The following is a 144179-nucleotide window of genomic DNA, read 5'->3' on the forward strand; positions in this document are numbered from 1 at the left end:
GGTGGGTGGTGGTGTTGGTCGCCGGTGAGCACCACGTCGACGGTGGTCTTGACTCCGGCGGACGGCGGTGCGGGCGTGGATGGAGCTCGTCGGAGAGGGCTGCAAAGTGCAAATTGATGAGGGGGTTAGAGTACTAGGTGTGGAAGAAGGCTACAGACGGGGTTTGGGCACCGGGGACGGCCTCACCGGAGCGAATCGAGCTGGTGGCCGAGGCGGATCGGGGCGGCCGGAGTTGGGGAAGGAGACCTCCTCGAGGTCCTCCTGGTGGCTTGGCAGGGTCCTGGAGAGGTGAAGTGAAGGTGTGTGCTCGAGAGCGAGCTCGGGGTCCTTTTTATAGGCGATCCGAGGCGGTGGCCGAGAACGGGGTTCTCCGGCGAAGCTTACGGCGGCGCAGGGCATTGGTCGGGGAGGTTTAGGGGTCGAGCACCGTCGTGGGGGTTCACCGGGTCCGTTTAGGTGCTAAACTAGCCAGGGTTTGGGTGTTTTGGGCGAGCTCGACGGAACGGGGGTGGCGCGGTCCGTCGGCGGCAGGGAGCACGTTCCGTGCTTGCCGGGCCACGGCGACGGTGCCACGGGCGTGCGCTGGCTTGGCGGGGACACGCGGAGAGCCAGGGGACGATGGGCGGTGCCGGGTGGCGTGGCGAGCGGGCTCGGGCCCTCGCCGGCCGCCACGGGAGGCGCAGCCACCGCAGAAGCTTCCAACGCCGGCGAGGCTCGTCGCCACCGACGCCAGGAATCGGCCAAGCGTGCGTGCGGGGTGCTGGCCAAGGGGAAGAGGCTGCGTGCAACGCGCCAGGGCGTGCTGTGGCCGCGTGACCGAAGCCTGACGAAGGAAAAATGACACTGAATCTCTGAACTTTCTGAATTTTTCTGAAAATGCAAAGGAACAGTGCAGCTCAGGTGTTCGACAGAATGTTTTTGGTATGAGGGAGACTCTGCTTGAGCTGAGTTTTGGTGGAGTGGCCTCTCATTGCACCAGGAGACTGCCTGAATTTTTGTGGAATTTTTGGAGAAGTGTGGATATGAATTTCATCAAATTTGGCAAATCTGGTCCAAACTTGCAGTGAGTGAAATTTGAAATCTTTGAAAAGAAGAAGAGTGGATCAAGATGGTTCTAGGTTGTGGGTACTAAAGACAATCCAGGGAAGTTGGTTTGGGATAAAAACTCAAAGGCAATGTGGTACTTGCTTTGAAAATCACTTAAGCTCAAAATAATTGGCAGAAATGATTTTGAGAGATAAAATAATTGAAATAAAATCCAAAACTTGTTTGGACTTGTTGAGACAGAGGATTTAAATTGCTCAAAGGTGGAGGGAGGGATTTTTGAGAAGATTTACTATAGGAGACATGGTAAAACCATGGGTGGTTTCAAGATAAGAAAAACCTAAAAATTCATAGAGTTCTTTTTATAAGAAAAAGAATAATCTCCAAAAATATACTTTGAGAAGGGAACCATTAGAGAAAGAGTTTTAAATGATCAAACACCCTAGTTTGAAAAGGATACAAAAATAAAAATCCTTGCCAAATAAGTTTTTAAGAGGAAGGTTTTCTGGAAAATTTTAAATGGCCTCTTTTCAAAAACCACAAAGTTTTTGCTGAAAACCAAATAAAAATTTTGGAGTGTCACATATTCTCCTCCACGATCTGATCGTGGAAACTTGATTTTCCTATCACGTTGATGCTCAACCTCACTCTGAAATTCCTTGCACTTTTCAAAGGTTTCAGACTTGTATTTCATCAAGTAGATATACCCATATCTACTCAAGTCATCAGTGAGGGTGAGAACATAACGATAGCCACCGCGAGCCTCAACACTCATTGGACCGCACACATCAGTATGTATGCTTTCCAACAAGTTGGTTGCTCGCTCCATTGTTCCTGAGAACGGAGTCTTGGTCATTTTACCCATGAGGCATGGTTCGCACGTGTCAAATGATTCATAATCAAGAGACTCTAAAAGTCCATCTGCATGGAGCTTCTTCATGCGTTTGACACCTATATGACCAAGGCGGCAGTGCCACAAGTATGTGGTACTATCATTATCAACCTTACATCTTTTGGTATTCACACTATGAACATGTGTAGCATTACACTCGAGATTCATTAAGAATAAACCATTCACCATAAGAGCATGACCATAAAACATATCTCTCATATAAATAGAACAACCATTATTCTCGGATTTAAATGAGTAGCCATCTCGAATTAAACGAGATCCCGATACAATGTTCATGCTCAAAGATGGCACTAAATAACAATTATTGAGGTTTAAAACTAATCCTGTAGGTAAATGAAGAGGCAGCGTGCCGACGGCGATCACATCGACCTTGGAACCATTCCCGACGCGCATCGTCACCTCGTCCTTCGCCAGTCTCCGCTTATTCCGCAGCTCCTGCTTTGAGTCACAAATGCGAGCAACTGCACTGGTATCAAATACCCAAGAGCTACTACGAGTACTGGTAAGGTACACATCAATTACATGTATATCACATATACCTTTTGTTTTGCCGGCCTTCTTGTCCGCTAAGTATTTGGGGCAGTTCCGCTTCCAGTGACCGTTTCCCTTGCAATAAAAGCACTCAGTCTCGGGCTTGGGTCCATTCTTTGGCTTCTTCCCGGCAGCTTGCTTGCCGGGCGCGGCAACTTCCTTGCCGTCCTTCTTGAAGTTCTTTTTACCCTTGCCTTTCTTGAACTTAGTGGTTTTATTGACCATCAACACTTGATGTTCCTTTTTGACTTCTACCTCCGCTGATTTCAGCATTGAAAATAACTCAGGAATGGTCTTTTCCATCCCCTGCATGTTGAAGTTCATCACAAAGCTCTTGTAGCTTGGTGTAAGCGACTGGAGGATTCTGTCAATGACCACATCATCCGGGAGATTAACTCCCAGCTGAGTCAAGCGGTTATGCAACCCAGACATAGTGAGTATGTGCTCACTGACAGAACTATTTTCCTCCATCTTATAGCTGAAGAACATGTCGGAGACCTCATATCTCTCGACCCGGGCATGAGCTTGAAAAACCATTTTCAGCTCTTCGAACATCTCATATGCTCCATGTCTCTCAAAATGCTTTTGGAGCCCCGGCTCTAGGCTGTAAAGCATGCCGCACTGAACGAGGGAGTAGTCATCAACACGTGTCTGCCAAGCGTTCATAACGTCTTGGTTCTGTGGGACGGGAGGGTCACCTAGCGGTGCTTGTAGGACATAATCTTTCTTGGCAGCTATGAGGATGATCCTCAGGTTCCGGACCCAGTCCGTGTAGTTGCTGCCATCGTCTTTCAGCTTGGTTTTCTCTAGGAACGCGTTGAAGTTGAGGACTACGTTGGCCATTTGATCTACAAGACATATTGTAAATATTTTATACTAAGTTCATGATAATTGAGTTCATCTAATCAAATTATTCAATGAACTCCCACTTAGATAGACATCCCTCTTCTAGTCATCTAAGTATAACATGATCCGAGTCAACTAGGCCGTGTCCGATCATCACGTGAGACGGACTAGTCAACGTCGGTGAACATCTTCATGTTGATCGTATCTTCTATACGACTCATGCTCGACCTTTCGGTCTTCTGTGTTCCGAGGCCATGTATGTACATGCTAGGCTCGTCAAGTCAACCTAAGTGTTTGCATGTGTATATCTGTCTTACACCCGTTGTATGTGAACGTTAGAATCTATCACACCCGATCATCACGTGGTGCTTCAAAACAACGAACTGTCGCAACGGTGCACAGTTAGGGGGAACACTTCTTGAAATTAATATGAGGGATCATCTTATTTACTACCGTCGTTCTAAGTAAACAAGATGCAAAAACATGATAAACATCACATGCAATCAAATAATAAACGTGACATGATATGGCCAATATCACATAGCTCCTTTGATCTCCATCTTGGGGCTCCATGATCATCTTGTCACCGGCTTGACACCATGATCTCCATCATCGTGTCTCCATGAAGTTGCTCGCCAACTATTACTTCTACTACTATGGCTAACGCGTTTAGCAATAAAGTAAAGTAATTTACATGGCGTTTCTCAATGACACGCAGGTCATATAAAAAATAAAGACAACTCCTATGGCTCCTGCCGGTTGTCATACTCATCGACATGCAAGTCGTGATTCCTATTACAATAGCATGAACATCTCATACATCACATATATATCATTCATCATTCATCACAACTTTGGCCATATCATATCACAAAGCACTTGCTACAAAAACAAGTTAGACGTCCTCTAATTGTTGTTGCAAGTTTTACATGGCTGAATTAGGGTTCTAGCAAGAACGTTTTCTTACCTACGTGAAAGCCACAATGTGATTTGTCAACTTCTATTTATCCTTCATAAGGACCCTTTTCATCGAATCCGCTCCAACTAAAGTGGGAGAGACAGACACCCGCCAGCCACCTTATGCAACTAGTGCATGTTAGTCGGTGGAACCGGTCTCACGTAAGCGTACGTGTAAGGTTGGTCCAGGCCGCTTCATCCCACAATACCGCTGAAGCAAGATAAGACTAGTAGCGGCAAGAAAGTTGACAACATCTACGCCCACAACAAATTGTGTTCTACTCGCGCAAGAAGAACTACGCATAGACCTAGCTCATGATGCCACTGTTGGGGAACGTTGCAGAAAACAAAAATTTTCCTACGGTTTCACCAAGATCCATCTATGAGTTCATCTAGCAACGAGTGATTGGATGCATCTACATACCTTTGTAGATCGCGAGCGGAAGCGTTCAAAGAACGGGGTTGAGGTAGTCGTACACGACGTGATCCAAATCACCGATGACCAAGCGCCGAACGGACGGCACCTCCGCGTTCAACACACGTACGGAGCGGATGACGTCTCCTCCTTCTTGATCCAGCAAGGGAGGGGGAGAGGTTGAAGAACATCCAGCAGCACGACGGCGTGGTGGTGGATGCAGGGCGTCACAGTAGCAGGGCTTCGCCTATACTACGAGAGAGAGATGTAACAGGGGAGAGGGAGGTGCCAAAGGCTGTAGTATGATGTCCTCCATCTCCCCACTATTTATAGGGGTGCCCAAGGGGGGAGGCTGGCCCTAGGAGATCCAATCTCCTAGGGGGGCGGCGGCCAAGGGGTGGGGGGCGCCCCCTTTAGGGTTTCCCCCAAACCCTAGGCGCATGGGCCCTTTTGGGCTGGTGCCTTTGGCCCATAAAGGCCAAGGCGCACCCCCTACAGCCCATGTGGCCCCCTGGGCAGGTGGCCCCACCCGGTGGACCCCCGGGACCCTTCCGGTGGTCCCGGTACAATACCGGTGACCCCGAAACTTGTCCCGATGGCCGAAACAGCACTTCCTATATATAATTCTTTACCTCCGGACCATTCCGGAACTCCTCGTGACGTCCGGGATCTCATCCGGGACTCCGAAAAACATTCGGGTTACTGCATATACATATCTTCACAACCCTAGCGTCACCGAACCTTAAGTGTGTAGACCCTACGGGTTCGGGAGACATGCAGACATGACCGAGACGACTCTCCGGTCAATAACCAACAGCGGGATCTGGATACCCATGTTGGCTCCCACATGCTCCACGATGATCTCATCGGATGAACCACGATGTCGAGGATTCAAGCAACCCCGTATGCAATTCCCTTTGTCAATCGATATGTTACTTGCCCGAGATTCGATCGTCGGTATCCCAATACCTCGTTCAATCTCGTTACCGACAAGTCACTTTACTCGTACCGCAATGCATGATCCCGTGACCAGACACTTGGTCACTTTGAGCTCATTATGATGATGCATTACCGAGTGGGCCCAGTGATACCTCTCCGTCATACGGAGTGACAAATCCCAGTCTTGATCCGGGTCAACCCAACAGACACTTTCGGAGATACCCGTAGTCTACCTTTATAGTCACCCAGTTACGTTGTGACGTTTGGTATACCCAAAGCACTCCTACGGTATCCGGGAGTTACACGATCTCATGGTCTAAGGAAAGGATACTTGACATTGGAAAAACTCTAGCAAACGAACTATACGATCTTTATGCTATGTTTAGGATTGGGTCTTGTCCATCACATCATTCTCCTAATGATGTGATCTCGTCATCAATGACATCCAATGTCCATAGTCAGGAAACCATGACTATCTGTTGATCAACGAGCTAGTCAACTAGAGGCTTACTAGGGACATGTTGGTGTCTGTTATTCACACATGTATTACGATTTCCGGATAACACAATTATAGCATGAATAAAGACAATTATCATGAACAAGGAAATATAATAATAATGCTTTTATTATTGCCTCTAGGGCATATTTCCAACAAGAGTGTACGTATATGGAGAGATCGATGGATAGCACGCGAGCCAACCGGAGGCTTGATTTCACAGCGTGGTAGGTGCCGCCTAAAGTGGGTCTCGGAGCTTCTGAATATCCATGGTAATTGGGACTTTGACAAAATAAATCAGTTCTTTCTCCCGGTCGACATTGTTGAAATTCAGAAAATAAAACCATCTGCTCGGCTAGAGGAAGACTTTGTTGCTTGGGGGCCTGAAAAAAGTTGAGTTTTTACTGTACGTAGTGCGTATAAACTGGCTGGTGATGAATGCTCAAATCCTAATGAGGTCTCTACAAGTTCCCGGCCGGATGGAACAAGAGAAGCATGGAAATTTATATGGCAAAGTTCTGTACCACCAAAGGTTCAGTCTTTTGCTTGGAGGTTAGCTATAGATTCGCTAGCAAATTGGACAAATAAAGTGAAAAGGAACTTGGAAGTCTTAGGTACATTCCCTGTGTGTGGTATGGAGGAGGATGACTCGTTCCATGTGTTTTGCACCTATAATCATGCTGTGTTCCTATGGAAGGCCATGGCGAAGGAATGGACATTGCCGTACCGTCTAAGCATCGTACATGTTGGGCGTGATTGGTTCCTTCATCTCCTGTCGAAACTGCATGAAGAGGAGAGAGCTAGGATCATGATGCTATTCTGGCAAATCTGGTATGTGCGTAACGAAATTGTGCATGCAAAACAGCCACCGCCCGTGGATGTTTCTGTGCGCTTCCTGTCCAGCTATCTGTCATCCCTAAACTCTATTCATATATGCTCAAGTGATGCTTTAGTGAAAGGAAAAATGTCAGCTGCATGTCTTCATATTCCCGATCAGGACATATACAGAGTTGATGAAGTGGGTGGTTCTTGGTCCGCTCCAGCAGTGGGCAGAGTCAAACTCAACACGGATGCCTCGGTCCTGGGCTCTACGGCGGGAGCCGGAATGATCCTAAGGGATCACGAAGGAGAAATTGTTTTCAGTGCTTGCAGACTTCTCTATGCATGTGATCATGTGCTGGAGGCAGAGTTACTTGCAATAAGGGAAGGAATTTCTTTGGCCCTTCAGTGGAGCATCATACCAATAGATGTGGAATCTGATTGTTTAGAGGCTGTGAATATGATTAAGACAGGGAATAGCAACAAATCTAAATATGCTTTCATTATCAGGGAGATCATTAGTAGTTTGGGAGAAAGGAATTCTTGCATTACTCATATTCGTCGGAGCTGTAATAGGGTTAGTCATGCCTTGGCAAATTTTGGTAGGTTGCAACGCCGAACTTTGGTTTGGCTAGGCTCTGGTCCGGATGATGTTTTGGCACTTGTGGTACGAATTGTATTCTCTGATACTTGAGTAATGAAAGAATTCATTCACAAAAAAAAGATTCTTTCGGAAAATTAGCTCACTTGACAAAAATTCAAGGAAAAAAAATTATACAACTAGGCCTAATTTTAAAAATGATTGCCTTTCTAGATTTTTTTGTCAAAATCTTGAGGTTTGCATTTTTCCTAAAATAAACAATCGTGTTGTTGGTTTTTGGTCAACATTAATTGAATCTGCAAATGCTACCACAATACAAATGAAAGAAGTTCAGGATACTGAAATTATGATGACTATTCTCATTTTTTTTGAATTTGGTGTGTGGATGCAGCAAGGATAAACGCAGTGAAAGAAAAAGGGCCCTTTGGCTAGGGTTTCTCATGCCTCCTGCCGGTGTCATCGCCAGTTTATCTCGTCTTCTGTGTTCTCAGGGCCATGGAGGTGCAGTGGATCTTGTCCCTTGCCGGTGGGAGGGCTTCGTTTTTTCATGCTTTTTTGAGTTTTGTTAGGGTTTGTGTCCTGCTTAGAGGATGATGTTCTAGCCCCGTCGGAAGGCATGTGGAGGTTTGTCTCTGGCAGATCACGTGGGATTCAGTCGGTGTTTGTTTTCGATTGATCCAGGTGGATCATGTCTTCGTGTGTCTATAGGTTAGATCCTTCTAATCTACATTTCTCTTCATCGGTGGCTGTTGCTGCTCTGGTGCATTGGTCCTATGGACCTTAGCACGTCGACTTCTCAACTGTCTACTACCACAAGGTTTGCCTGGCTTCGATGGGGAGGGACGATAATGATGGTATGTCTTTGACTCGCTTCAGTGCTTGTAGTTGTTGCTAGGTGGTCTACGAACCTGGATGTATTTTTTACTGATGATATTTTTTGTACTACCTTCACAGTTGATGAATAGATAGGGAAATTTTTCTCGAAGAAAAAATTGAATTTGAAAGAATCGTGTATAGTGCCACTATCATGAAATGTCAAAATTTGAAAGAGGCCCAAGTAGAGGAAAGAAAACCCGGCCCAGCACACAAGACCAAAAATTTCCTCTTTCACTCCAAAATTTCCCCATCCGAAACCCTCGCAGCATCCGCCCACCATGCCGCCGCCGCCGCCGCCGGCGCTGCCGGACGAGCTCCTCGAGGAGGTCTTCTTCCGCCTCCTGCCGGACGAGCCCGAGCACCTCGCGCGCGCCTCCCTCGTCAGCAAGGTCTGGCTCTCCCTCCTCTCCGACTCTCGCTTCCGTGCTCGCTACCGCAACTTCCACGGACCTCCCCCAATGCTGGGCTTCCTTTGTTCCCGGCGCTCGAACTCCGTCCATGAGGTAGAAGATAACATCCCACACTTCTTCCCCACCACGAAATTCCCTGTGCGCATTCCCGACGACGACTGGGGGGGATGGAGGTACACTGCGGCCGCGTTCTCCTCGGCGATGACTCTTGCGGCCCCCTTTCGCTCGTCGTTTGGGACCCCATGACGGGCTGCCGGACGGAGCTGGACCCACCTGACCACTTGGGCAGAAGCTATGGGGCAGCGGTGCTCTGCCCCGTTGCCGGCTGTGACCACCGTGCGTGCCACGCAGGCCCCTTCCAGGTGGTCTTCATCGGTGTGGACATGATGGAAGATGGATGTCTTGCGCGCGCATGTGTGTCCTTGCCGGTGGCGGGAGGTTGGAGCAAGCACTGCTCTGATTTTTGTTTTAATAAGTGGAGTGAGCCGTGCTCTGCTCTTCATCTTGGGTCTACATATTGGGACGGAATGTCTCCTGTCTCCGTCGAAGATGCACTGTACTTCAAGCTCAAGTATTGCGGACATGATCACATGGCAATTCTCAAGTATGACTTGGGATCTAACTGCTTATCACTGATTGATGCACCGTTTGCCGGGTCTATCCTTGTCGATGCCGCTGTCCTCATGGCGATGGAGGATGGCAGTTTGGGGTTTGCACATGTGGATAAGGTAACCCTCCACTTGTGGTCAAGACAGGGAGATTCTGACGGAATTGGGTCATGGACTCAGCGTACAGTCATCGATCTTAATAACCATCTCCCCATTCAAAATCCCAATAAAAGATTTAGATTGATTGGATCTCTGGAGGGCACAGATATCATTTTTGTGACCATGGGCCTTGACATCTATGAGATTAATCTCAAGACATTATGGTGGAAGAAGCTACAGAAGAGAGAAAAGCTTTGTGGTCTGATTCCGTACATGAGTTTCTACAATCCACAAGGTATATTTGTATCTATAACTATATGTCCTCTCATTTGTGATTCAGGAACAACTCTTAAGTGATACTCCATGTATAGTTAGTGGGACAAACAAAACATTGAATGCTTAATCGGATTGAAAGTTATATTTGAAATGTGCCCGACTAAACTTTGAATGCTATGTAATTATGACTAAGTATGCTTACTGATTGGCAATTTATATAATATCATGTTATCTCCTTTTTGGAATTACACTCACAAATTTACGCTTGCAGAAAGAGTGGTCCCCGGTGATGCGGCGCACTGTCAATGTATGGTTGACTATGCTTGGGGGTAGGAGGCCACTCTCATCAACAAGAAAGATGACCAAATTGGAGGCGATGAGCTGTTTTGGTGCTTGTGTTCTCGTATTGTTGTAGGCTTTTGCCACTAAGCATTGATAATTTCCCTGTGTTGTTGGCTTTCGTAAGTAGGTGAATGGGTTATCTTTGTAATGAACCTCTAATTTTCTTGCAGCATCACCTATGTGCTCTGTTGTTTTTATGGACCCTACAGTTTGCTCCCCCAGCTCTGATCCTTTCTTTAAATTCATCTCAAAGGATGTACCCTTGCTGAGCATACGATGAAAGTATATCCAGAGTTAGTGGTTCTGTCATCCAAGAATTGATATAATGATGGTTTCTGCATGCTGGCCTGCTGGTGTGTCCTAATTAATCTTGTGTGTTTAATTGGTGCTACCTGTCACCCTAAGAAAGATTAGTGCTACCTGTCACCCTAAAAAAGATTAGTGCTACCTGTCAACAGCGTTTGACTCTGTCAAGTGCTGATGTTACTGCAGTTGTTTTTTTAGCAAGCAATGTTGCTGAAGACCATATCATGCAAACTGAATCTTTAGCCAAAACTGTGAGGTACTTTTTGCATTGTTTTGGCCTACAATGGACATAGTAGTAGATTGCAATGTCCATGTAGTGGGATGAAGATTTTCACACGTTATTATGCAAGTGATCAGCATATGAGGCAGGTGCCACTGGGCAACAAGATCAACCACCAGGAGCAACAACAGATGTTGATGACCAGCCCCCTCGGGGAGCTACCATTAAAACTGACTTGGGGATTGAAGGTTTTAAGTATTTTTGCAAGATGCCTCCTGGGAGAACAACTCTCTGCAACTCGCTACAAGCCATTGGAATCCATGTTTGCTGCAGCTTAGCTAATGTTTCATCATCTGCTAGGAGCGTGGCCTGCTGAATCAGCACATCTTGCCATGATCCAGTCTTTTGTTCTCCATATCAAATTGTGGGACTCGATGGGATACATGCTGTTAGACAATTGTAATGGTTTATTAGGGGTGTGGAATATGATCCTAACTACTATGTGCTGGACTTGACTCGACGGGATACATTCTGGAGCTTAACATGGCAATCTGTTATGTGACTGGGACTCCAGATGCTGGTATTCATCTATTTTCACATATTTAGCTTCCTATGCTTTTGATTGCGCATGAAAGATTCAGTATACAGAATTCTGCAGTTTGCTGCCTAATCTCTCCTCCATATACTTTATAGCGGGTATAGAGTTCACTGACCAATCGAAGGTTTTTTTTTTTTTTGAGAGAGACCAATCGAAGGTTATTACTAAGATAGTATCTTAAAAAGTGAGGATCAATACACTTTTTTAGATCCATTATTAGGTTTTCCTACAGTCACCAAATAAAAAAAATTATCAAGAATTCAGTGCTTCTTTATACTCTACAAAGGGGGCTCCAGCATTTCAAAATAATAGGGAAAGTTCATATGTCACGATTTTGTCTCAGGCATGATATACAGTTAGCATACCATTTCCCCGTTAGAGGAAAATAGAAAGATGTAACTTTCTTTACAATCTTGCCAAGAAATATTTGAACAGTGCTATCTTGGAAGTATGGAAGATTTCTATTTAGTTTGTTTATTTCTGTTGCAACCTATGTTGTCCAATACTTGCAGTTTGGAAAGATTGTTAATTCACTGCTACTAGTCGTCACAATTCATGCTAAAGATATATATTCTGAACTTAATTAGCAGACTTGCAACTGAGCAAAGTAAAAAAAAAGGAATTCCTGTATTTTCATTCAGATTAAATAAGAATCTTGATTCTAAAAGAGATGGTTCACTTTTGATATGCAGCTAATGTGAATCGTTACCTGACAGGACTGGCGGCTCTCAAGGTGGACTTAGTGATCAGCTCATCTTCTACAATAAAGGCCCATGCCTCTGTTTTGAAAAAATGACAATACCAGCCCTGTCTTGAGTTTCGAGGCGATACCTTGACATTGCTGTGGCTTGGCACTATCAAGACTGGGATCTGGACCACTTCTATCTAACTCGGTTGTTGGTGAGAGGAGATAGATAAACATAGCTCACGGAGCACACAACGAACCACAACCAACAAGGCAGTGACTCCAGTGCCCGCGACGAGGACATCACCCTGGTGATCCCTCCGGTGTTGGATGGCTGTATATAGCCGACGAAAAGGAAGCAGCGACGTAAAGGCGACTGATCAAATGCAGCAGCTTGATTGGAAGATTTTGAGACCTCAGCGAATGTAGTAATTCCTGTTACTCGAAGATATGCCATTTCATTTATCTAGGCACCACTGAATTTAGTTGGCCAAACGATCTCCGTGGCTAATCCTGACGCTACCAACATGGTCCGTGAGTAGCACCAGAATGAAACTATTTCTCTCTAGAAACTTGTAGCAGCCTAATCCCTGAACCAAGGCACATCAGATCAGACCAATGAATTATAAGATTGCACAGTCTAGATGAAAATAATATAGATAGATCTCTACACTCGGGCGCTCGCCTTGTAGGTAAGTTATATAGATGCAAAATTGGGGTAATTCATGGCACAAAGCGACATGCGGTACCCATTGAAAAAATCTGGAGATGTATTACAATAGGAGATTTGTTGCACACAAAATCAATTTAGTACCTAGTACTATCTAATATACGTGAAATAATTCGTTTGCATTTGGAGTTTACACATCCAGCCCAGTCCTGCAATTGCAATCGTTCGAGCTTAGTCTTTTCGATGTCTTGTTTCAAATTACCTCGGGGCCTCTGTGAGCATCTAAACAAGCTGATAAGAAAGTTTTGGTGGGGGGGAGCAAAGAAGGGAAGAGAAAGCCCCATTGGGTTTCGTGGAAAGCAATGACCCAACCAAAGGGGATGGGGGGCCTAGGCTTCAAGGATTTCGAATTGTTCAACCTTGCAATGCTCGCTAAACAAGCTTGGCGCCTGCTTCAAGCTTCTGAATCACTCAGTGCCCGAGTGTTTAAGAGTGTATACTATCCAAATTCAGATATCTTGCAGGCTCAGTTGGGTAAACACCCAAGCCAGATTTGGCGGGCAATCATTGAGTGGAGAGACATCTTGAAACAAGGCCTGGTTCGGCGGATTGGTAACGGAGAAACCACGGAAATCTGGAATCATAATTGGCTACCCAGAGAGGAGTCTTTTAGGCCGTATGGCTACCGCGTTCTCAACCCACCAACGAGAGTTTCGGAGCTCATCACGAGCACGACGACATCATGGGACAGACAGCTGATCCAAACCACTTTCTTGCCAATGGACGCTCAAGTGATTCTCGGAATCCCTTTGTGCACCCGAAACATAGATGATTTTTGGGCTTGGCACTACGAGAAACATGGACCTTTCTCGGTCAAGTCGGCGTATAAAATGCTGGTGGCCACAAGGGCACGACGGGAAGCATGGCTGGAAGGAGCTGCAGGTCCTTCTAATGCCAGGGCAGAGGAAAAAATCGTGGAAAACACTATGGAAGAACGAAGTCCCAGGGAAAATTCGAATGTTCTTATGGAGGCTTTCAAAACAGTCGCTCCCAACAAACGATGTTAGAGCACATCGTCATATGTCCGACTCCAGCCTATGTGGTATCTGCGGGATACGCGATTCATGGCGTCACTCCCTCTTAGATTGCACAACAATCAAGAAGCGTCTGGGCATTGGCTAATACGGAGATCACACATAAAATCACAGCAAATAACGAGCCTTATGCCAAACAGTGGCTTTTCACGTTGATGGAGATGTTAACTCATGAAGAATTCGTTGACATGGCAGTAACACTTTGGGCAATATGGCATGCTCGATGGAAGGCAATACATGAAGCTATTTTTCAAAGTCCCCAAGCGACCCACAACTTCATAGAAAGGTATCTAAAAGACCTGTCTTTGATTAACACTAAACCGAGCGCTCCAGCTCGGAATGCCACATCTCACCAAGCAAACCCGAAGCCAAAAAGACCCCCTGCTGGACAATGCAAGATCCATGTGGACGGGGGAGTTCAAGGAAGAAGAGGAGGATCAGCAGCTGCAGTTTGTAGAGATACAGAAGGTAACTTCTTGGGCAGCTCGGCTCTAGTCATAGAGGGAGTAGTCGATCCGGCCACTCTTGAAGCGATTGCGTGTCGCGAAGCACTAGCACTTGCTGAAGATCTACACATACAACATTTTGTTGTAGCATCCGATTGCAAGCAAGTCATCTCATACATCCATAAAAGCGCCAGAGGTGCATACGGGGCGATCGTCAGCGAGATTATTAGTCATTCGACATCTCTAAATTGTACCTTTTCTTTTGAGTCTCGTGCTCTGAACTATGAAGCACACAGTCTAGCTAAATTTGCTTTCTCTAGAAGTCCGAGGCGTCATGTTTGGTTTGGAACCCCGCACGACCTGAGACGTATCCCACTCCATGTGGCATTTGATGAATAAATAAGGTTTTTACACCTAAAAAAATCTACTTTCTGTTTTGCCAAAAACATCACCCTTTTTAAAGTATATACTATTTTAAACTACATGGACTTTTTTCTAAAATACTACATGAATATTTCTTTTCATGTACATGCATTTTTATTGTTTGAAGGGAAACTTCTAATCTATTCATCAACTGTCATGGGGCGAGAAATTACAAAGAACATCAGAAGTAACAAAAATTACTTCTAGGTAGGCAGACCGCCTAGCGACAACTACAATTAGTGAAGCGAGCCGAAGAGGCACCTCCGTCATCGTCCATCCCTCACCGGAGCCAGGCGAACCTTATTGTAGTAGACCATTAGAAAGTCATCGTGCTAAGGTCTAACAGGACCAGTGCATCAGAACAACAACTGTCACTGATGAAAAGAATCGTAGATCTAAAGGGTTCAACCTATACCCTCCGCCCCCTGTCGATGACGTCCATGTTGGACACCATGCCCAACATTTGTTCACGCAAATATCATTGAGTTTATTTTCGAACTTCATGACGTTTTTAGAGTAAGAAGGGCGACAGGATCATTGAAAAACGACATCATTGATCCGCATATGCTTGACAAGATTAATGAGTAGCTGCGCGTGCACCTAATGATCTTGGAGATTCTGATTCATCTACAAAAAATTCATAAGCTGATCTGCATCTTGATCTTTCTAGATGTGGACTTGTTCCCTAGCCGTTTAAAACCATGGTTTGGGCTACCTCCATCCTGTTGGAAATATGCCCTAGAGGCAATAATAAAAGCATTATTATTATATTTCCTTGTTCATGATAATTGTCTTTTATTCATGCTATAATTGTGATATCCGGAAATCGTAATACATGTGTGAATAATAGACACCAACATGTCCCTAGTAAGCCTCTAGTTGACTAGCTCGTTGATCAACAGATGGTCATGGTTTCCTGACTATGGACATTGGATGTCATTGATAACGAGATCACATCATTAGGAGAATGATGTGATGGACAAGACCCAATCCTAAACATAGCACAAGATCGTATAGTTCGTTTGCTAGAGTTTTTCCAATGTCAAGTATCTTTTCCTTAGACCATGAGATCGTGTAACTCCCGGATACCGTAGGAGTACTTTGGGTATACCAAACGTCACAACGTAACTGGGTGACTATAAAGGTATACTACGGGTATCTCCGAAAGTGTCTGTTGGGTTGACACGGATCAAGACTGGGATTTGTCACTCCGTATGACGGAGAGGTATCACTGGGCCCACTCGGTAATGCATCATCATTATGAGCTCAAAGTGACCAAGTGTCTGGTCACGGGATCATGCATTACGGTACGAGTAAAGTGACTTGCCGGTAACGAGATTGAACGAGGTATTGGGATACCGACGATCGAATCTCGGGCAAGTAACATACCGATTGACAAAGGGAATTGTATATGGGGTTACTTGAATCCTCGACATCGTGGTTCATCCGATGAGATCATCGAGGAGCATGTGGGAGCCAACATGGGTATCCAGATCCCGCTGTTGGTTATTAACCAGAGAGCAATCTCGGTCATGTCTACATGTCTCCCGAACCCGTAGGGTCTACACACTTAAGGTTTGGTGACGCTAGGGTTGTAGGGATATGTATATGCAGTAATCCGGATGTTGTTCGGACTCCCGGATGAGATCCCGGACGTCACGAGGAGTTTCGGAATAGTCCGGAGGTAAAGAATTATATATAGGAAGTGCTATTTCGGCCATCGGGACAAGTTTTGGGGTCACCGGTATTGTACCGGGACCACCGGAAGGGTCCCGGGGGTCCACCAGGTGGGGCCACCTATCCCGGAGGGCCCCATGGGCTGAAGTGGGAAGGGATCCAGCCCAAAGTGGGCTGGGGTGCCACTTCCCCCTAGGGCCCATGCGCCTAGGGTAGGGGAAACCCTAAAGGGGGGCGCCCCCTTGCTTGGGGGGCAAGCCCCCCACCCCTTGGCCGCCGCCCCCCTAGGAGATTGCATCTCCTAGGGCCGGCGCCCCCCTAGGCTCCCTATATATAGAGGGGGGAGGGAGGGCAGCCGCACCCATGCCCTTGGCGCCTCCCTCTCCCCTCCAACACCTCCTCCTCGGAGTACTGCTTCTCCACCACCACCACGCCGTCGTGCTGCTGCTGGAGCCATCTTCCTCAACCTCTCCTTCCCCCTTGCTGGATCAAGAAGGAGGAGACGTCACGCTGACCGTACGTGTGTTGAACGCGGAGGTGCCGTCCGTTCGGCGCTAGGATCTCGGTGATTTGGATCACGTCGAGTACGACTCCCTCATCCCCGTTCTTTGAACGCTTCCGCTCGCGATCTACAAGGTATGTAGATGCATCCGATCACTCGTTGCTAGATGAACTCATAGATGGATCTTGGTGAAACCGTAGGAAAAATTTTGTTTTCTGCAACGTTCCCCAACAGTGGCATCATGAGCTAGGTTTATGCGTAGTTCTCTTTGCACGAGTAGAACACAATTTGTTGTGGGCGTAGATGTTGTCAACTTTCTTGCCACTACTAGTCTTATTTTGCTTCAGCGGTATTGTAGGATGAAGCGGCCCGGACCAACCTTACACGTACGCTTATGTGAGACCGGTTCCACCGACTAACATGCACTAGTTGCATAAGGTGGCTGGCGGGTGTCTGTCTCTCCCACTTTAGTTGGAGCGGATTCGATGAAAAGGGTCCTTATGAAGGGTAAATAGAAGTTGACAAATCACTTTGTGGCTTTCACGTAGGTAAGAAAACGTTCTTGCTAGAACCCTATTGCAGCCACGTAAAACTTGCAACAACAATTAGAGGACGTCTAACTTGTTTTTGCAGCAAGTGTTTTGTGATGTGATATGGCCAAAGTTGTGATGAATGATGAATGATATATATGTGATGTATGAGATGTTCATGCTATTGTAATAGGAATCACGACTTGCATGTCGATGAGTATGACAACCGGCAGGAGCCATAGGAGTTGTCTTTATTTTTTGTATGACCTGCGTGTCATTGAGAAACGCCATGTAAATTACTTTACTTTATTGCTAAACGCGTTAGCCATAGTAGTAGAAGTAATAGTTGGCGAGCAACTTCATGGAGACACGATGATGGAGATCATAATGATGGAGATCATGGTGTCATGCCGGTGACAAGATGATCATGGAGCCCTAAGATGGAGATCAAAGGAGCTATGTGATATTGGCCATATCATGTCACTATTATTATTTGATTGCATGTGATGTTTATCATGTTTTTGCATCTTGTTTACTTAGAACGACGGTAGTAAATAAGATGATCCCTCATAATAATTTCAAGAAAGTGTCCCCCCTAACTGTGCACCGTTGTGACAGTTCGTTGTTTCGAAGCACCACGTGATGATACAGAAGACCGAAAGGTCGAGCATGAGTCGTATAGAAGATACGATCAACATGAAGATGTTCACCGATGTTAACTAGTCCGTCTCACGTGATGATCGGACACGGCCTAGTTAACATGGATCATGTGATACTTAGATGACTGGAGGGATGTCTATCTAAGTGGGAGTTCATTGAATAATTTGATTAGATGAACTTAATTATCATGAACTTAGTCTAAAATATTTACAATATGTCTTGTAGATCAAATGGCCAACGTAGTCCTCAACTTCAACGCGTTCCTAGAGAAAACCAAGCTGAAAGACGATGGCAGCAACTACACGGACTGGGTCCGGAACCTGAGGATCATCCTCATAGCTGCCAAGAAAGATTATGTCCTACAAGCACCGCTAGGTGACGCACCTGTTCTCCCTGCAGAACAAGACGTTATGAACGCTTGGCAGGCACGTACCGATGACTACTCCCTCGTTCAGTGCGGCATGCTTTACAGCTTAGAGCCGGGGCTCCAAAAACGTTTTGAGAGACACGGAGCATATGCGATGTTCGAAGAGCTGAAAATGGTTTTCCAAGCTCATGCCCGGGTCGAGAGATATCAAGTCTCCGACAAGTTCTTCAGCTGTAAGATGGAGGAAAACAGTTCTGTCAGTGAGCACATACTCACTATGTCTGGGTTGCATAACCGCTTGACTCAGCTGGGAGTTAATCTCCCGGATGATGCCGTCATTGACAGAATCCTTCAGTCGCTTCCACCAAGCTACAAGAGCTTTGTGATGAACTTCAATATGCAGGGGATGGAAAAGACCATTCCTGAAGTATTTGCAATGCTGAAATCTGCAGAGGTAGAAGTCAAAAAGGAACATCAAGTGTTGATGGTGAATAAAACCACTAAGTTCAAGAAAGGCAAGGGTAAGAAAACCTTCAAGAAGGACGGCAAGGGAGTTGCCGCGCCCGGCAAGCAAGCTGCCGGGACGAAGCTAAAGAATGGACCCAAGCCCGAGACTGAGTGCTTTTATTGCAAGGGAAGTGGTCACTGGAAGTGGAACTGCCCCAAATACTTAGCGGACAAGAAGGCCGGCATCACGAAAGGTATATGTGATATACATGTAATTGATGTGTACCTTACCAGTACTCGTAGTAGCTCTTGGGTATTTGATACCGGTGCAGTTGCTTACATTTGTAACTCAAAGCAGGAGCTGCGGAATAAACAGAGAATGGCGAAGGACGAGGTGACGACGCGCGCCGGGAATGGTTCCAAGGTCGATGTGATCGCCGTCGGCACGCTACCTCTACATTTACCTACGGGATTAGTTTTGAACCTCAATAATTGTTATTTAGTACCAAGTTTGAGCATGAACATTGTATCAGGATCTCGTTTAATACGAGATGGCTACTCATTTAAATCCAAAAATAATGGTTGTTCTATTTATATGAGAGATATGTTTTATGGTCATGCTCCGATGGTGAATGGTTTATTCATAATGAATCTCGAGCGTAATGCTACACATATTCATAGTGTGAGTACCAAAAGATGTAAGGTTGATAATGATAGTCCCACATACTTGTGGCACTGCCGCCTTGGTCACATAGGTGTCAAACGCATGAAGAAGCTCCATGCAGATGGACTTTTAGAGTCTCTTGATTACGAATCATTTGACACGTGTGAACCATGCCTCATGGGTAAAATGACCAAGACTCCGTTCTCAGGAACAATGGAGCGAGCAACCAACTTATTGGAAATCATACATACTAATGTGTGCGGTCCAATGAGTGTTGAGGCTCGCGGTGGCTATCGTTATGTTCTCACCCTCACTGATGACTTGAGTAGGTATGGGTATATCTATTTAATGAAACACAAGTCTGAGACCTTTGAAAAGTTCAAGGAATTTCAGAGTGAGGTTGAAAATCAACGTGACAGGAAAATCAAGTTCCTGCGGTCAGATCGTGGAGGAGAATACTTGAGTCTCGAATTTGGCACACACTTAAGAAAATGTGGAATAGTTTCACAACTCACGCCGCCTGGAACACCTCAGCGTAATGGTGTGGCCGAACGTCGTAATCGCACTCTATTAGATATGGTGCGATCTATGATGTCTCTTACCGATTTACCGCTATCTTTTTGGGGCTATACTTTAGAGACTGCCGCATTCACTTTAAATACGGCTCCGTCAAAATCCGTTGAGACGACACCGTATGAATTATGGTTTGGGAAGAAACCTAAGCTATCGTTTCTAAAAGTTTGGGGATGCGATGCTTATGTCAAGAAACTTCAACCTGAAAAGCTCGAACCCAAGTCGGAAAAATGCGTCTTCATAGGATACCCTAAAGAAACTATTGGGTATACCTTCTACCTCAGATCCGAAGGCAAGATCTTTGTTGCCAAGAATGGATCCTTTCTAGAGAAAGAGTTTCTCTCGAAAGAAGTTAGTGGGAGGAAAGTAGAACTTGATGAAGTATTACCTCTTGAACCGGAAAATGGCGCAACTCAAGAAAATGTTCCTGAGGTGCCTGCACCGACTAGAGAGGAAGTTAATGATGATGATCATGAAACTTCAGATCAAGTTGCTACTGAACTTCGTAGGTCCACAAGGACACGTTCCGCACCAGAGTGGTACGGCAACCCTGTCTTGGAAATCATGTTGTTAGACAACGGTGAACTTTCGAACTATGAAGAAGCGATGGCGGGCCCGGATTCCGACAAATGGCTAGAAGCCATGAAATCCGAGATAGGATCCATGTATGAAAACGAAGTATGGACTTTGACTGACTTACCCGTTGAGCGGCGAGCCATAGAAAATAAATGGATTTTTAAGAAGAAGACATACGCGGATGGTAATGTGACCATCTATAAAGCTCGTCTTGTCGCTAAGGGTTATCGACAAGTTCAAGGAGTTGACTACGATGAGACTTTAGCGAAGCTAAATTCCGTCCGAATCATGTTAGCAATTGCTGCATTCTATGATTATGAGATATGGCAAATGGACGTCAAAACGGCATTCCTTAATGGTTTCCTTAAGGAAGAATTGTATATGATGCAGTCGGAAGGTTTTTTCGATCCTAAGAATGCTAACAAGGTGTGCAAGCTCCAACACTCGATTTATGGGCTGGTGCAAGCATCTCGGAGCTGGAACATTCGCTTTGATGAGATGATCAAAGCATTTGGGTTTACACAGACTTATGGAGAAGCCTGTGTTTACAAGAAAGTGAGTGGGAGCTCTGTAGCATTTCTCATATTATATGTAGATGACATACTTTTGATGGGAAATGATATAGAACTCTTGGACAACATTAAGGCCTACTTGAATAAGAGTTTTTCAATGAAGGACCTTGGAGAAGCTGCTTATATATTAGGTATCAAGATCTATAGAGATAGATCAAGACGCCTCATAGGTCTATCACAAAGCACATACCTTGATAAGATATTGAAGAAGTTCAATATGGATCAGTCTAAGAAGGGGTTCTTGCCTGTGTTACAAGGTGTGAAATTGAGCTCAGCTCAATGTCCGACCACGGCAGAAGATATAGAAGAGATGAGTGTCATCCCCTATGCCTCAGCCATAGGTTCTATTATGTATGCCATGCTGTGTACCAGACCTGATGTAAACCTTGCCGTAAGTTTGGTAGGTAGGTACCAAAGTAATCCCGGCAAGGAACACTAGACAGCGGTCAAGAATATCCTGAAGTACCTGAAAAGGACTAAGGAAATGTTTCTCGTCTATGGAGGTGATGAAGAGCTCGTCGTAAAGGGTTACGTCGACGCTAGCTTCGACACAGATCTGGATGACTCTAAGTCACAAACCGGATACGTGTATATTTTGAATGGTGGGGCAGTAAGCTGGTGCAGTTGCAAGCAGAGCGTCGTGGCGGGATCTACATGTGAAGCGGAGTACATGGCAGCCTCGGAGGCAGCGCATGAAGCAATTTGGGTGAAGGAGTTCATCACCGACCTAGGAGTCATACCCAATGCGTCGGGGCCGATCAAACTCTTCTGTGACAACACTGGAGCTATTGCACTTGCCAAGGAGCCCAGGTTTCACAAGAAGACCAGGCACATCATGTTGGGGAACGTAGCAGAAATTCAAAATTTTCCTACGTATCACCAAGATCTATCTATGGAGAAACCAGCAACGAGGGGAAGGAGAGTGCATCTACATACCCTTGTAGATCGCTAAGCGGAAGCGTTCAAGATAACAGGGTTGAAGGAGTCGTACTCGTCGTGATCCAAATCACCGGAGATCCTAGTGCCGAACGGACGGCACCTCCGCGTTCAACACACGTACAGCCCGGTGACATCTCCCATGCCTTGATCCAGCAAGGAGAGAGGGAGAGGTTGAGGAAGACTCCATCCAGCAGCAGCACAACGGCGTGGTGGTGGTGGAGGAGCGTGGCAATCCTGCAGGGCTTCGCCAAGCACCACAGGAGAGGAGGAAGAGAGGGAGGGCTGCACCAACGAGAGAGATCTAATCGCGTGTATTGGGCAGCCCCTAGGCCTCATATATATAGGGGAAGGGGAGGAGGGTGCGCCCCCTCTAGGGTTCCCACCCCTAGAGGGGCGGCAGCCCTAGATGGGTCTTGGGGTGGCGGCCAAGAGGGGGAGGAGAGGGAGGCGCAGGGAGCATGGGCCTTAGGGCCCATCTGCCCTTAGGGTTTGCCCCCTCTCCCCTCTAGGCGCATGGGCCATGGTGGGAGGCGCCCCAGCCCACCTAGGGGCTGGTGCCTTCTCACACTTGGCCCATGTATGCCTCTGGGGCCCATGGCCCCCCCCGGTGGACCCCCGGACCCCTCCGGTGGTCCCGGTACATTACCGATAAACCCCGAAACTTTTCCGGTGACCAAAACAGGACTTCCCATATATAAATCTTTACCTCCGGACCATTCCGGAACTCCTCGTGATGTCCGGGATCTCATCCGGGACTCCGAACAACATTCGGTAACCACATACAAACTTCCTTTATAACCCTAGCGTCATCGAACCTTAAGTGTGTAGACCCTACGGGTTCGGGAGACATGCAGACATGACCGAGACGTTCTCCGGTCAATAACCAACAGCGGGATCTGGATACCCATGTTGGCTCTCACATGTTCCACGATGATCTCATCGGATGAACCACGATGTCAAGGACTTAATCAATCCCGTATACAATTCCCTTTGTCTAGCGGTACGATACTTGCCCGAGATTCGATCATCGGTATCCCGATACCTTGTTCAATCTCGTTACCGGCAAGTCTCTTTACTCATTCCGTAACAAATCATCTCGTGATCAACTCCTTGATCACATTGTGCACATTATGATGATGTCCTACCGAGTGGGCCCAGAGATACCTTTCCGTCACACGGAGTGACAAATCCCAGTCTCGATTCGTGCCAACCCAACAGACACTTTCGGAGATACCCGTAGTGTACCTTTATAGCCACCCAGTTACGTTGTGATGTTTGGCACACCCAAAGCACTCCTACGGTATCCGGGAGTTGCACAATCTCATGGTCTAAGGAAATGATACTTGACATTAGAAAAGCTTTAGCATACGAACTACACGATCTAGTGCTATGCTTAGGACTGGGTCTTGTCCATCACATCATTCTCCTAATGATGTGATCCCGTTATCAACGACATCCAATGTCCATGGTAAGGAAACCGTAACCATCTATTGATCAACGAGCTAGTCAACTAGAGGCTTACTAGGGACATGGTGTTGTCTATGTATCCACACATGTATCTGAGTTTCCTATCAATACAATTCTAGCATGGATAATAAACGAATATCATGAACAAGGAAATATAATAATAATCAATTTATTATTGCCTCTAGGGCATATTTCCAACAGTCTCCCACTTGCACTAGAGTCAATAATCCAGTTCACATCGATATGTGATTAACACTCAAGGTCACATCCCCATGTGACTAATACCCAAAGAGTTTACTAGAGTCAATAATCTAGTTCACATTTACCATGTGATTAACACTCGATGAGTTTTGGGTTTGATCATGTTATGCTTGTGAGAGAGGTTATAGTCAACGGGTCTGAACCTTTCAGATCCGTGTGTGCTTTACAAATCTCTATGTCATCTCCTAGATGCAGCTACCACGCTCTATTTGGAGCTATTCCAAATAACTGTTCTACTATACGAATCCAGTTTACTATTCAGAATAATCTGGATTAGTGTCAAAGTTTGCATCGGTGTAACCCTTTACGACGAACTCTTTTACCACCTCCATAATCGAGAAAATTCCTTAGTCCACTAGTTACTAAGGATAACTTTGACCGCTGTCCTGTGATCCATTCTTGGATCACTCTTGTACCCCTTGACTGACTCATGGCAAGGCACACTTCAGGTGCGGAACACAGCATAGCATACTGTAGAGCCTATGTCTTAAGCATAGGGGACGACCTTCGTCCTTTCTCTCTATTCTGCTGTGGTCGAGCTTTAAGTCTTAACTTCATACCTTACAACTCAGGCAAGAACTCCTTCTTTGACTGGTCCATCTTGAACACCTTCAAGATCATGTCAAGGAATGTGCTCATTTGAAAGTACCATTAAGCGTTTTGATCTATCCTTATAGATCTTGATGCTCAATGTTCAAATAGCTTAATCCAGGCTTTCCATTGAAAAAATGCTTTCCAAATAACCCTATATCCTTTCCAGAAATTCTACGCCATTTCCGATTAACAATATGTCAACAACATATACTCATCAGAAATTCTATAGTGCTCCAACTCACTTCTTTGGAAATACAAGTTTCTCATAAACTCTGTATAAACCCAAAATCTTTGATCATCATCAAAGCATATATTCCAACTCCGAGATGCTTACTCCAGTGCTTAGAAGGATTGCTGGAGCTTTGCATACTTATTAGAATCTTTCAGGATTGACAAAACCTTCCGGTTGTATCACATACAACCTTTCCTCAAGAAAAACGTCGAGGAAACAATGCTTTGACATCCTATCTGCAAGATTCATAAATAATGCAGTAGTTGCTAATATAATTCCAACAGACTCTTAGCATCGCTACGAGTGAGAAAGTCTCATCGTAGTCAACTCCTTGAACTTGTCGGAAAACATCTTAACGACAAGTCGAGCTTTCTTAATGGTGATACTTACCATCATTGTCCGTCTTCCTTTTAAAATCCATATGTACCTAACAGCCTTATGACCATCAAGTAGTTCTTCCAAAGTCTACACTTTGTTTTCATACATGGATCCTCTCTCGGATTTTATGGCCTCGAGCCATTTATCGGAATCCAGGCCCACCATCGCTTCTCCATAGCTCGTAGGTTCATTGTTGTCTAGCAACATGACTTCCAAGACAGGATTACGTACCACTCTGAAGTAGTACGCATCCTTCTCATCCCACGAGGTTTGGTAGTGACTTGATCTGAAGTTTCATGATCACTATCATAAGCTTCCACTTCAATTGGTGTAGGTGCCACAAGAACAACTCCTTGTGCCCTGCCACACACTAGTTGAAGAGACGGTTCAATAACCTCATCAAGTCTCCACCATCCTCCCACTCAATTCTTTTGAGAGAAACTTTTCCTCGAGAAAGGACCCGATTCTAGAAACAATCCTTTATTGCTTTCGGATCTGAGACAGGAGGTATACCCAACTGTTTTGGGTGTCCTATGAAGATGCATTTATCCGCTTTGGGTTTGAGCTTATCAGCCTAAAACTTTTTCACATAAGCGTTGCTGCCCCAAACCTTTTAAGAAATGACAGCTTAGGTTTCTCTAAACCATAGTTCATACGGTGTCATCTCATCGGAATTACGTGGTCCCTATTTAAAGTGAATGTGGTTGTCTCTAATGCCTAACCCATAAATTATTGTGGTAATTCGATAAGAGACATCATGGTATGCATTATATCCAATATGGCGCAGTTATGATGTTCGGACACACCATCACACTATGGTGTTCCAGGCTGTATCAGTTGTGAAACAATTTCCACAATGTCTTAATTCTGTGCCAAACTCGTAATTCAGATATTCATCTCTATGATCATATCATAGATCTTTTATCCTCTTGTCACGACGATCTTTCAACTTCACCCTGAAATTACTTGAACCTTTCAATAATTCAGACTCGTGATTCATCAAGTAAATATACTCAACATCTACTCAAATCATCTGTGAAGTAAGAACATAACGATATCCACTACACGCCTCAGCACTCATTGGACTGCACACATCAAAAATGTATTACTTCCAGCAAGTTGCTTTCTAGTTCCATTTTACTGAAACCGAGGCTTTCAGTCATCTTGCCCATGTGGTATGATTTGCATGTCTCAAGTGATTCAAAATCAAGTGAGTCCAAACGGTCCATTTGCATGGAGTTTCTTCATGCATATACACCAATAGACATGGTTCGCATGTCTCAAACTTTTCAAAAATGAGTGAGTCCAAAGATCCATCAACATGGAGCTTCTTCATGCGTTTTATACCGATATGACTTACATGGCAGTGCCACATGTAGGTGGTACTATCATTACTATCTTATATCTTTTGGCATGAACATGTGTATCACTACGATCGAGATTCAATAAACCATTCATTTTAGGTGCAAGACCATTGAAGGTATTATTCAAACAAACAGAGTAACTATTATTCTCTTTAAATGAATAACCGTATTGCGATAGACATAATCCAATCATGTCTATGCTCAACGCAAACACCAAATAACAATTAGGTTTAACACCAATCTCGATGGTAGAGGGAGCGTGCGATGCTTGATCATATCAACATTGGAAACACTTCCAACACATATCGTCAGCTCACCTTTAGCTAGTCTCCGTTTTATTCCATAGCTTTTATTTCGAGTTACTAACACTTAGAAACCGAACCGGTATCTAATACCCTGGTGCTACTAGGAGTACTAGTAAAGTACACATCAACACAATGTATATCCAATATACTTCTATCGACCTTGCCAGCCTTCTAATCTACCAAGTATCTAGGGTAATTCTGCTCCAGTGGCTGTTCCCCTTATTACAGAAGCACTTACTCCCGGGTTTGGGTTCAACCTTGGGTTTTCACTAGAGCAGCAGCTGAATTGCCGTTTCATGAAGTATCCCTTCTTGCCCTTGCCCTTCTTGAAACTAGTGGTTTCACCAACCATCAACAATTGATGCTCCTTCTTGATTTCTACTTTTGTGGTGTCAAACATCGCGAATATCTCAAGGATTATCATATATGTCCCTGATATATTATAGTTCATCACGAAGCTCTAGCAGCTTGGTGGTAATGACTTCGGAGAAACATCACTATCTCATCTGGAAGATCAACTCCCACTTGATTCAAATGATTGTTGTACTCAGACAACCTGAGCACAAGCTCAACAATTGAGCTTTTCTCCTAAGTTTGCAGGCTAAGAAAATCGCCGGAGGTCTTATACCTCTTGACGTGGGCACGAGCCTGAAATTCCAATTTCAGCCCTCGAAACATCTCATATGTTTCTTGACGTTTCAAAGCCGTCTTCGGTGCCTCAACTCTAAACCGTTTAACTGAACTATCATGTAGTTATCAAAATGTGTATGTTAGATGTTCGCAACATCCACAGACGACGTTCGAGGTTCAGCACACTGAGCGGTGCATTAAGGACATAAGCCTTCTATGAAGCAATAAGGACAATCCTCAGTTTACGGACCTAGTCCGCATAATTGCTACTATCAACTTTCAACTAAATTTCCTCTAGGAACATATCTAAAATGTAGAACTGAAGCGCGAGCTACGACATAATTTGCAAAATTCCTTTTGACTATGTTCAGGATAAACAAGTTCATCTTATGAACTCCCACTCAGATAGACATCCCTCTAGTCATCTAAGTGATTACATGATCCGAGTCAACTAGGCCGTGTCCGATCATCACGTGAGACGGACTAGTCAACATCGGTGAACATCTTCATGTTGATCGTATCTACCATACGACTCATGCTCGACCTTTTGGTCTCTTGTTTTCCGAGGCCATGTCTGTACACGCTAGGCTCGTCAAGTCAACCTAAGTGTTTCGCGTGTGTAAATCTGGCTTACACCCATTGTATGTGAACGTAAGAATCTAACGCCCGATCATCACGTGGTGCTTCGAAACAACGAACTGTCGCAACGGTGCACAATTAGGGGGAACACTTTCTTGAAATTATTATGAGGGATCATCTTATTTACTACCGTTGTTCTAAGCAAATAAGATGTATAAACATGATAAACATCACATGCAATCAAATAGTGACATGATATGGCCAATATCATATTGCTCCTTTTGATCTCCATCTTCGGGGCTCCATGATCATCATCATCACCGGCATGACACCATGATCTCCATCATCATGATCTCCATCATCGTGTCTCCATGAAGTTGTCTCGCCAACTTATTACTTCTACTACTACAGCTAACGGTTAGCAATATAGTAAAGTAATTACATGACGTTTATGTTGACACGCAGGTCATAAATAAATTAAGACAACTCCTATGGCTCCTGCCGGTTGTCATACTCATCGACATGCAAGTCGTGATTCCTATTACAAGAACATGATCAATCTCATACATCACATATATCATTCATCACATCCTTTGGCCATATCACATCACATAGCATACCCTGAGAAAACAAGTTAGACGTCCTCTAATTGTTGTTTGCATGTTTTACGTGGCTGCTATGGGTTTCTAGCAAGAACGTTTCTTACCTACGCAAAGACCACAACGTGATATGCCAATTGCTATTTACCCTTCATAAGGACCCTGTTCATCGAATCCGATCCGTCTAAAGTGGGAGAGACAGCCACCCGCCAGCCACCTTATGCAACTAGTGCATGCTTGTCGGTGGAACCGGTCTCACGTAAGCGTACATGTAAGGTTGGTCCGGGCCGCTTCATCCCACAATGCCGCCGAATCAAGATTGGACTAGTAATGGTAAGCATATTGAACAAAATCGACGCCCACAACTACTTTGTGTTCTACTCGTGCATAGAATCTACGCAATAGACCTAGCTCATGATGCCACTGTTGGGGAACGTAGCAGAAATTCAAAATTTTCCTACGTATCACCAAGATCTATCTATGGAGAAACCAGCAACGAGGGGAAGGAGAGTGCATCTACATACCCTTGTAGATCGCTAAGCGGAAGCATTCAAGAGAACGGGGTTGAAGGAGTCGTACTCGTCGTGATCCAAATCACCGGAGATCCTAGTGCCGAACGGACGGCACCTCCGCGTTCAACACACGTACAGCCCGGTGACGTCTCCCATGCCTTGATCCAGCAAGGAGAGAGGGAGAGGTTGAGGAAGACTCCATCCAGCAGCAGCACAACGGCGTGGTGGTGGTGGAGGAGCGTGGCAATCCTGCAGGGCTTTGCCAAGCACCACGGGAGAGGAGGAAGAGAGGGAGGGCTGCACCAACGAGAGAGATCTAATCGCGTGTATTGGGCAGCCCCTAGGCCTCATATACATAGGGGAAGGGGAGGAGGGTGCGCCCCCTCTAGGGTTCCCACCCCTAGAGGGGCGGCAGCCCTAGATGGGTCTTGGGGTGGCGGCCAAGAGGGGGAGGAGAGGGAGGCGCAGGGAGCATGGGCCTTAGGGCCCATCTGCCCTTAGGGTTTGCCCCCTCTCCCCTCTAGGCGCATGGGCCATGGTGGGAGGCGCCCCAGCCCACCTAGGGGCTGGTGCCTTCTCACACTTGGCCCATGTATGCCTCTGGGGCCCATGTCCCCCCCGGTGGACCCCCGTACCCCTCCGGTGGTCCCGCTACATTACCGATAAACCCCGAAACTTTTCCGGTGACCAAAACAGGACTTCCCATATATAAATCTTTACCTCCGGACCATTCCGGAACTCCTCGTGATGTCCGGGATCTCATCCGGGACTCCGAAAAACATTCGGTAACCACATACAAACTTCCTTTATAACCCTAGCGTCATCGAACCTTAAGTGTGTAGACCCTACAGGTTCGGGAGACATGCAGACATGACCGAGACGTTCTCCGGTCAATAACCAACAGCGGGATCTGGATACCCATGTTGGCTCCCACATGTTCCACGATGATCTCATCGGATGAACCACGATGTCAAGGACTTAATCAATCCCGTATACAATTCCATTTGTCTAGCGGTACGATACTTGCCCGAGATTCGATCGTCGGTATCCCGATACCTTGTTCAATCTCGTTACCGGCAAGTCTCTTTACTCGTTCCGTAACACATCATCCCGTGATCAACTCCTTGATCACATTGTGCACATTATGATGATGTCCTACCGAGTGGGCCCAGAGATACCTTTCCGTCACACGGAGTGACAAATCCCAGTCTCGATTCGTGCCAACCCAACAGACACTTTCGGAGATACCCGTAGTGTACCTTTATAGCCACCCAGTTACGTTGTGACGTTTGGCACACCCAAAGCACTCCTACGGTATCCGGGAGTTGCACAATCTCATCGTCTAAGGAAATGATACTTGACATTAGAAAAGCTTTAGCATACGAACTACACGATCTAGAGCTATGCTTAGGACTGGGTCTTGTCCATCACATCATTCTCCTAATGATGTGATCCCGTTATCAACGACATCCAATGTCCATGGTCAGGAAACCGTAACCATCTATTGATCAACGAGCTAGTCAACTAGAGGCTTACTAGGGACATGGTGTTGTTTATGTATCCACACATGTATCTGAGTTTCCTATCAATACAATTCTAGCATGGATAATAAACGAATATCATGAACAAGGAAATATAATAATAATCAATTTATTATTGCCTCTAGGGCATATTTCCAACACATCAAGCGTCGCTTCAACTCCATTCGTGAAAATGTTCAAGATGGAGACATAGATATTTGTAAAGTACACACAGACCTGAATGTAGCAGATCCGTTGACTAAACCTCTCCCTAGAGCAAAACATGATCAACACCAGAATTCCATGGGTGTTCGATTCATCACAATGTAACTAGATTATTGACTCTAGTGCAAGTGGGAGACTGTTGGAAATATGCCCTAGAGGCAATAATAAAAGCATTATTATTATATTTCCTTGTTCATGATAATTGTCTTTTATTCATGCTATAATTGTGTTATCCGGAAATCGTAATACATGTGTGAATAATAGACACCAACATGTCCCTAGTAAGCCTCTAGTTGACTAGCTCGTTGATCAACAGATAGTCATGGTTTCCTGACTATGGACATTGGATGTCATTGATAACGAGATCACATCATTAGGAGAATGATGTGATGGACAAGACCCAATCCTAAACATAGCACAAGATCGTATAGTTCGTTTGCTAGAGTTTTCCAATGTCAAGTATCTTTTCCTTAGACCATGAGATCGTGTAACTCCCGGATACCGTAGGAGTACTTTGGGTATACCAAACGTCACAACGTAACTGGGTGACTATAAAGGTATACTACGGGTATCTCCGAAAGTGTCTGTTGGGTTGACACGGATCAAGACTGGGATTTGTTACTCCGTATGACGGAGAGGTATCACTGGGCCCACTCGGTAATGCATCATCATTATGAGCTCAGAGTGACCAAGTGTCTGGTCACGGGATCATGCATTACGGTACGAGTAAAGTGACTTGCCGGTAACGAGATTGAACGAGGTATTGGGATACCGATGATCGAATCTCGGGCAAGTAACATACCGATTGACAAAGGGAATTGTATATGGGGTTACTTGAATCCTCGACATCGTGGTTCATCCGATGAGATCATCGAGGAGCATGTGGGAGCCAACATGGGTATCCAGATCCCGCTGTTGGTTATTGACCGAAGAGCAATCTCGGTCATGTCTACATGTCTCCCGAACCCGTAGGGTCTACACACTTAAGGTTCGGTGACGCTAGGGTTGTAGGGATATGTATATGCAGTAACCCGAATGTTGTTCGGAGTCCCGGAAGAGATCCCGGACATCACGAGGAGTTTCAGAATGGTCCGGAGGTAAAGAATTATATATAGGAAGTGCTATTTCGGCCATCGGGACAAGTTTCGGGGTCACCGGTATTGTACCGGGACCACCGGAAGGGTCCCGGGGGTCCACCGGGTGGGGCCACCTATCCCGGAGGGCCCCATGGGCTGAAGTGGGAAGGGATCCAGCCCAAAGTGGGCTGGGGCGCCACTTCCCCCTAGGGCCCATGCGCCTAGGGTAGGGGAAACCCTAAAGGGGGCGCCCCCTTGCTTGGGGGGCAAGCCCCCCACCCCTTGGCCGCCGCCCCCCTAGGAGATTGCATCTCCTAGGGCCGGCGCCCCCCCTAGGCTCCCTATATATAGAGGGGGGAGGGAGGGCAGCCGCACCCATGCCCTTGGCGCCTCCCTCTCCCTTCCAACACCTCCTCCTCCTCCTCCTCCTCCGTAGAGCTCGGCGAAGCCCTGTCGGAGTACTGCTTCTCCACCACCACCACGCCGTCGTGCTGCTGCTGGAGCCATCTTCCTCAACCTCTCCTTCCCCCTTGCTGGATCAAGAAGGAGGAGACGTCACGCTGACCGTACGTGTGTTGAACGCGGAGGTGCCGTCCGTTCGGCGCTAGGATCTCCGGTGATTTGGATCACGTCGAGTACGACTCCCTCATCCCCGTTCTTTGAACGCTTCCGCTCGCGATCTACAAGGTATGTAGATGCATCCGATCACTCGTTGCTAGATGAACTCATAGATGGATCTTGGTGAAACCGTAGGAAATTTTTTGTTTTCTGCAACGTTCCCCAACACTTCCCTCCCGTCCTCGACAATCATATTGTGCAAAATGACACAACATGTCATTAGCTGCCACAAAGTCCGCGATGCCAACGGTGGTGCTGGCGACGCTGAGGGCTGAGAACAGTGACAGAGGAAAGGGTGGCGGCAGAGCTAGGAGAGGGCGTGGAGGAGGGAAAGGAGAGGGGATGAACAGGTGGCATCGGCTAGGTCCGAGGAGGGGGGGGGGGGGGGGGGTTTGGTGCAATTTATGGTAGGGTCGAGTTGTTTGGTCTGACGTGGCGGATGCACCCGAGCGCGCCTGGACCTTCTCATACCCTCCCCAATTTTGGCCTGGATATGAGGGGTGTTGGTCAACCCGGGTATTTAGAACCGGTATGAGGAGCCTGTCATGGTCAAGTTTTTTTTTACCGGTATGAGGAAGCCATCTGGGTCGGGTTTTTGTTTTACCGGTAATCAGGCCGTCCGGGAGTTTGATGCCGGTTTTAGGCGCCCGACTGTAGATGCTCTAATGGCCTCTACCCTTTTGAATTTTTTATAAATGTATTGCTGATTGTTGAACAACATCGAAGGGAGCGAACACGTTTTTGTCTAATTGTGGTAATCCTAGAATTGCTTGGGAAAACCTGAAATACTTCACACCGCTAGAGGAGCCCCACCTGTCGGTCTCCCTCCACACCAGCTCAAGCTTTTCCCCTCCCGATTGAAAATGAAACCCTCGCCTCCGCCACCAACCATGCCGCCGCCGCCGACGCCGACGAGGCCGGCACCAGAAGCAGAGCTCGTGAGCTATCACGGCAATAGACACAGCCCACTATCCCCTTCCTCCGCCGCAGCAGCACAAATTTCCCCCCACTTGAAGCCCTCGCCGCCTCCACCGGTCATGCCGCCGTCGCTGCCAGATGAGCTTCTCGAGGAGATCTTCCTCCGCCTCCCGCCGGCCGAGCCCGCGTGCCTCGTGCACGCCTCCCTCACCAGCAAGCTCTGGCTCGGCCGCCTCTCCAGCCCTCGCTACCGCGAGTTCCATGGACCTCCCCCCATACTGGGCTTCTTCTATTCCGGGCGCCATAAACCCGTCCTACCCTTCGTCCCCACCACGAAATTAGGCTCACCCATTCCCGGCGAGCACCGGGTGAACTGGGACTACGCTGCGTGTGATTGCCATCATGGCCGCCTTCTCATTGGGAGTTTGTTTGAACAACCCAATCGGCTCGACGTTTGGGACCCCATGACCGGGTGCCGGAGGGAGCTCTACGCGCCCAAAGAATACCTGAACTATGGCTATGGGGCCGCGGTGCTCTGCACCGTCAGCGGCTGTAACCACCGCGCATGTCACGCCGGCCCCTTCCAGGTGCTCTTTGTCGGTCTGGTGATTAATGACGACGGTGAGCGTGTTGCACACGCGTGTGTGTCCTTACCGAAGACCGGATTATCATTTCGATGAGTGGAGCGAGCCCTGCTCTGGACTTCATCTTCCTGGCCAGACATTCATCGAGCCAATGCCCCCTGTACTCATCGAAGGCGCACCACACTTCAGGCTTGCGTATGATGATGATGATCATGGTGTAGGAATTCTCAAGTATGACTTGAGCTCTAATTGCTTATCATTGATTGATGTGCCGCCTGCGGTGTCTGTAAATGCCAGTGCCGCTACTATCCTCATGGCGATGGAGGATGGTAGTTTGGGGTTTGCACATGTGGACAAGTTAACCCTCCACACGTGGTCAAGACAGTTGGGTTCCAACGGAGTTGCGTCATGGACTCAGCGTACGGTCATCAATCTTAATAACCAATCCCCCATTCAAAATTCCATTAGAAGACTTGAACTAATTGGATCTGTGGAGGGTAGTTATATCATTTTCGTGACCACGGGCCTTGACATCTATGAGATTAGTCTCAGGACACTACGGTGGAAACATCTACAGAAGAGAGAGAAAACTCGTGCTTTGATCCCGTACATGAGTTTCTTCAATCCGCCAGGTACATCTATATGTCATTTCTTTTGTGATTTAGGAATAATATATATCAGTTAGCAGAACAAGCACAATAGTTAATATATAATCCGATTAATAATCATGTATAAAGTTGTATTTGATGATGGTCGAGCAAACTTCTAGAGATATTTAGAGCTTGGATGTTGCACATAATAATTATGCTTATGAGTTATGCCTGCTCAATTGGCAATTTATCGAGTCATCTCCTTTTTGGAATCACACTAAGAAGTTTATGTTTTGCAGAAATGGTGAGCGCAGCGCATCGCCAATGTGGTTTAGTATGACTAAGGGCAGGAGGCCACTCTCGTCAACGAGAAAGATGACAAACCTGGAGGCGTCAAGGGTCTTTTGATGAATTATGTCACTGTTTTGTAGCTATTTTTAGTGTTATGGTGCCACTACATATGGAGCTGGGCATGATACTTTCCGCGTGTTGGCATGCATAAGTGGATGAATGGGTTATCTTGTAACGAACCTCCAATTTCTTGCAGCGTCAGCTATGTGCTCTGTTGTTTCTACAGATAGCAGTCTAGTCTTATCATTGTAAAAACTCTACGGTTTGCTCTCCCAGCTTTGATCCATTTCTTAAATTCATCTCAAAGGATGTATCATGGATCAGCCGATGATGAGAGCATGCCTAGAGTGTAGTGGTTCTGTCACCCAAGAGATGATATGATGATTATTTCTGGATGCTGGCCTGCCAATGTGTCCTGATTAATCTTGTGGATTTAATTAGTGGTACCTGTCAAGTGCTGAGGTTACTTCAGTTCTTTTTTTAGCAAGCAATGTTGCTGAATGGTATAGCACACAAACTGGATATTTATCCATAAGTTTAGGGAACTGCAGGATATGGGACTGCATGGCTGCTTGAAGATCTCATACAGGTTTTTATTGTTTCAGCAGGTCCACAACTGTCAGGTACTTGTTGCATATTTTTGGCCTATAATTGATGCAATAGTATTTGGATGAAGACATTCATATGCCATTATGCAGAGATCAAGAACAGAGGCATGTGCCACTGGGCCGCAAGATGAATCGCCAGGAGCAACAACAGATGTCAATGATCATAGAAGAACATGGCAGATTTTATGTTTTTTTGCAGATGCCTCCTAGAAGAACCCCTCTCTGCAACCTGCTACAGGCATTGAAATTTACATTTGCAGAGAACATGATGACCATAGGACCAACATCATGATCATAGCAAGTTGTGCTGCTGTCAGCTCTCCTCTTAATGCAGAAGCAACCAAAAGCTCTTCTCTCTGCAACGGAGGTTGCAAAACTAACCCAGACTCAACAGGCCACACTCCTGACAGATAATAAAACATTAGCTAAAGCTGCAGCTTGAGGTGATCTCTGCTCCAGTCCAAGGCACTGGGAAATTCGATTACAAATTTCTTCCAGTCTTATAATGATCTAGGATTAAGAATATATGACATTGCTAGAGGTTTGAATGTGGTGTGGCACATAATTGTGCTACAAACTCTTTGAAAAAAGTTAGTCTATTGTATCCTCTTCTGCTTACCGTACTAGTTCACTTCAGCTCACAGGGCTATGCAGTGCCCGATGTTGATCAGGTTGAGCAGCTTTGTTCACAGACACTTAAAAGTGCTTGATGTAAAATGTGTTTGAAATCGCAAGAAATTACAAGCTAGGGCGCCTCCTTCTGTTGAAATGAATAAATAGAATAATGTTTGGTGAGAGAATGCAAGGGTACAGTTGATCATTGCTACAACTAACCTTTGTTACTGAAGCTTGTTATAGCGCTAAGGAAACAACAGGCCTGAGCATACACTTGTGTCTCAACTCTTCTTCCCACCATGCCGACCAGTTTAACTCTCATATGCTCCCAGTGCTCCTAGGCATGCTAAGTTTACTAGCCTCTCTTGCAGGTCAAACAACGCCATTTCCGGGTGCGCAAAAAAAAATGTCGACAATGAACATTTCAATGGACTGGAGACTTGGTTCATCAATGAACAAATTTCCTACAATGGACTGGAGGTTTGGTCCATCAATTCGTTATTGCAGGGTGGAGGGAGATGTTCCACAGACTTCGGGCTAGAGCAGCAGCACCACATGTAAAACCGCTCAAACTCTTCTCAGACTCAAATGCGCAGTGTTGTTTCTAGAGCGCCCCCCCCCCCCCCCCCCACACACACACACACCACCATCACCACCATTTCTCTCTGGCACATCACAAACTGTCAGTAGAAGTTTTAGCTTTACACGTCTGCAATTAGAACGGACTTGTGGCCACCTAAACACCCTACCCCCTACGGGGTTTTTTTTTCGCGAATACGCAAGCTGCGTATCTTTGTATTGATAGAAGAAGAATGTAGCATGGGATTACAACGCTTACAAGGCCATGAACGCCGGAGGCATGGTGCACGAGCGTTGGAGCAGACTTGGAACCAAGGGTCTGCTCAGCCCTAAAGTCTAACCTAGCAGCTACTCACCGGGAATGATGTTAAGCAGCCCTTTGGCGCCTGCCGTTGCCCATAGGCGCGCCTCATCCTTAATGGTGCCGGAGACGAGGGTGATGGAGGGAGTGGCTCGGTCGAAGATGCACGTGTTGCGGTGTTTCCAGAGCCACCATGCCGTGAGTATGATGAGGGAGGAGAGGCCCTTTCGCACAGGGGCCGGCGAGCGGTCGATGCAGGAAGCCCACCAAGTTTGGAAAGGTGTGTCCGCAGATGGAAGATCGACGGCCATGCGGGCCCAGCCGAGAACCTCGTGCCAAACCTGCCGCGAGAACGAACAGGTCGCGAGGAGGCGGTGCATGGACTCGAGCTCCTGATCACAAAGAGCGCACGCGTCCTCGTGCGGCAAGCCGTGGCGGGCAAGTCGCTCCGCGGTCCAGCAACGGTCTTGCATGGCAAGCCAAAGGAAGAACCTGACGCGGAGGGGCGCCCATGGACGCCAGGTGAGTCGCCAGCGGGGATCTTCGCAAGCACCAAGGAAGAGTGCCCTGTAGCAGGAGCTCGTCGAGTAAGAGGCGGAAGCAGCCCAACGCCAGGAAAGCACGTCCGGGGTGGAGGAAAGCGGTGTGTGTCGCACCAGGCGCCAGAGGTTGACGTATTGCACCATGGCCGCCGGGCCAAGAGCGCCTCGTATGTCTTGGACCCAAGAACGCAGGTGAAGGCCGTCGCGCACGCTGCGGTCCTTGCGGAGGCGGCGCGGGACGAGGGTGTAGACGAGGGGGGCGATCTCAGCCACGGACTTGTCGTTGATCCAGTGGTCAGTCCAAAAGCGACAAGTGTCGCCAGAGCCAAGCTGCCAGCTTGTGGAGGCGCGGAAGATGGCGTGTGCGTTGGCGTCGTGGGGGATAGGAAGGTGGCTCCAAGGTCGTGAGGGGTCTGTGCGCTGGAGCCACAGCCAGCGGACGCGCAAGGACAGGCCCGTGCGGTAGATGTCGCGTATGCCAAGGCCGCCGAGGGAGATGGGGCGGGACACCCGCTGCCAGTTGACGCGGCATTGGCCTCCGTTGGCCTCCTTGTGGCCCGCCCAAAGGAATCCGCGGATGATAGGTAGAAAAGAAGGATTCTTTTTTCGCGAATACGCAAAGCTTGCGTATCATTCATTGATAGGTAGAAAAGAGTATACAAGGAGGGTGGGGCGCTAGAGTGCTACGTACACAGGGATGGCGTAGTCGCTAGCGCAAGCATGATAGAGGTAGAAAAGAAGTATTATCGGGGGGGGGGGGGGCTGGTCTCTCCATGACAGTCCCATGGTCACCACGTACTAGGGGGCCCGGGCATGCTTCCGTGGCTAGAGCAGCAGCACCACATGTAAAACCGCTCAAACTCTTCTCAGACTCACATGCGCAGTGTTGTTTCTAGAGCGCCCCCCCCCCACACCACCACCACCACCATTTCTCTCTGGCACATCACAAACTGTCAGTAGAAGTTTTAGCTTTACACGTCTGCAATTAGAACGGACTTGTGGCCACCTAAACACCCTACCCCCTACGGGGTTTTTTTTTCGCGAATACGCAAGCTGCTCATCTTTGTATTGATAGAAGAAGAATGTAGCATGGGATTACAACGCTTACAAGGCCATGAACGCCGGAGGCATGGTGCACGAGCGTTGGAGCAGACTTGGAACCAAGGGTCTGCTCAGCCCTAAAGTCTAACCTAGCAGCTACTCGCCGGGGATGATGGTAAGCAGCCCTTTGGCGCCTGCCGTTGCCCATAGGCGCGCCTCATCCTTAATGGTGCCGGAGACGAGGGTGATGGAGGGAGTGGCTCGGTCGAAGATGCACGCGTTGCGGTGTTTCCAGAGCCACCATGCCGTGAGTATGATGAGGGAGGAGAGGCCCTTTCGCACAGGGGCCGGCGAGCGATCGATGCAGGAAGCCCACCAAGTTTGGAAAGGTGTGTCCGCAGATGGAAGATCGACGGCCATGCGGGCCCAGCCGAGAACCTCGTGCCAAACCTGCCGCGAGAACGAACAGGTCGCGAGGAGGCGGTGCATGGACTCGAGCTCCTGATCACAAAGAGCGCACGCGTCCTCGTGCGGCAAGCCGTGGCGGGCAAGTCGCTCTGCAGTCCAGCAGCGGTCTTGCATGGCAAGCCAAAGGAAGAACCTGACGCGGAGGGGCGCCCATGGACGCCAGGTGAGTCACCAGCGGGGATCTTCGCAAGCACCAAGGAAGAGTGCCCTGTAGCAGGAGCTCGCCGAGTAAGAGGCGGAAGCAGTCCAACGCCAGGAAAGCACGTCCGGCATGGAGGAAAGCGGTGTGTGTCGCACCAGGCGCCAGAGGTTGACGCATTGCACCATGGCCGCCGGGCCAAGAGCGCCTCGTATGTCTTGGACCCAAGAACGCAGGTGAAGGCCGTCGCGCACGCTGCGGTCCTTGCGGAGGCGGCGCGGGACGAGGGTGTAGACGAGGGGGGCGATCTCAGCCACGGACTTGTCGTTGATCCAGTGGTCAGTCCAAAAGCGACAAGTGTCGCCAGAGCCAAGCTGCCAGCTTGTGGAGGCGCGGAAGATGGCGTGTGCGTTGGCGTCGTGGGGGATAGGAAGGTGGCTCCAAGGTCGTGAGGGGTCTGTGCGCTGGAGCCACCGCCAGCGGACGCGCAAGGACAGGCCCGTGCGGTAGATGTCGCGTATGCCAAGGCCGCCGAGGGAGATGGGGCGGGACACCCGCTGCCAGTTGACGTGGCATTGGCCTCCGTTGGCCTCCTTGTGGCCTGCCCAAAGGAATCCTCGGATGATAGGTAGAAAAGAAGGATTCTTTTTTCGCGAATACGCAAACCTTGCGTATCATTCATTGATAGGTAGAAAAGAGTATACAAGGAGGGTGGGGCACTAGAGTGCTACGTACACAGGGATGGCGTAGTCGCTAGCGCGAGCATGATAGAGGTAGAAAAGAAGTACTATCGGGGGGGGGGGGCTGGTCTCTCCATGACAGTCCCATGGTCACCACGTACTAGGGGGCCCGGGCATGCTTCCGTGGCTAGAGCAGCAGCACCACATGTAAAACCGCTCAAACTCTTCTCAGACTCACATGCGCAGTGTTGTTTCTAGAGCGCCCCCCCCCCCCCACACCACCACCACCACCATTTCTCTCTGGCACATCACAAACTGTCAGTAGAAGTTTTAGCTTTACACGTCTGCAATTAGAACGGACTTGTGGCCACCTAAACACCCTACCCCCTACGGGGTTTTTTTTTCGCGAATACGCAAGCTGCGTATCTTTGTATTGATAGAAGAAGAATGTAGCATGGGATTACAACGCTTACAAGGCCATGAACGCCGGAGGCATGGTGCACGAGCGTTGGAGCAGACTTGGAACCAAGGGTCTGCTCAGCCCTAAAGTCTAACCTAGCAGCTACTCGCCGGGGATGATGTTAAGCAGCCCTTTGGCGCCTGCCGTTGCCCATAGGCGCGCCTCATCCTTAATGGTGCCGGAGATGAGGGTGATGGAGGGAGTGGCTCGGTCGAGGATGCACGCGTTGCGGTGTTTCCAGAGCCACCATGCCGTGAGCATGATGAGGGAGGAGAGGCCCTTTCGCACAGGGGCCGACGAGCGGTCGATGCAGGAAGCCCACCAAGTTTGGAAAGGTGTGTCCGCAGATGGAAGATCGACGGCCATGCGGCCCCAGCCGAGAACCTCGTGCCAAACCTGCCGCGAGAACGAACAGGTCGCGAGGAGGCGGTGCATGGACTCGAGCTCCTGATCACAAAGAGCGCACGCGTCCTCGTGCGTCTAGCCGTGGCGGGCAAGTCGCTCTGCGGTCCAGCAGCGGTCTTGCATGGCAAGCCAAAGGAAGAACCTGACGCGGAGGGGCGCCCATGGACGCCAGGTGAGTCGCCAGCGGGGATCTTCGCAAGCACCAAGGAAGAGTGCCCTGTAGCAGGAGCTCGCCGAGTAAGAGGCGGAAGCAGTCCAACGCCAGGAAAGCACGCCCGGCGTGGAGGAAAGCGGTGTGTGTCGCACCAGGCGCCAGAGGTTGACGTATTGCACCATGGCCGCCGGGCCAAGAGCGCCTCGTATGTCTTGGACCCAAGAACGCAGGTGAAGGCCGTCGCGCACGCTGCGGTCCTTGCGGAGGCGGCGCGGGACGAGGGTGTAGACGAGGGGGGCGATCTCAGCCACGGACTTGTCGTTGATCCAGAGGTCAGTCCAAAAGCGACAAGTGTCGCCAGAGCCAAGCTGCCAGCTTGTGGAGGCGCGGAAGATGGCGTGTGCGTTGGCGTCGTGGGGGATAGGAAGGTGGCTCCAAGGTCGTGAGGGGTCTGTGCGCTGGAGCCACAGCCAGCGGACGCGCAAGGACAGACCCGTGCGGTAGATGTCGCGTATGCCAAGGCCGCCGAGGGAGATGGGGCGGGACACCCGCTGCCAGTTGACGCGGCATTGGCCTCCGTTGGCCTCCTTGTGGCCCGCCCAAAGGAATCCGCGGATGATAGGTAGAAAAGAAGGATTCTTTTTTTGCCAATACGCAAAGCTTGCGTATCATTCATTGATAGGTAGAAAAGAGTATACAAGGAGGGTGGGGCGCTAGAGTGCTACGTACACAGGGATGGCGTAGTCGCTAGCGCGAGCATGATAGAGGTAGAAAACAAGTATTATCGGGGGGGGGGGGGGGGCTGGTCTCTCCATGACAGTCCCATGGTCACCACGTACTAGGGGGCCCGGGCATGCTTCCGTGGCTAGAGCAGCAGCACCACATGTAAAACCGCTCAAACTCTTCTCAGACTCACATGCGCAGTGTTGTTTCTAGAGCGCCCCCCCACACCACCACCACCACCATTTCTCTCTGGCACATCACAAACTGTCAGTAGAAGTTTTAGCTTTACACGTCTGCAATTAGAACGAACTTGTGGCCACCTAAACACCCTACCCCCTACGGGGTTTTTTTTTCGCGAATACGCAAGCTGCGTATCTTTGTATTGATAGAAGAAGAATGTAGCATGGGATTACAACGCTTACAAGGCCATGAACGCCGGAGGCATGGTGCACGAGCGTTGGAGCAGACTTGGAACCAAGGGTCTGCTCAGCCCCTAAAGTCTAACCTAGCAGCTACTCGCCGGGGATGATGCTAAGCAGCCCTTTGGCGCCTGCCGTTGCCCATAGGCGCGCCTCATCCTTAATGGTGCCGAAGACGAGGGTGATGGAGGGAGTGGCTCGGTCGAAGATGCACGCGTTGCGGTGTTTCCAGAGCCACCATGCCGTGAGTATGATGAGGGAGGAGAGGCCCTTTCGCACAGGGGCCGGCGAGCGGTCGATGCAGGAAGCCCACCAAGTTGGAAAGGTGTGTCCGCAGATGGAAGATCGACGGCCATGCGGGCCCAGCCGAGAACCTCGTGCCAAACCTGCCGCGAGAACGAACAGGTCGCGAGGAGGCGGTGCATGGACTCGAGCTCCTGATCACAAAGAGCGCACGCGTCCTCGTGCGGCAAGCCGTGGCGGGCAAGTCGCTCCGCGGTCCAGCAGCGGTCTTGCATGGCAAGCCAAAGGAAGAACCTGACGCGGAGGGGCGCCCATGGACGCCAGGTGAGTCGCCAGCGGGGATCTTCGCAAGCACCAAGGAAGAGTGCCCTGTAGCAGGAGCTCGCCGAGTAAGAGGCGGAAGCAGTCCAACGCCAGGAAAGCACGTCCGGCGTGGAGGAAAGCGGTGTGTGTCGCACCAGGCGCCAGAGGTTGACGTATTGCACCATGGCCGCCGGGCCAAGAGCGCCTCGTATGTCTTGGACCCAAGAACACAGGTGAAGGCCGTCGTGCACGCTGCGGTCCTTGCGGAGGCGGCGCGGGACGAGGCTGTCTACGAGGGGGGCGATCTCAGCCACGGACTTGTCGTTGATCCAGTGGTCAGTCCAAAAGCGACAAGTGTCGCCAGAGCCAAGCTGCCAGCTTGTGGAGGCACGGAAGATGGCGTGTGCGTTGGCGTCGTGGGGGATAGGAAGGTGGCTCCAAGGTCGTGAGGGGTCTGTGCGCTGGAGCCACAGCCAGCGGACGCGCAAGGACAGGCCCGTGCGGTAGATGTCGCGTATGCCAAGGCCGCCGAGGGAGATGGGGCGGGACACCCGCTGCCAGTTGACGCGGCATTGGCCTCCGTTGGCCTCCTTGTGGCCCGCCCAAAGGAATCCGCGGATGATAGGTAGAAAAGAAGGATTCTTTTTTCGCGAATACGCAAAGCTTGCGTATCATTCATTGATAGGTAGAAAAGAGTATACAAGGAGGGTGGGGCGCTAGAGTGCTACGTACACAGGGATGGCGTAGTCGCTAGCGCGAGCATGATAGAGGTAGAAAAGAAGTATTATCGGGGGGGGGGGGGCTGGTCTCTCCATGACAGTCCCATGGTCACCACGTACTAGGGGGCCCGGGCATGCTTCCGTGGCTAGAGCAGCAGCACCACATGTAAAACCGCTCAAACTCTTCTCAGACTCACATGCGCAGTGTTGTTTCTAGAGCGCCCCCCCCACACCACCACCACCACCATTTCTCTCTGGCACATCACAAACTGTCAGTAGAAGTTTTAGCTTTACACGTCTGCAATTAGAACGGACTTGTGGCCACCTAAACACCCTACCCCCTACGGGTTTTTTTTCACGAATACGCAAGCTGCGTATCTTTGTATTGATAGAAGAAGAATGTAGCATGGGATTACAACGCTTACAAGGCCATGAACGCCGGAGGCATGGTGCACGAGCGTTGGAGCAGACTTGGAACCAAGGGTCTGCTCAGCCCTAAAGTCTAACCTAGCAGCTACTCGCCGGGGATGATGGTAAGCAGCCCTTTGGCGCCTGCCGTTGCCCATAGGCGCGCCTCATCCTTAATGGTGCCGGAGACGAGGGTGATGGAGGGAGTGGCTCGGTCGAAGATGCACTGGTTGCGGTGTTTCCAGAGCCACCATGCCGTGAGGATGATGAGGGAGGAGAGGCCCTTTCGCACAGGGGCCGGCGAGCGGTCGATGCAGGAAGCCCACCATGTTTGGAAAGGTGTGTCCGCAGATGGAAGATCGACGGCCATGCGGGCCCAGCCGAGAACCTCGTGCCAAACCTGCCGCGAGAACGAACAGGTCGCGAGGAGGCGGTGCATGGACTCGAGCTCCTGATCACAAAGAGCGCACGCGTCCTCGTGCGGCAAGCCGTGGCGGGCAAGTCGCTCCGCGGTCCAGCAGCGGTCTTGCATGGCAAGCCAAAGGAAGAACCTGACGCGGAGGGGCGCCCATGGACGCCAGGTGAGTCGCCAGCGGGGATCTTCGCAAGCACCAAGGAAGAGTGCCCTGTAGCAGGAGCTCGCCGAGTAAGAGGCGGAAGCAGTCCAACGCCAGGAAAGCACGTCCGGCGTGGAGGAAAGCGGTGTGTGTCGCACCAGGCGCCAGAGGTTGACGTATTGCACCATGGCCGCCGGGCCAAGAGCGCCTCGTATGTCTTGGACCCAAGAACGCAGGTGGAGGCCGTCGCGCACGCTGCGGTCCTTGCGGAGGCGGCGCGGGACGAGGGTGTAGACGAGGGGGGCGATCTCAGCCACGGACTTGTCGTTGATTCAGTGGTCAGTCCAAAAGCGACAAGTGTCGCCAGAGCCAAGCTGCCAGCTTGTGGAGGCGCGGAAGATGGCGTGTGCGTTGGCGTCGTGGGGGATAGGAAGGTGGCTCCAAGGTCGTGAGGGGTCTGTGCGCTGGAGCCACAGCCAGCGGACGCGCAAGGACAGGCCCGTGCGGTAGATGTCGCGTATGCCAAGGCCGCCGAGGGAGATGGGGCGGGACACCCGCTGCCAGTTGACGCGGCATTGGCCTCCGTTGGCCTCCTTGTGGCCGCCCAAAGGAATCCGCGAATGATAGGTAGAAAAGAAGGATTCTTTTTTCGCGAATACGCAAAGCTTGCGTATCATTCATTGATAGGTAGAAAAGAGTATACAAGGAGGGTGGGGCGCTAGAGTGCTACGTACACAGGGATGGCGTAGTCGCTAGCGCGAGCATGATAGAGGTAGAAAAGAAGTTTTATCGGGGGGGGGGGCTGGTCTCTCCATGACAGTCCCATGGTCACCACGTACTAGGGGGCCCGGGCATGCTTCCGTGGCTAGAGTAGCAGAACCACATGTAAAACCGCTCAAACTCTTCTCAGACTCACATGCGCAGTGTTGTTTCTAGAGCGCCCCCCCACACCACCACCACCACCATTTCTCTCTGGCACATCACAAACTGTCAGTAGAAGTTTTAGCTTTACACGTCTGCAATTAGAACGGACTTGTGGCCACCTAAACACCCTACCCCCTACGGGGTTTTTTTTCGCGAATATGCAAGCTGCTCATCTTTGTATTGATAGAAGAAGAATGTAGCATGGGATTACAACGCTTACAAGGCCATGAACGCCGGAGGCATGGTGCACGAGCGTTGGAGCAGACTTGGAACCAAGGGTCTGCTCAGCCCTAAAGTCTAACCTAGCAGCTACTCGTCGGGGATGATGGTAAGCAGCCCTTTGGCGCCTGCCGTTGCCCATAGGCGCGCCTCATCCTTAATGGTGCCGGAGACGAGGGTGATGGAGGGAGTGGCTCGGTCGAAGATGCACGCGTTGCGGTGTTTCCAGAGCCACCATGCCGTGAGTATGATGAGGGAGGAGAGGCCCTTTCGCACAGGGGCCGGCGAGCGGTCGATGCAGGAAGCCCACCATGTTTGGAAAGGTGTGTCCGCAGATGGAAGATCGACGGCCATGCGGGCCCAGCCGAGACCCTTGTGCCAAACCTGCCGCGAGAACGAACAGGTCGCGAGGAGGCGGTGCATGGACTCGAGCTCCTGATCACAAAGAGCGCACGCGTCCTCGTGCGGCAAGCCGTGGCGGGCAAGTCGCTCCGCAGTCCAGCAGCGGTCCTGCATGGCAAGCCAAAGGAAGAACCTGACGCGGAGGGGCGCCCATGGACGCCAGGTGAGTCGCCAGCGGGGATCTTCGCAAGCACCAAGGAAGAGTGCCCTGTAGCAGGAGCTCGCCGAGTAAGAGGCGGAAGCAGTCCAACGCCAGGAAAGCACGTCCGGCGTGGAGGAAAGCGGTGTGTGTCGCACCAGGCGCCAGAGGTTGACGTATTGCACCATGGCCGCCGGGCCAAGAGCGCCTCGTATGTCTTGGACCCAAGAACGCAGGTGAAGGCCGTCGCGCACGCTGCGGTCCTTGCGGAGGCGGCGCGGGACGAGGGTGTAGACGAGGGGGGCGATCTCAGCCACGGACTTGTCGTTGATCCAGTGGTCAGTCCAAAAGCGACAAGTGTCGCCAGAGCCAAGCTGCCAGCTTGTGGAGGCGCGGAAGATGGCGTGTGCGTTGGCGTCGTGGGGGATAGGAAGGTGGCTCCAAGGTCATGAGGGGTCTATGCGCTGGAGCCACCGCCAGCGGACGCGCAAGGACAGGCCCGTGCGGTAGATGTCGCGTATGCCAAGGCCGCCGAGGGAGATGGGGCGGGACACCCGCTGCCAGTTGACGTGGCATTGGCCTCCGTTGGCCTCCTTGTGGCCTGCCCAAAGGAATCCGCGGATGATAGGTAGAAAAGAAGGATTCTTTTTTCGCGAATACGCAAAGCTTGCGTATCATTCATTGATAGGTAGAAAAGAGTATACAAGGAGGGTGGGGCGCTAGAGTGCTACGTACACAGGGATGGCGTAGTCGCTAGCGCGAGCATGATAGAGGTAGAAAAGAAGTATTATCGGGGGGGGCTGGTCTCTCCATGACAGTCCCATGGTCACCACGTACTAGGGGGCCCGGGCATGCTTCTGTGGCTAGAGCAGCAGCACCACATGTAAAACCGCTCAAACTCTTCTCAGACTCACATGCGCAGTGTTGTTTCTAGAGCGCCCCCCCCACACCACCACCACCACCATTTCTCTCTGGCACATCACAAACTGTCAGTAGAAGTTTTAGCTTTACACGTCTGCAATTAGAACGGACTTGTGGCCACCTAAACACCCTACCCCCTACGGGGTTTTTTTTTCGCGAATACGCAAGCTGCGTATCTTTGTATTGATAGAAGAAGAATGTAGCATGGGATTACAACGCTTACAAGGCCATGAACGCCGGAGGCATGGTGCACGAGCGTTGGAGCAGACTTGGAACCAAGGGTCTGCTCAGCCCTAAAGTCTAACCTAGCAGCTACTCGCCGGGGATGATGTTAAGCAGCCCTTTGGCGCCTGCCGTTGCCCATAGGCGCGCCTCATCCTTAATGGTGCCGGAGATGAGGGTGATGGAGGGAGTGGCTCGGTCGAGGATGCACGCGTTGCGGTGTTTCCAGAGCCACCATGCCGTGAGTATGATGAGGGAGGAGAGGCCCTTTCGCACAGGGGCCGGCGAGCGGTCGATGCAGGAAGCCCACCAAGTTTGGAAAGGTGTGTCCGCAGATGGAAGATCGACGGCCATGCGGCCCCAGCCGAGAACCTCGTGCCAAACCTGCCGCGAGAACGAACAGGTCGCGAGGAGGCGGTGCATGGACTCGAGCTCCTGATCACAAAGAGCGCACGCGTCCTCGTGCGGCAAGCCGAGGCGGGCAAGTCGCTCCGCGGTCCAGCAGCGGTCTTGCATGGCAAGCCAAAGGAAGAACCTGACGCGGAGGGGCGCCCATGGACGCCAGGTGAGTCGCCAGCGGGGATCTTCGCAAGCACGAAGGAAGAGTGCCCTGTAGCAGGAGCTCGCCGAGTAAGAGGCGGAAGCAGTCCAACGCCAGGAAAGCACGCCCGGCGTGGAGGAAAGCGGTGTGTGTCGCACCAGGCGCCAGAGGTTGACGTATTGCACCATGGCCGCCGGGCCAAGAGCGCCTCGTATGTCTTGGACCCAAGAACGCAGGTGAAGGCCGTCGCGCACGCTGCGGTCCTTGCGGAGGCGGCGTGGGACGAGGGTGTAGACGAGGGGGGCGATCTCAGCCACGGACTTGTCGTTGATCCAGAGGTCAGTCCAAAAGCGACAAGTGTCGCCAGAGCCAAGCTGCCAGCTTGTGGAGGCGCGGAAGATGGCGTGTGCGTTGGCGTCGTGGGGGATAGGAAGGTGGCTCCAAGGTCGTGAGGGGTCTGTGCGCTGGAGCCACAGCCAGCGGACGCGCAAGGACAGGCCCGTGCGGTAGATGTCGCGTATGCCAAGGCCGCCGAGGGAGATGAGGCGGGACACCCGCTGCCAGTTGACGCGGCATTGGCCTCCGTTGGCCTCCTTGTGGCCCGCCCAAAGGAATCCGCGGATGATAGGTAGAAAAGAAGGATTCTTTTTTCGCGAATACGCAAAGCTTGCGTATCATTCATTGATAGGTAGAAAAGAGTATACAAGGAGGGTGGGGCGCTAGAGTGCTACGTACACAGGAATGGCGTAGTCGCTAGCGCGAGCATGATAGAGGTAGAAAAGAAGTATTATCGGGGGGGGGGGGGGCTGGTCTCTCCATGACAGTCCCATGGTCACCACGTACTAGGGGGCCCGGGCATGCTTCCGTGGCTAGAGCAGCAGCACCACATGTAAAACCGCTCAAACTCTTCTCAGACTCACATGCGCAGTGTTGTTTCTAGAGCGCCCCCCCACACCACCACCACCACCATTTCTCTCTGGCACATCACAAACTGTCAGTAGAAGTTTTAGCTTTACACGTCTGCAATTAGAACGGACTTGTGGCCACCTAAACACCCTACCCCCTACGGGGGTTTTTTTTCGCGAATACGCAAGCTGCGTATCTTTGTATTGATAGAAGAAGAATGTAGCATGGGATTACAACGCTTACAAGGCCATGAACGCCGGAGGCATGGTGCACGAGCGTTGGAGCAGACTTGGAACCAAGGGTCTGCTCAGCCCTAAAGTCTAACCTAGCAGCTACTCGCCGGGGATGATGCTAAGCAGCCCTTTGGCGCCTGCCGTTGCCCATAGGCGCGCCTCATCCTTAATGGTGCCGGAGACGAGGGTGATGGAGGGAGTGGCTCGGTCGAAGATGCACGCGTTGCGGTGTTTCCAGAGCCACCATGCCGTGAGTATGATGAGGGAGGAGAGGCCCTTTCGCACAGGGGCCGGCGAGCGGTCGATGCAGGAAGCCCACCAAGTTGGAAAGGTGTGTCCGCAGATGGAAGATCGACGGCCATGCGGGCCCAGCCGAGAACCTCGTGCCAAACCTGCCGCGAGAACGAACAGGTCGCGAGGAGGCGGTGCATGGACTCGAGCTCCTGATCACAAAGAGCGCACGCGTCCTCGTGCGGCAAGCCGTGGCGGGCAAGTCGCTCCGCGGTCCAGCAGCGGTCTTGCATGGCAAGCCAAAGGAAGAACCTGACGCGGAGGGGCGCCCATGGACGCCAGGTGAGTCGCCAGCGGGGATCTTCGCAAGCACCAAGGAAGAGTGCCCTGTAGCAGGAGCTCGCCGAGTAAGAGGCGGAAGCAGTCCAACGCCAGGAAAGCACGTCCGGCGTGGAGGAAAGCGGTGTGTGTCGCACCAGGCGCCAGAGGTTGACGTATTGCACCATGGCCGCCGGGCCAAGAGCGCCTCGTATGTCTTGGACCCAAGAACACAGGTGAAGGCCGTCGCACACGCTGCGGTCCTTGCGGAGGCGGCGCGGGACGAGGGTGTATACGAGGGGGGCGATCTCAGCCACGGACTTGTCGTTGATCCAGTGGTCAGTCCAAAAGCGACAAGTGTCGCCAGAGCCAAGCTGCCAGCTTGTGGAGGCACGGAAGATGGCGTGTGCGTTGGCGTCGTGGGGGATAGGAAGGTGGCTCCAAGGTCGTGAGGGGTCTGTGCGCTGGAGCCACAGCCAGCGGACGCGCAAGGACAGGCCCGTGCGGTAGATGTCGCGTATGCCAAGGCCGCCGAGGGAGATGGGGCGGGACACCCGCTGCCAGTTGACGCGGCATTGGCCTCCGTTGGCCTCCTTGTGGCCCGCCCAATGGAATCCGCGAATGATAGGTAGAAAAGAAGGATTCTTTTTTCGCGAATACGCAAAGCTTGCGTATCATTCATTGATAGGTAGAAAAGAGTATACAAGGAGGGTGGGGCGCTAGAGTGCTACGTACACAGGGATGGCGTAGTCGCTAGCGCGAGCATGATAGAGGTAGAAAAGAAGTTTTATCGGGGGGGGGGGGGGGGGCTGGTCTCTCCATGACAGTCCCATGGTCACCACGTACTAGGGGGCCCGGGCATGCTTCCGTGGCTAGAGCAGCAGCACCACATGTAAAACCGCTCAAACTCTTCTCAGACTCACATGCGCAGTGTTGTTTCTAGAGCGCCCCCCCACACCACCACCACCACCATTTCTCTCTAGCACATCACAAACTGTCAGTAGAAGTTTTAGCTTTACACGTCTGCAATTAGAACGGACTTGTGGCCACCTAAACACCCTACCCCTACGGGTTTTTTTTTTCACGAATACGCAAGCTGCGTATCTTTGTATTGATAGAAGAAGAATGTAGCATGGGATTACAACGCTTACAAGGCCATGAACGCCGGAGGCATGGTGCACGAGCGTTGGAGCAGACTTGGAACCAAGGGTCTGCTCAGCCCTAAAGTCTAACCTAGCAGCTACTCGCCGGGGATGATGGTAAGCAGCCCTTTGGCGCCTGCCGTTGCCCATAGGCGCGCCTCATCCTTAATGGTGTCGGAGACGAGGGTGATGGAGGGAGTGGCTCGGTCGAAGATGCACGCGTTGCGGTGTTTCCAGAGCCACCATGCCGTGAGTATGATGAGGGAGGAGAGGCCCTTTCGCACAGGGGCCGGCGAGCGGTCGATGCAGGAAGCCCACCAAGTTTGGAAAGGTGTGTCCGCAGATGGAAGATCGACGGCCATGCGGCCCCAGCCGAGAACCTCGTGCCAAACCTGCCGCGAGAACGAACAGGTCGCGAGGAGGCGGTGCATGGACTCGAGCTCCTGATCACAAAGAGCGCACGCGTCCTCGTGCGGCAAGCCGTGGCGGGCAAGTCGCTCCGCGGTCCAGCAGCGGTCTTGCATGGCAAGCCAAAGGAAGAACCTGACGCGGAGGGGCGCCCATGGACGCCAGGTGAGTCGCCAGCGGGGATCTTCGCAAGCACCAAGGAAGAGTGCCCTGTAGCAGGAGCTCGCCGAGTAAGAGGCGGAAGCAGTCCAACGCCAGGAAAGCACGCCCGGCGTGGAGGAAAGCGGTGTGTGTCGCACCAGGCGCCAGAGGTTGACGTATTGCACCATGGCCGCCGGGCCAAGAGCGCCTCGTATGTCTTGGACCCAAGAACGCAGGTGAAGGCCGTCGCGCACGCTGCGGTCCTTGCGGAGGCGGCGCGGGACGAGGGTGTAGACGAGGGGGCGATCTCAGCCACGGACTTGTCGTTGATCCAGAGGTCAGTCCAAAAGCGACAAGTGTCGCCAGAGCCAAGCTGCCAGCTTGTGGAGGCGCGGAAGATGGCGTGTGCGTTGGCGTCGTGGGGGATAGGAAGGTGGCTCCAAGGTCGTGAGGGGTCTGTGCGCTGGAGCCACAGCCAGCGGACGCGCAAGGACAGGCCCGTGCGGTAGATGTCGCGTATGCCAAGGCCGCCGAGGGAGATGGGGTGGGACACCCGCTGCCAGTTGATGCGGCATTGGCCTCCGTTGGCCTCCTTGTGGCCCGCCCAAAGGAATCCGCGGATGATAGGTAGAAAAGAAGGATTCTTTTTTCGCGAATACGCAAAGCTTGCGTATCATTCATTGATAGGTAGAAAAGAGTATACAAGGAGGGTGGGGCGCTAGAGTGCTACGTACACAGGGATGGCGTAGTCGCTAGCGCGAGCATGATAGAGGTAGAAAAGAAGTATTATCGGGGGGCTGGTCTCTCCATGACAGTCCCATGGTCACCACGTACTAGGGGGCCCGGGCATGCTTCCGTGGCTAGAGCAGCAGCACCACATGTAAAACCGCTCAAACTCTTCTCAGACTCACATGCGCAGTGTTGTTTCTAGAGCGCCCCCCCACACCACCACCACCACCATTTCTCTCTGGCACATCACAAACTGTCAGTAGAAGTTTTAGCTTTACACGTCTGCAATTAGAACGGACTTGTGGCCACCTAAACACCCTACCCCCTACGGGGTTTTTTTTTCGCGAATACGCAAGCTGCGTATCTTTGTATTGATAGAAGAAGAATGTAGCATGGGATTACAACGCTTACAAGGCCATGAACGCCGGAGGCATGGTGCACGAGCGTTGGAGCAGACTTGGAACCAAGGGTCTGCTCAGCCCTAAAGTCTAACCTAGCAGCTACTCGCCGGGGATGATGCTAAGCATCCCTTTGGCGCCTGCCGTTGCCCATAGGCGCGCCTCATCCTTAATGGTGCCGAAGACGAGGGTGATGGAGGGAGTGGCTCGGTCGAAGATGCACGCGTTGCGGTGTTTCCAGAGCCACCATGCCGTGAGTATGATGAGGGAGGAGAGGCCCTTTCGCACAGGGGCCGGCGAGCGGTCGATGCAGGAAGCCCACCAAGTTGGAAAGGTGTGTCCGCAGATGGAAGATCGACGGCCATGCGGGCCCAGCCGAGAACCTCGTGCCAAACCTGCCGCGAGAACGAACAGGTCGCGAGGAGGCGGTGCATGGACTCGAGCTCCTGATCACAAAGAGCGCACGCGTCCTCGTGCGGCAAGCCGTGGCGGGCAAGTCGCTCCGCGGTCCAGCAGCGGTCTTGCATGGCAAGCCAAAGGAAGAACCTGACGCGGAGGGGCGCCCATGGACGCCAGGTGAGTCGCCAGCGGGGATCTTCGCAAGCACCAAGGAAGAGTGCCCTGTAGCAGGAGCTCGCTGAGTAAGAGGCGGAAGCAGTCCAACGCCAGGAAAGCACGTCCGGCGTGGAGGAAAGCGGTGTGTGTCGCACCAGGCGCCAGAGGTTGACGTATTGCACCATGGCCGCCGGGCCAAGAGCGCCTCGTATGTCTTGGACCCAAGAACACAGGTGAAGGCCGTCGCGCATGCTGCGGTCCTTGCGGAGGCGGCGCGGGACGAGGGTGTATACGAGGGGGGCGATCTCAGCCACGGACTTGTCGTTGATCCAGTGGTCAGTCCAAAAGCGACAAGTGTCGCCAGAGCCAAGCTGCCAGCTTGTGGAGGCACGGAAGATGGCGTGTGCGTTGGCGTCGTGGGGGATAGGAAGGTGGCTCCAAGGTCGTGAGGGGTCTGTGCGCTGGAGCCACAGCCAGCGGACGCGCAAGGACAGGCCCGTGCGGTAGATGTCGCGTATGCCAAGGCCGCCGAGGGAGATGGGGCGGGACACCCGCTGCCAGTTGACGCAGCATTGGCCTCCGTTGGCCTCCTTGTGGCCCGCCCAAAGGAATCCGCGAATGATAGGTAGAAAAAAAGGATTCTTTTTTCGCGAATACGCAAAGCTTGCGTATCATTCATTGATAGGTAGAAAAGAGTATACAAGGAGGGTGGGGCGCTAGAGTGCTACGTACACAGGGATGGCGTAGTCGCTAGCGCGAGCATGATAGAGGTAGAAAAGAAGTTTTATCGGGGGGGGGGGGGGGGCTGGTCTCTCCATGACAGTCCCATGGTCACCACGTACTAGGGGGCCCGGGCATGCTTCCGTGGCTAGAGTAGCAGCACCACATGTAAAACCGCTCAAACTCTTCTCAGACTCACATGCGTAGTGTTGTTTCTAGAGCGCCCCCCCCACACCACCACCACCACCATTTCTCTCTAGCACATCACAAACTGTCAGTAGAAGTTTTAGCTTTACACGTCTGCAATTAGAACGGACTTGTGGCCACCTAAACACCCTACCCCCTACGGGTTTTTTTTTCACAAATACGCAAGCTGCGTATCTTTGTATTGATAGAAGAAGAATGTAGCATGGGATTACAACGCTTACAAGGCCATGAACGCCGGAGGCATGGTGCACGAGCGTTGGAGCAGACTTGGAACCAAGGGTCTGCTCAGCCCTAAAGTCTAACCTAGCAGCTACTCGCCGGGGATGATGTTAAGCAGCCCTTTGGCGCCTGCCATTGCCCATAGGCGCGCCTCATCCTTAATGGTGCCGGAGACGAGGGTGATGGAGGGAGTGGCTCGGTCGAAGATGCACGCGTTGCGGTGTTTCCAGAGCCACCATGCCGTGAGTATGATGAGGGACGATAGGCCCTTTCGCACAGGGGCCGGCGAGCGGTCGATGCAGGAAGCCCACCAAGTTGGAAAGGTGTGTCCGCGGATGGAAGATCGACGGCCATGCGGGCCCAGCCGAGAACCTCGTGCCAAACCTGCCGCGAGAACGAACAGGTCGCGAGGAGGCGGTGCATGGACTCGAGCTCCTGATCACAAAGAGCGCACGCGTCCTCGTGCGGCAAGCCGTGGCGGGCAAGTCGCTCCGCGGTCCAGCAGCGGTCTTGCATGGCAAGCCAAAGGAAGAACCTGACGCAGAGGGGCGCCCATGGACGCCAGGTGAGTCGCCAGCGGGGATCTTCGCAAGCACCAAGGAAGAGTGCCCTGTAGCAGGAGCTCGCCGAGTAAGAGGCGGAAGCAGTCCAACGCCAGGAAAGCACGTCCGGCGTGGAGGAAAGCGGTGTGTGTCGCACCAGGCGCCAGAGGTTGACGTATTGCACCATGGCCGCCGGGCCAAGAGCGCCTCGTATGTCTTGGACCCAAGAACACAGGTGAAGGCCGTCGCGCACGCTGCGGTCCTTGCGGAGGCGGCGCGGGACGAGGGTGTAGACGAGGGGGACGATCTCAGCCACGGACTTGTCGTTGATCCAGAGGTCAGTCCAAAAGCGACAAGTGTCGCCAGAGCCAAGCTGCCAGCTTGTGGAGGCGCGGAAGATGGCGTGTGCGTTGGCGTCGTGGGGGATAGGAAGGTGGCTCCAAGGTCGTGAGGGGTCTGTGCGCTGGAGCCACAGCCAGCGGACGCGCAAGGACAGGCCCGTGCGGTAGATGTCGCGTATGCCAAGGCCGCCGAGGGAGATGGGGCGGGACACCCGCTGCCAGTTGACGCGGCATTGGCCTCCGTTGGCCTCCTTGTGGCCCGCCCAAAGGAATCCGCGGATGATAGGTGGAAAAGAAGGATTCTTTTTTCGCGAATACGCAAAGCTTGCGTATCATTCATTGATAGGTAGAAAAGAGTATACAAGGAGGGTGGGGCGCTAGAGTGCTACGTACACAGGGATGGCGTAGTCGCTAGCGCGAGCATGATAGAGGTAGAAAAGAAGTATTATCCCCGGCTTCTGCATCAAAATGATGCATGCAACCATCTTTATTAATTTATTCATCAGTCTAACAAAACAAATACAAAGATTAACACAAAGCCACTTTCACAAATATAAAGATGAGCCCTGACTGCACCCTACCCTACTTGCCTAACCCCATGGACAAGGTGCTAGCCACGGAAGCATGCCCGCCCCCCCCCCCCCCCCCCCCCCCCCCCCCCCCCCGAGGGCACATCGCCGAGTCACCCATGACCACTCCATCATCGTTTTCCTTCGTCGCAAGCCAGGGCCTTCCGGTTAGCTCGCTGGACCCGCACGGACACCCAACCATAGCTCAAGGCCAACACGGCGTCAGCTTCCTCGAACTAGGCCATGGCGGGACGGCAAGCCCTGGCCTCGGCCATGGGTATAAAAGGCCACGCCCACCCCTCCTTTTGTGCATACCTCACCCACCCTCTCCCAATTGAGCACCGGAGCAAGGCTAGGAGGGCCTCCTGTCGCCGTCCGGGTAGTAGCTTCGCCGCCCGATCCCTATTGCCGCCAGGCCTCCCATAAGCCACCCTAGACCCAGCCACGCCCACCCCTCGCCCCACGTCTTCACCCTGACGGCGATAGCACAGCCAAACCACCGATTCCGCGCTAGACAACCCAATTCCGATGAGCACCAAAGTGCACTACCGCCGGAGAAGAAGAGAGCGACGTCGTTCGAGCATCTCCCGGGGAGCTACGGGTACGGGCGTGACCGCCATCGGCTCACCATTCTAGCCTGACCCTTCCCCAACACCGACGCGTCCTCCTCGCCGAAGACCGACCGTTGGTGAGCCGTCACCCCCGCTGACTCTCCCTCACCGCCCTCCCTCTCTCTCTCTCTAAAACTGGCAGTTTGGCCCCATTGTCAGTGGCTCAACCCACCTCCAAAGCGGTACATAAGTGGAAACAGGGGATGGTATCAGCCTTCGAAGCGGAAGTACCTTTCTACACCCAGGAGCAAATGCTCCTGGTATGAATAGTAAAATTAAAAAACTAGAAAAAATGTTCAAAAAATTCTGAAATTTTTTTATGACATACTTTCACAAATGTTTGATATGCACGCAAAATTTCATTGCGAAATCACATTGGTGGAAGGCGTGCCAAAAAAAAACAAAATCAGAGCTCCAAAATGCTTTTGTAAGTAACATTTTCAGAGCATCGATTTTGTTTTTTTACCATGCCTTCCATCAATGTGATTTTGCGATGAAATTTTGTATGCACAACAAACATTTGTGAAAGTATGGCATAAAAAAATTTCAGAATTTTTTGAATTATTTTTGAATTTATTTGATTTTACTGTTCACACCAGGAGCATTTGCTCCTGGGTGTAGAAACTCCACGTCCCCTTCGAAGGAAGTATTCTACCCAAATTTGTCGATTCGACACAAGAGAAGCCGCATGAGTAGTGTCACTTTGCCTCGCAAGAGTATTGTAACATAAGACTTTTGTACCCGTAGTACTGCAATAAATTATGGTTTATTCTGTATCAAGTTGTACCATGTTTCATAAGACATTAATCTCTGAGCTGAAACGCGGGGCAACTGGTTCGTTCAGCCAGAGTGTCACAAACATAATATATTTAATGATTTAATTTATTCTTGACTCTAACATCGAGAGATTGAAGAGTCAATAGCTGACTCTACCATCCTGGATGCTTCAATATGATACCTATATGCTCGCAAGGTGTGTGTGATTGCACTTCACTGTTTGGAATTGTTTCTTCGAAATGGGAAAAATCAACTGCACTCAAGTGTCAAACCCATGTGACATCACGCTAAATGCATTTTTAATGATGAAAGGCAACAAAAATCGGAAGGGGAACATAAATTTGAATATTCTTTTGGAAAGCTGCTCACTTGACGAAAACATAGGGAAACTAATTCAAAAATTTCATATATTTATTACAAAGAAGAAATTTTAAATTAAGTTTAGATGAGACTAAATATTTAAATCACAACATTAAAAAAAATAAAAACTAGGAAAACACATCACATGAATGTTAAAAAAGTACTTAACATTATTGGCTTTCTTTAAAATACTGTAAAAAATACATAGATTTCTAGAATATATATATATTTTAGTATTTTACAATGACAGAAAATCATTAAGATGTTTGGAATATTTATTCAACCCTGTTTTTCTTCTTCTTATTGTCTCCCCATTTTCTATGAAGGTGTGGCCGTCTAATATCTGCACAACATTATCATTGGATCACCCACAAAAAAAACATTATCACTGGATGAAAAAAATGTGAAAAGATTTTTTTTTTAAAAAAAATCTGTGACAACACCCATACCCACACTACAGGTGCTCTCTCTCATGCTTTGGCAATGGGCTTCCAGTCGCGGGCCGAAATCTGAAAGAAAACGAGCGCACTGCGGCCCGTGAGGTATATCAGTTTCAGTGGTGAGGTCACCACCCATACCGACTGCCCACTCCACTATCCCCTTCTTTCCCCACCCCAAACCCTCGCCGCCGCCACCCACCATGCTGCCGCCGCCGCCGGCACAGGCGCTGCCGGACGACCTCCTCGAGGAGATCTTCCTCCGCCTACCGCCGGACGAGCCCGGCTGCCTCGTGCGCGCCTCCCTCGCCAGCAAGCTCTGGCTCGGCCTCCTCTCCGGCGACCGATTCCGCGGTCGCTACCGCGAGTTCCATGGAGCTCCCCCCATGCTGGGCTTCCTTCGTTCCTGGCCCCCGTACTCCGGCCAAGGCGTGCCAGACTTCGTCTCCACCACGAAATTCGGCTTGGACATCCCCGACGACGGCTGGTGGGGCTTGAACTACCGTCCGTTGGACTGCCGCCATGGCCGAGTTGTCCTTGCGGGGGGCACGGGGTTCGTCGTTTGGGACCCCATGACAGACAACCGGATGAAGCTGGAAGCGCCGGATGAATACATCAGGGCCGCCAGCCATGGCGCCGCGATGCTCTGCGGCTGCGACCACCGCGCGTGTCATCAGAGCCCCTTCGGGGTGGTCTTTGTCTACCTGCACGAGGGTGAGGGCGAGGATGATTTTATTGCATCTGCCGGCGGGTGCGTGTCGGAGCCGGCTGAGTGGAGCAAGCTGTGCCCTGATGTTCATCAGTGGAGCGAGGCGGGCTCTGACATTCATCTTGAGGGCCGTCCATGGTTGTATCCAAGCCCCCCTGTCCTCGCTCAAGACGCACTTCACTTCATGCTTAGTTCGGATGATTATCTCATACAAATTCTCAAATACGACTTCGACTTGAGCTCTTGTTGTTTATCATTGATTGATGCACCGCTGGACTTAATTGATGCTGACCTTATCCTTCTGGCGATGGAGGATGGCAGCTTGGGGGTTGCACAAGTGGGCGGGTTTACCCTCTACCGCTGGTCAAGGCAAATGGGTTCTGATGGAGTTGCGTCATGGACTCAGCTTACAATCATTGATCTCGAGAAACTTCTCCCCATTCAAAATCCCAAGTCACTACGGTGGAAGGAAATACCTGAACTGGTTGGATCTGTGGAGGGCAGTGATACCATTTTCGTGACCATGGATCTTGGTATCTATGAGATTAATCTCAAGACACTACGGTGGAAGAGCCTATGCAAGGGAGAAAAGTTTCGTCGTTTGATTACAAACACGAGAGCTTTGATTCCGTACATGAGTTTCTATAATCCACAAGGTATATCTATATATCTTTTCTTTTGTGGTTTGGGAACAACTCTTCTATAAGTAATAATATTTCGGTTACTGGAACAGACAAAAAATATTTAATGTTTAATCAGATCGAAAGTAATATTTGGAATCACACTAAAAAGTCTACGTTTGCAGAAAGGGCGAGCACTGTGATGCGGCACATTGATGATGTATGATTGAGTATGCTCAAGTGTAGGAGGCCGCTCTTATCAACAGGAAAGACGACCAACTTGGAGGTGACCAGGGTCTTTGTTGAATTATATTGCTATCTAGTAGCTGGTTTGATGCAGTGGTGCTTGTTTTTTCAAACTGTTGTTAGCCTTTGCCACTAAGCTTGATAATTCCTTGTGTTGGTTGCACATGTAAGAGGGTGAACTGATTATATTGTAATGAACCTCTAATTTCATGCTCTGTTGTTTCCACGGACAGTAGCTTGGTCATACCAGTTTGCTCCCCCGGCCCAGATTAGATCCATTCTCTTTAAATTCATGTCAGAGGATGTACCATTGATGAGCAGATGATGGGAGCATGTCCATAGCTAGTGGTTTTGTCTCAAGAGATGATACGATCATGGTTTCTGCATGCAAAACTGACTTGGACATTGCAGGCTTTAAGTTTTTTGCAGATGCCTCCTGTAAAAAACCCTCTCTGCAACCTGCTACAGGCATTGGAATCTACATTTGCTGAGAACAGGATGATCATAGGACCAGCATCATGATCGTGGCAAGTTGTGCTGCTGTCAGCCCTCCTCTTAATGCAGAAGCAAAATGTGTTCTCTGTCCAACTGTGTTTGCAAAACTAATCCAGATTCAGCAGATCAGCTCCGAACAGATAATCAAACATTAGCTGCAGCTGCGGCTGCGGCTTCAGGTAACCTCTGTTCCAATCCAAGGCACTGCAAAATTCGACCAGATGCAGATTTCTTCCATGCTTATAATGATCTATGATTGATGATATACCGCATCTCTAGAAATATGAATGGTGTGGTGCATAATTTTTCTAGACTCTTTGAAACTGTCTATTATCCCCCTCTGCTTATTGTATTAGTTCACTTCAGCTCACAGGGCTGTGCAATGGCCATTGTTGCTCAGGCTGAGCACTTTGTTCATAGATGTAAAATGTGTTTGAATTTGGAATAAATTAATGTTTGGTCAGAGATTGCAAGGGCACAATGATCATTGCTATATTTTTTATTAAACGTGTCTGACAGCATTATTTTGTAAATCCTGTAAATTAGAAAAAATAACTGAAGCCATTAAACTGCATATATATGTAGGAGTTCCTCATTTGAATGTAAACGAGGTGTGGCATGTTGTTGTAGATGAAAGTGGTGGTTTGGCAAAATGTGTGGATTTTGCAACCAACTCTAATGTTAAAATTGTGCATATACTGGGCACTGACATGTCAACTAAGATGAGGGAGGTTACTGTCAAGCATGCTAAAAAAAATGTATTCCCAAAGACAAGGTGCATATTTTCCATCTGGGCAGCCTAAGCAAAAGTGCTGTTATGTTCACTGCTGTTGGAGACGCCAGATGTTTAATATCGGAGAAGTTTGTTTCGGTTGATGATCTTACAGAAATGGAGAAGGTATTCACTTTTGCTCATTTTATCAGTTTCGTAGAACAAATTCATCCGTACTTCCCCTCCTACCAGTTGTGACCTTTACCATCTGTTCTTACAGTTTGTGTTAAAACAAAAATCTGTTCTTACAGCATTTGTTCATTTTAGGATATAGCACATGCAGCAGTGAAACAAGAATAGGAAGACTGGGAGAATGTCTCTGGCCTCTGACAGTGATACACTTTTGGAGAACCCGTCACAGCTCTTCAATATGAGATCCCCATAATTGTGCAAAAATCAATTTTACCAATTGCAACTGGTGGTTTTGATTTGTGACACGTGGACATGCCATCAGGTGATATCTTGTCCGTTGAACCATTGTGTGCCATATATCCTCGTGCACCAGGAACTGGAGAAAGCAATGAAAATATATCCCTCTGGTGTTGGATGCCTGCGCCAAGGTTTGCACCGACGATCAGGCATCACGAGAGGCTTGTGTGACAGCAGTTGAGACAAAGAGGTGACAGACCAAATGCAGCAAAACTTGATTCAACAATTTTGAGACAACAACGAATGCAGTTCCTGTGCTAGAATATATGTCATTTGCTTTATCTGGACAATATTAAAGTTGGTTGGTAGAATTCTCTCAATTAGTAAATCCTTAACAGCAGAGATGCGGTAGTAGATTGGTTGTACACAAAACAAAATTTCAGGGCATGGTGATGATTGTCGTTTTTTGTGATTTGAACAATGTCTATGATATTGAGTATCATGGGGTACTTGGAAAGGAACAATAGATTCTGGACTCCACCAGACCTGATATTTCAAAAACTCAATTTTTCAAATGAATTTTTTTGAATTGTTTTGTATATATGTACATATGGATTTAAACTATGTATGTGTACATTTTCATTAATGTTTCTGTCAGTCTGTGGGTTACACAAGATACATATGTGGATTATAAATTATTCTACTATTTTTCTGTTACTGGGCTAAAGATAGATGAATACGGTGGATTGAAAATATATCTTCTATTTGCTGCTATGGGTCTACAAATTTAGATGTGTTGTGTAATCTATAAATTAGTGTATTATTTAACAATAATCATTGTAATGTATAGATGGAAAATTAATTTAGAATTATTGGAAACTTCCAAATATAAATTTCATATTTCAAAAATACTGGGATCCAAGAAACACATGAGCTAAAATGGCACACTTGGACGATGTTATCACGTTGATGTGTTATCCATTGCCTTAAGGTTAAGTTTCATAACATGTTTTCCATATGCGCAGAATTTTTCAAAATATGGTACATATACATTACCAAGGTAATATACCTACCTGATATATGTGATGTAACTTCAAGGTTAGGTTTTATAGTGTCGTTTTTGCTGCATGCATGGAGAAAATAGCTTATAACAACATCAAGTAATGCAAGTTTGAAATTTACTACATGAGTCAAAGTTTGATCCCTTCCCGCAAAAAAAAAATTTGATCCCTTAATCTTATATTTGTCGGGTCATCGCTCATGTGTCAAACCCATATTTAGAATTAATCATCTATTGCACTAAAAGTGATTTTTCGATGACATAGAGTGGACAATCGGAAGAATAAAATAGGTTCTAGACCCATTTTGAAAAATTCGGTTTATTTGGCATAAATCAAGATATTGAAGCAAACCACATATTTATCATCGATTTATTTGGCATATTAAATCATGTTTTTTAAACAATATGATTTTTTAGATCAAATTATTTAAGAAAAATATAAGATGTTGGATAACCTACACCATAAATATGTGTTATGAGATTTTTGAAAAAAATATAGAAAATAATCTATCATATTTTAGAAAAGTCCATTGTTTTTCTAGAGCACTGTGCATTTAAATTCTTTTTTTCTATTTCTATTATTTATTTATTTTCTTTTTGAAAGAAATTGTTATTATCAATCATGTTTTGTATCATAAGAAAGCTTTGATGAGTGATGGAGGATGACATAGAGAATAAAGTAGGGCTTCGCCACCTGGTATATAACACTGACTACTAGGCCTTAGTAGGTTGTCAGTGTTTGGAGATGGTTTGCTCTAGAGAACCCTTGGAACCAGAAATTGCAAAATACCGCCTCGGATTTCAAGATATGTGCAACGTTTGTAAAAATGGCAATGCCTTGAATGTTAGGGATTGCATGAAAACACTCCTTAAAGGATATGATTGACTAGAGGCAATTTTGGAAAATTGTTGGCTACTAAGGAAATTTGGTTATATACTAATGATATAAGGTGTGTTCAAGAATAATGAAACTATTAGCTCCGTTAAATCCACGGAGGGAGTGGATCCAGACTCCATGGACCCAAATTTTAGGATCAGGGGACCCCCATAGTAATTACGATTCACGAGTTTCAGAAAATTTCCAAAATATGCCACCACCAAATATATTGGTTTATTCCAAGGTGGAAAAGCACAAAGAAAACGAAGCACATCACCTGGCCATTTCCCTTGTAGCTGAAACCTTACACGTGACCTTGATACGTTCATTTTGCATCACTATTTCTAGTTATAAATTGCTCATTATTAATGATATTTTGCACATTATAACATCATTCTTATACCCTTTTCCTCTTAATTTGCATGTGCAATGGAGGAGGGAAATTTGTCAGAAAGGTGTAGAAAACACGAAAATGAAGTCTAGTGGAGAAAATGTTTTTCTGGAGCTCAGAAAAATCACCAAACATCATATTGCCAAAATTTTATGGGAAGAGAGTTAGAGCAGTAGAGATGGGCCATGGGGGTCCATGGGGCCCATGTGGCCCCACCTCATGGTCACGGCCTGCCCTAGGTCGTGAGCCAATGGCTTGTAGGGCCCACATGGCATGCTCTGGCGCTCCTTGACACACCTAGTCCCGGTTTACCCTAAAATCTCTAGAATTAGTTGATGAGATTTTTGTCGCCATCTTCGAGGTGGAAACAGAGATAGAGTTTTTCTCTCGTGAAGGGCTAAATTGTTGGGATCTTTCCCCTCCGAGTGGGGCAAAGTGAAAGGCATTGACATCATCAACACTCAGATCATCGTGGAGATCATCATTACCAACTCCATCTTCAACACCATCTCCATCACCACCTCGTTTGAATCTATGAACTATCATGCCAGATTTGTTGTTGAGATCACTTTTATTTGTTAATTACTTCTCTATAGTTGATGCTTAGTGATTTTTTTTGTAAAACGATTTGTGTGTTCAAATTTTTATCCATATGATTAGTCCAATGATCATGATAAATATGATGTCTTGTGAGTAGTCTTTACGTCTTTAGGACATGGGAGAAGCCCAGTTGTTAGCAACCATGTGAAACTGCACAAAGTTTAATGTCTTGATATTATGTCGTGGTGTGATACTCTAGTGGTGATGTGCGATCGTCAACCGCATTCATTTCATATATAAGGGTCTATAGGAAAGCATTGTGTGATTAGTTTGTTTATGATGGGAGGTTGGAGAGACATATATTACTGATCACTTAGTTTATGAACTGTTGCAATAGGGACCCTAGATTTTTAACGCTTTGGTTAGATGTTATCTTAATAATCCTTGTAGTATTTATAGATGCTTCCATAGAGCGTATTATAATAAATATGTATTTAGTTCAAGTACGAGCAATACACAAGCAGAAACTTCGCCATACAACAATTATCAGGGCAATGAAGAAAGTCCTTTGAACTACATGAAAACAACTTGGTGAAATACTTGTTGTCCTCGAGAACGATTTGATATATATATAAGAAATTCTATTGGCTTGTCCTTAGCATAATTAAGGATTGAGTACTTCTTGCACTCTCTTGATTTTGCTGCACTTGATCTCTCGTTTGAACAAACAGCCAAAAGATCTTTGCACATTTAAAGGGATCCCTTATTAATTTACATCGACTAATTCCTTTTGCTCGTCATTGATTTTGACACTCTTAATTATTGAGAAGGTCTACAATTGATCCTCTACACTTGTTAGTTATCAAATCCTGCTGTCGGTTGCTCCTCTAGACACCTCAATCTCGCATAGCCTTGAAGACAAGCTCCTTATCCCGCTATCATGACAAGATTGTCCTCCTGTCTAACTCGCGCCGCTTTGACACCAAGCTCCTCCTCCCTCCATGATTACGAGCTCGTCATGCTACTGACTGTAAGCCACTAAAGCATCTGGCTGACACCTACATCTCTCACCGCATCCTCTTCAAGGTCTGCCTACCCAACCCCCTCCATCAATTTTATGATATGTTTACGATCATGACATGAATGTTGACATAAACTTATATTTTAGGAAGAGGGACAATGTAATCAAACTTTACTACTAGGAAATGTTTCTTCAAAATGGAAAAACTATTTGCGGTCCCTAACTATTGCTTGAGTATACCTTTATTTGAGAACAAAAGAGTAACAACACTACTCTTTTGGGGTACTACACTCAGTAGTCATAAGCTCTCAGAGGCAAGCAAGGGCGCCAGCCATCACTTCTCGATCTTCCACTCTCCTGGTGAGTGCAGCCAACTCGTGAGCGAGCCTGTTTTATTCCCTCCTGACTATAGTAATCTGGTATGAGCTTTTTGATCGTATGTCAGAGATGATGGGGTAGAACACAAACCAAAAGGAGGGATGCATGATCAAATTCACTACGGTTGCACAATACATTTCCTGTGTCACTTGACCTTGGTAGACACACGCAGTTAGGCCAACCAATGCCCCCATTTACTCCGCTTCTTCAGCATTCTAGCAAAGACCAATATTTTTGCACAGCAAGAGGAATACCTGGCCCGTGTGATTTCATGCCACTGCACCAACTGAACTATGTCCCATTTCAGGGAGAAAAGAAGAAGCTGAATTAATTTTTACACATTCTGAAGTCGAAGTAGACCACTGATTGTTCCCAGCAGATGTATGTCACGTGGCTGAGTACAGGTCAACGAACATACATCTTTTTCGTCAAAGGTTTCTCTGCAATGATTGATTTCTCTGATTTACTCTACAAACCTCGATAAAAATTTGACAGATCCCGACTCCCAAGATTGATACTTTCTCTTTGCTATGAACACAACATTTCTAAATGCCATGACTGCCAAAGGATTAGTAAAACTCTGACCCTGGTTTCTTCAGTACATGAACATAATAAGTTTTGGAGCCAATCATCCCCGTTGTATATATAATTTGTGTTCTTTTGGAAACATCCAAAGTGATCTCATAGCTTGAAGCATGGTTCTACCCTTAGTACAGGTAATAGTGGCGTGGAATCCATCCTATATTTTAGTTCCACATATGTCATCATGCCCAAGTGTTCTCTTCAGTTTGTTTTTCTTAGTGGCTAAAGATCTTGAAGCAACTCGCCACTCAAAGATCCATATTTTTCCAGGATTTTTTGTCTTCCAAATAAGATCCTAGAGACTTTGGCCAAAAGCATATCTAGAGGGGCTCTAAGCCTGGAAGTAGCCCTAAAGTTCTCCCTTGGCCGACTAGACAAAGCAAGGTTATAGGCACCCCTGACCGTGAAAATGTTGGATTTTCATAATGACATGCCAAACAATCTTCCTTTGTGCTTGAGGGAAGTCTAATTTTGCAAAACTCACTTGCATCAAAAGAGTAGAAAATTTTGGTTTATAAGATATCTATCCCACTATTTTGCCCCATCCTTCATGAGTTGGTTAACCCATTTGATCCTTGACCTCTTCTTCATGGGTTGCAGTCTTCAGGCTATTATGTCTAGGGAGCCATTGGTACCTACCGATTTGAATTTCCCTTCCAGCCCCACTCTCCATATGATCTTTTTTCAGCAATTCAAGGCCAAACTCCATTCCTCTCCAACTTGGGGAGCCATCTGAGGCAAACACCGTATCCGCGATCTCTCCATTTTGGGTAGTACTATGATTTAAGAACTCTCGCACAAAGGCTCTCTGGCTTGTGAATTAGTCTCAACGCTTGTCTAGCCAACATGGTTTGATTGAACAGAGGCATGTCTCTAGAGCCAACACCCCCAACTCTCTATGAAAAGATCATACGACCCTAAGACATCCAATGCACTTTTTATTGGGAAACGTAGTAGAAAAAATCGCTTCTACGATCACCCAAGATCAATATGAAGATGCATAACATGTTGTGATCACTATCGTTACTGTCACCGAGTTACATCGGAAGAAGAATGTGTTGGTTTAGATCGTACTTGGAGTCCCTCAAACCATCGATGAACGATCCCACCATCCGCCCACGAACAGTCCCTCGAACCGAAGACCGAAATCACAACCTCTCTACTTGGTTGCAAGTATGCAACCTTCACGATCCGATAGCGCTTCACCATCTAGAGCTAATCGTCACAGGAGAATTATAGGGAGGAGATTAGAACCACACATGAATTGTAATTATGTGGACAAGGGGATTAACCTAGCTCTAATTAGTCAACTAGGACCAACTAGAACTACAACTAGAAGAACTAGAGGAGGCTCCAAAACTTGTATGTCAAAAGAGCACAAATTCTCAAGTATATATAGGTTAGAGGGGAGAGGGAGGGCTGCCACCAAGGAGGGAAAGCCTCCTTAGGGCGTCGGCCAAGGGGGAGGAGGAGTTGGACTCCTCCCCCACTCCTATTCGGCCTCCTTATTTATGGAAGGGAGGCACCTGCCCACTTGGGTCCTTGTGGCTCAAGTTGCCTTCCACCTCTTGGCCTTTTTAGACCCGTTGATATTAAATTAAATATAAATTTTTATAAATATTTTCACACTATTTTATATATAATTTAACATCTCCGGAAACATTTTCCACACACACACACACACACAATCATGTATATTATATATATAGGTAATACCTGGTATTTCCTGATATTCACCGAACCCTTCCGGGTGACTCGAAACGCATCCTAATACTCTCGGAACTATTCTGAATGTTAATGGAACAATTCCACAAATATATTCTCATCACTAATACTCAGCAGATCGTTCGGTAACTCACAGACATGAACAAAACCCTTCGTTCAATGACGGACGATGGGACTGTGGACGTCCGTATCGATCCCTATGAGTACACGAATGGTATTCGAGTGAACCTTCGGTTATCATGTGATGTTCCCTTTGCTTCGCGATACTTTACAAAACCTGGGATGCATCAACATCCTCCTGAGTCATCACTATGCTCATTATACCGAAATCCTAGTTACGGGTTTTGTTCTTCTTTCTCATTATTGTGTTCCGGCATCCCCGTGATGAAGTCATCTATGTCTGGCCAGGCGATGATGGATGTCGTGACACCGAGAGGAACCTAAAAATATCTCTCCATCATCGGAGGAGCAAATCTCACTCTCGAACTATCCGGTCACTTGTCGAACTTTTCGATGAACCTATAAGTTGTCGTTATGATCACCGTGTTATAGGTGACATTCGAGCAACCCCAGAGCCCACTTTACGGTGAGAAGTGACCACGATACTCTCATGGTCCAAGGAACATAATCACACGTTAACACTTACAGACGATATTATCTCAATTCATAACAAACAAGTTTGGGTCGATTGAATATGAACGTTCTTCCAATGTCATAATCTCAATGTTGTTTTAGGACTATTGTTATAATTAACGATATCCTAAAATCCGAAACATGATCCCAACAATACTTGAGCTAGTCTTAGAGGCAATACTGGGAACCTTTTTTTGTCCATTTATCATTTCAGATGTGCATATGAGTTTTCCACTAAACCGCTTACATCTTTTTCTGTTTGTGTGTGTGTGTGTGTGTGTGTGTGTGTGTGTGTGTTTATCACCTGCTGGATATTCATTGCTCAGGTGTCAAAACCATATAGCCCTCCATGAAGAGCAATTTTTTTAGAATGAAAGGCAATGAAATCTAAAAGGAGTTTTTTGATTATTATTTTGGAAAAATTAGCTCAGTTGACAAAAATTTGAAGAAAACAAATTTAATAACTAGGCAGACTAATTTCCAAAGGGTACATGAATGTTAAAATCTTTAATAAAAGAGAAACCTTTAAAAAATATTTTTATTTCTAGATTTTTTTTGAAATCACAAGGTTACCGTTTTCTAAAACAAACAATTGTGCTGTTGTTTTTCAAATTTTGCCAGCAGGTGGAAGAATCCTGTGAAGTGCTTATGTTGCCACTAATAAAATGTCAAAATCTCAAAGGAGGCTAAAGTAGAGGCTGATCAGAGAAAACCGAGAGCACCACACTCTCGCCTCGGCCCCACCTCTTGGATTCCCCATCTCCAAAATTTCCCCGTCGGAATCTCTCGCCGCATCCACCCACCATGCCGCCGCTGCCAGACGAGCTCCTCGAGGAGGTCTTCTTCCGCCTCCCCCCGGACGAGCCGGAGCACCTGGCGCGCACCTCCCTCGTCAGCAAGGTCTGGCTCACCCTCCTCTCCGACCCTCGCTTCCGCGCTCGCTACTGCGACTTCCATGTGTAACATCCCAATTTTCAATTTCGATGTTATACATAGGTCATCATATGCATATCATATTTTATTTGCATTTTGTTGGTGATCCTAGTGTTGGGGAACGTAGTAATTTCAAAAAATTTCCTACGCACACGCAAGATCATGGTGATGCATAGCAACGAGAGGGGAGAGTGTTGTCTACGTACCCTCGTAGACCGGAAGCGGAAGCGTTATGACAACGCGGTTGATGTAGTCGTACGTCTTCACGACCCGATGGATCAAGCACCGAAACTACGACACCTTCGAGTTTTAGCACACGTTCAGCTCGATGACGATCCCCGGACTCCGATCCAGCAAAGTGTCGGGGAAGAGTTCCGTCAGCACGACGGCGTGGTGACGATCTTGATGTTCTACTGTCGCAGGGCTTCGCCTAAGCACCGCTACAATATTATCGAGGATTATGGTGGAGGGGGGCACCGCACACGGCTAAGAGAACGATCACGAAGATCAACTTGTGTGTCTATGGGGTGCCCCCTGCCCCCGTATATAAAGGAGCGGAGGAGGGGAGGGCCGGCCCTCTCTATGGCGCGCCCTAGGGGAGTCCTACTCCCACCGGGAGTAGGATTCCCCCTTTCCTAGTCCAACTCGGAGTCCTTCCAAGTAGTAGGAGTAGGAGACAAGGAAGGGGAAGAGGGAAGAGAAGGAAGGAGGGGGCGCCGCCCTTCCCCCTAGTCCAATTCGGACTAGTCAATGGGGGGGGGGCGCGGCCTGCCTCTCCCTCTCCCCTAAAGCCCAATAAGGCCCATATACTTCTTCCCCCGTATTCCCGTAACTCTCCGGTACTCCGAAAAATACCCGAACCACTCGGAACCTTTCCGATGTCCGAATATAGTCGTCCAATATATCGATCTTTACGACTCGACCATTTCGAGACTCCTCGTCATGTCCCCGATCTTATCCGGGACTCCGATCTCCTTCGGTACATCAAAACTCATAAACTCATAATATAACTGTCATCGAAACCTTAAGCGTGCGGACCCTACAGGTTCGAGAACAATGTAGACATGACCGAGACACGTCTCCGGTCAATAACCAATAGTGGAACCTGGATGCTCATATTGGCTCCTACATATTCTACGAAGATCTTTATCGGTCAAATCGCATAACAACATACGTTGTTCCCTTTGTCATCGGTATGTTACTTGCCCGAGATTCGATCGTCGGTATCTCAATACCTAGTTCAATCTCGTTACCGGCAAGTCTCTTTACTCGTTCCGTAATACATCATCTCGCAACTAACTCATTAGTTGCAATGCTTGCAAGGCTTATGTGATGTGCATTACGGAGAGGGCCCAGAGATACCTCTCCGACAATCGGAGTGACAAATCCTAATCTCGAAATACGCCAACCCAACATGTACCTTTGGAGACACCTGTAGAGCTCCTTTATAATCACCCAGTTACGTTGTGACGTTTGGTAGCACACAAAGTGTTCCTCCGGTAAACGGGAGTTGCATAATCTCATAGTCATAGGAACATGTATAAGTCATGAAGAAAGCAATAGCAACATACTAAACGATCGAGTGCTAAGCTAACGGAATGGGTCAATCAATCACATCATTCTCCTAATGATGTGATCCCGTTAATCAAATAACAACTTCTTTGTCTATGGTTAGGAGATATAACCATCTTTGATTAACGAGCTAGTCAAGTAGAGGCATACTAGTGACACTCTGTTTGTCTATGTATTCACACATGTATTATGTTTCCGGTTAATACAATTCTAGCATGAATAATAAACATTTATCATGAAATAAGGAAATAAATAATAACTTTATTATTGCCTCTAGGGCATATTTCCTTCACCTAGAAATCCTAAGCAACTCAAGGACCCAAGGAGAGAGTTGGAGATTTCAATTATTTTCATATTTGATTTTTTTTTTCAAATTTGAAAAGAGGATCAATTTGGTTTTAATATTTTTCTTTCCAAATATTTCCAATATTTAAAATAAAAGAGAGAAGATAATATGACTTCTTCAAAAGAGAAGGAATATTGGAGAAGAAAATTTAAAATCAAATTTATATTTCATTTGGATTTTAATTGCTATTTTATTTGAATTAGAAAAATATTGCATTTTATGAAAATTGCATTCCTAGGCCAGAAAAATGTTCACTTTGTTCTAAATAATAGGTTTAGACGGTGAAAATTGTGTTTGGCATTTTTATATATTTTTTATATTTTATTAGGATTTTTCTTCGGGCAAAACTTTATTAAAAAAACCTTTTCCCTGGCCCAACTGGGTCGGAGACCGGCTCCGACTCTGCCTCGCCGCCGCCTTGCCCCTCCCCAAGCCGCCCCTCCCCTCTTTATAAGCCGTCGCCCCTGCCGCACTCCCGAGCCGCCGCTCCACCGCCGCCAAGCCGCGCCGCCGCCGCCCCACGGCGCTGCCCCGCCCGCGCCGCCGCATTGCCTCGCCGCCCCGCCGGAGTTCCGCCGCCGCCGTTTTCGCCGTCGCCGTGAACCGGTACAAAACCGCCTAGCTTCGCCGGTTTATTTTCGTTTTTTTGGTTCTCGATTTAGGTTGTTTTTTTCGGTTTCGCTAATTAGCGAACAATTGTTCGAACATCTCTGTTAGCGAACGTTTTCGCTCGTTCGACCCTGATAGCGAGCGTTCGTTCAATAGCCTTTTCTTTTTATTTTATTTTCGGCCAGGGACCTATCAACGATTATTTTTATCACAGATTAGCCCCTGATCTTCAAACCCTCGCAACTTTTTGCTCGCTAGTCCAAATCTAGTGAAACCAACGCCAAAATATTCGTCTTGTTCCCCTCTTTCCAGATAATCAACTTGAACATGGTTTTGACAACTTAAAATTTGGTTTCAAGCAGAATTAATTTCGAACTTCTTTTGATCGTAGTTTGAGATTCGTAGCTCCGATTTGATTGATTCTTTTTGCAAATCGAAACTCTTCAGTTGAACTTTCAGTTTGGATATTTTTATTAGAGTTTTACCCTTGGATCCTATGCTTGATTGCTTATGTATGTTATTGTTTGTTTACGATAGAGTTTCCGGAGTGCGAAGCGTGCTACTACGAGTCACTAGGCTTTTCAGATCGTCAGCAAGGCAAGTAACACTTTGATCATACCCCTTACTACCTAGTTTTTATGCATTAGTTCAATCCTCAAACACTACATGATTAGGACTTGAATACTTGTGGGTACTGGGAAGTAGTGATGAGTTAGTACCTATTGCCCTTTATTTTCAACCCCTGGGAGTTACTTATACGTTATGCTTATACTGCTATGCTATGCTTGTAGACGTGATTTGGTTTGAGTGATTCATGAAAGATGTGAGTGTTTTAATTAATGGTTAAACTTAAGGTGGCTACTTTAATACACATCTGGGTGGATTGGTTGAGGCACCCTAAAGCAGCCAGTGGTTGTCTGGGCACATGGAGCAATCCAGTGTTGTCCTGGGATATCCCGGAGTACCCGTGTGATCATACTACGGTTTGCCACCCAAGCTCAAAGGGATCATTAGATTATTCATGCTAGAAACTTCCGTGTGCAGCCACAAGCCAATATGGGCTCTGGCATAGTTGAGTATATTGTGTGACTTCTTTCAGTGATAGGCTAGCAGATGTAGGGGATGTAGGTGGTACTGTCTACCCAGAGTAAAGAGTTAATATTTCGGAAAGACTGTGTCTTGGTCATCCGTTTCTCAAACATCATGTAGTGCGAGAAATTCAACGGAGGAGATCAAGTCTTGTGGGAAAAAGTGCGCAAACCTCTGCAGAGTGTATAAACTAATCATGGTTAGCTGTGTCCCCGGTTATGGACATCTTGAGTATCTCGTACTTGAATTATTGATTTGATCTCATCACTCTACTTAATTAATTTGTTGGGTTGATGACTATTAATTTGGGATTGAGTTGGAGGAACCTTCTCAATGTTTTTAACAAACTTTGTAGTTAAATAAAATCTATTCCTTTGTTGTAGGGAAAACTAGCTTTCTGCAAAAAATAACCATAGAGCCTCCACCAGCCATATATGCATATAGTTATAGCTGTTATTTTGTTCATTGCTCTATAGTGTTATCTTGACAACATATTCCATGTGCTGACCTACACAGGCTGCAACGTATTATGTTGCAGAGTTTTCAGACGAAGAGTAAGGTGTGCTAGATCGTTGTCGTGCACTCAGCTATGCCATCGGAATTGATGGACTCATTTTACCTTCGAAGCTTCTGCTGTTATCTTCATTAGATGGCCTTCAACCATATTATTATAATAAGTACTCTCTTTTGAGATATTCGATGTAATAAGTGTGTGATTGAACTCTGTTATAAATCCTTCAAGTACTGTGTGTGTCAGCATTACCGATCTAGGGATGACACTTATGCACAGAGATTTGACCATCTGAGGTCGGATCGCTACAAGATGGTATCAGAACACACGTTGACTGTAGGACGCGACCACTAAGATGAGCCATAGGACACTCTTCTCTACTCATTTCTGACTGTTCTCCACTTTCCACTCTATAGATGGCGGACCCAAGGAACAAGTTTGCTCAACCGGATGAAGACACCCCTTTTGGACGACACTTGAAGGAAGCCACTAGATACCTGAACGTTGGAATACCAAGCTTCACCAGGACCTACACCGCCACTCTACCGGAAGTAGAGCGCTGGACAGTTCGAGTACATGTTCCAGGAAGGACATTCACACCAGTTACTGAGCCCATAGAGTTTTCCTTTGATGCACCAACCTGGAGTCAAGGAAAGAGCATGGCAGCCCACATCACCATGGGACGCATCGGCGAAGTATACCACAAGGATCTTAAGGACACCATCTACCAGATATGTGGGCGCCGAAATGAGCAATGGGAGATGATTTGCACTAGGAGGGACAAGTCCATTGCAGCCTACATCCAGGAGTTAAACCAACACATTCATTGCCAGGAGAACCAGATGTGTGCCAGCATGATAGACCTAAAGAAGGTGATGACCAGGAATATGGAGCTAGAAGAGGAACTCAAGTCTACACGCGATGGATATGAAGAGGAAATTGCAGTAATACTGGAGAAGAATGAAGATCTGAAGAAGAAGCTAGGAATATTCATGGGAGACCCTGCGCCCGGAGGTGATGACCATCCCGAAGACTACATCATCATCGACGACAGCGAGTCCGACCCCGACAGTGATGATGACTATGAAGATGAAGCTGGAGTAGATATCATGGAGTCTTCTTCCGATCAAAATTTCTAGTCGACCACCATATTATCAGTAGCATTCCCCCATGTATATAGTAGTAGTCCGAGTATTTTGTAATGGTAGCTAGATTGATTGTATGCCCTTGTTTGAATTGAGTGGTGTGATATAAATGTGTTTGTCTCATGTGCATATGGGTAATGATTTTTCTCCTTAGACCTCACTCTATTATAATCTCTCCCCTCTAAAACTTATCAGATGCCTCCAAGACGTGACCCCGGATTTGTCTTCCCACCGGAGCTCACCCAGTTGATCCAGCAGCAGAATGCCTTGATGCAGCTACTAGTCCAGAACCAAGGCAACAACAACAACAACAACCCACCGCCACCACCTCCAGTAGACAACTTAGCCCGTTTTCTGAGGTTGAATATGCCGGTGTTTTCCAGTAGCACCGAGCCAATTGTTGCTAATGAGTGGCTCCGCAGGATTGGAAGGGAGTTGACCACCGCAGGTTGCACAGATGCTGAGAAGGTGCGCTTTGTCGCACATCAATTGGATGGACCAGCAGCCTCATGGTGGGAGAATTACATAGCCACTTTTCCCATAGCCAATGTCACATGGGATCAGTTTTAGCAAGCTTTCCGTACAGCCCATGTATCTACTGGAGCAATGAGTATGAAGAAGCGTGAGTTTCACAACTTATGCCAGGGAAATCGTACTGTAGGGCAGTACGAGGATGATTTTAGTAAGTTGGCTCGTTGTGCCCTGGACGATGTGGCCACAAATGGCGCGAAGCAGGAGAAGTTTATGGAAGGGCTGAATGATGAGATGAGCATGCAGCTGATGGTGGCAACATTCAATAACTACCAGGATTTGGATAGGGCCCTTATGATTGAAGGCAAGCAGCAACAGATAGAGAGCCACAAACGGAAGTATGGACAGGGGAAGTACAATTCTGGAGCTCAGCAGAAGCCTCATTTTACCCCGAACTCAGGAGGACGCACTCATACCATGGAGGCCATACTCACAATGGAGGGAGTTCTCATAACCATAGTGGACCCAAGAATGGGAATGAGAATGGAGGAAACAACGGACAGAACCGTTCCAACCCAGCAACACCCGCCAGGAAGGATCTAAGTCACATTACTTGTTTCAAGTGCGGGAAGACTGGACATTACGCCACAGAATATCCTGAAGCAAAGAATGGAAATGGCAATGGAAGCTCAAGGAAGAAGCCAAACCCTTTCACCAGAGGACAAGTGAACCATGTTAACGTGCAGGAGGTTGAAGAACAGCCTGACGCGGTGATCGGTAAGTTTTTGATGAAGTCATTTACCGCTCTCGTTCTTTTTTGACACTGGTGCATCGCATTAATACATATCAAGGGGATTTGTGGACAAGTTTAAGTTGCCAACCTTAGCCCTTAGGTCACTGATACGTCTCCGTCGTATCTACTTTTCCAAACACTTTTGCCCTTGTTTTGGACTCTAACTTGTATGATTTGAATGGAACTAACCCGGACTGACGCTGTTTTCAACAGAATTACCATGGTGTTGTTTTATGTGCAGAAAACAAATATTCTCGGAATGACCTGAAACTCCGCGGGAGGTCTTAGAAAAAATAATAAAAAATCCTCGCCAAATATGAAGACCAGGGGGCCCACACCCTTCTCATGAGGGTGGGGGGCGCCCCCCTAGGGCACGCCCCCTACCTCGTGGGCCCCCTCTTGACGCTCCGACGCCAACTCCAACTCTATATATTTGCTTTTAGAGAGAAAAAAGCCAAAGAGAAGAAATCATCGCGTTTTACGATACGGAGCCGCCGCCAAGCCCTAAAACCTCTCGGGAGGGCTGATCTGGAGTCCGTTCGGGGCTCCGAAGAGGGGAATTCGTCGCCGTCGTCAGCATCAACCATCCTCCATCACCAATTTCATGATGCTCACCGCCGTGCGTGAGTAATTCCATCGTAGGCTTGCTGGACGGTGATGGGTTGGATGAGATTTATCATGTAATCGAGTTAGTTTTGTTAGAGTTTGATCCCTAGTATCCATTATGTTCTGAGATTGATGTTGCTATGACTTTCTATGCTTAATGCTTGTCACTAGGGCCCGAGTGCCTTGATTTCAGATCTGAACCTATTATGTTTCATGAACATATGTGAGTTCTTGATCCTATCTTGCAAGTCTATAGTCACCTACTATGTGTTATGATCCGGCAACCCCGAAGTGACAATAATCGGGACCACTCCCGGTGATGACCATAGTTTGAGGAGTTCATGTATTCACTATGTACTAATGCTTTATTCCGGTTCTTTATTAAAAGGAGGCCTTAATATCCCTTAGTTTCCAATAGGACCCCACTGCCACGGGAGGGTAGGACAAAAGATGCCATGCAAGTTCTTTTCCATAAGCACGTATGACTATTTATGGAATACATGCCTACATTACATTGATGAATTGGAGCTAATTCTGTGTCACCCTATGTTATGACTGTTACATGATGAACCGCATCCGGCATAATTATCCATCACTGATCCGGTGCCTACGAGTCTTCCATATACTGGTTTACGCTTATTTACTTTCCCGCTGCTACTGTTACAATCACTACAAAATACCAAAAACATTACTTTTGCTATCTTTACTTTTGTTGCTGCTACTACCACTATCATATTACTTTGCTACTAAACACTTTGCTGCAGATACTAAGTTTCCAGGTGTGGTTGAATTGACAACTCAGCTGCTAATACTTGAGAATATTCTTTGGCTCCCCTTGCGCCGAATCAATAAATTTGGGTTGAATACTCTACCCTCGAAAGCTGTTGCGATCCCCTATACTTGTGGGTTATCAAGACAAATTTCTGGCGCTGTTGCCGGGGAGCATAGCTCTATTCTTTGAGTCACTTGGGATTTATATCTGCTGGACACTATGAAGAACTTGAGAGATCCAAATGAAGGAAATATGCCCTAGAGGCAATAATAAAGTTCTTATTTATTTCCTTATATCATGATAAATGTTTATTATTCATGCTACAATTGTATTAACCGGAAACATAATACATGTGTGAATACATAGACAAACAGAGTGTCACTAGTATGCCTCTACTTGACTAGCTCGTTAATCAAAGATGGTTATGTTTCCTAACCATGGACAAAGAGTTGTTATTTGATTAACGGGATCACATCATTAGATGAATGATCTGATTGACATGACCCATTCCATTAGCTTAGCACCCGATCGTTTAGTATGTTGCTATTGCTTTCTTCATGACTTATACATGTTCCTATGACTATGAGATTATGCAACTCCCGTTTGCCGGAGGAACACTTTGTGTGCTACCAAACGTCACAACGTAAATGGGTGATTATAAAGGTGCTCTACAGGTGTCTCCAAAGGTAGATGTTGGGTTGGCGTATTTCGAGATTAGGATTTGTCACTCCGATTGTCGGAGAGGTATCTCTGGGCCCTCTCGGTAATGCACATCACATAAGCCTTGCAAGCATTTCAACTAGTGAGTTAGTTGCGAGATGATGCATTACAGATGAGTTAATGCCGGTAATGAGATTGAACTAGGTATTGGATACCGATGATCGAATCTCGGGCAAGTAACATACCGATGACAAAGGGAACAACGTATGTTGTTATGCGGTCTGACCGATAAAGATCTTCGTAGATTATGTAGGAGCCAATATGGGCATCCAGGTCCCGCTATTGGTTATTGACCAGAGAGGTGTCTAGGTCATGTCTACATAGTTCTCGAACCCGTAGGGTCCGCACGCTTAACGTTCGTTGACGATATAGTACTATGTGAGTTATGTATATTGGTTACCGAATGTTGTTCAGAGTCCGGGATGAGATCACGGACATGACGAGGAACTCCGGAATGGTCCGGAGATAAAGTTTGATATATGTGATAATAGTGTTTGATCACCGGAAGGGTTCCGGAAATCACCGGAAGGGGTTCCGGATGTTTCCCGAAATGTTTGGGTACGAGAACACTTTATTTGGGCCAAAGGGGAAAGCCCACAAGGTTTTTGGAAAGCGCAAAAGGAAGATTTGCGGAGTCCAGGGGCCAGACGCCAGGGTCCCTGGCGTCTGGGTCCAGACGCCGGGAACCCTGGCGTCTGGCCCTGGAGTCCGAGAAGGACTCTTTCCTTTCGGGTGAAACCGACTTTGTGGAGGCTTTTACTCTAAGTTTCGACCCCAGGGCTCAACATATAAATAGAGGGGCAGGGCTAGCACCAAAGAATCATCAAGAAACACCAAGTCGTGTGCCGGCAACCCCTTCTCCTCTAGTTTATCCTCTGTCATAGTTTTCGTAGTGCTTAGGCGAAGCCCTGCGGAGATTGTTCTTCACCAACACCGTCACCACGCCGTCGTGCTGCCGGAACTCATCTACTACTTCGCCCCTCTTGCTGGATCGAGAAGGCGAGGACGTCACCGAGCCGAACGTGTGCAGAACTTGGAGGTGCCGTGCTTTTGGTACTTGGATCGGTCAGACGTGAAGACGTACGACTACATCAACCGCGTTGATATAACGCTTCCGCGAACGGTCTACGAGGGTACGTAGACAACACTCTCCCCTTTCGTTGCTATACATCACCATGATCTTGCGTGTGCGTAAGAAATTTTTTGAAATTACTACGTTCCCCAACAGTGGTATCAGAGCCTAGGTTTTATGGTTTGATGTTATTTGCACGAGCAGAACACAAGTAAGTTGTGGGCGATATAAGTCATACTGCCTACCAGCATGTCATACTTTGGTTCGGCGGTATTGTTGGACGAGGCGACCCGGACCGACATTACGTGTACGCTTACGCGAGACTGGTTCTCCCGACGTGCTTTGCACATAGGTGGCTTGCGGGCGACAGTCTCTCCAACTTTAGTTGAACCAAGTGTGGCTACGCCCGGTCCTTGCGAAGGTTAAAACGGAGTCAAATTGACAAACTATCGTTGTGGTCTTGATGCGTAGGTGAGATTGGTTCTTGCTTAAGCCCGTAGCAGCCACGTAAAACTTGCAACAACAAAGTAGATGACGTCTAACTTGTTTTTGCAGGGCATGTTGTGATGTGATATGGTCAAGACATGATGCTAAATTTTATTGTATGAGATGATCATGTTTTGTAACCGAGTTATCGGCAACTGGCAGGAGCCATATGGTTGTCGCTTTATTGTATGCAATGCAATCGCGATGTAATGCTTTACTTTATCACTAAGCGGTAGCGATAGTCGTGGAAGCATAAGATTGGCGAGACGACAACGATGCTACGATGGAGATCAAGGTGTCACGCCGGTGACGATGGTGATCATGACGGTGCTTCGGAGATGGAGATCACAAGCACAAGATGATGATGGCCATATCATATCACTTATATTGATTGCATGTGATCTTTATCTTCTATGCATCTTATCTTGCTTTGATTGACGGTAGCATTATAAGATGATCTCTCACTAAATTATCAAGAAGTGTTCTCCCTGAGTATGCACCGTTGCCAAAGTTCGTCGTGCCCAGACACCACGTGATGATCGGGTGTGATAAGCTCTACGTCCATCTACAACGGGTGCAAGCCAGTTTTGCACACGCAGAATACTCAGGTTAAACTTGACGAGCCTAGCATATGCAGATATGGCCTCGGAACATGGAGACCAAAAGGTCGAGCGTGAATCATATAGTAGATATGATCAACATAGTGATGTTCACCAATGAGACTACTCCATCTCACGTGATGATCGGACATGGCTTAGTTGATTTGGATCACGTGATCACTTAGAGGATTAGAGGGATATCTATCTAAGTGGGAGTTCTTAAGTAATATGATTAAATTGAACTTAAATTTATCATGAACTTAGTCCTGGTAGTATTTTGCAAATTATGTTGTAGATCAATAGCTCGCGTTGTTACTTCCTTGTGTTTATTTTGATATGTTCCTAGAGAAAATTGTGTTGAAAGATGTTAGTAGCAATGATGCGGATTGGATCCGTGATCTGAGGTTTATCCTCATTGCTGCACAGAAGAATTATGTCCTTGATGCACCGCTAGGTGACAGACCTATTGCAGGAGCAGATGCAGACGTTATGAACATTTGGCTAGCTCAATATGATGACTACTTGATAGTTTAGTACACCATGCTTAACTGCTTAGAATCGGGACATCAAAGACGTTTTGAACGTCATGGACCATATGAGATGTTCCAAGAGTTGAAGTTAATATTTCAAGCAAATACCCGAGTTGAGAGATATGAAGTCTCCAACAAGTTCTATAGCTAAAAGATGGAGGAGAATCGCTCAACTAGTGAGCATGTGCTCAGATTGTCTGGGTACTACAATCGCTTGAATCAAGTGGAAGTTAATCTTCCAGATAAGATAGTGATTGACAGAATTCTCTAGTCACCATCACCAAGTTAGTAGAACTTTGTGATGAACTATAATATGCAAGGGATAACGGAAACAACTCCCAAGCTCTTCGTGATGCTGAAATCAACGAAGGTAGAAATCAAGAAAAACATCAGGTGTTGATGGTTGACAAGACCACTAGTTTCAAGAAAAGGGCAAAGGGAAGAAGGGGAACTTCAAGAAGAACGGCAAGCAAGTTGCTGCTCAAGTGAAGAAGCCCAAGTCTGATCCTAATCCTGAGACTAAATGCTTCTACTGCAAAGGGACTGGTCACTGGAAGCGGAACTACCCCAAGTGATTGGCGGATAAGAAGGATGGCAAAGTGAACATAAGTATATTTGATATACATGTTATTGATATGTACTTTACTAGTGTTTATAGCAACCCCTCAGTATTTGATGCTAGTTCAGTTGCTAAGAGTAGTAACTCGAAACAGGAGTTGCAGAATGAACAAAGACTAGTTAAGGGTGAAGTGACGATGTGTGTTGGAAGTGGTTCCAAGATTGATATGATCATCATCGCACACTCCCTATACTTTCAGGATTAGTGTTGAACCTAAATAAGTGTTATTTGGTGTTTGCGTTGAGCATGAATATGATTTGATCATGTTTATTGTAATACGATTATTCATTTAAGTAAAAGAATAAATTGTTGTTCTGTTTACATGAATAAAACCTTATATGGTTACACACCCAATGAAAATAGTTTATTGGATCTCGATCTTAGTGATACACATATTCATAATATTGAAACCAAAAGATGTGAAGTTAATAATGATAGTGCAACTTATTTGTGGCACTGCCGTTTAGGTCATATTGGTGTAAAGCGCATGAAGAAACTCCATGCTGATGGGATTTTGGAATCACTTGATTATGAATCACTTGATGCTTGCGAACCATGCCTTATGGGCAAGATGACTAAAACGCCATTCTTCGGAACAATGAAGCAAGCAACAGGTTTGTTGGAAATCATACATACTGATGTATGTGGTCCGATGAATATTAAGGCTTACAGCAGGTATCATTATTTTCTGACCTTCACAAGATGATTTGAGCAGATATGGGGATATCTACTTAATGAAACATAAGTCTGAAACATTTGAACAGTTCAAAAATTTCAGAGTGAAGTGGAAAATCATCGTGACAAGAAAATAAAAGTTTCTACGATATGATCGCAGAGGAAAAATATTTGAGTTACGAGTTTGGTCTTCAGTTAAAACAATGTGAAATAGTTTCACTACTCACGCCACCTGGAACACCACAATGTAATGGTGTGTCCGAACGTCATAACCGTACTTTATTAGATATGGTGTGACCTATGATGTTTCTTACCGATTTACCACTATCGTTTTGGGGTTATGCATTAAAGACAACTGCATTTACGTTTAAAAGGGCACCATCTAAGTCCGTTGAGACGACACAATCTGAACTGTGGTTTGGCAAGAAACCAAAGTTGTCATTTCTTAAAGTTTGGGATTGTGATGCTTATATGAAAAGGTTTCATCCTGATAAGCTCAAAACCAAATCGGAGAAATATGTCTTCATAGGATACCCAAAGGAAACTGCTGGGTACACCTTCTATCACAGATCCGAAGGCAAATTCGTTGCCAAGAATGGATCCTTTCCAGAGAAGGAGTTTCTCTCGAAAGAAGTGAGTGGGAGGAAAGTAGAAAACTTGATAAGGTAATTGTACCTTCTCCCTTATTGGAAAGTAGTTCATCATAGAAATCTATTCTTATGACTACTACACCAATTAGTGAGGAAGCTAATGATGATGATCATGTAACTTCAGATCAAGCTACTACCGAATCTCGTAGGTAAACCAGAGTGAGATCCGCACCAGAGTGGTACGGTAATCCTGTTCTGGAGGTCATGTTACTTGACCATGACGAACCTACGAACTATGAGGAAGCGATGATGAGCCCAGATTCCGCGAAATGGTTTGAGGCCATGAAATCTGAGATATGATCCATGTATGAGAACAAAGTTTGGACTTTGGTTGACTTGCCCGATGATCGGCAAGCAATTGAGAATAAATGGATCTTCAAGAGGAAGACGGACGCTGATAGTAGTGTTACTATCTACAAAGCTAGAATTGTCGCAAAAGGTTTTTGACAAGTTCAAGGTGTTGACTACGATGAGAGCTTCTCACTCGTATCTATGCTTGAGTCTGTCCGAATCATGTTAGTAATTGCCGCATTTTATGAAATCTGGCAAATGGATAAAAAAACTGCATTCCTTAATGGATTTACTAAAGAAGAGTTGTATATGATGCAACCAGAAGGTTTTGTCAATCCGAAAGGTGCTAACAAAATGTGCAAGCTCCAGCGATCCATCTGTGGACTGGTGCAAGCATCTCGGAGTTGGAATATACGCTTTGATGAGTTGATCAAAGCATATAGTTTTATATAGACTTGCGGTGAAGCCTGTATTTACAAGAAAGTGAGTGGGAGCACTACAGCATTTCTGATAAGTATATGTGAATGACATATTGTTGATCGGAAATAATGTAGAATTATTCTGTAAAGCATAAATGAGTGTTTGAAAGGAGTTTTTCAAAGAAAGACTTCGGTGAAGCTGCTTACATATTGAGCTCCAAGATCTATAGAGATAGATCAAGACGCTTGATAAGTTTTTTCAATGAGTACATACCTTGACAAGATTGTGAAGTAGTTCAAAATGGAACAGTCAAAGAAAGAGTTCTTGCCTATATTACAAGGTGTGAAGTTGAGTAAGACTCAAAGCCCGACCACGGCAGAAGATAGAAAGAGAATGAAAGTCATTTCCTATGCCTTGGCCATAGGTTCTATAAAGTATGTCATGGTGTATACCAGATCTATTGTATACCCTGCACTGATTTGGCAAGGGAGTACAATAGTGATCTAGGAGTAGATCACTGGACAGCGGTCAGAATTATCCTTAGTGAAATAAGGATATGTTTCTCGATTATGGACGTGACAAAAAGGTTCGTCGTAAAGGGTTATGCCGATGCAAGATTTGACACTAATCTAGATGACTCTAAGTCTCGGTCTAGATACATATTGAAAGTGGGAGCAATTAGCTAGAGTAGCTCCATGCAGAGCATTGTTGACATAGAAATTTGCAAAATACATGTGGATCTGAATGTGGCAGACCCGTTGACTAAGATTCTCTCACAAGCAAAACATGATCACACCTTAGTACTCTTTGGGTGTTAATCACATAGCGATGTGAACTAGATTACTGAATCTAGTAAACCCTTTGGGTGTTGGTCACATGGCGATGTGAACTATGGGTGTTAATCACATGATGATGTGAATTATCAATGTTAATCACATGGTGATGTGATCTAGATTATTGACTCTAGTGCAAGTGGGAGACTGAAAGAAATATGCCCTAGAGGCAATAATAAAGTTATTATTTATTTCCTTATATCATGATAAATGTTTATTATTCATGCTAGAATTGTATTAACCGGAAACATAATACATGTGTGAATACATAGACAAACAGAGTGTCACTAGTATGCCTCTACTTGACTAGCTCGTTAATCAAAGATGGTTATGTTTCCTAACCATGGACAAAGAGTTGTTATTTGATTAACGGGATCACATCATTAGATGAATGATCTGATTGACATGACCCATTCCATTAGCTTAGCACCCGATCGTTTAGTATGTTGCTATTGCTTTCTTCATGACTTATACATGTTCCTATGACTATGAGATTATGCAACTCCCGTTTGCCGGAGGAACACTTTGTGTGCTACCAAATGTCAGAACGTAAATGGGTGATTATAAAGGTGCTCTACAGGTGTCTCCAAAGGTAGATGTTGGGTTGGCGTATTTCGAGATTAGGATTTGTCACTCCGATTGTCGGAGAGGTATCTCTGGGGCCTCTCGGTAATGCACATCACATAAGCCTTGCAAGCATTGCAACTAATGAGTTAGTTGCGAGATGATGCATTACAGAATGAGTAAAGAGACTTGCCGGTAACGAGATTGAACTAGGTATTGGATACCGATGATCAAATCTCGGGCAAGTAACATACCGATGACAAAGGGAACAACGTATGTTGTTATGCGGTCTGACCGATAAAGATCTTCGTAGATTATGTAGGAGCCAATATGGGCATCCAGGTCCCGCTATTGGTTATTGACCAGAGAGGTGTCTAGGTCATGTCTACATAGTTCTCGAACCCGTAGGGTCCGCACGCTTAACGTTCGTTGACGATATAGTACTATGTGAGTTATGTATATTGGTGACCGAATGTTGTTCGGAGTCCGGGATGAGATCACGGACATGACGAGGAACTCCGGAATGGTCCGGAGATAAAGTTTGATATATGTGATAATAGTGTTTGATCACCGGAAGGGTTTCGGAAATCACCGGAAGGCGTTCCGGATGTTTCCCGAAATGTTTGTGTACGAGAACACTTTATTTGGGCCAAAGGGGAAAGCCCACAAGGTTTATGGAAAGTGCAAAAGGAAGATTTGCGGAGTCCAGGGGCCAGACGCCAGGGTCCCTGGCGTCTGGGTCTAGACGCCGGGAACCCTGGCGTCTGGCCCTGGAGTCCGAGAAGGACTCTTGCCTTTCGGGTGAAACCGACTTTGTGGAGGCTTTTACTCCAAGTTTCGACCCCAGGGCTCAACATATAAATAGAGGGGCAGGGCTAGCACCAAAGAATCATCAAGAAACACCAAGCCATGTGCCGGCAACCCCGTCTCCTCTAGTTTATCCTCTGTCATAGTTTTCGTAGTGCTTAGGCGAAGCCCTGCGGAGATTGTTCTTCACCAACACCGTCACCACGCCGTCATGCTGCCGGAACTCATCTACTACTTCGCCCCTCTTGCTGGATCGAGAAGGAGAGGACGTCACCGAGCCGAACGTGTGCAGAACTCGGAGGTGCCGTGCTTTCGGTACTTGGATCGGTCGGACGTGAAGACGTACGACTACATCAACCGCGTTGATATAACGCTTCCGCGAACGGTCTATGAGGGTACGTAGACAACACTCTCCCCTCTAGTTGCTATACATCACCATGATCTTGCGTGTGCGTAGGAATTTTTTTGAAATTACTACGTTCCCCAACACCAAAAACCAAGATCTATCCCTCAACTACAAGGGGAGGTAAGGAATTGCCATCTAGCTCTGCACTTGATTCACCTTATGTTATGAGTAAGTTTGCGACACCTACATCTGCTTCTGCTATTCGTTCTGATATGTCGCATGTTATTGATGATGCCACTTCTGCTATGCATGATACTTATGATGAAACTGCTTCTATTCCTGATACTACCGTGCCCCTTAGTGAATTTCTTGATGAACAAATTGCTAGGGCTAGAGAAAAAGAAATTATTGAATCTGAATACGATGATGATAGTGATGATGAAAATATGCCTGTTATTCCTGAAGGTTATCTTTTTGATAGGGAATCTTCTGCCGCTATTTTTGCTTGCAAAGATAGATATGAGCTTAAGAGGTTATTAATTAAATGGAACAAAGAATCACTTAGAGATAAAATGAGACCCGACCCTGCTTTTGCTACTTCACCTATATGTGTTCCTGATAAAGATTATGAATTCTCTGTTGATCCTGATATAATTACTTTGGTTGAATCTGATCCGTTTTTTGGCTATGAATCTGAAACTGTTGTGGCACATCTTACTAAGTTAAATGATATAGCTGCCCTGTTCACTAATGATGAGAGATCGCGTTACCTTTATATACTCAAAATATTTCCGTTCTCATTAAAGGGTGATGCTAAGATATGGTTTAATTCTCTTGAACCTGGTTGTGTGCGTAGTCCCCAGGATATGATTTATTACTTGTCTGCTAAATATTTCCCTGCTCATAAGAAACAAGCTGCTTTGAGGGAAATATACAACTTTGTGCAAATTAAAGAAGAGAGTCTTCCACAAGCTTGGGGGAGGCTTCTCAAGTTACTTAATGCTTTGCCTGATCATCCTCTTAAGAAACCTGAAATACTTGATATCTTTTATAATGGACTAACCGATGCTTCCAGAGATTACCTGGATAGTTGTGCTGGTTCTCTTTTCAGGGAAAGAACACCGGATGAAGCTGAAATTCTATTAAATAATATGTTGACAAACGAAAATAATTGGGCACCTCCTGAGCCAGCTCCAGAGCCATCTCCTGCTCCAATTACTGAGCCTATTCCTAAACCAACTCCGAAGAAGAGAGGTATTTTATTTCTCAGTCCCGACGATATGCAAGAGGCAAAGAATCTATGAAAGAAAAAGGTATTAAAGCTGAAGACGTTAAGAATTTACCTCCTATTGAAGAAATACATGGTCTTAATTCACCGCCTGTTGAAGAAATATATGATCTTAATTATTTATTTACTGAAGAACCTCTTGGTCCCGATATCCCGACACAGGTAGTAAAGGTAAATTATCTCTATAGATATGATAAAGCTGAAGTCCCTCCTACTAAAATTGCTAGTCAATGCTTGGATGAGTTTGATAACTTTATGTATAAGCAAGACGACTTCAGTGCTTATTTTGGTAGACAATTAAAAGAAAATGATTATATGATTAGACGCTTGGGTGATTATATGGCTGATATTAAAGGTGAACTTAAACTTGTTAGCAAACATGCTTCTATGGTTACCACTCAAGTAGAACAAGTACTTAAGGCTCAAAAAGAAGTGCTTGATGAAATGAATAATAAGAAAAATGATTATGTTGTTAGAGTGGCTACTAGAACTGGTAGAATGACTCAGGAACCTTTGTATCCTGAAGGCCACCCTAAGAGAGTCGAGCAAGATTCTCAAAGAAATAATATTGATGTTCCTAGTTCTTCTAAAAAGAAGAAGAAGAAATATGATAGAACTGTGCAAACTTCTAGTGAACCTATTGCTGAACCACCTAATAATCCAAATGATATTTCTATATCTGACGCTGAAAGACAATCTGGTAACGAACATGAACCTAGTAAAAATATTAATAATGATGTTCATGATGATGCTCAACCTAGTAATGACAATGACGTAGAAATTGAACCTACTGTTGATCTTGATAACCCACAATCAAAGAATCAACGTTATGATAAAAGAGACTTTGTTGCTAGGAAACATGGTAAAGAAAGGGAACCTTGGGTTCAGAAACCCATGCCTTTTCCTCCGAAACCATCCAAGAAAAAGGATAATGAGGATTTTGAGCGCTTTGCTGAAATGATTAGGCCTATCTTTTTGCGTTTGAGATTAACCGATGTGCTCAAAACAAATCCTTATGCTAAATATATGAAGGATATCATTACTAATAAAAGAAAGATACCGAAAGCTGAGATTTCCACCATGCTTGCTAATTATACTTTTAAGGGTGGAATACCAAAGAAACTTGGAGACCCCGGAGTACCTACTATACCTTACTCCATTAAAAGAAATTATATTAAAACTGCTTTATGTGATCTTGGAGCCGGTGTTAGTGTTATGCCTCTCTCTTTATATCGTAGACTTGACTTGAATAAGCTGACACCTACTGAAATATCTTTGCAAATGGCTGATAAATCAACTGCTATACCTGTCGATATCTGTGAGGATGTGCTTGCTGTGGTTGCAAACGTTACTATTTTAACGGACTTTGTTATTCTTGATATTCCCGAGGATGATAGTATGTCTATTATTCTTGGAAGACCTTTTCTTAATACTGCAGGGGCTGTTATTGATTGCAACAAAGGCAACGTCACTTTTCATGTTAATGGTAATGAGCATACGGTACACTTTCCGAGGAAACAACCTCAAGTTCATAGTATCAACTCTATTGGAAAAATTCCATCGATTATATTTGGAGGTTTTGAATTTCCTCTTCCTACTGTCAAGAAGAAATATGATATTCTTATTATTGGGGATGTGCATATCCCCATTGAGGTAACTTAGTGTTATTCGGAATTTCTCCGGTTTCATGATTATCGGAATGAGTTTGTTAACAAGACTTGATCAACCTTGTTAGTGGATTCTTTTTGATAAGCATGAGATGGATGAAACTAGAAGCACAACCTTCTGTACCCTCTCTATGTTTTCTGTTATTTATATTAAATAAAGTAAAAATAGTATTTTTCTGTCTGTTTCCTGACTTATCTGTGCAATATAAAAATATCCCGAAAATAAAAGTCCTCAGAATGCCATGCCAATTTAACATGATTTTTTCGGGAATATTTGAGGATTTACTGTGCAAAAATTACCGCGGGAGGAGCTGCCACCTGGCCACGAGGGTGGTGGGCGCGCCCCCCTATAGGGCGCGCCCCCTGCCTCGTGGGCCCACGGTGGCCCTCTCCACTTATCCCAGCACCCACCTTCTTCCTCTATCTCACACAAACCCGAAAAACCAACTCAAGCACGAGTTCCAGCCACTTTTGCTGCGATTTTCGATCTCCTTGCTCAAAGCACCTCTCTCAAAACTGCTTGGGGAGATTGTTCCTTGGTATGTGACTCCTCCGTTGGTCCAATTAGTTTTTGTTCTAGTGCTTTATTCTCTGCAAATTTGTGTTGCTTAGGTGACCATGTTCTTGAGCTTGCATGTCAAATTTATATGGTTCCAAGTAGTTCTAATGCTTGATATAGGCTCTAGGCACTTGTAGGAGTAGTTGCTATCAGTTTTATTGAGTTTGGTTCACTTTTATTTTGAAGTTACTAAAAATTTCAGAATATTTCAGAAAATGATGAGGAGATTATTGAGGGGCTCATCGAGCCAAAGCTCGAAGGAAAAGGCACCGAAGCCTAAGTATAATTTGCCACGCACCGCGGAGATTCGGGCGTGTGAATGGCCTTCTGATGATTTCTTGAGAGCAGCCGATATCTATGAAGATTTTCATGAATTGGCTCACAATGCAGGCCTCACCGCTTTCCTCCATGACCAATGCGATCAGTATCTCTTACTCACAAATAGGTTTGTGCAAAACTTTCATTTTCATTCTAGGGACTCACCACCTACGGTGGTGTTTCATTTATATGATGAGCATAAGGAAATGTCACTTTATGATTTCTGTCGGGTTTTTTTAGTCCCTTTTGAGGGCAAGACAGAAGAACCACATCATGATGATGTGGCTGGGTTTATTGATAATATCACTGTAGGAGAAACCAGGAAGGTTTCCGATGCACGAATCACTAGCATACATTTTCCTGTTTTGCGTTACTTTGCATTATTCGCTAGTCGTTGTTTAATTGGACGCGGAAATTCTGGAAACCTTAGTATCCTTGATTTAATTATTCTGCTCCAAGGTTTATACAGTGATAACACTTTTAGTTTGGGTGGTATTATTGCTAGACGGTTAAATATGAACCGTACTAAGGGCCCCATCTTTGGAGGCATCTATGCCACACGCCTAGCCGCACATTTTAACATACCTATTAGGCATGCTGAGAAGGAAGAAAAGGTGCTGCCCCGTGTTTATCTAGATCATAAAAGTATGGTGGCACATGATTTTATTGTTAAAAATAGGGCAGGGGAGCTTAAATATCAATTGTTCTTTAATAAACATCATCCTGAGACTATTACCTTGCCTGCTCCTTCTTTGTTTGATTTGACTGCAGGCACGTACCTTGTTCCGTTGACGGCTATTCACGCCTACCGGAACCCTGCACCAGTCGAGGAGCTAGAATAGGAACCACAAGATGAGCCTCCACGACAATCTGTTTATTCTTGGGATCCAGAGATGACTGTCAGCCAATGGCAGTCAGAGTCTTCTTCTTCATCACAGTATGATCTCAACTATCCTTCCTCATCACAGTACGACCCCAACAACTATTATTATGGATATCCGCCAGGCCAGCCATGGCCATAGACCAACTTAGGCCAAAAGCCTAAGCTTGGGGGAGTACGTATTTCTCACCGACATTACATTTATGTTCACACACACTCATTGCTAGATGTGGGTGCTCATACTTTTTCACTGTAATATCCATGCTAGTTTATTTTCTTTTTCCTGCTTTCTTCTTGTGTGTTTGTTAAACCTTAAAAAAAACCAAAAAATCAGTAGTAGTTTATTTCTCTGCTGTAGTAGTAATAATTAAAAAGAAAACCCAAAATATTTCCCGTTCTTCTTCTGCTTGTTGGGAGCTTTCCCGTGTAAATAGTTTTATTTCTTTTGTTTTCTTTGGGGGTCAGTAGGAGAAGACTATAATTAAATTGTTGAAGTGGCTCTTATATGCATTATTGTTGATTTAACCAAGAGCCCATATTGCCTTGTCTTCTCCTGTTTATTGAATGCTCGCAGATTCCAGCTTAGTCCAATACACGTGCACTCTTATTATTATTCACACCGTTCGGTCGTGCAAGTGAAAGGCAATTATGATGATATATGATGGACTGACTGAGATGAGAAAAGCTGGTATGAACTCAACCTCTTTTGTTTTTGTAAATATGATGAGTCCCTCGTTCTTGATTCAGCTTATTATGAATAAACATGTTTGCAATGACAATTAGATATCAGAGTTGCTTGTGCCATGCTTGATTAGCTATGAGTTATAATGATTTACCTTGTATGCCGACGTGCCATTGAGATGATTATGATGTGGTATGATAGGGTGGTATCCTCTTTTGAATGATTTAAGTGACTTGACTTGGCACATGTTCATGCATGTAGTTGAAACAAAATCAACATAGCCTTCATGATATTTATGTTCATGGTGGATTATATCCTACTCATGCTTGCATCCAATGTTTATTAATTTTAATGCATGTACATGGCTGTTGTCGCTCTCTAGTTGGTCGCTTCCCAGTCTTTTGCTAGCCTTCACTTATACTAAGCGGGAATACTACTTGTGCATCCAATCCCTTAAACCCCAAAGTTATGCCAGATGAGTCCACCATACCTTCCTATATGCGGTATCTACCTACCGTTCCAAGTAAATTTGTATGTGCCAAACTCTAAACCTTCATATAAACATTCTGTTTTGTATGCTCGAATAGCTCATGTATCAACAAAGGCTGTGCTTAACTTCCGTGTTAGGCGGGTTATTCTCAAGAGGAGTGGACTCCACTCCTCACTCAAGAGAAAATGGCTGGTCACCGGGATGCCCAGTCCCATGCTTTATGCAAACTAAATCAAAATTAATTGCAAACAAAACTCCCCCTGGGACCTGATGTATGTTGGAGGCACTCGTTGTTTCGAGCAAGCCATGGATTGATGCTTGTTGGTGGAGGGGGAGTATAAACTTTACCATTCTGTTTGGGAACCGCCTATAATGTGTTTAGCATGGAAGATATCGCCATCTCTTAGTTGTTACGTTGACAATGAAAGTATACCGCTCAAAATACAATTTATCTCTATTTCAAAACCGAGCTCTGGCACCTCTACAAATCTCTGCTTCCCTCTGCGAAGGGCCTATCCATTTACTTTTATGTTGAGTCATCACCCTCTTATTAAAAAGCACTAGCTGGAGAGCATAGCCGTTATTTGCATTCATCACTGTTAATTTATATTGGGTATGACTATGATTGGATCTCTTTCACCATGAATTACAATGTCTAGTCAGTCCTTGATCTTTAAAGATGCCCTGCATTTATGTTTTACGGTCTCAGAAAGGGCTAGCGAGATACCATCTTGTTATATCATATTATGATTGTTTTGAGAAAGTGTTGTCATCCGAGATTTATTATTATGACTTGCTAGTTGATTATGCTATTGATATGAGTAATTATGAGACCTGAGAATTATTGCAAGTGTGGTTAGTTATGATCTATGCTGAAAACTTGAATGCTGGCTTGACATAGTTACAACAACAAGAGCAAACAGAGTTTGTAAAAGTTTTTATTTCTTTCTTTCAGTTTGTCAACTGAATTGCTTGAGGACAAGCAAGGGTTTAAGCTTGGGGGAGTTGATACGTCTCTGTCGTATCTACTTTTCCAAACACTTTTGCCCTTGTTTTGGACTCTAACTTGTATGATTTGAATGGAACTAACCCGGACTGACGCTGTTTTCAGCAGAATTACCATGGTGTTGTTTTATGTGCAGAAAACAAATATTCTCGGAATGTCCTGAAACTCCACGGGAGGTCTTAGAAAAAATAATAAAAAATCCTCGCCAAATATGAAGACCAGGGGGCCCACACCCTTCTCACGAGGGTGGGGGCGCCCCCCCTAGGGCGCGCCCCCCTACCTCGTGGGCCCCCTGTTGACCCTCCGACGCCAACTCTAACTCTATATATTTGCTTTCGGAGAGAAAAAAATCAGAGAGAAGAAATCATCGCGTTTTACGATACGGAGCTGCCGCCAAGCCCTAAAACCTCCCGGGAGGGCTGATCTGGAGTCCGGGGCTCCGGAGAGGGGGATTCGTCGCCGTCGTCATCATCAACCATCCTCCATCACCAATTTCACGATGCTCACCGCCGTGCGTGAGTAATTCCATCGTAGGCTTGCTGGACGGTGATGGGTTGGATGAGATTTATCATGTAATCGAGTTAGTTTTGTTAGGGTTTGATCCCTAGTATCCATTATGTTCTGAGATTGATGTTGCTATGACTTTGCTATGCTTAATGCTTGTCACTAGGGCCTGAGTGCCATGATTTCAGATCTGAACCTATTATGTTTTCATGAATATATGTGAGTTCTTGATCCTATCTTGCAAGTCTATAGTCACCTACTATGTGTTATGATCCGGCAACCCCGAAGTGACAATAATCAGGACCACTCCCAGTGATGATCATAGTTTGAGGAGTTCATGTATTCACTATGTGCTAATGCTTTGTTCCGGTTCTCTATTAAAAGGAGGCCTTAATATCCCTTAGTTTCCAATAGGACCCCGCTGCCACGGGAGGGTAGGACAAAAGATGTCATGCAAGTTCTTTTCCATAAGCACGTATGACTATTTACGAAATACATGCCTACATTACATTGATGAACAGGAGCTAGTTCTGTGTCACCCTATGTTATGACTGTTACATGATGAACCACATCCGGCATAATTATCCATCACTGATCCGGTGCCTACGAGTTTTCCATACACTGGTTTACGCTTATTTACTTTCCCGTTGCTACTGTTACAATCACTACAAAATACCAAAAACATTACTTTTGCTGTCTTTACTTTTGTTGCTGCTACTACCACTATCATATTACTTTGCTACTAAACTCTTTGCTGTAGATACTAAGTTTCCAGGTGTGGTTGAATTGACAACTCAGCTGCTAATACTTGAGAATATTCTTTGGCTCCCCTTGTGTCGAATCAATAAATTTGGGTTGAATACTCTATCCTCGAAAGCTGTTGCGATCCCCTATACTTGTGGGTTATCAGTCATCCATGTTAGTAAGCTCTCCAAGAGCAGAGTATATGGCCAGTTGATGGTGTGATCGGTTATCCCTAACTATTGGTAGCCACGTTTTCCCTTCAGACCTAATAATTTTGGAGTCCCAAGGATTGAATATAATATTAGGCATGGATTGGTTATCGAAGTATGGAGGAAATATCGATTGTGCTAGTAAGTCAATTTTACTTACCACCCCGGAGGGAGAAAGGATCAAGTATGTGTCTAGGCATGCGCCAAGGAGGACCCAAGTAAATTCTCTCTCGGGAGTTGTTCAGGAAGAAGTGCCTGTTGTGAAGGATTACCCGGATGTATTTCCAGAGGAACTACCAGGCATGCTGCCAGACCGAGACATTGAGTTTTTGATAGAGTTGTTGCCACGCACCGGACCAATATCGAAGAAACCATATCGGATGCCCGCAAATGATCTGGAGGAAATTAAGAAGCAGATTAAGGAGTTATTGGAGAAAGGTTACATCCGACCAAGTTCATCACCGTGGGGAGCCCAGTGCTCCTAGTTGAGAAGAAGGATGGATCTTTGAGAATGGTTGTTGATTATCGGGCTTTGAATGAAGTGACGATCAATAACAAATACCCACTACCGATGATCAATGATTTGTTTGACCAGCTTCAAGGAGCTAAAGTATTCTCCAATATCGACTCTAGTGCCCCGGGCGAGGACATCACTTTGGTGATTCCTCACTATAAGAAATATACACACATGGTCTAACCCCTATTCCTCGATCATTTTTCGTGGTTCCGCTCAGCAGATAAAATGTCCAGATAAAATTTGTTTAAATGAACACTCCAAGTTAACTTAACCAACCACGATCATTAGTAACCATCAAGGAGTTTCATCTGCAAAAATGTCCCATAAGCACGTACGTGTGAGTGGGACGCTGAATTTGAATTATAATTTAAATTCACAGGCTTTACCAATTCATGGAGCCAATCCCATGAACAACCTGGCTTTCCATAATATGTTGTGCCCGGGCAAATATACATATAGTATAACAAATATTCCAGCATTAATAAATACTATTTCCAGCATACATGTACCGGCTTCCATGAACTATATTCCATTAATGTATTCCAAGCAATATTCAAGTGCATCAGTAAATTCCATATCAAGGTAAATATTCCAAGAACTATGTAGCATATATAAAATGTTGCAAGCCACACATAAGTATTTCCAACACTCACGTGATCGATGGTTGCACAAAGGTTCTAGATGTCGATAAGCATGATGCAAAACTAGTGGTTGGGGCACCACCTCTGTGGCGCCACTTGAGAGGAAGTTGTGCGCATGTTTCCATTTAAAAAAATACATAGAATCCTCGCCTCCGTCTAAAAAAACATCTCAGAAAAAAATCATCACCTTCATCTAAAAAAAGTAAAAAGAAAGAAGAAAAAAAATTACCACCGAGCCTACCCACAAGTGCCATTTTGCCTAACCTTTCATTTAAAAAATAACATAGGTCCTCACCTCCATCTAAAAATAAAAAAATTATTTAAAAAATAATCCACACCATCATCTAAAAAATTCCAAAAGATTTCTCACCGCGGCCAACCAGCTTGCGCCACGTGGCATAGCTCATTAGCCGCCCTTCACGCGTAGCTTAATGGGTTTAATGAGAGACCACTAGTGTGAGACAATATGTAGGCATGAAGAGGCGGCAAACCAAATGCGGCAACTTGGTTGAAAGATATTAAGACATTAATTATAGAAGATAGGACATTCCAATTATGAGGAAAAAGATTAAAGTCGGTTGGCTATGTCCATCTGAAAATCCTGTGACAACTAGTAGGTTCATTACAATGATAATCCCTTCACCCGCTTATGCATGCCACTTAACACCGGGAATTATTAAGCTGGCCGACTAAGTTACCAATAAAATGACAAAACAAACATCATTGCACCAAACCAGCTATTAATAATGCATAATTCATCACGAGACCATGTTGCCCCTTCAAGTGGTCATTTTTCCAATTGATGATAGTGGCCTTCTGCTCTTAAGCACATTCAACACGAAGCGATCAATGAGCTTCATCGTAGGGGTTGATCCTCTCTGCAAACGTAGATTTATTAGTGTGATTCCATACCCCTTCATAAGCATAACTAGGTGTAACATTCAAGTATAGTACACAACGCTCAAAGTTTTTATTGAGCCTACATACATTATCACAAATTAAAAATATCAAATATAAATTTTCATCTCATAAAACATCAAATATAACTAGGTGTAAAATATTTCATAGCACCAATTACTTTGGGACAAAGGGCTTATTATCTAAGGGTGGTTGTTACCAAATCAGAAAGAAATGGACATATAGATATACCTTGTGGATTGTAGAAACTCATATACGGAATCAAAGCACTGAACTTCTCGCTCTTCCATAGCTTCTTCCACCCGAGGGACATGAGACTAATCTGGTAGATGCCAAGGTCTGTAGTCACGAAAATGATATCACTGCCTTCCACAGATCCAATCAGCCTAAGACTTTGCTTGGGATTCCGAATAGGGAGAAGGTTCTTGAGATCGACAACTCTATGCTGAGTCCATGACGCAAGGCCCTCGACACCCGTCTGGATTGAGCTTGACCATAGATTGAGGGTTAACCCGTCCACTTGTGCAAACCCCAAATTGCCATCCCCCATGGCCATGGGGATAAAGGAATGGTCTTTGAGCGGTAAGCCATTAGAGCGCACGTCGGGTAGATCAATCAATGACAAGCCATCAGAGGCCATGTCGTACTTGAGAATAGCCATGTCACGAACACCATCAACAATGGAAAGCATGAAGTAGAGTGCGTCTTTGATGAGGACAGGGGGCAGTATTTCCGGAATGAATGCATGCCTAGCTTCAAGTTCAAGACCAGTGCTCAGGGTCCACTCAAGCTCAAGATCAAGATCAGAGCTCTCGCTCCACGCATCATCCATCTCCAGCAACGCGACGGACACGTGTGCAACACAACCATCATCGTCGCCGGTCGTGAAAAAGACCACACGAACGGGCCCCCCGTCACACAAGCGGTGGTCACAGCCGCTCACAGCACAGACCACAGTGGCCCCATCGCCCCAGCATCCATCGGGCTTCTCCAGGTATCTCGTGCAGCCCGTCATGGGGTCCCAAACGAAGAGCGGGGCGGGACACCCAAAGGGGTTTTCAAAGAGAACGCGGCCATGGCGGCAGTCCAACGCTTCATAGTCGTCCCATTCCTCGACCTCGGGAATGCGCGCGCCGAATTTCGTGGTGAAGGCAAAGCGCTGGACGGGGGGTTCTCCTTCGTCGGCAGGGCGGTCGGCGTGGAGCCAGGAATAAAAGAAGCCCAGCATGGGGGGAGCATCATGGAACTCTCGGTAGCGAACGGAGAAGCTAGTGCCGGTGAGGAGGCCGAGCCAAAAACTGCTGGCCAGGGAGGCACGCACGAGGCTCGAGGGCTCGTCCGGTGGGAGGCGGAGGAAGACCTCCTCGATAAGCTCGTCCGGCAGCGTCGGTGCAGGCCTCGTCGCCGGAATCGGGGGCGTCGGCATGGTTGTTCGAACTGATGCAGAAAGATAAATCAGAGAAATGAAGGAGGAAGAGGAGGGGAGTATTCAGTGGAGAAGATTCACCTTGAGAGTTGAGACGTCGGGAAGCGTCCCTGCCGCCGTCGTTGATCACTGCCGGGGACGCCTCTTGGTGGTGGTCACGGGCGGAGAGATGGCCTACGGGAGAGCTAGCTACTGGGGAGGGGAGGAGGAGAGATATGATGACATGACGGGGGAGAAAGCGACTCGATCGATATATTGGCAAAAACCTAACTGCAGATTAGAGGTTGGGATTAGAATAGGAAGAAATAATTGTTCTTCCTTCAGAAAAAAATCGGCTCGTAGTTGACGATTAGGAAGGAGACATCACCTGCACCACGTCTCTCTCTCATATCATTTCTAATTTGATGGTGCAGTCGATCACATGCTGGCTCGTTGACCGAGTTTAGATTTAACAATAAGGATCGTGATCGCTGGCGAACGTTGAGAGAGACGTGGGACACATAAGGGCATGTACAATGATGATATATGGATGCAGATGTCTCATGATAAAAGGTAGTTTGGGGCATCTACTTTTATTTCTTCTTCCCAATGCAAGATGTAATTAGTGGACCTTATTAAGAAATAAAAACAAAGACTATAAAGCACATGCATTTCTACTTTTCACTTCAAACTTTTCAGTTTTTCTCTCCAAACACCCGCCTTCTGTAGAGGATACCGTTTCTCTATCCGAACTTATTTTACGTGATATTCGATCCTACATGGCATACGAGGCATCATCCTGAGGCTATGCATTGTACATGCCTGAATGTAGCAATTGGCGTTACTAGTTGCAGCTTCACAGCGTGCCAATTGCAGCACCATCGTAGCCGGTTCCAGCATCCGCACTCCCCGTGCAGCACATTGACGTGGTGTAGGGAAGCATGGAAGGTGTGCTGCGAATGGCGGAAGGTGTGCTGCAAATGACAGAATGTGTGAACGTGTGCTGCGCGAAATGGCGAAAAGTGTTATGCGATGAATCGCGGAAGGAGAAAAAAATGACAGAATGGAAGAGATGAATGGCGGAATGGCAGAATGTGAGGTGAAGTTGAAACGTCCTGGCTTCGCTGAAGCTCGGCCTCCCGATGCCCCGGTTTGGGTAGGCCCACGGCCACTTTGTTGTTTCTTCTTTTTTCGGTTTCTTTTTATTTTCATTTTTGCTCTTTCTATTTATATTTTATTTATTTTCCTTTTTTTCATTTCTTTCTTTTTTGTGTATTATACAAAATTCAATGCGTGTTAGAAAAACGTTTATCGTATATAAGAAAATTTCACTTTATATTACAAAAAGTTCACCATGCAATATAAAAATGTTCATAATATATTAGAAATTGTTCAATAATGCAAATGGCACCGTGTTTTCCAATTTGTTCAGCGTATATTGCCCAAATATTTAATGTGTATTAAAAATCAGTTTATCTTACGAAATGTTCAATGCATATTCCAAAATTATTCAACATATGTATTCATATTTTTTAAAAGGGCTTATTCCATCTGTGCCCCCAATTCCTTAGTTGTGCTCAGTTTTCCCCACGCTTCAAACTTTTGCTCACTTTTCTCCATTCCCTTAGCTGAAACTCTCACAAATGTTCATAACAGACGTTTGCCGTCTTGGCCGTTAACTGACTTGTGGGGCCACGTTGGACTCTGTTGACTGTGGCCGTGGCTTCGCTGGTTGGGCCGTGTTTGTGTTCATAGGACGGGCCCGTTAGTTTGTTCGTAATAAATTAAAAAGGCCTGCTATCGATGGATGCAGCCTGCTATGCATGCCCGGCTTTGGCATCGATGTAGCCTGCTATGCATGCGAACACCGCCACGCATGCATCTAGTGACCTAGACCTAATCGCATGCATGCACGCCGACACGCACGCATCGATCCGTGCCGCACGGTTGCCGGTGGATTCAGTCGCTCCGCAGCGTCATTTCACGCGTCACAGGCATACGTGCCGGTGGCAGAAGGGGCAGGCTGCACGCACGGTCGCATCCATATGTCGAGGCATCGGTTCACGCCACAGGCTGCACGCACGCTCGTGAATGGGAGGCAGGCAGCCACCAACGCAGAGCATGCAGAAGGGGGAGGCAGGCAGCCGCCAACGCAGAGCACGCAAAGCACGCTCGCATCGATTCACGTTCACACATTGATGATCGCATCGGTTCACGCACGCACTGAGTCACGATCTACGCCGTTTGCGCGTGTACCCACTTCGTCTCCCCCCGGCTATTTAAGCTGCCCTTCATTGCCTCTTCTTCTACAGATCCATCTGCGCCTCCAACTTCTCTTCTTCCCCCAAAAGCCAAAGCCGTTCCACTCAGCGAAGCGAGCAAGATGCAGTACAACGGGCCGACGTTCCAAGCGCCGCCCATCGTGCCGGAACGGCGGTACCCCGCCAACATTGTCGTCGAGGAATCCCTCCGCGTGTGGGCGTTCTCCCGCTGGAGGGGAAGCACTGAGCTTGCACGGGGGTTCCTCCGTGCGGGCTTCCACCACCTCCCGCCGTCCATGTTCAACCTCATGGAGCAGCGTCCCCACGCCAATGCTCCAGTGGTAGGGCTCGTCGTCCACTTCACCAACAGGTTCGATGCCTACTACCTGCTCGGCAAGGTGTATTGGTGTGGGTGCGAGTTCATCGCATTCACGACCTATAACATCTTCACCGACTTCGAGAGCGTCTTCCCCGCTCGCAACCGCATGCACAGCCTCCCGTACTACCTCGGCGACAACAGCCTTGAGGAGGAGGAGTACTGAAGCCGGCGGCGAAGAAGACGGTGAAGCCAGCGGTTAAGGTGAAGACGACGGTGAAGACATGGCGGTGTTGCCCTAGCTACCCTATCTATCTACTATGTAGTGTGAGTTTGGTGTGTGTGTTGCCCGAGCTTGCTACCCTATCTATGTAAGGTTAATTATTATTATCTATCGGTGTCTATGTAAGAACTTATGTTGCCCTAGCAACCCTATCTAAGTTAAGTTATGTGTGTTATATTAATGCTTTGTTATGTTTGTGTTTTGTTTGTCCCAAGTTTAGACACAGCTAATTGGCATGGGAAAAATTAACCAAACAAACTACAAATGATGTGTTTATAGATGCCTTCTAAAAATAAGAACATATTGTACATTTGTACACGGCTTTGGTTTGAGAGCTCTGTATTTTTTAGGTATTCAAAGAATACTTTGGTTTTCAAAAATATTGAAGTATCAAATACTTTGAGATATTTGGCTTTAGTCAAAGGTGTAGTTTTAACTACACTATGTTTGAAGTATATAAAAAAGAGGGTTAGACCTCTTTTTCTAATCATGAAGTATTGGTTCGCTAGGCATAATAATACTGCGGTTTGCAAATACTTTGATTCTAAAAAATGAAGGGACCCATAAAGGAAAGCCAAAAAAAATTCCTCAATGAGATAGAAGAGATTGGGCAATCAAATTAATGAAAAAAGCAATCAGAAACAAAAAAGAACAAAGCAATCCTTCCTAAACAAAAAAGAAACATCACTTGTTTCTGAGCTTTCTCTTTGGGCCCGCAAACTAGGGTTTTTTTAGCAGAACTGACGAACTCGAGGACAAAAGTTTGGCAAGTGCGAGAGAGAAGAGATGAACTTGATGTATATCCCTTGTGCTGCTCAAGTACTACTTACTGTCATCTGACGAGCTAGGGTATGATCCAACACTCGAGGTTATTAGCTAACAAAATAATCCTATCACTGAACTGGTAGTTGTTTTCCGCCGAAACTGAAAGTGTCGAAACTTAACAGTAAACTGCATACATTCAGAGATCGACAGTTGCACTAAACAATGCATTTGAGATAAACAGACTTGGATTGCTAAACAGTGGCAAAAACAGTAGACAAACATCTCTAACGAGAGATGGCCATCAAGTAAAAAATTCCTAGAGCAAGTATTCCTAAAGCTATCAGATTGGATTGCTTCTTCAACTCAATCAGCTGCTTGAAGTTCTTGTTCATCTTCTTCAATTCCGTCTTTAGTTCGACATCTACCACCGTCGGGTATTCCGGACGCGCTGCTGCTGCCGGAGCGGCACTGTCATGGGGCAGATTGGACTCGCGGATTGCATTCCCCCTCGAATCCAGCAAGCCCGACCCTTGAAGCCTCTGGATGTAATCATCCATCCACTCAAAATGGTGGCATTTCTTCACGATCTGAAAACGAAATCATGTAACCTAAATCCAAATCTGACAGATTTTTTGAGAAATTAGAGATAAAGGATGCGAGGAAAACTCAGATCTAACCTGCCCCTCCGGCTTGCTCTCGCATTTGACGAACTCGCGCCCAAAGTTCCCATTCTTCTCCTCCTTCGAAGTCAACCGCTTCAGTGGCGAAGTCCGTGGGCAGTCAGTGCATCGATTCATCGGCACTGGACCATACACCGGCCACGTGGAACGGGGGGCTGACGAGGAGGTCGACATATCACCCGAGAGGAAGAAACAGAGGAATTGCTCGAGAGGAAGAAGAACGAGAAGATGGGGAAAGAAACAGAGGAATTGGTCGATCTGCTCGATGCCTTTGTCTGTCAGATGGAGAAGAGGAGAAGGGGAAGCTATATTGACGATTTGCCACATTGTATTTTGCAGTTTGAATATTTGAACCAACTCTTAACACTGACATGTGGTGGTCATGTGCGAAAAATACAATTTCATATGTAAAGTGGGGCATATCGTAAAAAACCCGAGAAGGACAGTGTAGTAGCCAATCAGGATGCATCACGCGGATCGCGCATGCCTGCCCCACATCTGACGGGTGGTGTTTGGCGCTTGGTAGGATCCGATGGCGCACGTTCGACGCTAGGGTTTGGAGGATTTCTGCGGGGTTATGAGCGAGTCAACGGGGTTATTAGGGTTTGGCCAGATTTCAAATGGCCATAACTAAATTAGAAAAAATCGCAAAAATATAAAACAAACCTAGTTCGTCCGTTTATGAGACCTAGTTACCATAAAAAATATAAACTCGGTATAGGGGCGTTTTTTTTGAAAAATCATTTTTTGAACTGATATGTCGAAATCAAGTTCAAATGTTTTTAAAAAATTCAAAAAAAAAATCAAAATGTTGTAATTCTTGCGCACATAGCCGTCATATGTGGCAAGGTTATGAGAAAAAAAATATAAACTTGGTGTAGGTCACTTTCATGAAAAAAGTCTTCACACAAATGAGCTATGACCTATGAACATTTTCAGAGTTCGTAGAATAGGGAGAGAGGGTTTAGGGTTTAAAAAAATCAAAATAATTAAAAAAATCAGAAAAATCTCCATAGCTTCATTTTGGAGTGAGTAAGAAGGATCTGAACTTACTTTTTCATTTTCATATCTAAAACGTGTTATTTGACGGTTTTGAATTAAAAGCATATTTTTTCAAAAAAATGTAGTAATATGAATATTAATGAATAAATAGTGAGACTTCGTTTTTACCCTATATATATGGAACAAGTGTTAATAAAAATATATATGCCTCATTTAGGCAAGGTAAAAAAAACTTGATTTCAAATAGGGCTGTTTACCCTAGCTTTCGAGCTCGTTTCTAGCACATTTCTCATTCGGACTGTTCACCTACGAATATTAGACTTCAAATGCTCGATCAAATACACCGCACAGAGCAATGAACCTCCAATGTTCAACTTCAACTTTGACTCGAATCCAAATTTTGGCCCAAATTCAAATATTGATTTAAATTCAAATTTTGATGGAAATTTGAATTCTGACTCAAATAAGAAACTAAAGTAGAAGCAACATTATTACAACTGATAAGTTTTCACAGTAGCTCAAATCTACCAAGTTTTAAGATGCCAACATCTTAATACAAATCTACCAAGTTTTAAGCGATCCACTCGCCCTCAAATTGACAACACAAACATTTCCCAACAACTTAATTCAAATTTTCGACTTGCTCCTTGTGTTTGCAGCTAGCTTCACCGTCTTGCTCCTGGTTTCCCTAGTTGAGATGCTCTTTTCTTTCAGACTCTTGTTCCTTTTGATCTTGGGCTTTACTTGGGGTTTTCCTCGTGGAGGTGCTGATGGAGTAGTTGCACTCGCCGAGCACTTGACGACCATTTGACGGTCATCTATGGGTTCAGTAATCTTTAAAGGCACAATTGGAAAAATTACGCCCTCCTCTTCCTCTCTTATAGATTCAAAACCATCAAAGGCCATGGTTTCAAAATCTTCTACTTCTTCATCTCTTGGCCTTTTCTCCCTAGAGCTGGTAAATAAAAGTACAAGCCATAGGCAAAAAAGAGAACAAATGCAAACAAAAGGGTAGCTGCATTCTACAAAGGGTGCAAACACATACCAAGATGCTTCATTTGCTGCTGCATTCTCCACTGCATCTTCAGTCTCCATTGCTGCTGCATTCTCCTCAGCATTGGCTGCTGCCCATCTTTCCTCCTCTCCAAATAATGCATCCACTGCATTGGTACAAAGCCTAGCAATATGCCCCAGAACTCCACATTTTTTGCAAGCACGCTTCTTTGGTAGACGACCCTCCTCACCTGCTCTAATCCTCTGGTTCCTTGGTCTTCCTGGTGGTCTAGTAATGACAGGAGCGTGGAGTTTGAACCCTGGATTTACTATGTTCCATTGATCTTTCCCCAATAGTGCAGGCACATTGTCAGCAAAAGCAGCCATAAATTTGGCAACAGAGAAATACTCAGAGCAATATTGATCAACTTCACCATCTGCACCCCCGATAACGGTCATCAGATGTAGGGCATGTATGCATGGCTTCCCACGGATCTGCCATTGCCTACAAGTACATTCTCTAGTACTTAGGTTCACAGGATACCTCCATACCCTATTTTTAGTGTCAGTATATGTAACCTCTCCCTCATATGTACCAGATCGAATACATTTCATCTCCAGTCCTCTTGCCTTCAAGTGCAATGCCTTAATCACTGATGGGAGCATTTGATGACCAACATATTGTGTTTCTGCAATTCTTTTGCGAAGAGCCATCTTTATCATGATCATTTGCCTCATATTGTCAAATGCTTGCCACAACAAGAGCCCTTTCACTGACTTGAACTTTGAATTGAAGCATTCTGCAAGGTTACTGGTCACATAATCCACTTTGCAGATTTCGTTGAATTTGCTTCTTGACCACACCTTGCCATGATGTGCATCCATGTACTCCTTCACAAGAGGATTGTGAGCATACAACACTCTCAAATGGTGTTCATGCTTCCTTTTGCTGCATGTGTATGATGCTGGCCATAAGTTCTCATCATAAACTTTACCTTTGAACTTCTTTTTGAAACTATGCGCTAGGTGTCACATACATTCCCTATGCTCCACTCCAGGGAATACAATTTCCACTGCACTCTCTAAACCCTTGCAAGCATCTGTGTGTATAGCTAAACCTGGGGGTGTGCCTATAATGTTGCGCAACTGCTGCAGAAACCAGACCCAACTTTCCTCAGACTCTGCCTCCACCACACCAAATGCAACTGGGAATAGCCAGTTGTGTCCATCAACTACAGAAGTTGCTACTTGCTGTCATCTCCATCTTCCAGTCAAATATATAGCATCTACAGCCAAATAGGGCCTGCAACCATCTAGAAACCCCTGCCAGCAAGCCTTGAAACAAACAAAAGCCCTTCTGAAGCACTCCTTCTGAAATGACTTCCCTTTTATTTTGAATGGAAGTGTATGCTTGTCAATCTCTACAACACTCCTGGACTTGCCATCTCCACTTCAGCTTTGAAAGTGTAAAGCAGCTGAAAACTGTCATTCCATTGACCATTAATTCTGTCAAGAGCCTTTTCCCTAGCATTGAAAATTCTCATGTAAGGAATTTCTATCTTGTACTTCTCAAAAAGCTTCCCATGGAGTGTTGTTGGACCAAGTCCAGGTTCTTCTCTCAGCCAATCCAATATATCATCTGCCACCCGCCTAGTTTCTGGTAGCTTGGTTTTCGCCTTCCCCCCTCCCCCTCCAGGTGGACAGGTGTGCTTGTGTGGGTTTTTCTTTATCTGAAACAAAATAAAACGGTAAATAACAGTTAAGAAACCTTACTCAACGATCTGAAACTAAATTACTAACTGAACCTTGATTACCTGAATATATTTGCTCTTTCTCATACGAGATGCATGCAACTTCCACCTACACCTAGGATATGGACAAAAAACTGTGAACCTTGCTGGCTCACTCCTTTTAATCTTATAGGTGTTTTCAGATATAATGCACCGTGTTGTCACTGCATTCCGACAGTCCACCATTGATTGGAAAATGGTACCTACACTAAGCTCAGGTTTTTCCCTGTTCCACTCAATTGTTGGCATGTCATCACCATCGTATTCATCCTTGATTAAGCTGTCCATGTTCTCCACCTTCTCTTCATCGTCAGTGTCATCAAACCTAGCTTGGCTGATGGGCTCCTCCATATATTCGTCATCCACTGCTTGCTGACTGGCTACATCGACCAGTTCAGGAAACATCATCTCGTCTTCATCATCATTTGTAGGCACTGCCTCGTCAGGTTCTGCATCTTCTTCTACACCAACTGCAGAAGGTACACGAGAAGCAGCAGCTGAATCGGAACCAGAATTGGCAGCAGGCATGTTGTGGCTCCATGAACCACTTGGTTTACTTGGTGTCGACCTACAAGGAGTGCCGGGGTGCTGGCTATTAGCACAGACAGATGATGTCTGAACTCCCTTCCCCTTCGCCCGTTCTGCGCGTGGCTGAAGGACATCGATTTGGAGTTTACCGAATCGGCAGCCAGCAATCCCAGCAAAAAGCAACGGCATATGATCGTCGCAAGTTAGTGGGAGAAATCTTTGCTCGTCACTGCTGAAGTAATTCAGTTCAACAACATCGGCATCACTCCAGGGATAGGTGTTTCGAAGCTCAGCTCACAAATCTTTGAAAGATATGCTGGTTTCTACCACTTTGGGATAGAAAAATGATGAAATCAAATGCGGTTTAGTACCACGCAGCACACTAGTTTCCATTCTAATCGCCAGCTGGAAAGCCAGCGCGGGATCAATCCTATTTTGTTGGGGGAAGGAAACTAAGGCTTCAGTTAGCCGGGTAAAATCGAGCACAAATTCGAACGATTCAAGAAAAAAGAAGTCAAATACGGCCTACAATATGACTGAGAACGTCATTTTGAGAGGAAACAATGCTTACCCAGGTTTAATCCATGAATTATCTGCCGCAGATTTGACCCATCCTCTCCACGGTCGACTGCATTCCGGGCGTCCTCACTCAACATCGCTATGTAATCCCAGATGGGGTGGTGGGCTATATCTAGTGGAGACGCGGCGTCGCCGACGAACGGAATAGGGCATAGGGTGGAGGAAACAACTGCGGTGGACGCGGCACGACGCCGGCGGAGAGGATGGAGCGGCGCGGTTCAGTGCGGCCTGTCTAGATCTGTTTCAGATTCAGACAGGCTACCCAATACATGTCTCCTTGCGGTCCCACCCGTCAGCAAGCAATAGTCAGACGAAGACTCGGCCCCACTCGTCAGCAATTAACGTCAATGGACGGTCAAGACGGCAAACGCCCGCTATGAGCATTTGTGAGAGTTTCAGCTAAGGAAGAGGGGAAAAGTGAGCAAACATTTGGAGCGTGGGGAAAAGTGAGCACAACTAAGGAACCAGGGGCACTAATTTAAATATCCCTTTTTAAAATGTTAATCGTGTAATAGAAAAAGTTCATAGTATAACACAAAAAAGGTCATCGTGTTTTATTAAAATTTCCTGTGTGTATTGAAATAATGAGTACCGTATATATAAATTTGTTCATTGTATAGAAAATTATAAAAAGGTAATATTATGGAAAATAAAAACCAAGAAAAAGTGACCAAAAACGAGCAGCTTTTCTTTTAGGGATCGAAAAACGAACAACTTTTTTTAGACAACCTCGTGAAGCTTTTTATTAAACCGTCACAATGTTTACAGGGATGAAAGAAAGATCTCCAGGATGACCTAACCAAACATGTCGGCCACACCCGAGAGATAAAGCATGCTTCGCTAAGTTGTGAGCCTCAAAGTTTGAGCTCCTAAATTCATGTACTATTTTACAAAGTTGAAAACTAGCAGAATGTTCTATGATTTCATGAATCACCGCACCATATGCAGCTGAAGTACCATGTTGTATGTCTTCTATCACCGTCTTGCAATCGGAGGCCACATGAATGCTTTGAACGTACAAGTCATCCGCCAATGCTAGTGCATCCCTAATGTCCACGGATTCGAGTGTTTGAGGAGCATTGATCTGCCGGAACCCAATGACCGAAGCTCCAAGAAACATGCCATCTTGGTCCCTGCACACGGCAGCAACCGCACCATACGTACCCCCTCTGGACAATGCTGCATCCACATTTACTTTGGCACATCCTTGGACCAGAGGCAGCCAGCGTTTTGGTCTCGAAGCAGAAGTAGAAGTTGGCCTCGGTTCCCTCCTATTGATCTGTCGCAATTCTGATAGATAGCTCGTGATGAAGCCGTTCGTGGAGTAAGGAGACTGAAAAATGTCCTCGTAGATCGCCTTCCTCCTTGCACTCCATATCGCCCATATTGTAACCACCAGGCGAGTGAACTCTTCAGTCTGTAGCATTTCTTGTAGAGCAAAAAGCCATTGCTTCGGATTATCATGCTGGCAGCTTATCACCTTTTCAACCAAATCATCGGGAGCTAAAGCCCAGATGCTCCTCGACATCGAGCAATTCAATAGAGCATGTCTCCATGTGTCCGTGGCTCCGCATAAGTGGCATGTGTTTTCGTCAGACATGTTTCGGTGGTGGAGGACCTCACCTGTAGGCATCGACTGCCTGGCTAAACGCCAAACAAACATCCATAGCTTCGAAGGTACTTGTATATGCCAAAGTGCACTCCACTGCTTACTTTCTTGTGTGTTTGAAGTGCCTTCTTCCCCATGAAGCCATCCTTCCCTACTGATCTTCGTTCTTAGTATCATACGGTAAGTAGAACGCATCGTGAAGACTCCCTGTCTTTCTTCATGCCATGCCCAAAAATCTGTTATGTTCCTCATGCACAGCGGTATCTTGAGGATCTCTGCAGCATCAAAAGGAGTAAAGACAGACCTTATCACATCCTCTCTCCATTGAGCCGAAGTAGCATCAATTAGGTCCGACACTCTCCGGCGGATCAGGAACAAGTGAAGTGATCGGCCTCTTAAAGTTATTACGAGGAATCCAATTATGCTGCCAGATACTTGTCGAAGCCCCATTACCAATTCTTTGGATCGCTCCTTGTGCGACAATGTCCCTACCATCAAGCACCGCTCGCCATATCTGAGAGGGGTGGGTTCCCAACCCGGCTTCCATGAGTGAGCAATGAGGGAAATAAACAGCCTTTAACACCTTTGCACTAAGTGAGGTATCGTCGGTCATCAGCCGCCATGCTTGTCTAGCCAAGAGTGCTAGGTTGAAGATCTCCAAATCACGAAAACCAAGACCCCCCAAGTGCTTAGGCCTGCTCATCATATCCCATGCAACCCAGCTAGATTTCCTCTTACCATGTTTACTTCCCCACCAGAACTGGTGAATATGGATGTGATACTGTCACACAAACCCCTGGGCAAACGAAAGCAAGACATTGAAAAAACAGGGATCGCTTGTGCAACTGATTTAATTAAAACTTCCTTTCCGGCTGCTGATAGTAATTTCTCCATCCAACCTTTGATCCTTTCCCACACTCGGTCACGCAAATACTTGAAAGTACCATTCTTCGACTGGCCTACATCAGTTGGCATACGAAGGTAACGTTCATTTAATGATTCATTTTGAATGTTTAAGGAATTCTTCACCTCTTCCTTTATAGAATCTGGACAACCTTTGCTAAAGAAGATGGAAGACTTCTCGTGATTTATCCTCTGTCCCGAAGCTTGATAACCCACAAGTATAGGGGATCGCAACAATTTTCGATAAGTAAGAGTGTCGAACCCAACGAGGAGCTAAAGGTAGAACAAATATTCCCTCAAGTTCTATCGACCACCGATACAAGTCTACGCATGCTTGACGTTCGCTTTACCTAGAACAAGTATGAAACTAGAAGTACTTTGTAGGTGTTGTTGGATAGGTTTGCAAGATAATAAAGAGTACGTAAATAAAAAGTAGGGCTGTTTAGATAAAGAAACAATAAAGTAAATATAACGAGTGTGGAAAAGTGGTGGTAGGAGTTGTGAAATTGTCCCTTAAGCAATTGACTACTTTACTAGACTGATAGCAAGTATTATGTGGGAGAGGCCACTGCTAGCATGTCATCCCTTACTTGGAATTCTATGCACTTATGATTGGAACTATTAGCAAGCATCCGCAACTACTAATGTTCATTAAGGTAAAACCCAACCATAGCATTAAGATATATTGGTCCCCCTTCAATCCCATATGCATCAATTTCTATACTAGGTTGAAGCTTCTGTCACTCTTGCCCTCCAGTACATAGTCCTATCAACATACAACTAACCCTATGGTGTGATCCACGCGTGCGCTCATATGATGGGAACCAAAGGACAGCAACATAACCACAATCAAATTAAATCAATCATAGCAATTCATCAACCACCGATAGGACAACGAAAATCTACTCAGACATCATAGGATGGCAACACATCATTGGACAATGATATGAAGCATAAAGCACCATGTTCAAGTAGAGGGTACATCGGGTTGCGGGAGAGTGGACTGCTGTAGATAGAGGGGGGAAGGTGATGGAGATGTTGGTGAAGATGGCGGAGGTGTTGATGTAGATCGCGGTGATGATGATGATGGCCACGGCAGCGTTCCGGCGCCATCGAAAGAGAAGGGGAGAGGGGGCCCCTTCGTCTTCTTCTTCCTTGACCTCCTCCCTAGATGGGAGAAGGGTTTCCCCTCTGGTACTTGGCCTTCATGGCATGGGAGGGGCGAGAGCCCCTCCGAGGTTGGATCTGTCTCTCTGTCTCTCTCTGTTTCTGCGTTCTGTTCTGGCTCTGTTTCACCGTTTCGTATATATATGGAGATCCGTAACTCCGATTGGCCTAAAACCTTCGCTGTCGGGGATATACCCCGCGGTGTAAACCGGCCGGAAGTTAACCCGGCCGGACTTGGCGGTTTACCTGAAGACCCCGCTGACACTTGGTGAGTTACTGGCGACCCGCCCTGACCTGGCGGTTTACAAGCAACCCACCTGGTCATTATGACTCACTGGTGATCCGGCGTGCGGGACAGACGGATGACAAGGCCCAAGACCCAGAAGGCCGGTTCACGTTTAATGGTGGGCCGGTTTAAGAGGAAAGGCATGAGGAACATTTATCTTACAAGGAGCTAAGACCTGGACTTGTATCCGGTTTGTATTAGAGATAGACTAGTCCTAATCCGGCTAGGACTCTACATGTAGGCCAGCCCCTTCAACATATATAAGGAGGGGGCAGGGCTCCTCAAAGGGGGACAAGATTCACAAGTTCCACGAGTTGGACAAGTTAGGTTTAGACAATAGCTCTCGAGATAGAGCACTCTTGTAACCGTGGTCATCATCATCAATATCAATGAAGCAGGATGTAGGCTTTTACCTCCACTGTGTGGGGCTGAACCTGGGTAAAACATCGCGTCTCTCATCCCGCTCAACCCCTCTCAAGCTGCCACATAGATGCGTTGGCCTCGCGACTAAAGTCCTGACACTAAGGACATCTGTCGTGACAATTTCATGACAGTTGACGCCCACCGTGGGGCCTGCACACGGTGGTGATGAGTTCTTGAAGGGATCCCCAGGGATCGAGGATTTTTGCAATTTTTTTGGATAAAGATTTTTAGAATCCATGAGATTGAAGTCAAAGAAGAGATTAGGATTGAGATATTCACGTCTGCCGCCGCCGTCCGATGATCCGCCGAAACGGACAGGTACTCAATCTATACGTCACGAATCGATGGGGTTGATGAGATTAATTTTTTCTCGGTGGATGCTGTGCACTACACCTGGTGATCCGACAAGGCGTCAAATCCCAGAGAAGGCGAGGACGGCCGTTTTCTGCAGCACCTAGTATTGGTTGGACACGCAAAGCACTAAGACCAAGGAGGACCGTTCTGATGAAGGAACCAGCAAAACCGTCGAGTTGACAAGACCGACAAGCAGTCTAATCCAAAACTGGATCGATTTCTTGGGATACTGCCGTGCGTCGCTAAGCCTGGTTAGATTTCCATAACAGGCTGCCAAGAATTCGGAAGTACGGCGCATGTTTCCCGTCCATAGCAGCCATACGTCAGGGAAGCTTCAAGTCCCGAGGAGCTCAGGCGCTGCTGGTGTTTTTACTACTCGTTTTTCTAATCAACACTACAGCTGTTGCGAGGACTATTGCTGCCACTTTCCATCAATCCAAGAACTCCAATCTAGTTACACACACACGGCAGGGAACAGCCCACGACCCGGACAGGGAGCCAACCACAGTTCGGATTTGGTTCGATCCACGTTTTTGCATCCAACCTGTCGCCTCCGCCGAGTCGCCCCTACACGGATTCGTACCGATCCGTGGCCTGCCTGCCTGAGACGCCGCAGAACCTGGCCAACGTCGCCTATGAGCCGGTCCGGATAGCGGGCGCTTCTGTCTCCGCGCTGAGCCGCCGCGGACGACGCCTGTCTTCAAACCACCGATCCGTAGTCTGCCTGCCCGTGGCCTTCTTTCCCTCCGCGTCTGCGCACAGCGGAAATCACACCCTGAGCTCTCTTCTGCTCTGCTCTGCAGCTGCTCCGGTTTGTCTTTGTTCTGCTCCGTGTGCGCGTGTGTGCACATCACCAACTGGCCTCGCATCTGCCTTACACATGACCGGTTGAACCACCGCATGAAAAGCGCCGCCTCAGTCCTCCCTTGAGCCGCCACTGGAGAGCCGCCCCGTACCTCTGCGTCCCCCCGCGTCGAGTCGCCGCTGTCTGAGGGCACCGTCCGTTGCCGCTTTGCCACGCCGTGCGGAGCTGCCGCCGCCTCATCGCTCCACTCCCACGTTGCCTCTGAAGCCGTCATGTCCACTATGATCTCGCGCTATCCCACGATCAAGATCATATTTTGTCTCAAAGATCAAGACTGCAAACGGAGTCAAAGGGCAGCAGCCATGGTCAAACGTTCCCTTTGTAAACTCCGCCGAGCACTGGCCATTACTTCATGCAAGGACCAAGGAAAAATGCCACACACGTGGCCACCAATTTGTGCTATTTAGTACTGATTGCCGCATGCGTGTGAGACGAGTTGTGCTGGCCGCTTTACCCATCAAAGAACAATGTGTCAAGTCAGACTCCCATGCAGTACCAACTTCATTGTTCTACGCTCACAGACATTCTGATGGACAATGCATCACATGGAAATCATCTGTTGTCCGCACAAATCAGATGATATCTATTTAAGTTTATTCGGTTAGCATGCATTGTTTTTATCAAAAAAAAAACAGTTGCTCTGGTCTTGTGATGTTTTTTGATGCAGAAAAATTGATCACTGCAAGGGCGATGATCGTGTCATGGGCATTGATTATTGTATCATCAAGCTCGATGAATATATGTGCGCAAGACGCCGCCCTTGCGGCCCGGACTACTTCAACTCACCAGGACCGTCCCTGGTGCCGACTCTCCCCGTACGAGCCAGTTTACAACGCCGGTGCCGACTCCCCGTCCGCACCGGTTTACAATGTCGCGGCCGACTCTCCCATCCGAGCCGGTTTACAATGTCGCGGCCGACTCTCCCATCCGAGCCGGTTTACAAAGCTACGGCCCACTCTCCCGTCCACACCGGCTTACAATGTCGCGGCCGACTCATCTGTCTGAGCCACCTTTGATGTTGCGGTCGTATTTTCCGTCCGTCTCTCGCGGCTTGGTCTACATCAACACGTCAGGCCGCACCTGTCTGCATGAGCTGTTTATTGAGTATGAACAAGTCACAGCTTGGGTAGCCTGGTTTTCTTTCAACAAAGTGGAGGCAAATTATCATATACCATCAACCGCCGTCTGCACTGGATGGATCAATGGGCAGGCACGCAAGTCACCGCCACTATAGTTTAGTTAATTTCAAATAGCCAGTTGGAAGGAACCATTGGCCGAGTTGTTGACACGGCTTATACAGATCATTTATAACCCGCCGCAGTCACCTCAACCTTCTGTGAATTCACATCGTGCTATCAACACCAATGCTACACAAGTTATGCCGGTTTATATCACGGTCAAATATGGAGAATCTCAAGCCAACTCTTCGAGTCACCTTGAGACCCGGGGGCTACAATGATATGACTCAGCAAAGGTTGCCGGTTTTCAGTGAAGTCAAGAACCGCAATACGTTGGAGGGAAAGATAACCCGGTCCCGGATTCACATCGTGCTATCAGAAGATTTCCGGATTAGAAAGTCTGTGACAGTTACAAAATCCCGGCTCAATGAAGAAGTTTCGGGTCATCAGAAAAGGATTCCGGTTTACAATCCAGTACAAGGGAAATTTGTTCTCCGACAAAGCTCTGAAGCTCTCAAATCCGGTTTAAGAATTTCCGGTTCAAAGGGGAATTAACTTCTCGCAAGTTCGAGTTTAAAGGCCGTCAGAAAATTTCCGGCTAAAAATAAAGATTCCGGTTTGAAATCCGGTTCAAGGGAAAGATATCTCCCACAAGGCTTTGAAGCTCTCAATATTCGGTTCAAGATCCCGGTTCAAGAAGAATTTATCTCTTGCAAAAAATTAAAAATTGCCGAAGAGGACCTGCTGCCACGATGCGCGGTTCAAACATAGGTATCATGCCTTATTGGCTTATCATATTATTGATCACTTGGGGGCTTGGTCATATCCGAACCATGGCTACACCTCTTGATCGGCTCAATGCCACAACATCACTTGGGGGCTTGGTCGTATCCGAACCAATGCAACACCTTTTGATAGGCGAAAGCCACAAGATCACTTGGGGACTTGGTCACGTCTGAACCAGTCACGCCTCTTGATTGGCCTAAGGCCACAGAATCACTTGGGGGCTTTGGTCGAACCCGAACCTTCGTCACCCCTCTTGATCGGCATAATGCCAATGCATCATGTGGGGACCTGGCTGACTTGAACCATAGCTACGCCTACTGGGGGCTTGGTCGTGTCCGACCATGGTAATGCCACTTTATCGGCTTAAACCGCCTCTTTTTTGCAAATGGTTTTATCATTGCCTTTGCTTGAAATTTTGTTTTGATAAATATTTCTTTTGTTGCGTTTTTAAACTGACAATTCTTAAACCGGTTCGACTGTCAAATTACAAATTGACAGAACACGGTCAAATCTTAATCCGGAGGCTATCTGCCCGGTTTGATTTTATGTTACCATCTTATTATGGAGTAAACCGGTGTTCATTAACCCGGCTTGACTTTCAACTACAAGTTGTCAGTACATGACTAATTATAATCCGGCGATTATTAACCCGGTCTGGTTTCGACTATAAGTCGCCAGTATTATATATGGTTAATCCGGTGTTTATCACAACCCGGTATGGTTTATCATAAACCGGCACAATATGGAAGGAGTTCTCAGTACTCAAAATCTGGGTTATTACCCCTATTACAAAAAGTTGGTAAACCAACGATGTGATTCAATGTCACAGGTATGATATATTTCATATTTGATTATTCTTAAGTGTAGCCTTGGTTATAAACCTGGGTTATATGTTGGGCATTATGACCCGTCCGACGGTAAACCGCCCGGACACTTTAAACTTGTTGTATGCAGAAACAGGTTGAATAAAGCATGATTATAAATCACCGGCGTTTACTAACCCGACTTGGCTTTAAGACGATAAGTCGCCAGTATAAGATGAGAAATTATCCGGTGTTTATTAACCGGCCTGGCTTCGGACTATAAGTCGCCATTATATATTTGGATTGTGCCATTGGAATCATGCGCTTATAAATGATTGGGTTATATTATTCAAATAGCCAAACTTGGCTGAATTTTCATTATGATATTGGATGAATAAGATTTTCATACCGGATTATATTATCTTGAATAGCCAACATGGCTGGATTTTTATTATGGTTATTAATATTATGATTGAGGTTTTCAAAGTCGCTTTAGTGCAATGGATATTATTTTGTTGATGAATATGATTTATTTTGCAATGGAAGGAATAGTCCCGAGTCGCTGCAGGCTTACGACCCGGCACTTGGGGGCTACACTATTCATGTTGAGATTATATCAAATATGCAAGTCTCATGTCGCTGCAAGCATGCACCATGACACTTGGGGGCTAATGCAAAGTCATTTTTATTGGCCTTATTGAAGACCTGACTCATCATATCATAATGAGCCGGCCCTTGGGGGCTACCAATTGCTCCTGTCAACAATTCAAAGTTTTATGGGCATCAGTCAATTACATGTCCCAGGTTGCTGCAAGCATGACAACCCGGCACTTGGGGGCTACATAATATGGAGTATTCAATTTTTACTAGTGACTGGGATGAACAACATGGATTTCTTCGAAAGTGGCAGTATTTATATTGAAGCAAGTCTTAAGCCATCACTTTGTTCTGCTCAATACTTGGGGCCTACAAGTATTATATTATTATCAGAGAAATATTTTCAAATTCTCTGGTTTGAGCACACCAGATTGACCCGGCGTCACCAATTATTATGACCCTGTGTTTGCAACCCGGCATCATCAATAATCATAAACCGGCGTTGGCAACAATCAGGAGCCAGAGTTAGCAACAACCATGACCCGGAATTATCAGTCATATAACCTGGCAATTTTTGGCAATGATAAACCGGGAAGTTCGGCATCTTCAAACCAGTTGAATATCAGATGAGTATTCCAAGACCCATATTTCTTAATCCGGCGCTTTGGAAGCCGACTCAAGTGGATTATTCTTCATAATATTTCTCTGTGAGAAACCAATGTCAGCAAATTGAGTATGAAGCTGGCTTATTGACCTGGATTTTCTAGAAGAAGGAAATGGCAAGGAATTAAGGATGACCAGGTGCCGTTTTACAAGAATTCTTAACCCAGAGCATAATTTATCAAATTTGTTCTTGTATTTGTTTTACATGATCAGTTTAACATGGATAAATCCAAATTAAACTAGGGGCTAATGTCGGGGATATACCCCGCAGTGTAAACCGGCCGGAAGTTAACCCGGCCGGACTTGGCGGTTTATCTGAAGACCCCGCTGACACTTGGCGAGTTACTGGCGACCCGCCCTGACCTGGCGGTTTACAAGCAACCCACCTGGTCATTATGACTCACTGGTGATCCGGCGTGCGGGACAAACGGATGACAAGGCCCAAGACCCAGAAGGCCGGTTCACGTTTAATGGTGGGCCGGTTTAAGAGGAAAGGCATGAGGAACATTTATCTTACACTAGTAGAAAAAGGGTCAAACGTGAATCACATTAGTGCCGGTTTGAATTAGAGCCGACACTAATGTGTCATTAGTGCCGGTTCGTGGCAGCGATCAATAGTACCGGTTCGTGGCGAACCTTTAGTACCGGTTCATGCCACGAACCGGTACTAAAGAGGTTGTGTCATCCTGCGGTCAGGCTATGGCCCCACCATCACCATTTAGTGCCGGTTCGTACCACGAACCGGTACTAATGAGGTTTTGTGATGTGATATGGTCAAGACATGATGCTAAATTTTATTGTATGAGATGATCATGTTTTGTAACCGAGTTATCAGCAACTGGCAGGAGCCATATGGTTGTCGCTTTATTATATGCAATGCAATCGCGATGTAATGCTTTACTTTATTACTAAGCGGTAGTGATAGTCGTGGAAGCATAAGATTGGCGAGACGACAACGATGCTACGATGGAGATCAAGGTGTCGCGCCGGTGACGATGGTGATCATGACGGTGCTTCGGAGATGGAGATCACAAGCACAAGATGATGATGGCCATATCATATCACTTATATTGATTGCATGTGATGTTTATGTTTTTATGCATCTTATCTTGCTTTGATTGACGGTAGCATTATAAGATGATCTCTCACTAAAATTATCAAGAAGTGTTCTCCCTGAGTATGCACCGTTGCCAAAGTTCGTCGTGCCCAGACACCACGTGATGATCGGGTGTGATAAGCTCTACGTCCATCTACAACGGGTGCAAGCCAGTTTTGCACACGCAGAATACTCAGGTTAAACTTGACGAGCCTAGCATATGCAGATATTGCCTCGGAACACGGAGACCGAAAGGTCGAGCGTGAATCATATAGTAGATATGATCAACATAACGATGTTCACCATTGAAAACTACTCCATCTCATGTGATGATCGGTTATGGTTTAGTTGATTTGGATCACGTAATCACTTAGAGGATTAGAGGGATGTCTATCTAAGTGGGAGTTCTTAAGTAATTTGATTAATTGAACTTAAACTTATCATGAACTTAGTACCTGATAGTATCTTGCTTGTTTATGTTGATTGTAGATAGATGGCTCGTGTTGTTGTTCCGTTGAATTTTAATGCGTTCCTTGAGAAAGCAAAGTTGAAAGATGATGGTAGCAATTACACGGACTGGGTCCGTAACTTGAGGATTATCCTCATTGCTGTACAGAAGAATTACGTCCTGGAAGCACCGCTGGGTGCCAGGCCTGCTGCTGGAGCAACACCAGATGTTATGAACGTCTGGCAGAGCAAAGCTGATGACTACTCGATAGTTCAGTGCGCCATGATTTACGGCTTAGAATCGGGACTTCAACGATGTTTTGAACGTCATGGAGCATATGAGATGTTCCAGGAGTTGAAGTTAATATTTCAAGCAAATGCCTGGATTGAGAGATATGAAGTCTCCAATAAGTTCTATAGCTCCAAGATGGAGGAGAACAGTTCTGTCAGTGAGCATATACTCAAAATGTCTGGGTATAACAATCACTTGATTCAGATGGGAGTTAATCTTCCAGATGATTGCGTCATTGACAGAATTCTCCAATCACTACCACCAAGCTACAAGAGCTTCGTGATGAACTATAATATGCAAGGGATGAACAAGACTATTCCCGAGCTCTTCGCAATGCTGAAAGCTGCGGAGGTAGAAATCAAGAAGGAGCATCAAGTGTTGATGGTTAACAAGACCACTAGTTTCAAGAAAAAGGGCAAAGGGAAGAAGAAGGGGAACTTCAAGAAGAACGGCAAGCAAGTTGCTGCTCAGGAGAAGAAACCCAAGTCTGGACCTAAGCCTGAAACTGAGTGCTTCTATTGCAAGCAGACTGGTCACTGGAAGCGGAACTGCCCCAAGTATTTGGCGGATAAGAAGGCTGGCAAGGTGAACAAAGGTATATGTGATATACATGTTATTGATGTGTACCTTACTAGAGCTCGCAGTAGCACCTTGGTATTTGATACTGGTTCTGTTGCTAATATTTGCAACTCGAAACAGGGACTAAGGATTAAGCGAATACTGGCGAAGGACGAGGTGACGATGCGCGTGGGAAACGGTTCCAAAGTCGATGTGATCGCGGTCGGCACGCTACCTCTACATCTACCTTCGGGATTAATATTAGACCTAAATAATTGTTATTTGGTGCCAGCGTTAAGCATGAACATTATATCTGGATCTTGTTTGATGCGAGACGGTTATTCATTTAAATCAGAGAATAATGGTTGTTCTATTTATATGAGTAATATCTTTTATGGTCATGCACCTTTGAAGAGTGGTCTATTTTTGATGAATCTCGATAGTAGTAACACACATATTCATAATGTTGAAGCCAAAAGATGCAGAGTTGATAATGATAGTGCAACTTATTTGTGGCACTGCCGTTTAGGTCATATCGGTATAAAGCGCATGAAGAAACTCCATATTGATGGGCTTCTGGAACCTCTTGATTATGAATCACTTGGTACTTGCGAACCGCGCCTCATGGGCAAGATGACTAAAACACCGTTCTCCGGTACTATGGAGAGAGCAACAGATTTGTTGGAGATCATACATATCGATGTATGTGGTCCGATGAATACTGAGGCTCGTGGCGGATATCGTTATTTTCTCACTTTCACAGATGATTTAAGCAGATATGGGTATATCTACTTAATGAAACATAAGTCTGAAACATTTGAAAAGTTCAAAGAATTTCAGAGTGAAGTTGAAAATCATCGTAACAAGAAAATAAAGTTTCTACGATCTGATCGTGGAGGAGAATATTTGAGTTACGAGTTTGGTATACATTTGAAAAATTGTGGAATAGTTTCGCAACTCACGCCACCCGGAACACCACAGCGTAATGGTGTGTCCGAACATCGTAATCGTACTTTACTATATATGGTGCGATCTATGATGTCTCTTACTGATTTACCGCTATCGTTTTGGGGATACGCTCTAGAGACGGCCACATTCACGTTAAATAGGGCACCATCAAAATCCGTTGAGACGACGCCTTATGAACTGTGGTTTGGCAAGAAACCAAAGTTGTCATTTCTTAAAGTTTGGGGCTGCGATGCTTATGTGAAAAAGCTTCAACCTGATAAGCTCGAACCCAAATCGGAGAAATGTGTCTTCATAGGATACCCAAAGGAGACTGTTGGGTACACCTTCTATCACAGATCCGAAGGCAAGACATTCGTTGCTAAGAATGGATCATTTCTAGAGAAGGAGTTTCTCTCGAAAGAAGTGAGTGGGAGGAAAGTAGAACTTGACGAGGTAACTGTACCTGCTCCCTTGTTGAAAAGTAGTACATCACAGAAAACTGTTTCTGCAACACCTACACCAATAAGTGAGGAAGTTAATGATCATGATCATGAAACTTCAGAACAAGATGCTACTGAACCTCGTAGATCAACCAGAGTGAGATTCGCACCAGAGTGAGTTCTGGAAGTCATGCTGCTAGATCATGATGAACCTACAAACTATGAAGAAGCGATGGTGAGCCCAGATTCCGCAAAGTGGCTAGAAGCCATGAAATCTGAGATGGGATCCATGTATGAGAACAAAGTGTGGACTTTGGTTGACTTGCCCGATGATTGGCAAGCAATTGAGAATAAATGGATTTTCAAGAAAAAGACTGACGCCGACGGTAATATTACTGTCTATAAAGCTCGACTTGTCGCAAAAGGTTTTCGACAAGTTCAAGGGGTTGACTACGATGAGACCTTCTCACCCGTAGCGATGCTTAAGTCTGTCAGAATCATGTTAGCAATTGCCGCATTTTATGATTATGAAATTTGGCAGATGGATGTCAAAACTGCATTCCTGAATGGATTTCTGGAAGAAGAGTTGTATATGATGCAACCGGAAGGTTTTGTCGATCCAAAAGGAGCTAACAAAGTGTGCAAGCTCCAGCGATCCATTTATGGATTGGTGCAAGCCTCTCGGAGTTGGAATAAACGCTTTGATAGTGTGATCAAAGCATTTGGTTTTATACAGACTTTCGGAGAAGCCTGTATTTACAAGAAAGTGAGTGGGAGCTCTGTAGCATTTCTGATATTATATGTGGATGACATATTACTGATTGGAAATGATATAGAATTTCTGGATAGCATAAAGGGATACTTGAATAAGAGTTTTTCAATGAAAGACCTCGGTGAAGCTGCTTACATATTAGGCATAAAGATCTATAGAGATAGATCAAGACGCTTAATTGGACTTTCACAAAGCACATACCTTGACAAGATTTTGAAGAAGTTCAAAATGGATCAAGCAAAGAAAGGGTTCTTGCCTGTGTTACAAGGTGTGAAGTTGAGTCAGACTCAATGCCCGACCACTGCAGAAGATAGAGAGAAAATGAAAGATGTTCCCTATGCTTCAGCCATAGGCTCTATCATGTATGCAATGCTGTGTACCAGACCTGATGTGTGCCTTGCTATAAGTTTAGCAGGGAGGTACCAAAGTAATCCAGGAGTGGATCACTGGACAGTGGTCAAGAACATCCTGAAATACCTGAAAAGGACTAAGGATATGTTTCTCGTATATGGAGGTGACAAAGAGCTCACCGTAAGAGGTTACGTTGATGCAAGCTTTGACACTGATCCGGACGATTCTAAATCGCAAACTGGATACGTGTTTACATTAAACGGTGGAGCTGTCAGTTGGTGCAGTTCTAAACAAAGCGTCGTAGCGGGATCTACATGTGAAGCGGAGTACATAGCTGCTTCGGAAGCAGCGAACGAAGGAGTCTGGATGAAGGAGTTCATATCCGATCTAGGTGTCATACCTAGTGCATCGGGTCAAATGAAAATCTTTTGTGACAATACTGGTGCAATTGCCTTGGCAAAGGAATCCAGATTTCACAAAAGAACCAAGCACATCAAGAGACGCATCAATTCCATCCGGGATCTAGTCCAGGTGGGAGACATAGAGATTTGCAAGATACATACGGATCTGAATGTTGCAGACCCGTTGACTAAGCCTCTTCCACGAGCAAAACATGATCAGCACCAAGGCTCCATGGGTGTTAGAATCATTACTGTGTAATCTAGATTATTGACTCTAGTGCAAGTGGGAGACTGAAGGAAATATGCCCTAGAGGCAATAATAAAGTTATTATTTATTTCCTTATATCATGATAAATGTTTATTATTCATGTTAGAATTGTATTAACCGGAAACATAATACATGTGTGAATACATAGACAAACAGAGTGTCACTAGTATGCCTCTACTAGACTAGCTCGTTAATCAAAGATGGTTATGTTTCCTAACCATGAGCAAAGAGTTGTTACTTGATTAACGAGGTCACATCATTAGTTGAATGATCTGATTGACATGACCCATTCCATTAGCTTAGCACCCGATCGTTTAGTATGTTGCTATTGCTGTCTTCATGACTTATACATGTTCCTATAACTATGAGATTATGCAACTCCCGTTTGCCGGAGGAACACTTTGGGTGCTACCAAACGTCACAACGTAACTGGGTGATTATAAAGGAGTACTACAGTTGTCTCCAATGGTAGATGTTGGGTTGGCGTATTTCGAGAATAGGATTTGTCACTCCGATTGTCGGAGAGGTATCTCTGGGCCCTCTCGGTAATGCACATCACTTAAGCCCTGCAAGCATTGCAACTAATGAGTTAGTTGCGGGATGATGTATTACGAAACGAGTAAAGAGACTTGCCGGTAACGAGATTGAACTAGGTATTGGATACCGACGATCGAATCTCGGGCAAGTAACATACCGATGACAAAGGGAACAACGTATGTTGTTATGCGGTCTGACCGATAAAGATCTTCGAAGAATATGTAGGAACCAATATGGGCATCCAAGTCCCGCTATTGGTTATTGACCGGAGATGTGTCTCAGTCATGTCTACATTGTTCTCGAACCGTAGGGTCCGCACGCTTAACGTTACGATGACAGTTATTATGAGTTTATGCATTTTGATGTACCGAAGATTGTTCGGAGTCCCGGATGTGATCACGGACATGACGAGGAGTCTCGAAATGGTCGAGACATAAAGATTGATATATTGGAAGCCTATGTTTGGACATCGGAAGTGTTCCGGGTGAAATCGGGATTTTACCGGAGTACCGGGAGGTTACCGGAACCCCCCAGGAATCATATGGGCCATAGTGGACCTTAGTGGAAAGGATAAGGGAGCAGCCCAAGGTGGCCGCGCGCCTCCCCCCTCCCCTAGTCCTATTAGGACTAGGAGAGGTGGCCGGCCCCCCCTTTCTCTTTTCCCCTTGAGGATTCCTATTCCAACTAGGATTGGGGGGAGTCCTACTCCCGGTAGGAGTAGGACTCCTCCTGGCGCGCCCCAAGGCTGGCCGCACCTCTCCCCCCTTGCTCCTTTATATACTGGGGCAGGGGGCACCTCTAGACACACAAGTTGATCATTGTGATCGTTCCTTAGCCGTGTGCGGTGCCCCCTGCCACCATATTCCACCTCGATCATATCGTTGTAGTGCTTAGGCGAAGCCCTGCGTCGGTAGTACATCAAGATCGTCACCACGCCGTCGTGCTGACGGAACTCCTCCCCGAAGCTTTGCTGGATCGGAGCCCGGGGATCGTCATCGAGCTGTACGTGTGCTAAGAACTCGGAGGTGCCGGAGTAACGGTGCTTGGATCGGTCGGATCGGGAAGAAGACGTACGACTACTTCCTCTACGTTGTGTCAACGCTTCCGTTGCGATCTACAAGGGTACGTAGATCAGACTCTCCCCCTCGTTGCTATGCATCACCATGATCTTGTGTGTGCGTAGGAAATTTTTTGAAATTACTACGTTCCCCAACACATATTGGCTCCTACATATTCTACGAAGATCTTTATCGGTCAGACCGCATAACAACATACGTTGTTCCCTTTGTCATCGGTATGTTACTTGCCCGAGATTCGATCGTCGGTATCCAATACCTAGTTCAATCTCGTTACCGGCAAGTCTCTTTACTCGTTCCGTAATACACCATCTCGCAACTAACTCATTAGTCACAATGCTTGCAAGGCTTATATGATGTGCATTACCGAGAGGGCCCAGAGATACCTCTCCGACAATCGGAGTGACAAATCCTAATCTCGAAATACGCCAACCCAACATCTACCTTTGGAGACACCTGTAGAGCTCCTTTATAATCACCCAGTTACGTTGTGACGTTTGGTAGCACACAAAGTGTTCCTCCGGTAAACGGGAGTTGCATAATCTCATAGTCATAGGAACATGTATAATTCATGAAGAAAGCAATAGCAACATACTAAACGATCGGGTGCTAAGCTAATGAAATGGGTCATGTCAATCAGATCATTCAACTAATGATGTGACCTCATTAATCAAATAACAACACATTGTTCATGGTTAGGAAACATAACCATCTTTGATTAATGAGCTAGTCAAGTAGAGGCATACTAGTGACACTAAGTTTGTCTATGTATTCACACATGTATTATGTTTCCGGTTAATACAATTCTAGCATGAATAATAAACATTTATCATGATATAAGGAAATAAATAATAACTTTATTATTGCCTCTAGGGCATATTTCCTTCACAAAGAGCATGCCAAGGCGTTGCGATGGCACAGAGAAGACCGTAAGAAAGACGGAAAGTTGAGAGTACCCGCTGACGGGTCGCAGTGGAGAAAAATCAAAAGAAAGTACGGGAAGGAGTTTGCAGATGACGCAAGGAGCGTATGGTTTGGTCTAAGCGCAGATGGCATTAATCCTTTTGGGTAGCAGAGCAGCAACCATAGCACCTGGCCTGTGACTCTATGTTTGTATAACCTTCCTCCTTGGTTGTGCATGAAGCGGAAGTTCATTATGATGCCAGTGCTCATCCAAGGCCCTAAGCAACCCGGCAACGACATTGATGTGTACCTAAGGCCATTAGTTGAAGAACTCTTACAACTGTGGAATGGAACAGGTGTACGTGCGTGGGATGAGCACATGGGGGAAGAATTTGACCTAAAGGTGTTGCTGTTCGTGACCATCAATGATTGGCCTGCTCTCAGTAACCTTTCAGGACAGACAAACAAGGGATACCGCGCATGCACGCACTGTTTGGACGATACCGACAATATATATTTGGCTAATAAGAATGTGTACCGGGGACATCGTCGATTTCTTCCGAGCAGGCATCCCGTAAGAAAGAAAGGCAAGCATTTCAAAGGTGAGGCGGATCACCGGACGAAGCCTCGCCACCGTACTGGTGCTGATGTACATGATATGGTCAAGGATTTGAAGGTGGTCTTTGGAAAGGGTCCTGGTGGACAACCTGTTCCGAATGACGCTGACGGACATGCACCCATGTCAAAGAAGAAATCTATATTTTGGGACCTGCCCTATTGGAAATACCTCGAGGTCCGCTCCACAATCGACGTGATGCACGTGACGAAGAATCTTTGTGTGACCCTGCTTGGCTTCTTGGGCGTGTATGGGAAGACAAAAGATACACCTGAGGCACGGGAGGACCAGCAACGTATGCACGGAAAAGACGGCATACATCAGGGTCATGCAAGCTACGCTCTTACCAAAGAAGAGAAGGAAATCTTCTTTGAATGCCTGCTCAATATTAAGGTACTGTTTGGCTTCTCGTCGAATATAAAGGGAATAATAAACATGGCAGAGAAAAAGTTCCAGAACCTAAAGTCTCATGACTGCCACGTGATTATGACGCAACTGCTTCCGGTTGCATTGAGGGGGCTTCTACCGGAAAACGTTCGATTAGCCATTGTGAAGCTATGTGCATTTCTCAGTGCAATCTCTCAGAAGGTAATCGATCCAGAAATCATACCAAGGTTACAGAATGATTTGGTGCAATGTCTTGTCAGTTTCGAGTTGGTGTTCCCACCATCCTTCTTCAACATCATGACACACGTCCTAGTTCACCTATGCGAAGAGATTAACGTTTTGGATCCTGTATTTCTACACAATATGTTCCCCTTTGAGAGGTTCATGGGAGTCTTAAAGAAATATGTTCATAACCGTGCTAGGCCAGAAGGAAGCATCTCCAAGGGCCGTCAAAATGAGGAGGTCATTGAGTTTTGTATTGACTTTATTCCTGACCTTAAGCCGATTGGTGTTCCTGAATCACGGCATAAGGGCAGACTGGATGGAAAAGGCACGCTAGGAGGGGAACAAATAATATGTATGGACGGACATTCTCTCACTGAAGCACACTACACAGTTCTACAGAATTCCGCCTTGGTGGCTCCGTATATGGATGAACACAAGAATTTGCTACGCTCCAAACACCTGGAGCGGTCTGATGACTGGATTACACGTGAACAAACCAGGAGTTTCGCCAGCTGGTTGCAAGCACGTACCATGCATGACACCTCTATTGAAGATGACCTGTACTTGCTATCCCAGTTACCATCTTCGAATATAATGACTTTCAAAGGGTACGAGATAAATGGTAATACATTTTACACGATCGCCCAAGATAAGAAGAGCACCAACCAAAACAGTGGTGTCCGCTTTGATGCAGAAACCAAGACGGAAAAGGAAACATATTATGGTTATATACATGACATATGGGAACTTGACTATCGACGTGGTTTGAAGGTCCCTTTGTTTCGGTGCAAATGGGTCAATATGACACGAGGCGGGGTAACGGAAGACCCGTAGTACGGAATGACAACAGTGGATCTCAACAATCTTGCGTATGCAGACGAACCATTCGTCCTAGCCAATGATGTGGCACAGGTTTTCTATGTGAAGGACATGTCTACCAAGCCAAGAAAAAGAAAAGATAAGGAAGCGAATGCATCGTACGATGAGCCAAAGCGGCACATAGTTCTTTCTGGGAAGAGAAACATTGTGGGAGTGGATGACAAGACAGACAAGTCAGAAGATTATGAAAAGTTTGATGAAATTGCTCCATTCACAGTGAATATTGACCCGAGCATCCCGTTAAATGATGAAGATTTTCCATGGCTACGACGCAAAGGGACACACGCGAAGAAAAAGTTTCACACCCAAAGATCTGGGATGTGATCGGCTTAACTATCATCACTTTCTTCTGTGTTTCACACCCAGGAGGGAATCTCTGTAATAGTTAGGGTAGCTAGTTATGTGTTTTGGCATTTGAAACGCGAAGAAATTTTATGTGCAAGCAAATTCTTTCATGCATTTACTGATTTTTTCAGCTAAATGACCCTGAAATTGAAAAGCATTTCAAATGAACTCAGAAAAGGATGAAAGTTGGCATGGTATCATAATTTCACCCACATAGCATGTGCAAAAAAGTAGAGAGGGTTACCGCAAAAACTAGATGCACTTCGTGTACAAAATGGACAATCTGTTTCGAAGTATCAGGGTTTCGGACGAAAACTCATCCGTTACAAAGGCATTTCATTTTTTAAATAACCTAAACATTACCAAATTAATATAATGATAAAACACACTAATATTAAACATAAGAAAAAAGAATCATTGAAAAATCTATTATCAAAGTTAAGTTATTCACAAAAATAAATAAAGCAAAAAAATAAGGAAAAAAGCCCACCTACTGGGCCACAGTGGCCTGCATACGACTAGAAACCCAAATTCAAGTTGGGCCAGGATGCAGGCCCGCTAGCCCAGTAGGCCCAACAGGGCATCGCAGAAGAGGTAGGCCCAGAAGGCCTGCTTAAGAGAGGAGCTCGAGACAGCAGCGACGGCGGGGCTTATAAGCAGGTGCGAGTGCCCCTCGGCTAGCGAGGTGGGACTAAACTTTTGTGCCCCTTGCCTGGCAGCGCACACCCTTTAGTACCGGGTCGTGGCACCAACCGGTACTAAAGGGGGGGGGCCTTTAGTACCGGTTGGAGTCACCAACCGGTACTAAAGGGGGTCGCTTCCCGCCGCTTGGCCTGGCCAAAACAGGCCTTTAGTACCGGTTGGTGGCTCCAACCGGTACTAAAGGTGTCCCCTATATAAGAAACACTTCGAAAATTTTCAGTTTCTCATCTCCCACTTCTCTCTGCCGCCGCCCCTGTCGCGCCGTCCCCGTCGACTCCGCGACGCCCCCGTCCTCGTCGCGTCGTCCCCGTCGACTCCGCGGCACCCCCGTCGCCGCACCGGCCCGTCGCCGATCCGCTCGCTTCGCCGTCGCCGTCGCCTTTGGATCGACCTCGCCTCGCCGTCGCCGTCGCCTCGACCTTACCCGCGCGCGCTGTGAGCCCCTCCCCCGGCCCCTCTCCTCCCTCCAATCGATCAAAGCCACACCGGCGCCGGCGCCGACCGTAGCACACACACACGCGCGCGCGCACACACACTACATGCACACACACACACACACTACACACACACACACTAGACGCGCACACACACACACAATTTTTCTGTTTTTAGCTTTTAGTTTTTTTTGTTTTTCTGTTTTTCATACAAAGTTTTAGATGAATTAATTAATTAGATTATATTAATGTCAAATAGTATATAGAAATGTTAGTTATAATATATATAATGTCAAATGTTATAGAAATGTTAGTTATATAGAAATGTTAGAAATTTTGGAAATGTTAGTTTTAGCTAGCTAGATGAATTAGATTAATTTCAAATTGTTAGATGATGATCGATGTTTTTTTAGTTTCTTATATTTTTAGTTATAATTTAGAATTTGCATATATGAAATCATCACAATCCATCATTTAAAAAATGTTACTTTACTTTTGCGGCATATAGTATTTTGTTGTCGACGATGCCCGGCCCGCATCCTCGCCGTCGACACGTCCGCGACGACGTCCAGCTGACCCATGTCCGGGACTGGGCTCCGCCGGGCAGGCACTGGGAGGTGCTGCCTGGAGGGGCGCGCCGCTTGATGAGGAACCCGGCCCCGGGTCCCGTCGTCGATCCTGATCTCGTTTGGTGGCGTTCGCGTGGGCCAGTTTCGGTGCGGAGGGAGCTGGCCCCGCCGGAGGTGGTACGTCGTCGTGTCAGGGAGGAGGACGAGCACGTCCATCGCTACATGGTTGCGTTAGAGGGCGGCAGGTTCTCCAATACCTGACAGTTTCTTCAGGGATCTCACTTCAGCTATGATCCTGTGAGGGTTCCTTCTCTTTGGGTGTCCACCGCCTAGCCAGTGATGTACTATTCAATATTATATATTATTCGAGACGATGTATTCGAGATTAAATCTATTATTCGAGACGATGTATTCGAGATTAAATCTATTATTCGAGACGATGTATTCGAGATTATATCTATTATTCGAGACGATGTATTCGAGATTAAATCTATTATTCGAGACGATGTATTCGAGATTATATCTATTATTCGAGACGATATATTCCAGATTATATCTATTATTTGAGATTATACTAAATTGTTTTATATTTCTTTTGGCATAGTTAAATAAAAGCTATGGCGGACAATACCGACAGAGAGAGAGAACAGACCATGTTCGATATCATACGCGGGCTAGATGATGATCAGAATGAAGAAGATTTTGACGGCTCCGAATTTCTAAACAACACCGGAGAGGGTGATATGATATTCGATCGCGACGACCGAGAAGATGAAGTCATGAACTACGACGAAGAACATGTTGATCCTGAAACAACAAACACCGGCGAGGTATATATATTTATATAAGCAGGAATCTGCTGATCATCGCATGTTTTAAATGAGTTGAAGATATATTAACGAATCGATCTTTCTTCTTTCATCCATCCGGATCGAGCAAATCTTCAGGCAAAAGGACGAAACGAGGCCCGAACAAAAAGTTGAAGGAGGGCGTAAAGTGCAATATTGAGGCATTCAAACCTAATGGCGAACCATTAGCGCCTAAGAAGATTGCGGACAAGTTCGTTTGTCAGTGCGGAGTTCTTGTGAAGGACCAACTCCCGATCTCCCTTCAAGAATGGAGAAAGCCAGCAAAGCCACGTCCAAATGTTACTTTTGTCGACGAGAATAAAAAAAACTGCTTTGGGATACTCTCATGGAACATTTCACCCTACCAAATCATTTCACAGAAGCAGATGTGCGGAAAGTCAAGGACGCTGCTTTTAGGAAGATGGCGGTTGCATTCAAGAACCACAAGAGAACGACGTGGGAGAAGTACGTCAAGGAAGGAAGGAAGACTCCAGTATTCGAGGGGATACTAGAGAATCAAAGTGCTCATTGGGACGATTTCGTGAAATTCAAGGATTCAGAATTAGCTAAGGAACGGTCGAGAATAAACAAGAAGAATGCCGAAAAAAGGATAAGTTCCATAAGCTGGGGCCAGGTGGCTACGCGGTGGCAATGCCTAAGTGGGATGAGTCTGAGAAAGAGATGGAGGATGCAAGTGTCACTCCGGTTACTAAGAGCTGGCCCCCCAGGGTGCAGGACTTGGTTCTATGCGCATGGGGGAGAGTTGGACCCGAAGACAGGCAATGTTTCGATGAAGGCATGTCTGAACGGAGCCGACGATGTGCTACTTGTTGCAATAGAAGAGGCTCGATCGGGGGTGTTCCAGCCCAATAGAGAGAACGACGAGCTTACGCGTGCCCTGGGAAATCCTGAACACCCGGGAAGAACACGAGGCAAGGGCGCTATTCCCTGGTATGAGGGGTTTTCGGACTGGAACGCCGACTACAGAACCCGTGCGAGAAAGAAGATTGCGGAGGAGAAGAAGAGGAAGATGGAGGAGGAGCAGAGGAAGTGGGACTATGAACGCCTTCAAGGCCTAGAAGCAAGTCAAGCGGAATTGGCAGCTAAATTCCAGCGGCAGCAGGAGCAGATCGACTCACTTAGCCAGCAAAGGGGGTCTCAGCAGCTGCAGCAGCTAGCGGATGATCCAGCATTGGATACCACCGCCCCATCCATGCCGAGAAGCAGCGTGGGTTCCGCAGCGCGACGCAGTGCTGGATAGATACCCCGTGGATGACATCACGGAGAACACTAACTGCGAGCTACACTTCAAAATGAAGAACATATCCATGAAGGTGGCGGACGCCGTTGCTTTTTCAAATTCCCCCGAGGCAACCTTCCATTGCGACCCGATTCCAGCGGGCTATGCTCGTGTCTTGGTTGATGAGGTGGTGGACCCATATTCGGAGCTACAGCTTGACATTCCTAGAGGTGACGAGGAGCACACATTGGGAGAGGCCATACATCATGTCATCCTATGGAGAAAGGATTGCATCATCTTTCGAAGGCCACCGACACCGCGTCACCTGACTCCTCGTCGAAGTCCGCCACCGAGTCAGCAGACTCCCGCTCCAAGTCCACCAATGCGTGAGGCCACTCCTCCTCCTCCAAGTCCGGCAAAGTGTCAGGCCACTCCTCCTCCAAGTCCGACACAGCGTCAAACGTCCACTCCTCCTCCAAATCCGGCACAACCTCTGGCCACTCCTCCTCCAAGTCCGGCACAGCTTCAGGCCACTCCTCCTCGTCCAACTCAGCCCCGTCAGCCGTCTCCGCCGCCTCAGCAATCGCAGAAGAGACACCCCGCAGCTATGGTGTGTAGCGGTACGAGTCGAGGTGATAGTACAGGAAGTACAGGCGGAGGCAAGCGATATAAATATGGTCCAAACCTCAGTACTCCTCTTCCTGTGAGGGCTTACGACAGGACCGAGGAGCAAACCAATGCCATAGTGCGGGCAGAAGTCGACGCCCTTTTTGGACCGAAACCGCCACCGCCGCCAAGGGAGAAAGTGCTTGTGGAAGTAGTTGACCACTTCATTCGTATGGCTCAACCACCAGCTCCTAAGCCTGTTGACAAAGACTATGAGCGCCACATCAGGAAGTTACATCGACAACGTCTACAGAAGGAGGCGAGCTCGAGCTGGAGCAAACAACAAGCAGCTGCCAAAAAATGCGGGAAAACCATTGCCCAGCTGGGAAAACAGGCGGCGCAATCGATCCCCCCGCTTGTTGTGCCGCCAACAACACGTGACAGTACGCGCGCCCAATATTATTGTGGCCAAACAGTTTACGTTCCCGAGGTGGGCGATGTGGTAATAACCCAGGAGCATATAATGCAGGCTGAAGAACTCAAGATCACTGTTGGACAACTCCTCGAGATCGAAGACATGCCTCTGCTTACAGAGGAGGAAATAAAACGGAAATATGTCCGGGGCCAACCTTTGGTCGAGCTAGAAGATGTCAAGAAGCTCCCAACGAGAATGTATGAATTGCATCAATGGTACATGGACATTACCAAGAGATCCGATCGAGAGTCCCTCATGGTGTATGTCAAGAAGGATGATTACTACCATGAGAAAGTTGTGGCCGTTGAGTATTCCGAACTGTTTCAGTTATACAATCAAGCCGCACTCGACCAATCTATCGTCAGTTGCTATTGTCTGTAAGTGATTTCTTTCTGTAATTTAAGTCTCAAGCTAGCTGTAGTGATCCTTTTGATCAATCATTACGTGTAATTATCCTCACTATATTCTTTTCTGTGGTATTATGCAGGATGAAGATGTATGAAATGAGAAAAGGTGGACGCTATGGCATTGGGTTCATTGACCCAAACACCGTTAATGAATACACATGGAAAATAAACAAGCATCATGAAAAAGAGGTAGAGGACAGCATGTTCGAGTTCTTGAAGCGCCTCAAATACAATGAGGATATACTACTTCCTTACAACTTCCAGTGAGTCACACTTTCTTGTACTACAAATTCTCTGTTTTTGCCTACTAGCTAGCTACATGTTTTTGCTTACATATGCCCGCTCAATTAAGACATGCAAACGTGTGTGCATGCAGATTTCACTGGATCTTGTGTATCATTAGAGTTGACGCCGGAACAGTTGAAATACTGGACTCGCTACTCAAAGCAAATAGTGACTATAACATCTTGTTTAGGATAGTCAGCAGGTAATTTCAATCATTATTAACTATATATCTCGGCCTATTTAGTTCGTCATTTCATGATATGAACTATTTAATAACCCCTTTATTCATTTTCTTTGTCGGCGGGCAGGGCTTGGGCAAGGTTCATCAGCGTCACGGAAGGCGAATGGAAACCACAGCTGAAATGGTTTCGAGCCAAGGTAAGTAATTAAGTAGTACTAGCTAGCTAGCTAGCTACCATCTCTTTAATTATCATGCTTGATTAATTATTATCTAATCAGATTAAATTCCATTCTCGTAATAAAGGCCCTGAAGCAGGCGCAGGGGACTGATCTGTGTGCATTCTGCGTTTGCGAGAACATTCGCATGATGGCGTCCGAAAGGAGCAGATCTCAAAGACAGGAATGGGTACGCTTGTCAGAACACTATTCACAATTTTTACACCATTATCGATATCTAGTCACACAACTAATACACACGCATATTGATCTCCTTCTTAACAGTTCAAAGAGGTGCGGGACAAGCTCCTAGAAACGGAGCGCGTAGAAGCACTTCAAGAGGAAATAGCGGGATTTTTGCTCGACCAGGTCATAAATCCGAAGGGAGAATACTATTACCCGCTACCGCCCCCATCGACCAGGACATGAACCACTTCCAATTGCCATCGTGCTCCGAAGGCACCAATCAGGCTAATGCCACTGGCTCCGAAGGCAACATGCATATGTAGGAGAAATTGTATATAGCTATACATGTGTGTATGTGTGAATTAATATGGTGGTTTGTGATATATATATGATTGGTTCTACTAGAAATTCTATTTATATATATATATATATATATATATATATATATATATATATATATGTACAATGTGTAGTACCGTAAAATACCAGCAAACGAAAAAGAATTAAAATGGAAAACACAAAATTAAATGAAAAAGAAATCATAAAACCAAAAACCCCCCAAACATTTTAGTACCGGTTGGTGTTACCAACCGGTACTAAAGGGCTCCCGGCCCCCGGAGTTGGCTCGTGCCACGTGGTTGCCCTTTAGCACCGATTCGTGCTGATCCGGTACTAAAGGGGGGGGGGCTTTAGTGCCGAAATTTTAGTGTCGGTTACCTAACCGGCACTAAAGGGCCTTACGAACCGGTGCTATTGCCCGGTTCTGCACTAGTGGGTCCAGCTGGCTCGTAAATCCTTGAAGCCTAGAGCCGAAGGGGGATGAATCCCATTACCGTGTTCCTTATACAGATGACCCAACATACCACACATGGCGCACCAATCAGGAAGCTTCTGATACTTCACCTTGTAGATCTGTCTTCCCCCCCCTCTGATCATGGATACAGCGTTCTTCAGGGGTTTAAACACATTAAGCCGGATCCACACCCTGTGGAAATTCACAACAAAGTCATGAGATGGTTGTTCTATGAATAGCACTTCACCCACCTTTGCAGCTAGTGGAGTAACCAGGTGAGCAAACAGATCTGGAACATCATGTATCTGTATCCATATATCAATCGTCTCCAGCTTGATGGATGAAGGTTTTGTGACGCCATCATAAGGCGCAAGAAGTACTGCATCCCCTCGAAAATTCCAAGGTCCCTCATGCATAACTCTCTCCCAATATCCTAAAGAGGACAATTAAACTGAGTACAGATTATCTTCCAAGGGCTTAAACTTGGCCTCCTGCGCTATATTCCACCCTGCCCGCATGTTTCTGTAGAACCAAGTCTGGCTGTAAGATTTTGAGGTGTTTACCCTAGCCAACACAATCCATCTGGGTCCCTGTGGAGGCGCATCTTCCTCATCGAAGATCACATCATCAAGATCTTCTTCCTTCAGCCCAAGTTCTTCCATCATCCGCTCAACTTGCTGACGCCCAAGGAGCCCGAGGCCCCAGTAGCCGCCATCAGTAGAAGACCTTACCCGATGCAAAACTGACCGGGTATCTTGGGGGAACCCTAGAAACACCGTCCCCTGCCCAGCCCCGCGCGGGAGGAGCGCGCCGGAGGAAGATAGAGAGAGATCGGCGATAGGGAAGGGAAAACTACTCGACAGCATCGTGGTCACCGCCGCGAGAACAAAACCCTAACTCGAGGGAAAGTTTAAAAACCAAACGATCGATAACGAACAGCTACAGTAGACGTCTTCTGTTCCAGTATAGTAATTCTTATTGGTCCGGGCCAATGCGCTAGCCCCTGTGCGTCTCCGTTGTTTGACTCCTGCGGGCGTCGAACATGAGGTCTCTTTTTTTTGAACATCAGTACAGACACAAGCGCTCATATACACGTGCATATACTCATCCCTATGAACGCACACACGCACATCCTACCCCTATGAGCACTTCCGAAAGGCTGAGCCGGCATATCATCTTGAGATTTACGAAGTCACCGTAGGCGCCTCGTCGTCGACGGGAACGTCTCCTCCCACTGAATGCGCATTGCCGGAAATCCTGAAATAAATCCAGGAATAAATGCGAGCTATTTTTTTTAAAATAACACATTTTTTTTAGTAATTTGCACAAATATTACGCCCAAAAAATTATTTTCAAAAATAATACACCGTCGGCCAGCAGCTGGCCGACTGGTCCTAGTCAGCTAGCAGCAGGCCGACTGCGTCTTATCGGCCAACTGCGAGCCGACAGGTGGCTTCTCGGCCACGCGGAGGCCGACTATTGGCCAGGCCACGTCGGGCGCTGGCTGTCTGCGCAGGCTGGGTCACGGCCGACCCAGTCAGCCAGCTGCCGACCGATCGGCTAGCTGCTGGCCGACAGGAAGCCGGCCCCGCAGCACACGTCTCTTTCTCCTCTCCTTCTTCTTTCCCTTTCTCCCACCGCAAGCTTCTCTCTGTTCTTCCTTCCTCCTCTCTCTTACACGAACTAGCTCCAATTAATACACCAAAATGCCCCTTTTTTTACGGATTTGGCACCGTGAATGGGTTCTACATAGTTAGGGGAGCCAAAAGAGACCTCGATCTACTGATGGGGTAGCTTGTGGTGGTCGTGGTGAGCATTTTGTTGGAGCATTTTTTTAGCGCATTGGTGGAGATTGTGGTGGTGGTGGAGGTGGAGGTGGTGGTGGTGAAGCTGGGGCAGTGTGGTGGAGGTGAAGCTCCGGTAGTTTGGTGGAGTTTCCGGCTCCAATTCCGGTGATTGAAGGCTGCCGTTCGTCGCTCGCACGCATGCTACAAGGGTATATTTCAACAAACATTTTTATTTTCGAAGTTGCGTGCAATTATTGATATTTTCTCCGGTAGTAATGTAAATATATTTAGGTAGTCGTGGTGAGCATTTTATTTCCCGGTATGGCGGGAAACGATTGGCGGGAAACGGGTGGCGGGAAAGAGCTGGCGTGAACATATGGCGGGAAACGGGTGGCGGGAAAGAGTTGGCGCGAACATATGGCGGGAAAGAGTTGTCGCCAACATATGGCGGGAAAATATTACGGGCAAAGGGTTGCACGAAATACGTCATAGTTTATAAAAAAAAATCTAGGGAGCGTTCGGAAAAAAATGGTGGCATGCACCAGTCGGCCCACAGCAGGCCAATTAGTCCCTGTCGGCCCGCAGCTGGCCAATTAGTCGCTCTCGGCCCACAGCATGCCAATTAGGCTCTGTCGGCCCACTACTGGCCGACTGGACCTGAACTGGTGGCCGACAGGCCAATCGGCCAGCAGCTAGCCGATAGGGTCTCAGTCGGCCTGCTGTGGGCCGACTAGGTTCACTCGGCCTGCTGCGGGCCGACGGTGTATTATTTTCGAAAATTATTTTTTGAGCGTAATATTTGTGCAAATTAATAAAAAAAATGTATTATTTTAAAAAAATTAGCTAAATGCGAGCACCAGAATTTAAACTCTGATGGGCTGGGGATAACACAGTCCCCCTAACTATCCAACCACAGAGGTCTCAGAAAAGGGTGAAGAGACTCTAAAAAAAAGGTGAAGAAAACGTGTCTAAAAAAAAGAGGTCTCATAAAGAGACCTCTTCCCGTAAGGCCGTAACGGATTCTACTCAAACTTGGCAGATATACGTACGTAAGCCCCGGCTAAATATAAGGCCATCAACAACAAACTTATTGATAGATCCCATCCAAGAAGAAAGAGAATTACGGCGGGCCATGGAGCGCTACTTCTCCACCGACGTGTTGGCAGACATCCTGCGCCGGCTGCCGCCGAGCTCCCGGCGCCGGGCACGTCTCGTCTGCCGTCACTGGCGTGACGTCGTCAACAGCCGCACCACCGAGATGCAGAGCCGCGCCAGCCCCCTCATTTGGGACCCCAGCAGCGGCGTCGCGTACATAATCGACGATCTGTCTTCGGCGGGGCGGCGGCGGGGAGCTGCAGGCCGCTGTGGAGGAACCCCGTGAAACGCCTCCACTACGGCTATAGTGCGGTGCAGCTGGTCGGCACGTGCAACGGCCTGCTCTGCCTCTGCGACAACGAGGAGCGCGCCGGCGGCGCCGTCACGGTCGTCAACCCGGCCACCGGCAAGGCCCTCGCTGTCCCGGCGCTGCCGTGCGCGGCACAGCTCGTCGGGCGCCACATCACGCAGATCAAGTGGAGCGAGGCCAAGGCATGGAGGCGTACGGCTTCGCGTACCACCCGACGACGGGGAAGTACAAGGTGGTGCATGTCCCGTGCAGCTACGAGCGGGTCTGCGAGTTCGACGCCGTCCACGTGCTCACGCTCGGGGAGGCCACGTGGCGGGAGGTGCCTGTGCATGCCGGTCCGGGCTGCCCCAAGTGCGACCTCGCCGCCGGTATCGTCAGCGTCGACGGCATGACTTACTGGCTCTGGGTCACGCTCAGCGGCACCCGCAAGGTCGCGGCGTTCGAACTGGAGGCTGAGCAAGTTGTCGCTCCCGCCGCTGCCCTCACTGCCGCCCGGACACATGCGCTACCACCTGACGGAGGTGCGCGGGAGGCTGGGCGTGGTCACCGCTGGCTCCATATCGGCCGTCGCGTGGGTTCTGGAGAAGGGACAGGGGTGGATCCACCGGTACGTCGTCGGGCAGCATGTCCCAGTGCCGCACTTCACGTTCGCTGGCGGGTGCGTCCTCACGGTGCGCAGGAGGTCGTCCTTCTATGCCCACTGGCCGAAAGATGCGCCGCCGACGGAATGGAGGCTGCGGCGCGACGACGGCCGCGGTGCGGTGCGCGTCGGCCACGGGGACCCGGGAATGTAGCTCGTTAATATGGGAGGCTACTCTTTTGATAAATAGCATAGATTAAAATCGCGGGAGAAATGATTTCGCGGCGACCTCTCCCAGCAGCTATAGCGACGGCCATAGCGGGCAATCGCAGCAAATAGCGAAGATTTTTTTTATGGGAGAGATAATTTTTGAAGGATTTTGCTGATTTCTGAGCATTTAGAGGGATATGTCGAGGATTTCGCGGCAGCAAACATAGCGTAGCGACAAGGCTCCCGGACAGCTATAGCGCAGCTATCGCGGCAATTTTGCGGGCTATTTTAATCGGTGATAAATACCGGACGTTTGCCTACGTGAAGATAATGGATCTACTTTGATTAATTTGATCATGTCTAATTAGGGTTTTCTTTCTTGTTTGGCCGCTGCTTAATTTGCTATTGATTATTTTTCATTAAAAGCTGCAAGTGCATCACTATTCACTAGCCCATGTGCAGTAACCACAACCCAATTCCTGTTATTAAAGGCCTGTGCTAGGCGCCGGTGCGCCGGCCTAAATTGAGCCGGTCTCCACGTGGCCGCACGATTTGCCTATTAACAGCCGTTCGATTAGAGCGTCATCTTTGTCACTGTCCACCTCTCGCACGCAAAGAAACAAAAAAAAAAGAAAAATTCAACAAAAGCTCCATGCGTCGCTTGACACATCTCGCCTGAGGAAAAAAAGTCCACCTCATTCAGCGTCGGTAACGCCCCCTACTACTGGAAACAAGAAATTTGCCATTAGTCAGCTCTTTGCCGTCTGCCAGCGGATGGCAAAAAACGTCTTTGCCATCTGCTTACAAAAAACACACGGCAAAGAACTGACAGACGGCAAAGAACCTGGTTGCCATTGGCCAGTTCTCTGCCATCTGCCAGCTGGTGGCAAAGAATCTTTGCCGTCTGCTGGCCGACGGCAAATAGGTGGGTGGGGTCCAGTGCTGCAACGGCCTATCAACCCATCTCTTTGCCGTCTGCAAGCAGATGGCAAAAAATCTTTTTCGTCTGCTCGCAGATGGCAAAGAAGTGGGTGGGGCCCAGTGGATGACGGTGCTGTAACGGCCCACTAGCCCCACCCCTTTGCCAGTTGCCAGCAGACGGCAGAGATTCTTTGCCATCTGCTGGCTGATGGCAAAGAGGTGGGGCTTTGCCATCCGCTGGCTGATGGCAAAGATGTGGGCCTTTACCATTCGCTGGCTGATGGCGAAGAGGTGGGACTATCTCCTCTCCCAGCCCGGCCCACCCCTCTCTCTCTCTCCCAGCCCAGCCCCACCCCTCTCTCCCCCCACCTCACCCACCATCGCACCCGCGCGCCCCAACCCCGCGTTTCCGACGCCGCCCAGCATCGCCCCTCCCCGCCACCGCCCAGCACCGCCGCCGGCCCGCCCCTCCCCGCCACCGCAGCCTGCCCCTCCTTGCCACCGCAACCCGCCCCTGCGCCTGCCCCTCCACCGTTCCAGGCCGCGGCGCCGCCCCCTCCCTGCGGCCCTCCTGGCCACCGCAGCGTGCCCCGCGGCCCTCCCTGCCATCGCGGCGTGCCCCGTGGCCCTCCCCGCCACCGCAGCCCGCCCCTCCACCCAGCCAGGCCGTGGCGCCGCCCCCCCGCGCCGACCTTCCTCAACCACCGCCGGAGCCAGGAAGTTACAGTGTAAATATAGGGGCAGTTTACACTATAATTCCTGGGTTAGTTCACTGTAAACCCTGGATCATCAACATTCTTGCAGTGTAGATGTTCATTTTTAGAGTGTAATTTAGACTGTATATTCTAGGCGATTTCCACTATATTTTTTGTGCAGTTACCCTGTAATTCGTAGGTATTTTACAGTGTAAGCTGACAAGTTTTGGCAAGTTTAAATCTCTAGTACTTTTCAGTGTCAATTCTTGTGTTAATGTGGACTATAATTTCTAGGGGATTTACACTGTAAGTCTTGGACTATTGCAATGTAATTGTTAGGCAGTTGTAGTGTAAGTTGGCAAGTTCTGCTAGTGTAAATCTTGGACTGTAATTTGTAGGTGTTCTAGGACTCTTTTGCACTATAATTCTTGATAATTTTCAGTGTCATTTACTTTGTCAACACAATGTTTAGGCTCTGATTTTTTTTCTTTCTACTCTTTGCAGCCTTGTTTTTGTATTATACTTCAGAAATGAGTTCCTGTCATTTTTCTGAATGTTTCAATGCTATTAGGTGCACACATTCTTTTGTATTTTTCTGCATGCTTTCACTAATATTGAGTCTGCAGTGTAATTTTCAGCTACCTCAGGATTATAGTGTAGGTTCTATGATTTTTTGCCACTGTATTTCTTCATTCTAGACTTCAAAGTTTCTGTAATTTCCAGAGTATCCTGTTTGTTTCTAATTTAATATACTAATATTTCCCTAGATTTTATTACTATATAGTAAGTAGAAGTGTTTCTGACCTGGTGATCTTCCTAGGATTTCCCCCAATGTTTGGCTGTTTGGTGGGTCGCAAGCTGATGGGCAATTGTTTGCCATGGTCCAGGGTATTTGTGGTTCAGGTTTAGTTGGAACCGGGTGACAGTCTAGCCCGACCCATTTTTTAGAAATAGAAAGCATACAGTCGCCGGGGTGTGGTTTTTTGGACATACAAGTGTCCTCTGTTTATTTGACAGGAAATGTGAATGTTACCAAATTGAAAAACAATCAAGTGCTAAATAGACACTCCCTAATTTTGAGAGGATTTTTAACCTAGTTTTTTTCTGTTTAGTGCTGGTTTGGCTTGCCTTAGCTTTTATATTTGAACAATCCGGTTCACAGATAGATACCAACCTAGACACGAGCTGGATAAACCCTATCTGATTTAGCTTTCTCCACTTGAGATTTGCAGGGGAGGTTGCATTGCCTGGAGGAAAGGCAGAGGAGGGTGATGCTGATGATGCAGCAACAACACTAAGGGAGGCAAAGGAGGAGATTGGGCTTGATTCAGCCTTGGTCACTGTCGTTTCCTCGCTTGAGCACTTCTTGCCCAAGGTAAGATGTCTATGAGTTCTCGCTTATACCCCTACTGAAAAAATCACATTGTACAGCGGACAGACTATTTAAGTGCACACTGAAAGGCATTTTAGTTTTTCTTCTTCTTAGACTTCGAGAAAACACATGCATGCAGCCAAGATTTAGGATATGCTTATAGATGTTTTGAGGATCATGTAGCAGGCTTTTCTTTACAGTCCACTTTTGCCGGATAGAATTTATCTTTGTCCCTTTGACACCACAACACCCAGAGACGACACCCCCGACCCCTGACACCTCTTCGGCTTCCTGTTGACTGAAAAGGTGCTTTTCGGCCTTCCAGAGGCCGACGAGGTCATATATTTATGAATTATGAGTTAGGTCATATATTTTCCGATTTTGTTATGAAAAACATCATATATATTTGTGTTGAACGGGTGGATTTAAATGTGCAGTTGTTTCGTCGCTGCGAGGGTCTGGTGTTCGACGACCTCCCCGTGCGTTCAACGAGCTCCGCCCCGACGTTCGTGGGTGAGCACAAATGACATATCCTCCTCCCCCAATCATTGCTATGTTCCGGTCTTCGTGCCGATGAAACATGCTAGCCGTAGGTAGATTGAATCATCAGTATGCGTGACCACTATGCGTCTCCCGTTCGAAAGTGTTACATCTATAAATATGCATATTTATAACCGTGATTCTTTGGAATTGTCCAACGTTAACCATGGACAACCCGAGTATGTGTAGATTGGGTTCGTTTTCCCATATGCTCTGCTCCGGATCTGATGCAGAATTTCGTCAGTGCCTCCCGGTTGTTCTCAGGGTACACATCCTCTCTGCTTATTGCCGAGACATGTATCAGGAGAACAGTGGGGAGGTGCTGTCGAAATTTTGCGTCGGATCTGAAGTAGAGCATGGGAAAACGAACCCAATCTACACATACTCGGGTGGGATTAGGACCTATCTTTACCTATTAGCGTCTAGGTTGCACGAACATAATAAAACTGACAAACTCTATTAACTGATGAATATGGTTTGCTGAATTATGTATATATTTCTTGTGTGTCTAGTAGCTAGGCAAGATGAGTGATCGTGTGTGGATGTACACCAGCACACTAGTCAGAAAGACATGACCCATGAATGGATAACAAAAACCAAGGGGTTTGTGAGAGTCGTATTTGCAAATGGACAGAGAAAAACCTGGTGCCCCTGTGTCTGAGTGCGACAACTACCATAAGAGGTCAGAGTTTGAAATGATCAAACACCTGCAGAAGTGGGGTTTTACGCCTAATTATACGGTCTGGACATTTCATGGTGAGTCTGCCCAACGTGCCAGAGCTGAGGAGGGCCGTCATCGCACCGACGAGCATGGTACCAGGATGGAAGACATGGTGGAAGACTTTGATGATGCTCGGGATTCGGATGATGAGATGGACGAATCTGCAAAGGCCTTCAATGATATGTTGGAGTCTTCAAAACACCCTCTCCACGAGCACAGTGAGCTTTGTCAGCTAGATGCCATCGCACAAGTAATGGCTCTAAAGGCTCAATTCAACTTGGGCAGAGAATGCTACGACGCGATGATGACACTATTTGGACGCTTTCTACCGAAAGGCCATGTAATGCCTGCAAACCTGTACCAGTCGGACAAAATCCTCCGTGTACTTAAGATGCCCTATGAGAAGATAGATGCCTGTGAGAAAGGATGTGCCTTATTTAGGCTTGAGTATGCGGACTTAAAGTATTGTACCGTTTGCCAGTCTTCTAGGTACGTTGTGGTAGACAACAGTATGGGTGAGAAGAGTCAGACAAAAATCCCAGTTAATGTTCTTCGGTATATGCCAATCATACCAAGACTTCAACGTCTTTTCATGGTCGAAGAGACGGCCAGACAGATGACATGGCACAAATTGGGCCAAAGAACCGAACTAGATGCAGATGGGGAGCCGATGTTGGTACACACATAAGACGGTTTTGCGTGGAAGCGCTTCGATGCATTACATCATGCTAAAGCGGCAGATCCAAGGCATCATAGAATCTCCATAAGCACGGATGGGTTCAACGTGTTTGGTATGATGGCAGCCCAATACAGTTGTTGGCCTGTATTTGTCATTCCACTCAATCTCCCTCCTGGACAGATTATGCAAAGAAAGAACATTTTCCTGGCATTGATAATTCCAGGGCCCAACTATCCGGGGAAGAGTATGAATGTGTACATGTAGCCACTTAAGGATGAATTGCAAGAAGCTTGGGATAATGGGATCAAGACATACGACGCCGCTACAAAAGAAACTTCCTAATGCGTGTGTGGTACATGTACTCGATGCATGACTTGCCGGCATATGCGCTATTCGTTGGTTGGTGTGTGCATGGTAGGTTCCCGTGCCCCACATGCAAGGCAGCTCTTGAGTTTCGTCGGCTGCAGGCGGGTGGCAAGTTTTCTTACTTTGACATGCATAGACAGTCCCTGGATCCTCGCCATAAGTCCAGAAAAGACAAGAAGAACTTCATCAAAGGTAGAGTTGTCAAAAACTCTGCACCACCTGCGTTGACAGGCCAATAGACCCTGGATCAGTTAATCGCTCTCGAGCCGGATCCAGAGCGTCCAGGGTATTTCTGGGTATAATTCGGAACACGCTTGGACTCACAAGACATGTTTGTGGGATTTGCCTTACTTCAAAGACCTCCTTTGCCCACACAACATCGATGTGATGAACGCTGAAAAGAATGTTAGCGAGGCCCTCTTTGGTACATTGTTCGGCATAGAGGGGAAAACAAAGGATAATCTTAAGGCTAGAGTCGATCAGGAGGCTCTATGTGATACACCGCTACAAAACATTGACAACAAAAAGGAAAGAAGAACTGGGCGAAGCCAAAGGCATGATTCAATCTTGGAAGGCCAAATATGAGGGAAATTATCCTGTGGGTGAAAAAGGAGTTGATGTTCCCCGATGGGTATGTAGCGAATCTAAAGAGGGGAGCGAGCCTTGAAAAATTGAAAATATTTGGTCTTAAGAGTCATGATTGTCACATATGGCTTGAGCGGGTAATGTCGATGATGTTGCGTGGCTTTATCCCTGAGAATGAATGGCTAGTACCGGCAAGGCTGAGCTATTTCTTCCATGTTCTTTGTGCGAAAGAACTATCGCCTGGCTTGCTAGAAGAACTGGAAGAGTTGGCGCCGGAGTTGACCTGCAAGTTAGAGAAGATCTTTCCACCGGGCTTCTTTAATCCAATGAAGCATTTGATTTTGCATCTCCCGACCGAGGCACGATTGGGGGGCCCCGTATAGAATCGTTGGTGCTATGCAACTGAGAGGATGCAGAAGACACTTCGAGCAAAATGTAAAAATAAACGTCGAATTGAAGCATCGATGGATGAGGCATTCATTACTGAGGAGGCGGCAAACTTCGTGACAGCACACTAGGAAGCCAAAAATCGTCATTTGTATAATCCGAAGCCTCGGTACAATGCTGGCGACCCTAAAAAGGGTGGATCCAACCTCAGCCTATTCAAAGGGAAGCTCGCACCAGCCGGTGCTTATACTCCCTTATTGTTGGATGCCGATGAATGGTGGACCATTACGTTGTATATCTTGAACAATCTAATAGAAGTGCGGCCGTACATCGAGTAAGTTCTCGGTACATTGTTTCGCAACCTCTAATTCCTTTGAACTACTCTTATTCCCAGATATTTGATACAGTCGATA

General features: G+C 46.7%; 5 protein-coding genes and 3 pseudogenes across 6 annotated transcripts in view; 5 read left to right on the forward strand and 3 right to left on the reverse strand.

The window, feature by feature from the left end:
- Positions 1–8646: 8646 nt before the first annotated feature.
- LOC147977208 (uncharacterized) lies at positions 8647–61290 on the forward strand (annotated as a pseudogene). Its single transcript, XR_015601797.1, has 3 exons — positions 8647–9859; positions 59558–60468; positions 60610–61290. The product of XR_015601797.1 is annotated as an uncharacterized LOC147977208 (transcript).
- Positions 33369–34173, forward strand: LOC147977209 (uncharacterized). The gene has a single exon (XM_087519923.1). The coding sequence runs from the start codon at positions 33372–33374 to the stop codon at positions 34077–34079; it is 708 nt and encodes a 235-aa protein (XP_087376049.1). The 5' UTR covers positions 33369–33371; the 3' UTR covers positions 34080–34173.
- LOC147977210 (uncharacterized) lies at positions 34086–35824 on the forward strand (annotated as a pseudogene).
- LOC125553114 (uncharacterized) lies at positions 57634–59333 on the forward strand. Its single transcript, XM_048716891.2, has 2 exons — positions 57634–58865; positions 59015–59333. Exons 1-2 carry the CDS (start codon positions 57704–57706, stop codon positions 59053–59055), a joined length of 1203 nt encoding a protein of 400 aa, XP_048572848.1. The 5' UTR covers positions 57634–57703; the 3' UTR covers positions 59056–59333.
- A 34140-nt stretch (positions 61291–95430) lies between the features above and the next one.
- On the reverse strand, positions 95431–97440 carry LOC125554366 (uncharacterized). Its single transcript, XM_048717940.2, has 3 exons — positions 97308–97440; positions 96032–97237; positions 95431–95760 (listed from the first exon to the last, which is right to left on the reverse strand). The coding sequence occupies exons 2-3, from the start codon at positions 97224–97226 to the stop codon at positions 95729–95731; spliced, it is 1227 nt and encodes a 408-aa protein (XP_048573897.2). The 5' UTR covers positions 97227–97237; positions 97308–97440; the 3' UTR covers positions 95431–95728.
- A 3674-nt stretch (positions 97441–101114) lies between these two features.
- Positions 101115–101684, reverse strand: LOC147977211 (uncharacterized). Its single transcript, XM_087519203.1, has 2 exons — positions 101508–101684; positions 101115–101417 (listed from the first exon to the last, which is right to left on the reverse strand). Exons 1-2 carry the CDS (start codon positions 101682–101684, stop codon positions 101115–101117), a joined length of 480 nt encoding a protein of 159 aa, XP_087375329.1.
- Positions 101685–103139: 1455 nt separating this feature from the next.
- On the reverse strand, positions 103140–105049 carry LOC147977212 (uncharacterized; annotated as a pseudogene).
- A 34049-nt stretch (positions 105050–139098) lies between these two features.
- LOC125553193 (uncharacterized) overlaps positions 139099–144179 on the forward strand; it is a 9785-nt gene continuing 4704 nt past the window's right edge. Inside the window, exons 1-3 of the mRNA XM_048716988.2 lie at positions 139099–139184; positions 140349–140491; positions 140926–141001. The gene's annotated coding sequence lies outside the window, so the exon portion shown is untranslated. The remainder of the gene's footprint in view (positions 139185–140348; positions 140492–140925; positions 141002–144179) is intronic.

The sequence above is a fragment of the Triticum urartu genome, chromosome 4A, assembly GCF_056163025.1.
Source record: "Triticum urartu cultivar PI428250 chromosome 4A, HENAU_Tu73, whole genome shotgun sequence".
In the NCBI taxonomy this organism is placed as follows: Eukaryota; Viridiplantae; Streptophyta; class Magnoliopsida; order Poales; family Poaceae; genus Triticum; species Triticum urartu.

Coding starts and splice junctions, on each gene's coding strand:
- LOC147977209 (XM_087519923.1), top strand. CDS start 33,372: ATGCCGCCGCCGCCGACGCCGACGAGGCCGGCACCAGAAGCAGAGCTC.
- LOC125553114 (XM_048716891.2), top strand. CDS start 57,704: ATGCTGCCGCCGCCGCCGGCACAGGCGCTGCCGGACGACCTCCTCGAG. Junction 58,866..59,014: donor GAGTTTCTATAATCCACAAG/GTATATCTATAT, acceptor CTACGTTTGCAG/AAAGGGCGAGCACTGTGATG.
- LOC125554366 (XM_048717940.2), bottom strand. CDS start 97,226: ATGCCGACGCCCCCGATTCCGGCGACGAGGCCTGCACCGACGCTGCCG. Junction 95,761..96,031: donor GAGTTTCTACAATCCACAAG/GTATATCTATAT, acceptor CTACGTTTGCAG/AGAGGATCAACCCCTACGAT.
- LOC147977211 (XM_087519203.1), bottom strand. CDS start 101,684: ATGTCGACCTCCTCGTCAGCCCCCCGTTCCACGTGGCCGGTGTATGGT. Junction 101,418..101,507: donor AGAGCAAGCCGGAGGGGCAG/GTTAGATCTGAG, acceptor TTTCGTTTTCAG/ATCGTGAAGAAATGCCACCA.